Below are 119,185 nucleotides of genomic sequence, written 5' to 3'. Positions count from 1 at the left end.
TTAATCTTAAAATCCTGGGATGATTTGGGATGGAAGGGACCTTAAAGGGACCTTAAAGTAAAAAACTGTTATTCCTGCTTCCAAATCTCTGCCTGAGAGCCCCTTGATTTCAAAATTATAATAATTTGGAGGGAGGGGACCTACATTTTCATTCTAAGGGAGGCTCCTGTCCTACCTAGCAGACACCTGTTTTCCAAACTGGAACAGAATCCACTCCCTGTGTCCTGTCCCTCCAGTCCCTTGTCTAAAGTCCCTCTCCAGCTTTCCCAGAGACCCTGTAGGCACTGGAAGGCTCATGGTTTCCTCTCTAATTCCTTAATCCCTCGTGGTTTCCTATCACAAACAATCCCAGAACTCTTCATCTTCTTAAAGCAGCTCCCAAAGTTGGGTTTTTAAATAAAATTAGCAAGACCTTGTTCTCAGTATGAATCCGTGTTAAAACTGCATTTTGGGGTCTGTTTTCCCTTAATGCCCCCCTGAGCTTCTTCACTGTGTGTCCATAAGCATGATAATTACCTCACCTGTTTCTGCTCTAATTGTAATTAGCTGATAAATTGCAAACCATTCTCTAATGTGCCCCAAAATAAGGCATTGAACTTTTCCTCTTGCTCCTCCCCAGGGGTGTTTGGAGCTGCACCTGGTCACCCATCCAAGGACTGAGGGGTCAGGGCCACATTGGCAGCTGAGGTTTGCAAACCTTCTGAAACTAAAAATATTGGAGAGTTGGCTCCCAGCCATAATTTCTAAACTCTCCCATCTTCGGGGTAAACATTGGCTCTCATTGGTTTTTCCCTTCCAACGTTTTTGCTTCTATTTAAACCGTGGCTTGTTTGCTTTTGTTGCTGTGATCGGATTCCCGGTCTGGGGAGCTGGGCTGCTTGGAACAGGCTCGGGAACATCAAATGCTGCTTTGTACTCTTGGTGGTTCCCTCGGGGCTGTGCTGGCTTGTGTGGCTGTGTCCTTGCACTCAGGGAGATCTGAGGAGATCCACAGCAGCGATTTCCCCCCGCCCCCAATTTTGATGGAGAAGTTTGAGCAGAGCAAGAAGCATCAATCATTCAAATGGCTGATTGCATTTGCAGATTATTCTGCTCAGGCAAACATGGAATTTTTTTGTCCCAGTCATATTTCTCCTAGGGCAGGGAAAACCTGTGGCTGATCTTTTTGCCTGCTCAAGTTATTCTTTCAGCTGTGATCATGCTCTGTGGGACTGGTTTGTCCCTTGTGCCAAGGCCCATCACACAATGCTCAGTGGGGTTTGCAAAGCCATTGGAGGGGCTGGAGGGGTCTCTCATTTTACCAGGTAACCTGCAGGTGGCTGTGGGTGTACGAGGAACTGGGGTACACACCCCAGTTCTCACCTTCTCGTACTGCCTGGATCCTGCACCACCCTGGTTTCCACAACAAACCTCATCTGACAACCTAAAATTCTCAAATCCTACAACTTTCTCTGGAGCAGGAACTGTGAAGACAAACCACTGCACTCTCCTGGCAGCCCAAGCCAGTGGGAAGGATGTGGGGATGGATGGAGGGGGAGCCTGCTGTCTCCATCCTGCACTCTGCAGCTGACAGGCAAATTCCAGCCTCAGGAGAAAGAGAGTGGTGGCATTAGAGGAAAAAGGAGTCTTGGAGGGGTTCAAGAGAGCTGCTGTGCTCTGTCCAGCCAGCTGCAGAAGTGCCCAACCTTTCCCAAATAACACTTATTATTTATGGACTTTGCCTGTGACCATCTATTTTCTTCTCCTTGCCACCACGTACAGCCTCAGTGTATTAATTGCCTCACGACACTTTCTCCTCTCTGCATTATTCACCATCCAGACACTTCTAATGTAAGCAAGACATTTTTTGGAGTCGGATACATTTGCTGCTGGAACATTTCCAGCTGTTTCTTCAAGAAATGTGCTGAAGGCCTTTGTAGAAGGGTATCAGTGCCAGAGCCCCCCGAGGTTTTCTCCCTGGAAACCCCTTCCCACCCACCCCCATCCTGGACCAGGGCACTGGTGCCTTCAACTGTGTGCTTTGTCCTCAAGAAAAGCGTTATGGCTTCAGCACTATTCAGCCTGGTGCCCTCACATGTGGCTCCTTTTGGGCCATAGAGTGGCTTTTTGCAGCAATGCTGGCTGAAGGAGCTTTTTAAACCAGAGCTGTGTCCCCTTCAGCACTTGAGTGTTCAGAAACGCTTCCCAAAGGTTGTTCCAAAGGGAGGTGGTTTCCATGGTTGGGGTCGTGGCTGTGCTGGAATCCAGCAGTGCTGTGGGTCAGCCTTGCCAAAATGTGCTTTGTGCACCCTCGAGAGGGATTTTCCACTTCAGGCTCAGGTGCCCAGAGCCCGTAGCTCCAGGGTTTGTTATCCCTGGCAGGACTGGAGCAGAGGAGGCTGTGCTATGTCTCTGCTGCTCAAAGTGGGACCACACAACTATTCAATGAGTCTCCAGATGGTTTTCACACTGTCTTGAACTCATCTCTCTCATGGGTGGAACTGAAAAAGGCCAGAGAAGAGGCTGGGATATAAATTTCCCTGTTCCTAAGCATGTCTGTGCTGCTGGTTGATGGCTGGGGAAGGTCTTGCTCTTCGTTTCAGAAGAAACACAAGAGTTAAAATGTTGATTTTTGTTTTCTTTCCCACAAACAGGTAATTTCCTCCTCCTTGTGCTTTGCCAGCACACACCACATCAATCCCCTTCCTTTCCATGAATGCTGCACTTACGTGTGAGCCCACAGGCATCCCCTTCTCTTCATCACCATCCCTCCTTCCCAACACCATCCACTCCCCAAATGCCCCTGACCTATCCCGGGGCTGTTGGGTGTCCCTTGGGCCTGGTGGGGTAAAGGCAGACCCCCAGATTTCCCTCCAGGTCCTCCAAATCCTGTCACAAAACAGCAGGAAGATGCTCTTGGGTGGCAGCAACGCAGCTCCAGCAGCGTCTCAGCCTCCCCTGCTCCCACTGAGGCAGGCTGCAGACCCTGGACACGGCAGGGAAAACGCGAGCAAGCCGTGCTGGACCCACAGCTGGAGCCAGGCTGGGGTGACCCAAAGCGAGCAGGAACCCCACGGTGCCCAGAGAGGAGAGGTTCCAGCAAACTCCCGGGATTCTGTTGGATCCCTTTGCCCTCATGGTGCTCCCAGCTGGAGTCCAGGCCGGGCTGGAAGCTGAACGAAGCCTCGAAGCTCTGGCTGGTGCCGCGCTGCTCATCTTGTGCAGCAACGAGTCTCCAGCAAAGGCAGCTCTGGGAACTGCTTTCACAAGGGATGGGAGGCCCCTTTCCCACTCTCCATAAATCAGCCAGTAGCGTTTCTGCGTCTTCCTTGCTGCTTTCTCTGTTTCCCAGGATTTTGCAAAACTCTGGGCTGAGCAACCGATTTGGAAGGAAACTGCCCTGAAATGGGCAGTTGATAAAGGAACCGTTTACATTTCAAATAAATAAAACATTTTTGGCTTTGGATCAAAACCAAGTTGTGTTCAGTGTTACCAATTTCAGTGAGTCATTTCTTTTTATACCCAGGCAGTTTCTCTTACAAAATGTGCATGAGGACTCACTGTAAGCAGGGCAGGAAGCAGACTGCGGGTTTTTTACTATTGCACAAGGTTTCCCCAGGACACAGCCTCCAAAGCTTTTCTCTTGCCTTGAAGCTGGTGCTTGTTTATGTCTGTTTACAAGCTAATTCCATTTAGAAGCAAGAGTAATTCTGTGGATGACTCTATTGTATGTTAGCGCTGTATTTCCAGATGGATGTTGCAAGTAACTCTGTATCCACTACAAATGGAAAAGCTTTATAAACTTGAACTGGAGCTTCTGATCGTGGAGCCAAGAAGCTTTCTTGCAGGCAGGATAAAAATCCAGGGTTTGCCCCTGTAACTGCTGAGGAAAGGACTGGACATGAGCACAGAGAAAATAGCTCCTGTCCACTTGGAACCACTAAGAGCTTGTGGTGATAACCAGGAGGAGAATAATATGTTAATGTCCCCCAAAAATCAATATCCAGCCCAGCTGGAGACTTGCCATGGCTCAACCATGAGCTTTGGCTCTCACCCACACTTGACAGGTGCTGAAGTAGCACCAAAGACATCAGGGGTTCACATCCTCTCACAGCAGAGGATGGAGCTCCTTGTCAGTGCTGCAGTCCAGGTCCTCCCCAGGAGCATTCTGGCACCCATGTGAGATGGATGTGATCTTCCTGCGTGAGCTTTGCCAGTGGGAAGAGCTGGGAATATGTTTTTAAGTCCTTTGTGTTGTTAGAAAGCAGGCAATTCATCTTTGAAGAGGAATATGATGTATTAAAGTGAATTCTCCAAGTGGTGCTTGATCTTAAATCCTAGAAAGCATCCAAAAGAGGCTGCAAGGATGCTGAAGGCTCAGGAGGGGCCACACGAGGAGTGGCTGAGGGCACTTGGTGCATTCAGCTGGAGCAGAGGAGACTGAGCCCAGACCTCCCTGGGGGCTTCAGCTCCTCCTGAGGGGCAGCTCTGATCTCTGCTCTGGGACAGGGACAGCACCCAGGGAACGGCTGGAGCTGGGCAGGGCAGGCTCAGGCTGCATTTAGGGAAAGGTTCTTCCCCCAGAGGTGCTGGCACTGCCCAGGCTCCCCAGGGAATGGGCACGGCCCCGAGGCTGCCAGAGCTCCAGGGATGCCCAGGCTGGGGGTGCTGGGGGTCTGGGGTTGGATCCATGACCCTGTGGGTCCCTCCCCACTCAGGATATTCTGGGATTGCGTGACCTTCCAGGGTGCTCAGCCAGAGCAGTGGCATCTGCACCCCTTTCAGATGTGTCTGGTCAAGATCATCCAGCACTTGCCCTGAAACAAGATTCTAAATAGGAGACCTCCCCTTCAAAGAGTCAGCTTTGTTTAGAGTCAGCTTTGTTTAGCAGGAGAATTGATTAATTGCTGGAAGAGATAAAAAAACAAAGTCTCTTGTTGATCCCATGGGGTCAGGCTTGCTCTGCCAGAGATGCCCTGCGAACACCGGGTGCTTTCACCTTCCCTTGCCCTGCTCCTGCTGTGCTGCTCTTTGTTTTGGACCCTGAGGGACCATCCCTTGCGAGGTTTGAGAGAGGAGCACAGCTCAGATGGGTCCAGGGACTGCAGTAGCTACCACAAGGAGTGTCAGCTGCTCAGCACGAGGGCAAATGAGGACAGGAGCTCCAGCCTGAGCCTGCAAGCGCTGCAGGCTCTCATCCCTTCTCCCTGGCACGCAAAGGAGAGCTGGGAATGAGATAGGACAGCTTTGATATGATCTGGTGTGGTCCAGAGATGCTGGGCACTGTCAAAAGTCTGATTCATTTCCAGTGGTATCAGCCCTCACAAAGCTGAACATCTTGTCTGAGGTACCTCAGCTCTGGTGCTGGGCACAGGAGGAATCATCATCTGATGAAATGAAGGAATCCCCTTCTCTTTACACAGCTCTTTTGGGATTAGATGTGTGGAAAAGCTGACTTTCTCCCTTAACCCTCAGAAGAGCCCAGGGGATTGCTGGTTTTCAGCTGGCTGAGGCCAGTCGTGGTGAATTCCCTCAGACAGGATGTATGGAATGCTTTCTGTAGTATTTATTGTGAGTTTTATTAGAATAACAGGCAGGATTTTTCTCCTCTCTCCTCATGCCTGCCTGCCCAGGCTCTGAGCATGATTAACCTAGAAAAGCTCCTTGCAATGTTCAGCAAATGGTGGATGACTTCAGGAAAGCATCCCCAGCCAAAGGGGTGCAGAGGTGAGGTGTGGGGGGGCTCTGTCCTCACAGGCAAGAGCCCCCCCTTAATTCACTGCTGCTCAGGCAACTCAGTTAAATCCATAGATGGAAAAATTCAGTAGTTGTATGTGAGGTCATGAAATAGTCCCAAAAGAGTAAAAAAAAACCCCACACCCTGATATTCCTATGGGAGCTCAGCTTCATCAGGACTCATAAAATCATCACTTGAGCTGTGGCAGAGTATTAATTATTTTCATGACTGTTACAGCCATGTATGTAATTGTTCCAGCCCCCATTAATGGGGTTAGCAAAGTGCTGTCCCAAATGGCACCTCCTTTTTTTCCCTGGATTTCATCTAGACAGTCACTTGGAGACTGGATCCAGATCTTCTGCTTAGCATAGTGTCAAAAATCATTACTCATCAGATGATCCCCTTCCCCTGGGCCACTGATGCCAAAAGAGTTTGCACTGTTGCCTTGGGAGAACTCCAGGATTTGTGAGCTGATTTGTTTCCCTTTTCTCCAGAAAATAACCCCAAATTTCATATCATCTCTAAGAAGACTGAGCAGCATTCTGACAGCTGAGCTCCCTCTCGGTTCAGGATTCTCAGGAATTGCTTCTGTCTGGGTGAGATCCAAGGTCAGGGCGGTTCTTCAGTTGCTGTTTAATTAGTTTCCAAGTTCTTCTAGTGCCAGTGTAGATCTACATAAATTAAGCACAATAATCTCTATAAGCACTTCAGTAAGGAATAGAGCTTTGGAAGGCCCCATGGCACACATCCCCCCCCCTTAGAGGATGTCTCCTCCCCTCCCTGTTTCTTCCCCTTTTTTACCCAGTTTTTAGCTCCAGCTCCTTTGTTCTTGCTCTTGTCAGGATCTCCAGCCAGACACCCCGTGGCAAGAGGAATAGATGGGGTGGGTGGCTCAGACCCTCATGGGTGACTGGGACCCTGGTGGGTGCCTCAGGACTCTCAGGGTGGCTCTACCACGACCCATCTGCCAAACTCCACCAGGAGCCTCTGTGCAAAGGACAAATACTGTTTTTATTTCCTCTGCAGCCCCCAGGGGAGGCTCTAACACCTGAGCTTGATTCCTTGACAGCCTTCAGCTGCTAATCACACCCAAAAGTGCCTGCAAATATAAGCAGTGGTAAATGCACAGATCTAATCACGCCAGGGAAGGGGAGAGGTGCCATTTAGCAGTTCTAGAAAAGAATCCGCTTTCTTCAGACTATCGGTCCTTGGGGAGCGATAGCACATGCAATATTCAGTGGGACATGGAAAGCAACACAGAAGGAGCCAGAAATACCTCCAGGAAAAATCTCACTGATGGAGAGGATGAAGCTGAAGAGGATCAGAGGGCTGCAAAGCCTCAGCCAGAGCCACTGTGTCTTGAGACCTTCACTGACTCCCCCCAGCTCGTGCTTACAGTGGGAGAAATCCAGTTTTTCCCCACCACATGATGGTGCTTTTCACATCAGGAGGGTTCCCAAAGCCTGGAATCTCTGTGGGGGCCAGGAGAGGATGGAGGGGAGTGGGCACCGGGGGCAGGTTGTGCACGTTGCCCCTCTGCTTCCCGGAGGAGCCCAGCACAGCCCTGATCTCATTACAGCTTTTTCCATAATATTACAACATGGACATAATTATTACAGGATTTTCCATTACCCAGTCTGTAATTGAAAACTTACTGGGAGAAAGTGTCAGCTTCCCTAAATGCTTTGCTCCCTTTTGCTCCCCAAAGTCCCCCAGTTTCTTGTTATTTCCACTCATTCCTTCATGGGTCCTTTTGCTAGCGTCTCCTCCCTTGCTCAGTCCTTAGGTGGCCACAGAATGTCTTCATTTCTGCATTCAGCATGGCACAATCCTCTCCAGAGGGATTCTGAGGAGTGTTTCTCGTGGTTGTTGCTGCCTTTGCAGCCGGGGCTGGTCGGCTGTGACCATCCCAGGCTGGAGCTGGGCTGCAGCCACTCGCTGCCACTGTGGATGCAGCGAGGATTGGGATGGGCTGTAGGAGGCTTGGTGTTTCTGAGGTAAAACTTGTGAGCACAACATGGTAACGGGTGTGATTTCCCCTCCTGAATTCCATCCAGCCCCCAGCCTCCTCAGCTCTGCTCCGTGCCGCCAGCGAATCCTTTCCAGAGATCTCTTGGAGAGGAGGGGTGAAGACTCACTCAGTGCAAACAGCTCCAGCTGAGGGCTTTGAAGCTTGCTGAGGTTCAGGGCTGAGGAGCAGTCTTGCTCTGGAAAGGGCTGGGCTGTTTAATTGCAAACAGCATTACTGGCTTCTCTCGTGAATGCCTGTGTGCTCAGCCACCCCCTCCGAAGCTGTCCCGAGCGAGCAGGAACCCGGGGCCCGCTCCCGGGGCCCGCTCCCGGGGCCCGGCTCCCGGGGCCCGCTCCCGGGGCCCGGCTCCCGGGGCCCGCTCCCGGGGCCCGGCTCCCGGGGCCCGCTCCCGGGGCCCGGCTCCCGGGGCCCGCTCCCGGGGCCCGGCTCCCGGGGCCCGCTCCCGGGGCCCGGCTCCCGGGGCCCGCTCCCGGGGCCCGGCTCCCGGGGCCCGCTCCCGGGGCCCGGCTCCCGGGGCCCGCTCCCGGGGCCCGGCTCCCGGGGCCCGCTCCCGGGGCCCGCTCCCGCAGTGGCAGCTTCTGGATGTTTCCCCCAAGAGCCAAAGCCCAGGATGGGGCAGGGAAAGGCTGAGCCACCCTGTGTCTGTTCCAGGCCCCTTTGGGCGGGATGGGCACAAAGCCAACACGGGCAGCACGTTAAAATGTGGAGTTGATTAAACACCAGGAGGGGCCGGGGGCTCTGGGGGGAGCTGTGTCTGTGTGTGTCTGTGTGTGTCTGTGTGTGTCTGTGTGTGTGTGTCTCAGGGTGTCTCTGAGTGTCTCTGTGTGTGTGTGTGTGTGTCTGGGTGCCTCTGGGTGTCTCTGTGTGTCTCTGAGTGTCTCTGGGTGTGTCTGTGTGTGTGTCCCTGGGTGTCTCTGAGTGTCTCTGTGTGTGTGTGTCTGTCTCTGGGTGTCTCTGTGTGTCTCTGGGTGTGTGTGTGTGTCTGGGTGCCTCTGGGTGTCTCTGTGTGTGTCTGTGTGTGTGTGTGTCTCTGGGTGTCTCTGAGTGTCTCTGGGTGTCTCGGTGTGTGTGTCTGTGTGTCTGTGTGTCTCTGGGTGTCTCTGGGTGTCTCTGGGTGTGTGTCTGTGTGTGTGTGTGTGTGTCTGGGTGTCTCTGTGTGTGTCTGGGTGTCTCTGAGTGTCTGTGTGTGTGTCTGTGTGTGTGTCTCTGGGTGTCTCTGGGTGTCTCTGAGTGTCTCTGGGTGTCTCTGGGTGTCTCTGAGTGTCTCTGTGTGTGTTCACGCTGCAAATGCCTCCACGTGCCAGTGCTAATAGCTGACATGTGGAGCATGGCACGGAGGATGCTTGGCAGGCAGCGGGCACAGTGTGGTTCTCACAATCAGTTTGAGCTGCAGAATGTTCTTTGTGAGCCCCTTTTCCCTGCAGAGCAGCCGTCTGGGGGATGTTCACACACTGGGGATGTTGCCAGTGTCAGGAAATTTAACCTCCTGACACCACTGGTTTTGTGCCCTGTCCCCAGGGCCCTGGGTGGTGCTGAGGATGCCAGGATGTCTCTTGTGCATCTTGTGGGGTATTTGTGCCACAAGTCTGAATGAGGCTGAGGGAGCTGGGAAGGGGCTGCAGAATTCCTGAGGGAGCTGGGAAGGGGCTCAGGCTGGAGCAAAGGAGGCTCAGGGGGAATTTCTGGCTCTGCACAAGTCCCTGGCAGGAGGGGACAGCCGGGGGGGTCGGGCTCTGCTCCCAGGAACAGGGACAGGGGGAGAGGGAACGGCCTCAGGCTGGGCCAGGGGAGGCTCAGGGGGGATATTTGGAAATATTTCTTCATGGAAAGGGTGACCCAGCCTGGCACAGGCTGCACAGGCAGTGGTGGATTCCCCATCCTGGAAGAATTTAAGGGATGTGCAGGTGTGTCACTTGGGGACATGGTCAGTGGTGGCCTTGGCAGTGCTGGGGAATGGTTGGACTCGATGATCTCAGAGGAGTTTTCCAACCTGAACAATGTTGTGACTCCCCTAATTTAAGCCATCTCCCCAGATCACAGAATCCCAGAATGATTTGTCTTGGAAGAGAGCATAAAGCCCATCCCATTCCATCCCTATGCTACTGGCAGGGTGCTTCCACTAGACCGAGCCTCATTCAGCCTGGCCTTGAGCCCTTCCAGGGATGGGGCAGCCACAACTCTGGGCAACCTGTGCCAGGGTCTCAGTACCCTCCCAGGGAAGGAATCCTCCCCAGTGTTCCACCTTCCACTCAATGTTCCTTCCCTCTGGCAGTGGGAAGTCATTCTCCCTTGTCTTGTGCCTCCAGGCCCTTGTCCAAAGTCCTTCTTCAGCTCTCCTGGAGCCCCTTTAGGCCCTGGAAGGGACTCTCAAGTTTCCCTGGACTCTTCTCTTCTCCAGGCTGGACACCCTCAACTATTCCAGCCTGGCTGGGGATCCTCCCATCACCACGGCGAGGTCCCACCTTCCCATCTTGCCTTGTTTCCAAAGTCTCTGCACAGCCACACAGGGAAAGACCTTGTAGTGTCAGCTCCAGAAGTGTCCTGCCTTATCCCCAAGCTCATCCCTGTCCCCAGAGCCTCTGCCTCGGGCAGTTTCTCCTGGCTGAGTTCCAGCTGGCAGTTCCATTTATCTGGCTGCATTAAGTGCCTGGCAGGTTGCATTACTCTTTAAGGACGTGAGGCTTTTCCAAAACTCCTCTTCTCCCAGTTGTTCCTGCAGGCTGGCAATGGGGAAATCCTGCAGCATCCCAGCCCGTGGCTCCCAGCAACCTTCCCCAGCCAACAGTCCTGGGATGCTGGAACTCCTACATCCTGCTTTTTCCAGGGAAGTAAGGAAAAGTGGGGCTACAGCTTAACCATTTAGGCTTTTTTCTCATTTCCAGTCAGCTGTGGATCTGCTTATTTTCATGTAGAAAATAATGTATTGACATATATATATATAAAATATATCCATATATATATATATAACATATACCTATGGTTATTTCAATTGAGATCAAAGTACAGTGCCTCATTTCATCTGGGGGATGGGGGTTGCAATTAAAAATTATCTTTTTTGCCAATAATAATTAAATAAGTGCTTTTATTAACCAGGACCACACCCTTTTTGATCAGCATCAGCAGGCTCCAGGATGACAAGCAAGATGTTGCAGTATCCTGCTCTGGGACTTCTGGGATAAAAAACTGACATGTCCCAAAGATGTATTACAGGCTGTGGGGAGGGAATGGAAAGTGGAATTTTTATATCCCAGATTACATAGGGCATCAACAAAAGGAGCTGTGACCTGCAGTGTGTACCCTCTGGGAGCCACAGCCAAATCCAGTCTGCTGTCAGCTCCCAGTGCTTGGAAATGAGGATCCCCAGCCCCCAGCTCATTGTTCCCCATCCCCTCTGTCCCCAGTCCCTCCCACTCCTGCTTCCAGTGCTCAGCATCCAGCCCCTCTCACGGCCTGAGTGGGACCCTCCCCAGCACCAGCCCAGGGCAGAGGAGATGCCTCCAACTTTTCTGCATGGGAGGAGAGGACAAAGGCACCAAACCGCTGCCTCATCCATGCTCTGATGCCCTGCCTCGGCCTCTCTCCCCCTCTCCCAGTTTGCATCATGGAAAATGATGTCCACAGCCGAGGCTGCTGGCTCAGCTCCATGTGCCTGGGGCCAGCTGAGATGCAAACACGAGCTCCTCTTCTGTCCTGGGAGGGGGCATTTGTCCCCCCCCTCCCCTATCCTGCATCTCTTCCCCTCTTCCAGAATAGTTACAGCTGCTCAGGAAACACCAGGGGAAGCCAGCAGAAGAGACTGGTGTGCTTCCCTCCTTATCCACCAGCCAGAACCAATTAAACTCACGGGAGCTCAGCTCTTCCCTCCTTCCCTTTTAATTTCAGACCCTCTGGTAAGAGGAGACATGATAAAATGTAAGATTAAGTGTCTAATGCCTGGGATTTGGGATTACCGGGGCCAGGCTGGATGGCTGGAGGTAGAAGGATGTGTGTGGTTACAGGGAGGTACTGGGCTGCTGGTGCTTCTCCACATCTTGTCTCTCATCTGTGGCATCGAAAGGACAGGGAAGTGTGAAACCCCTGCACAGATCCAGCCCAGAGCTGCTCCAAAGGGAAAGGCTGATGCTCAGGAGTGGCTTTGGGAGGGGATTTCTGTTCAGGGCTGGGGGGTGAGGTCCAAAATCTCCCATGGCAGCAGGGTGGGGATCTGCAGGGCCAAGTCTCGTGAGTTGAGAGGTAACAGCATCGTAACCCCTGTCGTAAACCAAACACTCAGCACCCTGCATCCCATCTGCTCTTCGCTCCAGATGGGAGAGTTTCAGGCTTTGATGGCTAGAAAGATGCTGCTGATTTATTCATGGCCACTTCCCACCCATTAGCATTAATAGCTCTTCTTTCTCTCTCTCCGTGGAGCCTCTCAGTGACCCGGGAAGGTCAAGCACAGTGAGGTGCTGGAGCCCAAATAAGTTCTTGAAAATAACTGGTGTGGTGAGTTTCAATCCTCAACATCTGACCTTTCCAGCAGGGAAGGAGAAGGATGCCTGCAAATGTCCCCTCTCTATTTCTTCTTCCTCTTGATCTTCTCACTTTAGAGAAGACATTGCAAAGATGAAATTGTGGAAGCTCTCCACTGCTACTCCTGGCTGCATCATATGGCAAACAGGCTCTGCTCCAGCTTCCTTCGGATAGGAAAGGTGTCCCTTGGGGGGAAAGGTGTCCCTTGGGGGGTAAAGGTGTCCCTTGGGGGGAAAGGTGTCCCTTGGGGGGTAAAGGTGTCCCTTGGGGGGAAATGTGTCCTTTGGATGAGTCTCAGCCCCATATAAGCCCCATGACTTTTGATGAGGTCACCACATCTCGATCCACTGAGCAGACAGGGGGTTTCCAGGATCTTCCCAGGGGAGAGAAAATCATCTGTCCAAGATAAACTCCCATGTCTCAGCTGACCAGAGGGAAATGAGTTCCCCAAAAATTGCTGTTTAATGAGTGGGTCTTCCTGCCCTTTGGGTCCCACAGCCCATCACCACCCCCAAAAGGTTAATTTTGCCAACACTACCTTAAACACAACTGGGGTGCAGCTCCAGCTCTGCCTCTGGGCTGGTGGCCCTGGGGAGCAGGGGAGGAAGAATCTGTGGGGGTCGTGCTGGGATTCTGGTGGTGTTGGGCTAAGATCCCCTGGAAGCCTCAGGGGCTGCCCTGCTGTGGAGTGTGGGGGGTATTATCCATCCTCCCATGCTCCAGAAAGTGCGGGGAGCTCTTGTGTGCACTGGCTCCATGTCTGTGAGGTGATGTGGTCAGGGGATACAAATCTGTCAAGGAAAGGGCTGCAGAGGATGAATTTGTATCCTGGGATGAAACAGAATATTCCAAACAAGAAAGCTTTGTGGCCGAGATTGAGCTCATCTTCCTTTCTAGGGGATCTTGCTCAAGTCCTCCCCCTCCTGAGGTCTCAGCTCCCTGGATGTTGTTTGAAACAGGGACATGGATAAATGCAATAATGTTTCAGAGATGCTGAGATGCAGCTGATGGGCTGAGGAGCAGATAAATGTGTTACAGCTGAGGCACTGCACAGGCTCCTCCTGCTCCTGCCTGCCCTCAGCAGCTAACTTTAAAGCACGAGAAAAGGCTGTGGATGTTGCACTGGGTGGTCAAGCTACACAGGGATCCACACAGCTGCTGCCAGCCAGAGACCAGCCTGTCTCAAATCTTTCCCTGCCTGCTCTGGCAAAGTCAGAAAGGGTTGAAAATCCAAATTACCTCCCCCCAGCAAGAGGCATGTGGAGCTGGAAATGTTATGGCTTATTTTGAAATGAAAAGGCAATCTCAGAATATTGCATTTCTGTAAAATACCTCATCCCCGCTTTAGCTGAAGTACTTCAGCTTTTATTTCTGTTACTTCAACATTAGCGAGCATTAATGCTTAGTAATTTAGGATATAACTGAAATGACAAACCAAAACACTTTGATGCAAGACACTCTTTGAAAGCCAGTGAAGAGATAGAAGGATGAGCCTTTTGGTGCATTTTGGGATAATCCTTCAAGACAGTCCACTCTTCCTATCAGGAGCTGGATTTTGATCCTTTGTGTGACCAAGAAAAACAAGTCATGACCAGATGCAGCTACTCCAGAGCAAAAGCCCCTTTTCTGAATGCTTCTGGCTGCTTAAAATTCATTCTGGCTGCACTGACCCCAGCCTGAGCCATCCTCTGGGTGCTGGGTTTGTGTGGATGCGGCTGAGCACCTGCAGCTCCCTGCTCACAGTGTTTTACAGGAATGGGGTGACATTAAACCCACTTCAGTGCAAATCTCCTGCCCACTCACTGCACTGTCCAAGCTGGAAATGCAATGGCCCAGCAGCTCCTGGCAAATGCTGCCCTGAGGTCTACAGCCTCTTGCTTCCTGGTCTTCCTCCTCCTTTTCCTCCTCCTCCTCTTGCTCTTCCTCTCCCCAAGTGGCTGCTGGAGCATCAGGAATGCAAATGAAGCAGGCAATGTCATCTTCCCAAATATTTTTGGTCGAGCATGGATATGTTTCTTTGGAGTTTCAGCACAGAGCTGTGCTTTGGCTTGATGTTCCCTTCAAGTGGAAAATGTTTGGGTTTGGTTGTTTGGAAAGAGGAATTCTTTACACGGAGCTCTGCACCCGTGAGCCCAGTCAGGCAAGGAGGGATTCCTTTACATGGCAGTGGGGGCTGATCTGTAAATCAGATCCCATCTTGTGTCCACTGGCTAGAAAATAAAACACAGCACCACAGGATGTGTCCAATACCAAAAAAGTTTGCAAAACACTTTCAGAAATCCCTGGAAAGAGAAGAGGCATTTAACTTATCGCTTTGGAGATGTATTAAAACTCACTCATTTTGTACATTCAATTAACTTGCATTAGTATGTGAAAATATGCAGTTTTTCTTCTACATGGAGATGGATGACATTTCCAGAACTTGACTCTTTAGGCTTTTCCAAGTTCTTATTGAAAAGCTAGAGATAATTACTTTTCCAGGGACATACAGATTATGACTTCACATTACAGAGTATGATTAATTACAAGTCTGTTTGTATTTACAGTCATTTCACTTACCCCTTAATGGGGCCACCTCCAAAGCAGCCTATGGAGCTTTTAGCCCACAGCACTGGGAAAGTGGTGCTGTGGTTATTTCCAGGCATCATACAAAAACCATCTCTCTGAAAGTGACTTTGGGAAGGTGCTGGCTCACCCTTCTGCTCCTAATGCCTTGCCCAAATCTCCTTCCCTGCCTGCCCTGGCTCCACTGGATGTGGGGGACTGATTTTCCCCCTTATCCCTGTGCCAGCCTTGTGAATTCTGGGGAAGCTGCTGCAGCATCTTCTGTTGGATGGAAGCTCTGGTGCCCTACAAGCATCAGCTGCCAGCAGCCCAGGAGGGATGGTGGTTTGAGTCCTCAGGCAGAAATCACTTCCAGTCTCCCGCGAGGAGAGCACGACCTCAGGCCAAGGGGCCTACAGGGAGCATATCTCTGTTCCATGCCTTGGTTCCCCTGCCACCAGGTAAGGGGGGAAAGTCTGTTTCATGCCTTGTCCCTCAGAGCTGACTTGCCCAGCCCCATCCCCATTCCATTCCCTATCCCATCCCATGAATCCCATCCCATTCCATCCCATGGATCCCATCCCATTCCCATTCCCATTCCCATCCCCACTGCTCTGACTCTCCTTCCCCAAGGCTGTGCCATGGAGAGCAGAGGAGCCCTGGCACTCAGGATACACATCCCTCAGCCAGAGAGGATCTCACTACCGAGCCCTCTCTGCTGCCCAAAATACTTCTCCAGGCTGTGACCTTGCCTTAGCAGGCAGCATTCTGTGCCCATCGTGCCCAGCACAGGTCAACAGCTGCCTCTGCCAGGTTGGAGCCGTCCTGGAGGCTCCTCTTTCCTCTCTCTGGTGATGGGGGAGGCTCCCCAGCCCTGTGAGCCAGTGCCAAATCCCGCTCAAACAGCTGTATGTTCTCCAGCGTGAGTCATCCCCACCCCGAGATTTCAGCCTCTCCATAACAACATTCCTTCTCTCTGATCTCAGATCCTGGCTCTGATCACTCCCTGTCTAGTCCTCCTTCCTCCATCCACATGGTCCCTCCTGCCCAGACTCGGCCCCCAGCTGAAGCAGCAGAGAACAGAGGAGGCTTTGCCAGGATTACCAGAGCTTCAAACAAGGATTCAGGTTCCCTCCCTCCCCTAAAATCAAGAGGTTCCCAGTTATCATGAGACCAAATTTTTCTCTATTTAAAGAGAGATAGTGATGTTGGTTCTTTTTCATATTATTTTTTGCTGTTCTTCCCCATCCCACATGTCTGTAAGAGCCACCACTGCCACCCTCTCCCAGGGCATAGGGAAAATGCTCTGAGCTTTTGTTCCTGCACATCTCCTGCCCTGCCATGGGCTCTCCTCCAAAACCTCCTCCCTGAGCCCCCTCTTCTCTCCCTGCTGTCACTTTTGTCCTCACTGGGTTCTTTTACTCTCTTCACCCCTCTGCCTCTGCCAGCCCTGTGCTGTCAGCCCCCTGTCCTGCCCATGTTGCCAAACCAGCAACCCCTGCTCCAAAAGCTGCCAGCACCGAGCTCCCACTGCTTCCCTCTCTGGCTCTTTGGCAGCACTGCCAATTCAGGTACAGCCTCTGAACAGAAATCAAATTTTGCTCAAAATCATTAATTTCTTCTGGATCATGGGGTGCCCTGATGGGTTCCAGTGGTGGCAAAGGGAGACCTTGAATGTGTTGCTCGGACATGAAAAGCCGAAGTCAAATGCCATTCTTCCCTGGGCAGTGATGTTCCATGCCTGGAAAGTTTGGATAAGTGAGGCATCACTTTGCTCCAGCAATGCAGCCGGCACCTTGGACCCACAGCCAGAATCTCTTCTCTCAAGAAACTCCAAAGATTCACAGAGGTTACTTTAATTGACCCCGGCAATGGGGCAAAGAAACAATCCTGTGGAGAATTCCCCCAGAACCAGGGATTTACTTCCCTCATCATCAACCCTCTGGATGATGCTCCCTGCCAGAGACAGGTGAGGAACCTGCTGTCCTGCACCTCATTTTTAAGCTTTAGCCCTAAAAACCTTTCCCAGAAAGTGCTCCCCAACATAGAGACATCCAGCTGCATCCTGGATCCGCTTGTGGACTGTGGGGTGTCAGTGGCAAAGTCACATGGAATTGCTGAGTTGTTTTGTGGCTTCCTAGGGAGAGCAGGGATCTGAGGAATGTGACCTTGGCACACTTTTAATTAAAGGCTGAAAAAGAGCCTCTGCTTGCAGAACATCTGGGGCTCTGGGTGAAATGAAGGGAAGCCCCCACAGCACTTACTGGAGTGTTGGGGTGTGGTGCTGGGGTGGAAATATGCTGGTGAAGGCTTGGATTGGCAGTTTCGGTGTGTCGGGATGTGCCCCTGATGACATCTGTGGGATTCTGCTCATTGCCCTGTGGGGATGGGGATGTGGGCACAGGGAAATGGGGATGAGGAGTGAGGATGCACGAATGGGGGTGCTGTGCCATAATCCCTGGGGCCAGCAGAGAGATGGGTTGTGTCTTTGGCAAATTCAGAGGAGGTGAAACAAAGCCCTGCACTCTGAGCAGCTCCTTGCAGAGGGTCCTCGCTCTGCATCTGCCTGCGGGAGAAAGTGCCTCTGGAACCTGCGTTAGCACCGTCTGGGGGGGCTGCAGCAAACGCCTCCGACTGCCAGGATTGGCGTGGGATAATGCTTCATCCCAGCTGCTGAAGTGCCTGTGCTGGAAGAGGGGATCCACTGCAGCCCAGGGCAGGCTGGCCTGGCTTGGAGAACTGGGATCGTCTGGGGCACCGCAGGCTGGGGGTCCTTGCTGGAGGGCTGGAAGAAGGGTCTCTGAGCTCTGAGTATTTCATAGGATCAGAGAATCATGGAAGAGTTTGGCTGGGAAGGGTCCTCAAAGACCATCCCGTTTCATCCGTTCCCCCGGCGTGGGCAGGGACAGCTGGCACTGGAGCATCCCCCGGCGCGGCGGGGCTCGTCCTGCGGAGGGGACCCGGGACCCGGGCGGGGGAGGATCCCAGCCCGGCCCCTTCCATCCCCCGCCGCTGCCGGCCGTGCTCGGAGCCAAGGAAATCCCAAATCCCATCGATCCCGCACCGCGATCCCAACTTTCCCACGGCCGGGACGCGGCGGCCGGGCCCGGGAGGGGCTCGGGGGGGATCCCGGCCCGGGAGGGGCTCGGGGGGGATCCCGGCCCGGGAGGGGCTCGGGGGGGATCCCGGACCGGGAAGGGTTGGGGGTCCCGGCCCGGGAGGGGCTCGGGGGAGATCCGGGCCCGGCCCGGGAGGGGCTCGGGGGGGATCCCGGCCCGGCCCGGGAGGGGCTCGGGGGGGATCCCGGCCCGGCCCGGGAGGGGCTCGGGGGACCCGGCCCGGGAGGGGTTCGGGGGGGATCCCGGCCCGGCCCGGGAGGGGCTCGGGGGGGATCCGGACCCGGCCCGGGAGGGGCTCGGGGGACCCGGCCCGGCCCGGCCGCGCTCCGCCCCCCGCGGGGCCGGGGCGGGACCCGGGGCCGGGCGGAACCCGCGCCCAGACGTCCCGGCGGCGGCGAGCGGGGATCCGAGCGAGCGGGGAGCCGGGATCCCAGCTGCCTCCTGCCGCTCCATGGCCCCGGCCGCGGCGGCGGAGCCCAGAGCCCGCTGCCCCCGGGGCCCCGGCGGGAGGCGCACGGCTCGGCGGCCGCCGGTGAGTGCGGGGACGGGGGGCGGCGGGGGGAGCACGGACACGAGCAGCGCCCGGACCCACCCACATCCACACCGGGCACCACCGGGCACACCGAGCACCCACCGGCACCACCGGGCACCCCGGGCACACCGAGCACCCACCGGCACCACCGGGCACCCCGGGCACACCGATAACCCACCGGCACCACCGGCACCCACCGGCACCCCCCACACGTACACACTCGCATGCACAGCCAGCCCTGCACACACACTCGCTCCTGTGCAAGCCCACACGCATCTTCACACGGCCGAAACCCGGGAGCTGGGCAGAACCGCCCACTCCCAGCACTTTTTGGAATTCCTGAGGCTCCTGGTAGAGGATTGGGGCCAGGAGTAACCCCGCAGCTGATCCCCACGCAGGGTTTGATGTAGACACTGGAGAGGGAAGGGAGTGGAATTGATCCCAGTAGATCCTGGAGTTTGGGATCGGGAGGGTCTGTGCTCACACGGGGCTCAGCTTTGTGGCACGGAGGGGTCAGCGACCGCAGCCAGACCCACGACTCTGCCTCATCTCTAAGTGGGTTTGGATCCTTGCTCATGAGATCAGCCAGATATGTCTTTTGCAGGGTAAAGAGTAGTGGAGATGGGGGTTAAAAAGCTGGAGGTAAAAGTGATGCCAGCTGGGAATACAGCTGGGAACTTAATTGCTTGCAGGTGGAGTGGGATGTGGGCCTGTGGAGCTGGAGATGGGAGCTGTGTGTCTGTACCCCTGGAGAACTTGGGCCATGCCTGGGAGCAGGGAGGCAGCCCCTGGACTCCATCCCTCCCTCCCGCCTCTGTGCTGGCAGGGATTTTTCAAAGGAGCAGCAGGGAAGGTGCCAAATTCAGAAAGAGTTTGGTCCTAATTCCCTGGAAATCCCAGCCTCTCCTTCCTCTTCTCTTGGCCGTGAGGATTTGCAAGGTGCTTGGCCGCAGACTGCATCCTTGGGTGCCCCACCACCCCACACCACTTCCCAGAGGCAGGAATTCCTCCAGGAAATCCCCCTGGGACCCTCACTCCTCCCCCTCCTCCAAGGGTCGCTGTTAGAAGTCCGCTCCCCATTTAAATTTAGATGTCTGCATTATCTTGAATTTAGATTTATTAATTATTTGCATCTCGTTCCTACCAAAAAAGTTGAGCAATGCAGATGTCCTGATTTCGGCATTGGCTTGGGGGAGAAACATCACTTTGCGGGTTTTCATTGTCTCCTTAAACAATGGCCTGTCAGAAGCAGCTGGGAATTACAATCCCATCCCATCGCAGGGGTCTGACGTGTCAGAGTTAAACATCACCCAGATTGCCTGAGCCCCTCACCATGGGTGTCTGCAGCTCCTTTCCCAGCCGTGGGGATTAGTCTAATTAGCAGAGCAAATCTGGGTAAGGCAAGCTCTGGTAATTAGTAATCAGTGGGACGTTTCCACACACTTTCTTTTGCCTGAGGGGTAGAGAGGCGTTTAGAGCATGGCCCCGTATTTTCGGAGCAGGGAGGAGTTTGGAGAAGTCAAGGTGGAGCTGGAGCTACCCTGGCACTGGCAGCTCTCACTCCTCATGTCCCATTTGCCCGTCAGGACCCTCTCGCCTGGGGTCAAGAAGGGGGAAAGTAAAGGGAGAGACCCGTGTGTCCCTAAATCACCCCAGCACCATCTTTCCTTACCCTGGGTCATATTCCAGGTGAGTGCTGTGGTGGCTCCTGACGCTGTCTGGGAGCTGTGATCTGATGATGGGAAGCTGGAACGATGCTGCCCCACACCAGGGCCAGGTGTGGGGGTGGTGCCCCTGTTGACAGGCGCTTGGTGGAGGTGGTTTTGTGTTAACCTCCTTCCCTTCATATCCTGCACCTGGGAAAACTCAGGCCAAGGGCACTTCTGACCTTTGGGTTGTCCCTCGCTAGATCTTCTGTGCTGCAGCAAAGGTGGAAATCTGTCACAACCCCAGTGAGACTCCCAGTACAGGACCAGAAGGTGATTCCTGCTGGGAAGGGAATAATCCTTCCCATGCTGTGGTAATTAGCATTACTGAGGTTATATGGAAGTTTCTATGAGGGAACTTAATTAATTATGGTTGATTAATGAGTGTCCCCAGCTGAAGCTGGAGCCACAGATTTTGTCACCACATTGGGAACACGTTTGTGTCAGGTTCATACAGGGAGGTTTTATTCCTTGGGAATGGGCCCGGGGGAGGCTCCGGACTGGGAGCTGCCGGTGGGTGCTGGAGTGGAGACAGGGTTTGCTCCAGCTGGGAGACCCCTGGAAATGTCTGGCAGATCTTTCTCCTATTCCTCTCTCTGGAGACCTTTACGTGTAGCTGAGGAGGGGAACTTGAAGTGAAAGCTGGAAAAAGGAGGAGGCACTGCACAGATGGGGATATGAGGGCTCAGACCACCCCGAGAATCCAGCATGAGGGATGCACTGGGATCACTGCTGCTCCCCTGCTGGCCTTGGCTTCAGTCTCCTGCAGCCAGGATGGGAGGTGGGATGGGGGAGCTGGTGCCTGGGTACTGCTCCTGTGGTCCCCTCCTGCCCCGTGCCGGGGGCGGTGTTGGAGGTTGGGCTGAAAAGGAGCTATTTTTAAGCATCACATCTCAGCGCAGACTGTCATTCCCATTCTCCATTCCTTCCTGGTGGGTGGGAGAGCTGGGGGGCTCCAGCAGCTCGACACAGCCTCATACCCAGAAGGTCTTGGCTGCCTGGGTCCCCTTTCCTTGTGGAGAGGGATTTGGGAGAGCTTATCTACCACGGGCTTGGATGTCACAGGCTCCCCAGGGCTTGGATGAGGCAGAGGGGGCTATGCTGTGCTTGCTGGTTTGGGGTCTTGCCCATCACTGTGACCTTTAACCACACTGCAGTCTTTGCTGGCTGATTCAGCAGCAAATTGTAAAACTAGTTTATTTCCAAAATCAGGAGAGCATCTTTAAAGTCACAGTACTTGAGGCAAAGGAAAGCAGAGGTGTTTTCTCTTTGTTGGGCATTTCTTGGGTGTTCATTGCAGCGGGGGCTGCTCCTGTGCCAGCTCCCAGGGTGATGCCCTGCACAGGACCCACAGGATGGGATCCTGGCTGCAGAATGGGATCATATTCCATGGTTGGGCAGGGCAGCCTGGGATGGGACATGGCAGCAACGGGAACACTCTTCCTAGGGAGATGCTGGATTTTAATTCCTTTCAGTGTGGTGGACGCTGTCCTGCAGTGAAGCCCTTTCCAGGTGTGAGTCAAGGAAAATGAAAAGCTCCTGGAAGGATAACTGGCAAGAGAGATAAACCTGCGAGGGGAAGGCCTTCAGAGCCGCCTGCACTTGGCCCTTTCCATATGGCACTTCTGCATCTCCAGCCATCACTGAGCTGGGTGGCACCTCCTGCAGCACAGGACTGGAGTGGCACCTCCAGACACAGGTACAGCCCCTCGTCCCAAGGGAGATTTGGAGGCCAATTCTGCTTTTTGATAGCCTTTGATGCTGCAAATTCAAGCTGGCAGTGTGGTCATGGCAGGGGCAGAGCATCCCAGGGACACCCAGCGGGATGTAAGGATCCACCTGCAGGAGGCACCTTCCCCAAATTCTGCTTTCCCACCGCCCAGCTCTGCTGCTGTCAGCTGCATTGGGATCTGGTGTCAAATTTTAAGAGCATCAGTCTGCGAAGGCAGCAGGAGAGGATTGAGGTGGGAGTGTGGAGCCAGCAATGTGCCTTTGTGATGGGGGGATTAGAGAGATATTTGGGTTTATTTTAGTGTCAGGCTTATTGCGGGGATTGGGAGCTTAACCTGGCAGCAGAGCAGCGCTCATGCCGCTCCAGAACGATGTTTACAGTTCCCTGTTGTCATTCCATAGTGTCATTCATTCCTATCAGGAATTGCAACCTCCAGGCTGCTGCTGGTGAGCCACAAATGCCTCCGGGCTGGCTGGAGGTGGCCAGGGATGCCAAGGTTGGCCCCGTGCCCCAGCAGCACCCCCAGGAGCCCCGTTCCTGTGCTCTGAGCTGTGCCTGAAGCCGCTGCTCCAGTCTGGGATTATTCCACTCCCGGGAGTGTCGGCGGCTGCGGGGCGAAGGAGGGAATGGCAGCGCTGGGTTTTGTATTTTTTTTTTAGTTTCTTTTTTCTGAAAGGGTTATATAACCTTGGGGATTCTATTAATAAAAATAATGGTTTTGAACTCTGGGAACAACCAGCCCCAGCAATGAGCAAGGAAATGCTCCAAGTTCAGAACACAGCAGTGGGGAGGAATAGTAGCCCGGGATACAGAGAGGATTCCCTGCCTGCAGCCAGATTTGTGGCATCTGCCTGTCCCTCCTGCCAGCACCTCCATCCCTGTGCCCAGGGAAAAGGAGAGAAGGTGGGACGGGGATTGTTTCAGCCCCAGCGTGGTCTGCACCCTGTGGATGTGGTGTGGGTGGGCACCTCTCATCCTCCTGCAGCCATTCCCGAGCAGCCTGAGATTAACCCCAGGCTGTACCCAGTGCAGAAGTGTGGCGAGGGCAGCCTGTTGCAGCCCAGGTGAACATCACCTGGACCCAAAGCATTGCCCTGGATGGGATCCAGAGGATGCACGTGTTCCTCACAAGCAGGATTTGGAAGGTGCTCGTGGTTCTCACAGGCAGCACCCCAGCAAAGCTTGTTGTCCCATGGAATGCTCTTTGTTCCCACAGGTGGGACACCAGGGATGCTTCTGGTCCCTGTGGACTCTAATTCCATAGGGTGGGTCAGAGAGGTTAGAGGAACTGGGGTTAAAGAGACATGGCTGAGGCTCCAGAGTAAAACAGGGGGTGCTGGTGTGTGTTCAGTGTGAGTTTAGGGTCATGAGCTGTGATGTTCCCCCCAGTCAGTGTCCAAAAACTTTCTCTTGCAATGTAGGGGGGCATTCTCTTTTTAATCCCGAAGGAGCTGGCAAGCTATTTAAAGGGTTTTCTATAAAAATTAAGAGAGTTTGAAGCTAAGATGGCAATTAGAGAAAACTGAGACATAACCTAAATCAGGGCATTTGGAGGCAAAAATCCCACAGTCTTTGGGATGTGTTCAAGTGTCCAGTTGTTTCACTTTAATTCCAAAATACTCAAAACCTCATTTTTCAGGATGAACATTACTTTGGGTTTATTGTGTTTCCCCTTTTGCCATGTGGGATCATCAACTTATTTTTCAGAAAGCCTTAACACCCCGCTCAGCAGTGGCCTGGGGTTTGGTCTGGTTTGTTTGGGACTTTATTTTTTTTTTTTCCTTTGGATCTCCCTTACTTGAGTTGTCATAGCCAGACAGCCTTGTGCCAGGAACAAGCTGTCATCCTGGAACTCATATATTTAATTCCTTCCCTCTGATACTGATAACACCTTAAGATGATGAACTGGGGAAAAAATGTAGTATTTTTCTGCTGTTTGGATGCTGCTCACTAGCTCTGAGCACTTCATTCATCTTGGGGAGTGAAACTGGAGTGGTCACCCCTCTCCTGCAGGGCTCTCCTTGGGTTTGGTTTCTGGATTTGATTTGCTGAATATCCATGACTCTGTGTTGTCCAAATGCTTTTCTTGACAGTTTAAGATGCAGTGGGGGTGACAAGTCCCCTCCCACAGCATCCCTTGGCTGGGAGGCCACCCTGCAGCTCTCCCTGCTCACATCCCCTTTGGGATGTTCCTTTGGGAACAGCCTGGGCAGCATTCCCGTGCTGGCAGTGCCGGGAGACACAGGAGAGTGCAGACACCTTGTCCTGCCCATACCTCACTGCCAGCCATGGCTGGGCACACAGCACCGCGCTGCGAGGACGTGGATTCCTATCAGCATGAGCTTATTTCTATTTTTTTAAAGATGTTTTTGGTCTGGGACTTGTTCAAGGCCTGTTTTAGCTTCCCAGGGTTCCACTTACCCAGGCACAATGGTGCCAGCCCAGCTGATGCTTCCTGCCAGGCTGCTTACCCTCCGTGTTGGGCAGCAGCTTCCACACCTTTTTGCTCATCTAGGAAATAAAGTTCTGGATAAAATGACACAGCATGCAGTGTAAATCCCTGTAAATCCCTAGATGTGGAGTTTTATGTTGGTGTGTGTGTGTGTGAGTAGCATCCTAGGGTTGCGCTGAGCTGGTCAGAGGAAATAGGAGACAGCAGAAAATTGGGAAAAACACCTCTTTTAGCTTAAATTCTCCATGGATTAGTGGGTCCTGCCATCTGATATCAGAGTGGCTTGATGTTGGTTTAGGATTTTAGGTCCTGCTTGGATCATCACTCACAGGGCTCTGGGAGGTGCGGCTGTGTCAGACATTTCATTTGGGTTTCCAGGTGCCTCAGTTTCCCCAGCAGATGAATAAATCACCCCTTCCCTCACTGCTGTTGTGGCAGGCTGGGGACGGCACCTTCTGCAGGTGTCACAGGACTGGGGTGACCCAGGACAGGTCCCTTAGGCCCCGATGCCAGTGCTGGCTCTGTGCTGGGTGTGGCACAGCAGGGTCCCAGCTCTCCTTGCCTCCTGCACAGCTCAGGGGTTTATTGGGATGCGTCTGGGGGCTTTGGGAGTGTGCTTGGAACAGACTCCTCAGCCCTTCACTCCTGAGTGGGGAGAGAGAAGTGACTTGAAGAAAGAGGGGAGCAATGGGGCAGAGGAAAGCTGCTGGTCCCTGCCTGATGTGAGCTGTGTGCTCGGTGTCCTTGTGCTCCTGGCATCCCTGTGCTCCTGGCATCCCCGTGCTCCCAGTGTCCCTGGGGTGCCCGTGCTGCAGCATCCTGGGCACAAGGAGCCCCCAGCGATGCCTGCTCACCTTCCTCTTCTCCCCTCGTGCAGGAATTGCGGCTGAGCCGGAGACGATGACTGCGGAGAGCACGGAATCGAACGGGCCCGTGCGGGAACTGGAGCAGGGGGGAGCCAAGGTCCCCCCGCGGCACCGGGGCCGCCGCCTGCGGCGCAAGCCCCCGACGGAGCCCCCTCTGAAGGGGCAGCTGCGCATGCGCTCGCCAGCGGGAGCCTTCGTCATGGTGGGCATCTTGGTGGTCCTGGTGGGCATGAGCATCGCCGTGGTGGGCTACTGGCCTCACCGGGGACCTGGGGGCACCGGGGCCACTGCGGGGAACTCCAGTGCGGTGGGGGACATGAGGAGGGAAGTAGCGGCCGGACGCCACGTGCCCCACAGCGAGAAGCTGAAGCTGATCGGCCCTGTCATCATGGGCATTGGGCTCTTCATCTTCATCTGTGCCAACACGATGCTGTACGAGAACAGGGACATGGAGACCCGGCGGCTGATCCAGAAGGGGCTCTACGGCATGGCAGTGGGGCTGCCCGAGGGCACCGGCCCCAAGGACGGGCACTGCCAGCATGGGGACAGCCAGCCCTTCCCCAAGGCCAACGCTGAGTGTGTGGAGGGCTGTTACCAGGTGGACCTGTCCTGTCAGCCCGGCCCCGGCAGCAAGTGGGGCTACGGCTCTAACCGGCTGCAGAGCATGGCCGAGTTCCTGCAGCACCCAGCAGCTTCCCCCGCGGCCTCTCTGCACAGCCTCCACTCCACCGACGTCAACCTGAGCCTCCCGTGCCGCGCTGGAGCCGAGTCCCTCCTGTCCTCGGCCGTGGGGGCCTTGGCACTGCCCATCATCAAGCTCAACAACTGCTTGCTGGATGGAGCAACGCGGGGTGCCGGAGGGAGGGCCGAGAGGGGCCTTGCTGAGCATCCCCCCAAAGTACCACAGCTCTCCCCGGCTCTGCTTTCCATCAGCGCCAGCAGCGCAGCCTGTGGCCAGGATGGTGGTGCTGGTGATGGCCACGTTGTTATCAGCATGGACGATGACAGCGGTCCCAGTGCAGAGCCGCTGGTGGAGCTCAGCCCCAACGTGCACCTCCACACCCCGGGACACTCCAAATCCCTGGACCTTGGCCAGCCAGGAGTGCTTCTGGTGGCCCCCATCAAGGACCGTAAGAACCGGAGCTGGCCCCGACTGGACCACGTCAGCCTCGTGGGCTACGCCAAACTGGAAAGTACCGGCGAGTCCTCGGACCGGCTGCTGGAGCCCAGCGAGCCCCCAAGCCGGGGCGAGCCCCAGCCCAGCTCCTGGGTGGTGGGGATGGAGCACGGCACACGGGTCTGATGTCCCTTTGGGGACTGTAACGTCCCAGCCTGTTATCCCGGCCCCCAGTGCCCACCAGCCACCCCAAACCCCACATCAGGAGGGGTTTGGGGGCAGCGGTTTTAAGCCAATGCCAAGAGGAAGGTCGTGACCCTCCGTTCCTCGGGGAGGACTCGCCTAGGGGTGGGATGTCCTTCCCAGTGGATGCCCTTGGCCTTACAAGCCCTTCTCCTGGTGGCTTTTCCAGAGGAGTCCTCGCTTTGAGACCCCACACAAATTGTGGGATGGGGACATGCAGGCAGGTGAAGCCCCACCAGTCCCCACAGCACTTTATTTCAGCAGGGTTGGGGTGGGGAGATGCTTTTGGGGGTGGTGTCCCCTTGTCCAGCCTCAACCCACCGGAAAATTTGCTTGGCCAGAGCACGTAGGCCCAAGAGGGCTATTAAATATTATCTGGATGCCATGTGGTCCTGCCTTGACTCCTCCTAATGCCTGTGGGATGCTTGGGAGGGGCAGCACTTGTGGCACTCGCGTCACTTTCTGAGGCTCCTCTGTAATTTTGGGTTTACAGGACACTGAGGTTTTGTAGTTGGAAGCAAACTGTCCAGGGTCAGGGGACACCTCAGAAGAGGTGATGGCTGTGTCTGCAGCAATGCTAATTCAGAGCTTTTAGCATAACATGCCACGTGCCACCCTTCTCTTTCTGCCTGTGAGGGAAACTGAGGCACAGGCAGGTACCACAGCCGGCCCCTGGGCTGCCCCTGCCCCCAGGAAAGCTCTTCCCAGCCACTTTCCAGTCTCCCTTACTGGAGGGTCATCTGGCTCTTGTTTCTGTCAGGCCTGCAGCCAAGATGCCCTGTCAGCTTTTCGTGCCTTATTTCTGTCCCTCCTGAAGCTGCTGCAGCCAGAAAAGAAATGAGATAGGACCAAAATACCGATGGATTTGTCATTTCCCCCCAGTTGAGTCACACTCACTTAGGGTTGGGCAGCAGCTGCTGAGCACAGAGCTCACCTGGGCTCACCACAAATTCCACGGCTCAAAGGAAGGGTTTATATCAAGTGATGCTTCTTTGGGGCAAATTTGAACTCTGGGAATTGCTTCTGGCCCTTTTGGGGGCCGTGGTCCCACATGTGACCACAATGGGAATTGTGTAAAAGGTCTGAAGGCACCACGAGCCCAGAGAAATGCTGGCCCAAGACTGGCAGAGCTTTGGCAGCTACATTTGGGGGCTTTGGTCTAGGCTGGTAAAACCAAGTCATCACAACACCAGGGTAAGGAGAGAGACCTGGAGGAAGGTGAGGAGGAACAGAATTCAGCACCAGGGAGAGTTTTGTTTGAAAATTTATTGAAAAATGCAATACAAGAAGCAATACTGAACACTTAGGTCTGCCTAAATGCTATGGCAACTTTCCCTTTGATTTGCTATGAAAATCCAAAATAACAGCTCCCATCACTAGTTGATCTAGAAAGTTTTGCCAACTTTAAAAGTTCCTATTTTTATAAAGAGTGTAAATGCCTAACCTAGACAATTCACAATTGCCTTAAAAAAAATTTACAAAGCTCCTTCATCTTCTCAACTAATTTTTTTTTTTTTGTAGTTTTTTACAAGTTTCATCTCTAAGGTTGGGACACTACTACTTCTTAAGGTAATTGTACAATTAGGAAAATCAGCAAACCACAGTTTATTAAAACCAGAAATCAGTCAGTCCTTTGCTAACACATCTCTGTTGGTCAGGGATTGCTATTGGGCAACTGGAGCTGCTGTTCCAGTTTAATGGAGGAGAACAGGAGCTCCTTGCCTTCCTTTCTATAAAAACATTCATTCATATATAAATAGCTTCCATATAATGTATATTATACAATCAAGACAGTCTCTGGGTGAATTTGTGGAGTGGGAAGAGCTGGGAACATTCATATAAATAGACCTTACTTAGCTGGTTTGTCCCTAGAGCTGACACAGCACACTCAGAGCCAAGGATGTTAAATCCCAGCAGAGGTGGGAGTGGGCAGCCCCACCACGGCCTTGGCTGAGGGTGAGAGAAGCTTCTTCTGCTTTTTTTACTTGTATCTTCTTCCCAGGCTCCTGTCCAGCTCCTGGGCTCGGGCACCGCGTTGGCAGGAGCGGGGCTGGAAACCCCTGAGGTCAGACAGCAGGTGATGGCAAATGGCACAAGAGGCCATGACTTCTTTAAATCTCTCCAGGAGAAGCAAGAACTCAGCAGGGGGAAGTGTGAAGATGGAGAGCCTGCCACAATCAGCCACCCAAAATCCAGGGAAAAAATAAAAATAGGGTTATTCTAGTCTATGGGCCCTTTAACAAGGGACATCTGCAGCCACAGTGAGCACATCCTTTGGGAAAGGAAACACCTCTCCTGCCAGCAGATTTCTCACCCCAGAAATCCCCTGCTTGGGGGATTCTGTCCCACTCATCGTGCCCAAGGGAACACCCAGGGACCACATTCCCCTGAATTCTCTGACAGCCAAGTGCCTTTAAGTGCTATAGACAAACTTAATTTATCATGTTGGCTCTGCCTGGTGAAGCCCAGAAATCCTCTCAGCCACTGCTCCACGTGCCCCTTCACTCCTCAGGTGGCTGCTGCATGTGAGAAGGAAGGACTGAGTGGCGAAGAATTCAATTCCCAGAAAAAGGGCAGTGCCAGAGGGTGCCCAGCATGATGAGTGTTTAAGGCAAGCAATACCTGACTAAGTTGAGGACAGCAGAAACACAGACCCCTTCCAGGGCCCGTGTGGCAGAGTAAGGAAGGAAAGGGCTTTTCAGATATGGATAGGAAGACTTAATCTCTGCACTACAGCCCAGGACTCCCTAAACTCCCAGAGCACGATGCCCTGAGGAAGGCAGAGCATCCTGGGAGGGGGCCCAGGGCCAGCAAGGCTCAAAGAGAGCCAAAACCCAGCAGCTCCAGCAGTCTCCAATCAATACTGACAGCTTAATTAAAAATTGCACCTGAAGCTGAGAAGCTGCACCAGCCCCAGTGTAGCTCCAGAGCTGTTTGCAGTTAAACAGTGGAGTCCTTGCAGCCTGAGCTAAATCCACGGCTTCTGAAATACATTATTCAAATTTAAAACTGGAGAGCTTTTCTCTTTATTGCCATTTTCTTCCCATCCTGAGGAGCAGAGCACTCCCTGCCCTCAGCTACCACTGTACCACACTATATACATATATATATATATATGTGTGTGTGTGTAGTTATATATATAGAAAAAAATCAAATCACAACCTCTAGTGGACTAAAGTGTTCACAAGTGTCTGGGCAGACTCTTTACAGAGCTTGGTTGGTTTTTTGCTTCTTGAATCTTGAATTTAAATAGTGGAAGGACAAAGCAGGGAAGAACATTCCCATGAAGCTGAGAGAGCAGCAGTGGGAGCACACTCAGCCCCTGAAATCATGTTTTTACATCACCCCCTCTGTGCTGGGGGTCTGTAAGATCAGCCTCAAGATTCAGACAATCACCCTGATATTTCATTCCAGCAAGGGGGTCATGAAGCCAAACCCAGACCCTCAGGCCAGCGTGGAAGACAGAATGCCAACACTTCCCACGTGGTTTGGCTCTATCACAACCAGCAACACCTGATACCTCCTGAAATTCCTTGTTCAGTCTCTCCAAATACAGCTTGCAGGCCTAGGAAGGATTGTCTAAAGGAGTTTAAATTAAATGATAGTAGGATACACGCTCTGGGAAATGGGTAACGTGTTCAGCTTTAAATAGCACTGTGAGGGGAGGAAAAAAAACCAACCCATGACTTACCAAAAAAAACCCTCCCTAATTTAAAAATCATGAACACAAACAAGTGAAAAACTACGACAATGACAAGCTCAGTTCCTGTGAATGCTGCACAAGGCTACCTTAATAGCATCCAGAGTCCAAACACCTTAAACACACACTTCTAAGGGTGTTTTAATTTAATGGTATCTAGAAAACACAAACGGGTGGGGAGCACTCAGCAGAGACACACGGGAAGAAGGCGAGATGCTATCACAGTCCTCTTAAAGCTCTAAAATTCACAGTATAAGATACTTGAAGCAACTTCCAGTATTCCTTAAATCTAGTCAACTATTCCCATGTTTGCATAGGCTACACCACAAAACCCTACTGTGATCACACATCAGGGCTGGAAACCAGTGGGAGGGAGCTCAGAGCAGCCCAGGGGTTGCAGTGGGGCTGGAGCTCCCCAGAGCTACAAAAATAATCCAGAGGCAATCGGAAATGCTGCACAAAGTCTGACTCTTTAAACTGACTCTCCTGGAAGAAGGACACATGGCTTTGTGAAGGCGCATACGGATCCTGCACTGGGAATGTGCACGGATACAGCTCTGTTATCCCTGACGAGGCAGAGGGAATACAAGTTAAAACAGGGAGCCCTGGAGCCCTGCGAGGTGGGATTCTGTGTCTGAAGAGGCTTTGTGTGAGAGGGAATGCAAAATTGAAAACCTGTAAAAAATGTTCAGTACAGTTAGAAATATGGCATATTTCTGTCACAATAGATATTTAAAAAAAAACAAAACAATAAAACAAAACCCTATATCCAATAGGATCCAGTGGAGTCTGGAAAAATCCCAAGTAAAACGTCAAAAGCGCAACTCTTAATATATGATATGAATGTCTCTGAGTGTCAAGTCTGAAATCCGAGGTCTTTGTGCTCCAGGTAGTTTCTTGGTAGTTTTGCTGGGTTTCTTTTTCCTGGTGGTGGTGTAGGCAGGAATGTTTCCTAACAAGAGAGGAAGAGGAGAAGTTACAGCTACCAACAGCAGTGTGCTGGAAGAGGCAGGAAACTCAATCTCCCTGAACTGAATTCAGGTGAGTTATCACCAATGGCAAGTGAGAAGTGTCTAAAGGGGCTCCAGAAGAGCTGCAGAGGGACTCTGCACAAGGGCCTGGAGCAAAGGGACAAAGATGCCAGAGGGCAGGGTTAAGATGGGATATTGGGAAGGAATTGTTCCCTGTAAGGGTGGTGAGGTCCTGGCACAGGGTGCTCGGAGAAGCTGGGGCTGCCCCTGGGTCCCTGGAAGTGCCCAAGGCCAGGCTGGATGGGGCTTGGAGCAGCCTGGGGTAGTGGAAAGTGTCCCTACCCATGGCAAGGGTGGCACTGGATGAGCTTTATGGTCCCATCTAACCCAAACCATTCCAGGATTCTGTGATCAGTGGCATAGGGTAGGATGGGCCTTAAAGCACTGAGGCACAGCCAGAGCTCCTGGATTCCTTTAGCAGCTCCTTCCCAAACTGACAAAAAATGCAGAAAACAGGATTTCCAGGCAAGTTTGGTGTCCAGCTCGGGGGTTACTGTGCACTGATGTGGGCAGGTGATGTGGCACCTACAGCTGCTCCATGTGCTCCCAGCACAACACAGATGTTTGGGAAGGCAAAGTAGCCTCAGGGCAGGAGCTGTGTAGCTTTTAACCCATTTGGGCTCATTTCCACAGGATTAGCCTGTGTGTGACTGCCTGCCTCATCAGCCTCCATGGATCTAACAGGAACAGCCTGAGCAGGACTCGGCAGAGAACAATGATCATTTTACTTCAACTGACCCCATTTACCCAAATCTCCTGTGCACAGAGATCAATCACCCCCTGCCCCCACCCGAGGTGGTCTCTCTACTCACACAGCCCGGCTACTCCTCTGCAATCTCTGTCTCCTGGTGCACAACCACTTTGGTCACCGACATGTCTGGGTGCTGCTCCTTGGCAGCCTTGATCGCCTGCGCCAGGACCTGCAGGGCAGCAGGGAAGAGCACGGTTAGAGCAGGGCAGAGCACGGTTAGAGCACGGTTAGAGCATGGCAGAGCACGGTTAGAGCACGGTTAGAGCATGGCAGAGCACGGTTAGAGCACGGTTAGAGCACGGTTAGAGCACGGCAGAGCACGGTTAGAGCACGGTTAGAGCACGGTTAGAGCACGGCAGAGCACGGTTAGAGCACGGCAGAGCACGGTTAGAGCATGGCAGAGCACGGTTAGAGCACGGTTAGAGCGTGGCAGAGCATGGTTAGAGCGTGGCAGAGCACGGTTAGAGCACGGTTAGAGCGTGGCAGAGCACGGTTAGAGCAGGGCAGAGCACGGTTAGAGCACGGTTAGAGCACGGTTAGAGCACGGCAGAGCACGGCAGAGCATGGCACCCACCATCCCCAAGGGCACAAGAACCTTCCGGCTCCAGGGGGTAAAAAAGAAAAGCACTTGATAGAATTACAGAAGATCCCAAGTTGGAGGGGACACACAGGGCTCTCATGCAGCCCACCCCTGGCCCTGCCCAGACCCCCAGCACCCCCAGCCTGGGCATCCCTGGAGCTCTGGCAGCCTCGGGGCCGTGCCCATTCCCTGGGGAGCCTGGGCAGTGCCAGCACCTCTGGGGGAAGAACCTTTCCCTGATCTTCAGCCTAAACCTTGTCTATCCCAGGGAGCAGAGATGGGAGCTGCAGCCCCTGCTGAGCTCTGCCCTCAGTGTCCTCTGCTCCAGCTGAACACACCAAGTGCCCCCAGCCACACCCTCTGGCCCCTCCTGATCCTTCACCATCTCCACAGCCTCCTCTGGAATCTCTCCAGTTGTTTCAGGTCTTAAATTATGATGCCAAACACTGCCCCCAGGACTTCAGCCACACACTTTGGTGACTTTTGGTGCTATTACATTATCTGTGAAAGTAAAAGCACTATCTGAAGAATAACCCCCATCTCTCCACTGCACCATGGCAGAAGATGGATGAGAGCAATTAAGCATAACCTGCTTATTCTTCCAGCAAGTGTGATAGGCACATTTCAGACATCTCAGACATTTTCTGTTGGAGTTAATAAACTAGATCTTGTCAAAAGAATATTTTCCACCCCCACGATACTTGCGACTAGATATAAATTCAAAGTATAATTCTCTGATGACAAAATCATCACTTCCAACACATGGAAGAGGCCAATGAGGCTGAGTCATCAGAAAGGTTTCATATAAAGCCAAAGAGATGTAACACAGGTGCTGAGTGCTCTGAAATGACTTCTGGCACTATAGAGTAGGAACAGCGCTTCAAAGTTATGGGAAAATGAATGCAGATCAGCCAGATGTCAAGGAGAACTTTTATTTCACATTTTTATGGATTTATTTTTTAAAAAGCCTACAACTATCCAAAACAATTCTGGAATCAAAACTTTGCTGCCAACATCAGTTTTAGAATAGAATTCAGCTTTCCTGGCTCAGCTGCATAATGCCAAAAGGGAATTTATTACTGATATATAATCATGGAATGGCTTGGTTGGAAATGTACCTAAAACCTCATCCCATTCCACCTCCTGCCATGGGCAGGGACACCTTCCACTGGACCAGGCTGCTTTAAGCCCTGTCCAACCTGGCCTTGAACAATTACAGGGATGGAGATGCAGACAATTTATAAAAATATGAAGTTCTAGCTCTACCCCAGTAATATTTCCCTGGGTCATTTTTTGGTGACACTGTCTTTGAACAGGCAACCTGACTGATTTTTGCCAGCTCTAGGAAACCCCTTTTGGATCATATTCACACTCCTACCTGGTCATGATCTACATCTGCATCTCCTGTGATGACAATCCTCTTCTCAATCCGTGTCTCTGAAATGCCACCTTTCACAGTCTAGAACAGAAGGAAAAGCTGCTGTTAGTGAACAAGTGCAGAGGATTTTGAGCTTACTGGGGCTGCCTGTCTAGAGATGGTATCCAAAAATAGTGCCACCAAATAGTGCCGGCATTAGAGTCACGGGGGAAACTGCTGCTGCTCAAGGAAAAACTGTCAAAGAGTTATTTTTTATAGCTGAGCCAGGGAAGAGCTTTTTCTCACAGTACAGCTCTTCCTGATGTCCTACAGTCAGAGTCCATGTCCAGACTGTGCTGCAATTAATGCACAATTCAGATTTAACAGAGGCAAAACTGAACCCCTTGTGCTTTGCTCCAGGTACTAATAATACATTTGAAAGGACCTTCCAACAACTTTTTTTCCCCTCTCTTTCATCCCTGCCCATCTCTCCATCAGGCTGTTGTTTGAACTGGTGCTTTGTGGTGCTCCCTGGTGTTACCTTGGTGATCTGGGTGGTGGTGGTGCTGCTGGTGGTTTCTGAAGTGATGGTCTGGGCAGTCAGCAGGATGCCAGGGTCCAAATCCCCATTGCCACCATCTGTCTGTGGGACACAAGAACACATCAGTCCCTGAGCAGTGGGGACAGAAGCAGAGGCTCCACATCACCAGAGGCAGACAGAGAGAACAATCTGAAGACAGCAGCTCCACTGTGGACCACAAGACACAACAAGTCAACCTGTGCCTAGGAGCACAACAGCTGGGCAGGTGTCTGAAAGCTCAAAGTCCCTGTGCTTTAAGGTTGGAAAAGCACAGATCCTTCAGGGAGGACCTGTGGCATCCCTCAGACTGGGAGGGCTGGGATGTACCCAAATCTGAGCACACTGCTGGCCACACCATCCATTCCTGAACCATGACAGGACAGCAACACAGACACCCATCCCAAACTCCACCTGCCTGCATCCATGGGGATCAACAAAGCCAAGAGCACAATCTGATTCAGAAGGTACTTATCATCCTTCCTCCCTCCTGACAACACCTTGCACATCCCTCACTTTATGCTCTGCAGAAACAAAGAACATCCAGACATTTGCTGAAACAGGAAGAACTTTTAGAGATGGTTACTGGATCTCATCCAGCCTGGCTCAACCACTCAAGGTCTGCCAAAAATCCCAAACTAAGTTATCCTGGCCAGCTCACCCTGGCTGTGCTGTCCATGTCCCCACTGGGCAGCGTCCTCGCTCAGCACTGGGACAATATCTGGAATTACCACAAGGTGGGACCATTTTCCACAGTCTGGAAGACATCTCATGGCACATCACACTCTGTGCACACACGGCCAGCTGATCCCAGCCCTGGTGATCACCTTTCCTTTCCATTTCCCAGTTAGAGCAAAACTCCTCTGTTCACCTGCACACCTGCTGAAAGCCAGGGCAATGCTCACCACCACTGTCTGAATGATCTCTCTGATGCTGCAGATGGGAGGATGCTGAGCAGCCACAGCATTCCTGAGGAATCCCAAATTATACACTCATGAGATTCCTGCATCCATAACAACATCCCACAGTCACTTCACTGCAACAGCAGAGCATGGGCTGCTGCTGACAACCACAGTGACAGCAAAGCCAAGCTGACACAGCCTCTAAAATCTCAAATGCATAAAGAAAGGCTGGGAGGGATGGGGGTGCTCAGCCTGGAGAAGAGAATGTTCTGGGAGACTTCAGAAAAGCCCTTTCAGGGCCTAAAGGGGCTCCAGGGGAGCTGGAGAAGGACTTGGGACATGGGATGTAGGGACAGGACACAGGGAATGGCTTCCCACTGCCAGAGGGCAGGGCTGGATGGGATATTGGGGAGGAATTGTTCCCTCTAAGGGTGGGGAGGGCTGGCACAGGTGCCCAGAGAAGCTGTGGATACCCCTGGGTCCCTGGAAGTGTCCGAGGTTGAATGTGACTAGGAGTAACCAGGGATAGTTGAAAGTGTCCCTGCCCACAGAAGGAGGCTAGAACTGAACTGGGTGAACTCTTAGGTTCCTTCCATCCCAAACCATCCTGTGATTCTGTGATTAAAACCTGTTTTAGACTGAGGATTAATTTTAACCTCAGCAATGAATCTATACCTGCATATCTTCTGCTTCGTAACATTACTCCACTAAGATTTTTACTTTCCAGTCACCACATACCCACTGAGGTTGCATTTTATACAAAACATTTGGTGTTTAACAACCATTTCAGTCTTGAAACCTAAGGATGACCAAATAATTTATAAACCAAGTTCTGAGGAGGCATAAACAGCCTCTTTGGGGGAGCTGGGGAAACAAGACAAGGCCTCTACTGCAGAAAAAAGGCCAACTCAGGTTAACTTTGTACAGCGAGATCCACATCCTGAAGCTGAAGATAAATTCTGCTTGCAAGCACATCTTGAAAAAATAATTACTCTTCAGGGATAGCATAACCACTGCTCCTCTAAAAATACCACATGCACCTGGAAATAGTGTCCACAGCATCAGTTAATGCCTGTGATGCACTCAGAGGTGCAGAGACAGGCAGGTGCTGCTGTCTCATCCTGAGGATCTGGAAACAAAATGTTTACTTGGGTTTAATTAAGTCCCTAGGAGATTTATCAGAACACCTTACCTGTGCAGCCTCGTAGGTGATGGTCTTTGTCTCTGTGTGGACAATAGGGACTTCTTTTGTGGGAATTTCGCTTTTGACAGCGCTGGACACATCAGAGATGGTGACAGTCTGTGTCTTCACTAGCGGGGGCTGTGAGACAGGGTTAAAAACATCTTGTAAACACCCAGTTCCCATCTCCACATCCTGACTGGGCTGCTGGCAAGTGCTCTGACACTGATCTGATAAAAGCACTGTGGGAACCAAGGTCAGCCTGGAAATCTTTGGGTTTAAGTCTCTGGGACAGCACACTGCTCCAAGGGCAGAGATCAGGTGTGAGGATTAGACAGACAGCAAAATCCTCCAGCCCTTCCCCTCACCATGGACCCTGATCAGCCCAAACTGGGCATTAAGGGTGTGACACCACAGACGCTGTCTCCACTGATTCTCAACTTTCTGATTACCAGAAGCTCATTGCCAGTTGCCAGAAGATGACTCTCATCTGCTGATGCCAGTGTCAGGATTAACACCAACCCTGGGCACACAGACTTGATCACAGTTGAGCAGCTTTATCCTGACCTCAAGAGCAACACTGTGTTATTAAAAATCCTCACTGGATCTTTAACTTTTATTAAATCAATGTCAGATAAAACAGAAAGAAAAGTAAGGGTGGAGAGAAATCAGTTGTTCCACCACCTGATGATTATCCAGAAGAAGACAGAGTGAGTTCAGAGCCAGTGCTTTCCCAGAGGGCTCGATTTCTGCCACCATCCCCAACCCTGCCAGATGCCACCATGATCATTATGGGGGAACAGGCATCTATTGAACCAAAAGCAACATCAACACTGGAGCAGGCAAAAATCCCTCCAACAGTGGGGAGAGACACACTGGACAGCACCTCAAATTTGCTCTGCTGTGCTGAGGATCAGCCACCAGTCCAGCAGGAGCCAGCAAAATCCTTAAGGAGTTGAAATTACACGGGTTTTGAGCCCACATATTGCCTTTTTGTGGGAATGCCACAGAATGCTTCACTCCAAGAAGAGTAAAGGGCATTGCGCTATGGCAATTGTATTTAATGCAAAGACAAATTGACAGTGGCTGATATTTAATTCAAAGATAAATTGAGAGGGGCTTATTGCACTGACTGTGGGAGATTCACCAGCTCATTAGCTCCAAGCATGAGTCCAAGCCAAGCAAACTGCTCTGCAGGTTGTGGCATCTGCTTGCTGCAGTGTTTGGGTTCCCACTCCAAAGGCAGCCAGGGCGTGGGGTGCAGGAGCTGGGCTCACTACCTGGAAGCAGCGAATGAGCTCCGGCAGCCCGTTAGGAGCATCTGGCTTGGGACACTCGCCACGTGGCTTTCTAATGGCAAAACTGTCTTCACCATCCTCTGCCACCTCCTCCTCCTCCTCTCCTCCCCAGGGCTGCTGGGGAAGTGCGGCAGGGCTGGGGGGGGGCTCTGGCTCAGAGAGCTCCGAGTCCTTCTCCACATCCACACAAACCCCCTGTCCATATGTCAGGTCCTCCTCGCTGGTGGAGTGGCTGGGAACTGCCTCCTCCTGCTCCTCCTCCTCCTCCTCGCTGCTTAGGGAGGAAGTACCAAAGTGCCAGCTGGGAGAAGGCTTTGGCACTGGAGTCTCACTAAAAACTACCGACTGCTTTGAGCCCTCCCACGCAAAGCCAGTGTTAAAACTGCTCCACTCTGCCACTGCAGCCACATCCTCTTGGGAGACAAAGTCACTCATGTTCTAGAAAGAAATGGATGCACAAAAAAAGGCCAGGGAGGGAGGGAGAGAGAAAGAGAGAGAGAGAGAAAGCAGGGAGTTAAGGAGAGCAGGAGGTCAGAAGGCATCAAGGAAAACATCAGGTTCTTACCATCTATCACATCTTCAGTAACACATGTAACAGTGGGGTTGGACACGGGAAAACCTCTGTGCTGTACTCAGTGCATTTACTGACACAGCCTTCCTGGTACATTAATAATCCATTCTAAATTTTAAGGAATTAATTTGAAAACAACTCCCTGCACCTAGAGGAAGAGCCACCACTAAGTGTTTTTGCTCAGCTTGGAGAAATTTCAGTCTATCAAGTGGAGACTTGTGCACATCCAAAACCTCCATGGGCAACAAAACCCACCCACTACTCCAACATCACCCTCTGATTCTGCTTTTAACTCCTTGAAACTGTTGCCTCACTTTCTAACAAGATTCCGTGGGCAACCGAAAAGCTGTAATTTGTGCTTGAAACGTGAGGCCTGAAGCCTGTGGGTTATTTGGTACGATTCATTTTTTATACCCCAGAGGCTTTCCTTTTGACTGCCCTCCTCTCATGGCACAGCTCAATAGCAGAGTAAGAGGAGAAGCCACTTTATATAGGAACAAATAACTTCAAGAAATTACTCTTCCCCAATTTCTCATGATATTCTTCAGTTCTCTGCTTCTTTATATTCCAGACAGGTTAGCTGTAAGATTTCTATTTATTAGAATTTCCAGCCTCCGGAGCTTCTCTTAAGTTGTTGAGATATTACTTAACAAAATGCATTTAATAGGAGTGGAGGGAAAGCAAGCAGCACTGAGATGGGCAGGTCAGACTGTGCTCACAGGGAAAGGTTACTTCTGATCCAAACCTACTTCCACATGGTTATCCAAAGGAATATTTAAAGGGAGACCTCAAGGCAGTTTGCAGCTTCCTCCTGAGGAGCAGCTCTGATCTCTGGGACAGGGACAGCACCCAGGGAACGGATGGAGCTGGGCAGGGCAGCCTCAGGCTGGAATTAGGGAAAGGTTCTTCCCCCAGAGGTGCTGGCACTGCCCAGGCTCCCCAGGGAATGGGCACGGCCCCGAGGCTGCCAGAGCTCCAGGGATGCCCAGGCTGGGGGTGCTGGGGGTCTGGGCAGGGCCAGGGATGGGCTGGATGATCCTGTGAGCCCCTTCCCACTCAGGATATTCTATGATATCAATCCAGATCCCACCCTCATTTCCTTAGACAAGACTCTACATTGCAATATTCCACAAAACAGAACATGAATGGGGTTTATCAGCTGTATACAGCCATGTTGGTTTAAAACTTGCATTTATATACTGCCAATATCCTGACCTTCCCTGAATTATAGATGCTAAACCTTGCAAGTTGTTCATGGGACCTTGAGAAGACACAGCTCATCTTCTGGGGTTTAATGGAACATGCCTTAGGAGGGAGATTTCCTTACGTAAGGGCACTACTCAGCCAAGAAAAGAATCACAGATAAAACAAAGAAGATTAAGCAGCTACACAAACAGTGATGTATTTAAGAGGCAAAAATCTGTATACAGTCAAAACACCCTCCCAGTTCCCTTTCACAGACAGATAAAATAATTTGCATTTTGGAAGCATCTTGTATTGACAGATGCAGAAAGGAAGGGAGAGCTGGAATGGAGCCTGTGCCATGCGAATTCTGGTCACCAGCAGAGCCAAGTGCAGCAGCAAACATGCAAGCTGGAAAGAATGAGAAATCCTGATAAGATCAACTGATCAGAAGCACATTTTGCCTTGCCTCCCTATTCCACTGTAAGAAGATAAACTAATGGGAAGGTATTTGTTTCTAGATAAAGTTATCTATGTAAAACGCCCCCCTAGGAATTTCAGCATCTGTTACAAATTTTGATCTTATCAAGATTTGTTTTAAATTGCAAATGCCAAAGCATCCCTATGTTTAGGGCTCAGATTTGCAGAGTTCCAAGCTCACCTTGAGACCCAGGAAACCTGAGAGGTGCCTGGATTGCCAACACCTCATTTCCAGGGACATAGCCCCAATCCAGTGGGGCCTAAATCTAGCACAAAGCAGTCAAACACAAAGTGAATTAAATACAGGACAGGATGCAATGCCCCAGAAGAAACAAACTGACCTAGACATGAATGCAACTGAAGCACCACCCTTGAAATACGAATCTTTGTGCCCCTGTAGATACAGCTGAAGCGTTGCAATGAAGTGACACACAGTAATTCAGACAGGGGATAAATTAATAACAGGCTTAATCTCATGTTTGATACCAGTGGCCAAAAGGATTTATTTTTCTCAAGAAGTAGTTTTGTGTAAATTGGTTTGCCTGCATTTTTTCATGACCCTGCTGTTTTGGATCAGGATCTATTTGTATGATCCAGCTGCCTTGTGGTGTCAAGAGTGGATGATTTTTTTCATGCTGCTGCCTCTCTCTGTTGAATATTCCGTTATTCCCACCCCAAATCAGACTACTATCCTGCAGAAAACTTCAGGAGTGCTAAAATGATGTCAACTGCCAGTTACTATTTAATAAAAATTGCTAAAACCATGAAGTTATAGTGCACAGCAACTCCCTACAACCACCAGATGCTGGGAATCCCAGCTGGTTAATACTTCCCAGTCCTGTTCTCTTCCAGCATGGCCATGGAATTGTTGACACTGTTATTAGGTTATCCCCAAACAAGGATCTACACAAGCTCACAGGCTTGGAGTGACTGTCCAGGGATGCACAAGGAGATGATGTTGCTTTGCAGCAAACCACACTCACCAGAGAGCGCTCCCAGATCAACTGATGCTCAATCTCACAGCTGGCAAAGCACTTGGGTAAAAAGTATTATAAAGCAGAGAACAAGAGATCCTTATTTTACAGTACCCACCACTGCCTTACAGAACTGCTTTGCCTTAAGGCAAAAATTAAAAACATTTAGAAGCTGTTCAAAACACTCTGGCATTGATAAGGATGGACATTACCTATGGATTTCTGGTTTTCAATGGATTTTTTCACTGCCATTGCTCTGATCACAACATCTTGACCAGCCTACTCAGACGACAGATGGATAAAAGAGATTTTGACCAAAATTGAAAGTAATGCTAGAAAATACACACTCTGCCCAAACCTTCAAAAAACTAAATTCTGTCATGAACAAGAATCCAATATATTACACAACACATAACAACCACCTCCAGTCATTGCATCAATGACTTGGCAACATGAAACAACCTCAGGATCAGGACTTAAATTATCAAAGTAAGGTTGTTGGCAGTATGATTCCTCTGCCCAACCACACTGAGCTCCTTCCCATTCCTTTTGTGGGACAGGTATTCTCGCATAAAGGGCTTTTCATTCCAAAACCCCTCTGCAGAGAACAAAATAGTGGTATTGCAAGAGCTGCCTTAGTGCAGCAGCAGCAGGAGAAAAGAGAGGATAAAATCAGGGTTTGTAAGTGTCATCAATTTTGTGCTGCTCATTCCACCTCGCTCATTCCATAAATGAAGTTACAACTCTGCCTTGGTGCCAGGCCCCTCTCAGGAACCAGCATTATGAGCAGCCAGATCTGCCTTCCTGTAATCTCACAAAATTTGGGACTTAAAATTGACTCTTGACACAGCCTCAAAACACAGCCTGAGCTTCAACCAGAAAAAAAACCACCAGAAGCTCATGTTTATCACTGAGCTGAGGAACAGTGGTTCATTAGGAATGTGGTTTCTTCACTTACAAAACCCAAAAGTTCCATACTTACAGCTCCAAAGGAGCATTTTTGTCCCCAGATTACTACACTAGGTGGGACAGAGGTTCTTGTAGCAGAGATGTGGAGGACCTGCCTCACTTCTGCTCTCAGAACAACTTTCTGCTATTGATTTTTTCCTTCCTCCTCCAAAGTGAAGAGGGAGAAGATGTTAACAGTGACATGAAGCATTTGGTAGAGCATTCCTGTAAACAAAGCCTGTTTTAAACCAAACTGGATTTAATCCTAAATTGAATTATTCTGGTCAATTTGAGAGCTTAGAGCTGCAGCCTTGTGTACTCCCTCTCCCCAGGAGCACCCAACCCACACCTAGGAGTGTCCAGCAGACCCCACGCCCCGAATGCCAACAACAGTGACTCAGGGACTGATGGCTCCTGCTTTGAGAAAGGAAAACTGAGGGTTAGTCCAAGGAAGTCATTAACACAGGTCATATATAGCTTTTTTGGTTAATAAGCAGTGGAAAGAAAGGTCTGATTTGCAATAACATTTATTAATGGATAAATGTACATATTTACAAAGAAAAATCTGAGAAAAAATACAAAACCAAAAAAGTGTTCCAAAAGAGAGTATTTTAGGTAAAAAAGAAAGTGTTTCTAGTCCCCACAGACTGATCCAACAGGACTGAGTACCATTGCTAAAAGATCCCAAAGGGGCCCAAACCTCCAGCCCCACAAACCACAACAGATGCAAACAGAGATACAAGAGGAACCACCTCTGTCAAGCTCTCCAGTGTCATCCACTAATAAATACAGACCAAGGAGTTTCTGCATGAATCCATAACCCTTTTTTGGGCTGGATTTATCCAGAAAGCTTCCTGCCTCATCCTGCAGGTCAGAACAAGCACCATCAACAAGGTAAAAAGAAAACCTAAAAAACCAGTGAAACAATTCTCAGAGTGACAAATTACTGACATTGAAGTGAAGGACTTTGCCCATAACCATCAGGATCTGGACTTGATGATCCCTGTGGGTCCCTTCCAACTCGGGATATTTCGTGATTCTATGATAACCTTCCCAGGAGCTGGTGGTACAGCCAAGCCTCATTCCTCCAAACACAGATTACTTCCCTTGGTGCTGAGGAAATCCACCTCTCCTGATTATTTCAGGATAGGAGGGAGATATGAATACCTACTCTTTAGGGTCAGCACTAGTTACCAGACAAACCACCAGAGAGGGGAGCCAGTCTTGGCTGAACACTGCCCTGACTGAGCTGCCTATGGAGAGTCCTCAGCTCACCCTCCATCACTCCCCAAGTGAGGCACGACGTACGAGGAGATGCAGCCAACACCCCCATTTATCTGCTCCCTTTTAGCAGTCAAGAAAGAAAAGGGGATGTAGTTTTACAGCAATGAAGTCCTCAAGTATCATCACACCCAGTACAGCCTCAGAGCTGAATCTGAGCTCCAAGCTACTGGCTCTGGCACATCTGCTGCTTCAAAATACTTGTGTTCACCTTCTCCTAAAGCAAGAAAGCACAAGGAACTCCCATGTGTTTTAGGTGGTGTTCAGAGGAGCTGGAATCTGGATAAGAAGATTCAGGAACTGAATGTGGAGCAACCTGTCCATGTCGTGACGGGGAACACTGAACCCTCAACAACTCCCAGTGGGACCCTACACATGAGCATCAAAGAACTGAGTGACCACACCACAAAACACTGGGCAAAACTGCTGGCAGACTCATCCTGCCTATGTCACCAGCATGCCAGTCACTAGAATGCCATTTTCTGCAGCAGGTCACACCAAAAAACCAGGATTTCTCATGCCAACCTGGATGAGGTTACATGCTGCAGACATTTCCAGCTTCCCTGCAGGAGGGATAACTCAGCTCTCCATCACTCACAGCCTGGCACTACACCAGCCAGGCTGAACAGGGCATGTGAACCCCTGTGTCAGTGGGTGCTGGTGTCAGGGCAGGCAGCCAGGAGCTGCTGGCATTCCCAGCAGTTTGTTCCTGAGGAAAATAGGAGCAAAGTACATGAATTGGTTCCTTTTTAGATCCCCTGAGATCTCAGCCCAATGAGCTCTCCCTGTGCACAGAGATGACAGCAGGAATCACCAAATCCTCCTCTCGGTGCTGCAACCTGTACTGACATCACGGGAAATGGGGGAACCACAGCACCAAGCTGTCAAAGAAGCTTTAAAAATGTGCATGAACAGGATACAGAATGTGCAGGAATGAGACCTTACCTGGATTGCCATGGATTATCACTCCCTTTGCATCACAAGCAAACAGAAAAAAGCAGAGAAGTGCCTGGGAAAGGGGCTGTTGCCCAGCAGGCACATCCCTGGGGCATTCGATGGATTAGGTTTCTGTTCCTGGTAAGTTACAGGTTTCCTCTGTCAGGAGGGATCATATCTACCTGGATGAATCTGGATAACTGACCTCTAAAATGCCAGAGAAATAGAAAGAGTTTGTTCAATTTCTTTATATCTGCAGTGATAATCAATATATAAATCCCAAAAATGTTCCTGAGTGTTCTCAAGAGTGTAAAGTTTCCAAGGTTTTTTGCTGATGACGACCAACCTTATCTCAAGATTAAAAAAGAGAGAAAAAGAATTTGAATTGAAGAGTTACAGAATTGAGTAGAAGCGACAAAGCCCATCTCTTATCCCGCTGGGATGAGACACCCTGAGCACTCTGGTCTAAGGCTGCTCTGGGCAAAAGGTTTTAGACTTCAGGTCCTTTGGAAATGGCTGACAGAGCTACAGAAACCATGGCTTTGCCAAAGCCACCGGTGTGGCTTCCAAGTTCTCGTCAGTGGATCAGAAATACAGGAAATTCAGCAGTGCTCACCACAGCATCCCGAGCAATGGCTTTGGGAAGGAAGCTCAACCTGTGCATTCAACCTCCAGGAAATACAGACAGAAAATGGACAGAGAGATCCAAACAGCTCCTCTTTCTTCCCTCTCCATGCCAAGTTGGGGAAACAAACAATCCCTGCTCTTCATCACAACTGTTACCATTTTGGGAAGGAGACGCAGGCAGGGAATGCCAGCCACAAGTATCCCCTGACTTCTTCCATCCTGCATTTTCTGCACAGCACATGGCACCCCAGCATCCTCCCCCATCTCTCCTCTCCAGGACCCACCTCTGCCTTCCTGAACTCCACACCAAATCCACTGGAGTCCAAGTGCATTCCAAGGGATGCTCCAAGGATTCAGGGATACAGCCCTCCTTCACTCCAGACTACGCCTGGACAACAACCCTCAATTTCCTAGGGCCAAAGGAGGAAGACTGTGTACTAAAGGCAGTGTATTAAAAAGGGAAGAATATTCTCCAATGAAAAATCAGCATCCTCACAAAACTAAGTCCTAAAGGCACAAACTGGTGAACTAATCGGAGCAAGTTGCAAGAGGAACTGGAAAGATTCCTGTAGGATTAAAACAAAGAGTTTTACTACCAACCTAAGTTTCTGAGACAGCATTTAGAACCTCAACCTGTACATCAAGAGCTCAAGTGGTCCATGATACCCCACAGACCCTCAGACCAGACAGCACATGACATGTTTGCCTTATTCCTTCAAGCTTATCTGCTAGCTTCCTAAATAACACTGTTCACACAGATACAGATCTAGAAAGGGTGATAAATACAGGTATTTATATATATTCACACATTTTAGACCATGTAATAAAGGCCTGCTCCTTTCTCTTCCATGCTGCTGGAGGAGCTGCCACCATTGGTGACACTGGGGGGTGCTCTCAGAGTGGCTGTGTCCAGTCCAATCCTCCAGTGGACACAGGAGAACATGGATTAGTGCTGAAAGGAGAAATGGGGGGCTCAGCTCAGCCCTGTCATTACTATTTACAGAAAAGAAACCCCTAAGACACAAAGTCATACCTTCTCTCCAGCTCACAAACCAGCTCTGCTCAGTCCAGCTGGGCTGGAGCCTGCACAGCTCAGCCAGGATAACTTGAATAAATGCAAACATCGTCCAGACACTTACATTGTAATAAACAACGACCAGCATGCAATGGTTTGGTTAAAGAAGTCAAAAGCAATCGAGGGCTTTAACATTAGAAGTGTGTCCTGATGTGGCCAAGCCAACATTCCAACAGGGGGAATGCTCAAACAGCAGATGACTCCATCCCTGTGACCTGAGCAAACATGCACCAGTTAGTTCCACACAAATTAAATAAAACACATCCCAAGTGCACCAAGACCATCAGATTATTAATTATTAATCTATGTTTACAATAAACATCTTCTTGCAATGGATTTTCTCCTATAACACTATGTATTTTCTTGGATGTGAGAAGAGGGGTGGAGAGGGAAGCTGGGATACTTTGTCAAAGGCTTCTCCTACTAGGAAACGAGAAGCTGACCCTGTCCCTAAGTTATTACCAAGAGCAGCAGTGAGAACCAGCATTCTTACTTAAATGCCAATCTGAGTTTCCTAGAAATTGAGTGGTTATGAATTAGATTCCAATATTCTTCCTAGAGACTCAACCTCTTGTTGCCCACAGAGGCTGTGGACTCGCCATGCCTGGAATTGTTCAAAGCCAGGTGGGACGGGACTTGGAACAATCTGGTCCAGGGGAAGGTTCCCTGCCCATAGCAGGGGGTGAAACAAGATGATCTTTATGGGCCCTTCCAACCTCAAACCATTCCAGTATTCCATGATTCAGCAGATTCCTGTAAAGCCCCTTTTACATCAGTGCCAAATATTATTCACCTTGTGAATATCTTACATTCCAAACAAGCTTAAAAGCAATTCTCCAGCAACTCCTATAGGAAGTCTTCAGGGGCTTGGGAAACCAGACTCTTCTCCCATGATTTCCTCCCCACAGCTGCCCTCCCACAGCAGTTGGGAACACAGTTCAAAGAATTTGCTTTTGAACCACAGGAAACTTCAGAATGGACCTGGCAATCCACGACCACTCTTGCCAGGTCCCATCGCAGCCACACAAGGACACAGAGCAGGATTAACATTAAGACAGTCACGGGTGTCCCTCCCTGGGACAGTGAACTACGGAGATCAAAGACCAGGACAAGGAAGATGCAGCAGAGACTACAGCCAAGAAATTCAGGAGCTTTGGTCTTGAGGTTTCAACGTTACCCTGTTGCCACTCAGAGAAAGAGCAGCCACCAAACAGTCAGTGCTACGACCAGGAGAAAGGACATCATAAAGGGAATACGTGGAGAAGGAAATATGCTAGAGTACAGCTGACACTTTTTGAGTGATTTCTGCTCTTCAGGGATTGCAATAGAAACCTTTGGAAGAGTTGCTTCACTTGCTGGCCGGGGAAAGGCTGTCTCAGTAGGTATCTCCTGCTTTTTTAGTTTCTCTTCATCCTGTACTAACAGAGGCCGTTCCCGTGTCTGCTTTCATGGTAGAAGATCAAGAAAGACAGAGAGAGATGAACAAAAATGACAGATGGAAAGTGCCCAAAATGACACTTGGAGATGTGCAAAGCGTTAGGGCAGCTCTTCTCAACATAAAATAAACTGCCCTGGGGAGCAGAGCTGCTGGTGGCCTGGGTCACACCAGCCCTGGAGCTACAGAACCATGCTCTCTCTGCAGAGCTCATCAACAGCTGCAGCAGGATCATGGGCGTCTGGTGCCTCCCAGAAAAGCGGATGCCCAAAATCTTCCAGAGGGTTTTGGAATTGGAATGGTGAGAAAAAAGTTTGAGGAATTTGAAAGAGGAATGGTGCAGTACAAAATGTGGTCTCTGACAGCTTCCTAATCCACAGTGGCCTTAAAACCCAGCATTTGGAAAATCCCATGGAACAGCCAGACTGCAGAGCAGATACAAAATGCTTTTCCAAAGTTCTGACCAGAGTATCAAAATTTCAATTGGTTTTAAAATTCTACTGAACAAGTGAAAAACTGTAAATCTTAGAAATCCCACGCATGAATAGGCAGGGTGGCAGTAGGAGCAGTGCAAACTCCTGGAATTTTGCTCTGTGTTTCAGCATTTTTGTCTCTGGATTCTAAAGAATGATAAAAACCCAGAATGAGTAAATCAGCACATAGGACCATGCAAGGCCTTCAGCACTTCTGCTGAGGAAAGGAAAGATTGTGGGAATGTTACTGTTCAATAATTCTGCATCCCTTTAGTTTGCCAGCCCTGGCCAAACCCAAGTGTACTTAGGAGAGGAAAAACTTGGCTCTAAGCTCCCTCAGCTGAGCCAACCTCCGCTGGTCAGTGCGGTATTTTGGGACTGGTTCTTTGCACACCCCTAAGTGGTGAGAATTCGGGAGAAAGTAGCTGGGAGACTGGGCAGCAAAAGAAAATATAAAATGCAAGAGTAACATGATCGTTAAAACAACAAAAAAAACAGAAAGAAAGACAACATAAAAAGAACAGGGAACAGTTAAATTTTCAGAATTGCTTTTGTCTCCAAATACACGGTTATATCGGTCATGCAGCTTTTTCGAACCAGCCATGCACCAAAATAAGCAAAAATTGAAAGCTGCAAAAGCTGCAGCAGTGCCAAAGTCCTCTGGGTGTGAGTTATGAAACTACTTCATGTAGCCAAAAGAAAAATGTTATCCAGCAGCTGCTGTTGAGATTTTGCTTGGTGCCATTGCAATAGCAAGTCTGGTTCAGAAGCACAGATCAGAGCAGAAGCTTTACCTCAAGCCCACCAACCTGTCTCTCAGAAGATGGGACAGTGACTTTCTTGACCTGGACACACAAAGCGTGTTAAGGTTCAGCTGTCTCATAATAAAGCATACAGGAATAGCAAAAAAGTGGCCCCTGGTAAAAAAAACCCTTTGGCCACTAGGGCAGGGTGAAGGCACCATCATGAACAGGAGCAATGGCTTTGCATTTACCATCCTTAATTACCGTATGATTTATGATCCTTCAACACGTGCAGGTGAGGGAAAACTTCCCCAGTCACCGTCTGGGGAAGATGCATTTCTAGAAGTTCACAGCAGGACATGGCCACCTCAGAGTGAGATCACTTCAAAGAGGACCAGATTAAGAAGGAACTTCCAGAAATGCAGATCTAAGGCTGACACCAATTCTGCAGTGCTGCAGACCCACTGCAGTCTTAGGTGGGACAAGCCCACACCATCCAGTTCTGGTGACCAGCAGCCCTCCAAGGTCTCAGTGTGGTCACCTTGCAAGAAATGAGTCACAAAAACCAAGAAGAACATGACTGAACTGCAGTTGTGGAGCTTGAGAGCCTCTGCTCTGTCCCACCCACACCCCAAAGCCCTCTGGGCACTGTGAGCAGAGCTCCACCGCTCACATTCCTGGGGAATCTACACTGAGGCTCAGCCACAGAGGGCAAAGTCTATCCATGTGTTAAACAGGATAATCCCAGTGACAGGCTGCTCACAAAAGCTCTGGCTGCCCCTGGATCCCTGGAAGTGTCCAAGGCCAGGCTACATTGGGCTTGGAGGAACCTGGGGCAGTGGAAGGTGCCCCTGCCCATCGCAGGGGTGGGACTGGATGGGCTTTAAGGTCCCTTCCAACACAACTATTCTGAGATTCTGTAACAACCAATCCTGATTAAGTTTATTTTGAGAATCTCATTTTTCTAGCAGGCACAAAAGCCATTTAGCTGTCCTGCCTTTACTCCAAGCTTTAAGCAGCCTGTAGTAAACTTGGTGTTAAACCCCTTGTACATGTTACAATAATCCTCCATCCACTGCGAGATTATTTCCTGATTAGGAAGTATCTGCCTTGTCTGAACATGAAATACTAGTTCATCTGCAGGGCTGTGGGAAGGAAGGGGAAAAACTGGGCTTTCAACCAGGAGTGTCTTCAATTGCACTACTTGCAGTCAGGATGCACTTTTTCTGTTGCAATAAAGAATTGCATTTACTACTTAAAAGACTCATTACCGCAGGCAACAACTACAATTTTAATCACAGGCTCCAAATCTGAACCAGTTACCACCAGTATGACAGAGAGGTGTCTGTTAGTCAAGAAGAAACCAGTTGGTGACTGGTTTTTCCTTTAAAAATTTACCTTTTAAGAAAAATATCAGAGAAACTGTGAGTGTATGTGGTTACACACAGTTCCTGGAAGGACAGAGATTCCCACTGTGTTTGAACAGCCCTGCTGTGGCCACCCAAGGTGTCCTCTCTAAGCCTCCACAGCACATCAGCACCTGGAGTTCCTAATGCAAGTCTGAACCCAGTGACATACGAGATTAACTGGAGAATAAAGTGATTTTGGAAGAATCATCCCATCCCAGTGCTTTTCCACTGGGTTATCTTCAATGTTCTCTCTGAAATAATAATTTAGGTCTTTGGATTTTGGGTTTGTCAGGGGTTTTTTCCATATTTTGGGGAGATCCAGGAATGAGTCAGTCCCCAAAACAGCCATGGGAAGTGCTTCCTAGCATCACACTGGCAGCAGCACTAGGGAAAGCAGCATCCACACCAGTAAAGGAATTCTTACATCCTTCTCTTCCAAAAAAACCCACATTTTTATGATACTATCACTAAAGCTTCAACTCTCTCAGAGAACATTCTACATGTTCCAAGTCACTACTAACTATTAAAAGTGAAAATAATCAGAAGCTAAGGGAAGCTGAATCCCACACTGCAGTGCTGCCCCTGGAACACCCCATACCGAGGTACTCACTCCATCCGCTCCCGTGGGAATCTGCCCGTTGACGTTGAGGCTTCGGAAAGGGGAGTGGGTGGACAAACGTTTGTCCCACTCACTCGGCCGAGGATCTGGGATGGACTCCATGAAGTTCTTCTTCAACTCACTGATGTTGGCATGGTGCTTCTTTATTTCTTCCTGGGTCTTATCTAGATCCTATCAGCAAAAGGACAGGGTAAGTGGAGGGATACAGAGAGACCTGGGACTGCCTAAGCTGTGCTTAGCAAAGCTACACTCACAGCAGAGCTGCTGACAACCTCCCCAGCTGTGCTCACACTGCAAACACACAAACAGAGCATCCTCTCTCCTCCTCTTTGATTAACTGGGATAAACTGCAACCCTGGAATGGGGTCTCCTCCAGCAGTGGGACATGCCGCTGGATCGTCTCAAGCTATGTGCCAAACCACGTGACAGCTGAGCTGGAACATCGTGGATTTTCCCCAAAGTGGATTTTTTAAAGTTGCCAGACTCTGTTTCTTTGGGTTATCTAATTTAACGTCTTTAAATTTTGTGGGTTTGCTTTCTTTTCCCTCTGCTAGCCTGAGTCTTTCCAGGTATTAATACAATTGATGATAAAGAAAATGTTTTCCCAATTTTATTCACTCTCTTCATACCTGTTTCTCTTTTATCCTAACAGAAATTATCTTTGCTTCCAGAGTATCTCCATTACCACTTTTCCCCCTCCCTCTCATCTCATCCCTCCAGGAGCTATCATAGGAGGTTTTAGACTTCAGAAACAAAGATGAGATTTTTTTTTTTTTTTTAAATCAAACTGAAAATTTATTTTATGCTTGATGAATCAAGAGAGTCCTGCTAAATTTTTTCATCTGGAAAAAGTCAGATTTTTACTCTGTGATGCCAGTTTACAGCATAAACAACACAGACTTCAAGGCAAATCAGCTTGTTAAAAATAGTTCTTCCTTGCAAGCAAACCAGAGGCTGTAGAAAAGAAAGCTTTTGCAAAAGCCAAACAACTACTTTTCAGAACAGGGCCAAAAAGCAGCAAGAAAGGGGAAAATCAAGGTCAGCAAAGGCATCAACAGGAAATTTCACTATTTTTGTGCTTTCAGTTGTTACTCAGCCCATCGATTTTAAAAGATGGGACAGCAAACGCATCCCTAAAGGAGGGCCCTCCCAAAAACCTCCATTCCTGCAGCTCACCCAGGACACGCCACTGTCCCTCCACAGGGCTAAACCCCAAATGCCTCTTTAACAATATTTACTCTTTTTGGCACAGTTCTGGGGGGAAAATAACAAATTTTGGCTTCTATCCTAAATGAAGTACAAGGCAAGTGCCTGTCAGGTAGGAAAAAAAAAGAAGAAATGAATCTGCTGTGGATTCTGGGGTAAATGCCTTCCTGGCCCAAGAACCCTACAGCTGCTCCTGGCTCAGAGAAGAGAGGAGGACCAGCTTGGCTTTCCAGCACTGCACCAGAGCAAGGCCTGGGAGGGCTGGCAGAGGAGCCAAAGCCACGAGGAGCGATGTGAAGCCAGATCTGGGAAGCTCCTTGAGGAACCAGCTTGCTCAGCATCACCCTTTTCCTCCTGTTTTGCCCTTTCTGCAGGAACCCAGCACACCTGAAGTGTTAAAAGGCTTTCAGTAAAATCAACAGGCAGCTTCAGGAGTGTGAGGTCTGCCAGGAAAATATCTGATCTGCCAAGTGCATGGATTAAGAAAATAAAGGGAATAAAGGAGGTGAGCTGCTGGGTCAGCCCTGTTGTAGGGGAGGGCTGGAGCACCTGCAACAGAACTGTGGGAAGGGGAGTGGGGAGGGAAAGGGCTTGGAGGCAAGTATTGCACATTGGGAAAAAGGAGGTTAGAAGCAATGACAAAGCTCTGTTTGGGGTTGGGGTATTGGAGCTATTGGAGTTGGGTGAAAAAGCAACAGCTGCAGTCTTCAGAGCGCTCCGGTGGCGGCCGAGCTTTGCCTATCGTGTGCACACCCTTCACTTGTGACTCTAAGCTGTAGCAGTCAAAAAAAAAAAAAATAAAACCCAAAGAAACCCACACAGAAGCTGCAAAACTTTGAACATTCTGATGAGGAGAAGACAGTTAGCATACTCCACTTTCAATAGATAACAGCAAGGAAACCCTACGAGCTGCTGGTGCTGCAAGTTTGAGTAGAAACATGTAACACAGGACCAGAGTATCAGAAGCCACAAAACATCTCCCATAACAGAGTGTATTAACGAAAATAAAATATATGATTGGCATGGTCTGTTCTGAGACTGAGCTTAGGTGAAGCCAAGTGAAAAGGGCTCCCAAATCCAAAGGGAAGAGCTGTAACATTGAAGGATGGGATCCATGAGCACTGAGCCTCTCTATCGGACCCAGAGGGACCTGGCACTGAGGCAGGATGGGGCCCAGGGCTGGTGAGGTGCTGCAAGGCCAGGAAGGGCTGGGAGGAGGATGGAAAAACTGCAAACACCACTTCAGCATCCAAAAGGATCACTCCTGCCTGAAGCAACATTGGATATTGTGGTGGCCTGGACACAACAGAGGCGACAATTTCACAGAATCCTGGAATGGTTTGGCTTGGAAGGGAACTTAAAGCCCATCCCATTCTCCCCTTGCCCTGGGCAGAGACACTTTCCACTATCCCAGGCTGCTTCAAACCCTGTCCAACCTGACCTTGGGCCTTCCAGGGATGGGGCAGCTACAGCTGCTCTAGGCAATGTGCCCCAGTTTCACCAGCAGCTTATCCTGAATTTTCACAGACTGGCTTTCCCCCAGGAAAATAATTTGTTTCAAGCAGTGAAGAACTGGTCAATGAGCCCCCTGAGAAGCCAGCAGATCCCAGAGCAGATCTGAGCACTGCCAATCATGTATTTTGAGGAGGTATGAGAGAATGAAAGTCAGAAGAGGAAGGAAGAAGGCCTGCACATCATCATGTTTACTGTCACCATGCAGAAGCATAATTAAAAGATCAAATCAAATCAAAAGGTCTTTCATGCAAGAGCATGCAAAAACAAAGGCAGGAGCAGAATAAGTTCAGCGCAGATGCACAAGGTTTAGCAAATGCAACTCAAAAAAAGCTTCAAGTTCATACAAACCTCCAACATTAAATTGCTATGCCTGATATAAATGTTTTCACCATCTAGCCTCTTTGATCTCTTCTGTGAAAATGAAAGAAAAGGGGGAAACAAAACAAAACAAAAAAAAGCACAAAAAATTAAAACATCGGTCTTGCGGGATCGATAAATTGGCAAATCAAAAAGTTAACTCAAGGTTGGGAGTGCAGCGCTGTGGCAGCATGGGGTGGGAATTCCTGCTGGGAATGGGCGTCTGGCTCATGGAGAATGGGAGATGCAATGAGTCCTTTAAAGAGACAGCTCCCAGGGGCCTTGGCAATTCCTGCTTTTCTGTGGAAGCCTCACTCACTCACACACCACATTCCTGAGAGATGCAGGTCCACCCCTGAGCTCCAGACTGCACTGCCTGGGGGGACCTTCACAAGGTCCCAACCTGCACAGCAACTGCACCTTAACCACTTTTCCATCTTGGATGTTTCCCTATTATTTAATCAATACCAAAAAAAGCTTTCTCCCAATTTTCTTTTGCACTTCCTGCAATGCAGGCTACATTCACTTTCTAACTAGATTTGTTACAGAGAAGAAATTTTATAAATCAAAGCAAGTGTGTTTCCTTTGAACATTCAACATGCATAATTTCAGCAATCAGGTTGTCTATGGGGAAAAAAGCTAATAATTTCCAAATCAAGTATTTAATAGTTTAAAAAAAACCAACACCCCAACCCAAAGCCCATGAAGAAATTGGAGCACTGTCTTTTTAAACAGGTTACAGATGCATGAATGATATGGCAAATTTGGCTGGTGAAAGGGTAAAATGGCTAACCTTCCTCATTCTTATCAGCTCTTCCTCTTTTTCTGCAGGCTGCTGCTGCTGGGCAGTGATAAAAAAAAAAAAAGAGTTGTTGGTTCATTAAACTACGTTCAACCTTGGAAAAAAAAGTGTGAGCAACCTAAACTGAATTATTAGCACAAACCTGGGGCTGAGCACCATTCATGGTGGGGACTGTGACCTCAATGTGTGTTTTCCTCACCTACATTTAAGAAATAAATTGGTAAAAACATTTCTTGTTAGTATATTTGTTTCAAGAAACCATTTAGTTTCCAAACACAGCTGCATAAAGTTGGTTTTGAAGTGCTGGGGGAACATGCAAAAACCAACATGCAGCCTTGGGCAGGGTTAATGACACAGCAGCTCCCCAGCACTCTGTTAGTCAACAGCATGGTAAATAATTCTTCCAGCTTGAGAATTATTTCTATTTGAAACCAGTGCTCTCCAGTGCTTCTGAAGAAGGGCTTCCCATTGGCATTAGCTTGGTCAGGCAATGTTTTCAAATGGCATTTGCAGCTGGATCTCCCAGTGAAAATCCAAACAAAGCAACATGCTCAAATTAACGCAGACCTTCCCAAAACAAGAAATTATTGGTTATATCACAGGTACTATGTTGGCAGAGGCAGTAAGAAGAGGCATAGCTACAAAACCAAGCCTAACATCACAAATTAGTTTCTTTCCTGTCCATAAGTAGAGAGCCAAGATTGTCTTAACACTCTAAGGGAAATGTTTTAGGGAAACTGGATTGCCAAGTACTCTGAAGGCAAAAGCATCAGTGGGTGTTAAAAGAAGTGCTGCAGCTCCGTTGGAGAAACAGTGAATTTGGTACTTTCAAATCCACATTTTCCTCCCACATCTATATTTAAAGGGGAAAAAAAAATCCAGTGTTTAAGCATTTAGGAAAAACCTGTAGTAAGTAAGATGGGATAAGCAAGATTTCCTCGTTCTCAGGGTAACGTGAGGGAGGGGGAGCAGCAGCGGGGCAGGAACAGCAGGGCAGGATCTCTGTGCTCTGATTCCCACCCCTGTTCTCTTCAGCAGTTTCATTTAAAAATTACTGTTCATGCAGGCCATGAAATTTTTTGAAGCAACTGCCCTTTCTTCACCTCCCTCTCCAAACCTTAATTAATAGGAATCTTCCCTGGAGATGCTCACACAAGACCCACTGCATGATATGCTTAGAATTATGTGGCTCCAGTAATGCTGAGAACAGCTAAATTTTGTAGTAATGTGAAAATTGTGTCTCAAGGCAAACATCTGCTGCACCACAGCAAGGTTTCAGTAAGTCAGTAAGACCTGCTTAATATTAAGGACATTGTAATATCAATGATTTTGCACATTATTTTGACTTATTAGAAGAGCACACACATATCCACCCCAGCAAAAAACTCAGACATTTGTAGAAAGATCAAATAATGGTTAAAAATACTGAATTTGAACAATAAACTCCCCAAGGTCTCACCAGTGCCATTTTCAACTAAAGTTTTAGTCCAGTTTGCAGCATTGTATTACCAGCTCTCCCAGCAAAAGCCTATCAAGGCGAAAAACATTCCGGTGCTGGGCTGCAGACCAGATCCATTATCACTGATTTCACTGGAGTTCCCTCCTGCTGTTATTCCAGGAATCAGGGGGCACAGCCTGGCCAGGGGTGAGCTCTGTACTCTAGTTCCATGATCCCATGCAGCTCTTGCCAGTGTTTTTAACATCCATCAGCAGGCTGCACTTGCTTTGACTACAACCACCAAAACCCGGCTGCCCTGGAGCTGCTTCTTCCAACTGAAATGTTACAGCTGGGATTTCCCTGGCACCCAGACCCCTGTGCCTGCTCCCACCCAACTCTGGGGAAAGGGATAAAACCCTCATCTCCCAGGACAGAGCTGCTGCTTTGGGGTGACTTCTTGAGCGATGCTCCAGCCTGGCTCTTCCCAAGAGACTCCACTCTGACTTACCCTTGAGGCATCCACTGGCTCCTTGGGTTTCTCTGGAGGAAACTCTTCACGTCTCACATCACATTTTGCTGTTTCCTTCCCTACTTTAGATGTGGCCACATCCTTGACATCAGGCTTAGCTGGGGCTGGCTCTGCAGGGTGGCTCTGAGCGATGGCTGGAGCTGAGGTGGGCCGGGGACTCCGCTCTGGGGTTATCACAGCCACTGCTGAGCATGGGGGACAGACAGGGACAAGGTTCAGAGAAGGTAACTTTTTCAAAGGACTAGGCAAAGTCTTTCCAAATTACAGTGCTGTCATGTAAAAAGAAAAGGAGAAGGAGGAGGAGGATGAAAGAAAAGGGCAAAGAAATAAAGATGTTTAGCAAAGCAGCTTGTGCATTTAGTATGGGAGAGTTGAGATTATTTTCCTTATGGTTTAAAATAAAATCAAATAAAACCCCACACCAGATGGTTTACAAAAAGCACTCTGCAGAGAAGCCACACCAGAAAGGCAAAATTTTTGACATTGTGCCATGGATTTCTGGGTCCTTCACACATAACTGGCATGGACTCCACTCCAATGCAACTAGAAAAGACACAGCGTGAGGAGTTCTGTACTCATGGGCATCTCCTCAAGCAGAAACAGAGGGCTTCTGGAAGAGAAACACAGGCTTTTCCCTCCCACCCCCCAAAAAACAATCAAGCATTGCTCTAGAAAACTTCTCAGCAACTTCCCGGTGGGTTTCAAGGCAGGCTGGGGCCACCTGTCTGAGCTGGGTATCTTCAAGGCAGCGCAGGGGGAAGATACCCAGCACCTCCAGGCCAGTGACAGTGCAGAAATGAACAGCATGCTGCCAAAAATCGTCTCTTCAGAGGATGACAGTTGTAAATACAAGCACTAGGTCCACACAAAATCAACTGCCTACTCCTTTCCTTCAATTCCTGATTTGTCAGGTAGTTGCCTGACCTCAAAGAAACACTCAAGCCAAAGCTGTGTGACAAAGCAAGCCCAAATTAATGTCCTGTGTGTACCTAGGGATACAATAAGCTATTTACTTCTCCTGATGTTGGTTTTTCGGGATGTTTCACTAAAAAGATACCCTGTCACATAAAATACTATCTTTGACATGGTCTCACATTCTCAAAATCACATTCTGCAGCAGGATCATACTGTGTATCCTATTCCAGCCAACATGAGGTCCAGACAGTCACTCATAGAAAATCTGCTGTTAAAATACAAATTGCAATTACAAGCAACTCCTTACTAAGAATTCCTGTTGTACTGAAAAGGTAACATCTCATCTGTGTCTTAATAAAACATAGAGAGAATAAGGTATCCATGTGGTCAAAAACATACAAGGTGGAGGTAAAACAAAGAATTTTTTTAAAATTTCTGAATTTCCAGACATTGGAATTACACTTTCAAGACAAACTCTCGGACAACAAGGTTGTAAACAACCTTAAAACCCACTCCACCACTGGCAGCTCCACTCTCTCCCTGCTCCTTAGCACAGCAGTTAATTTCTGTGACCCAGACACTGCGTTATCCTCTTCGAAGGACAGTCGGTGCTGTGTCCCAGTGGATTCATGTCATGGAAGCAGCAACAGCCGCTGGGAAGGTTGTACAGAGGTGAGATGGCAGGGACACCTGGATGAGGAGGATGCTGGGAGTGCAAAGCTGTCAGTGCAGTGGTACCTGACTCCTTTGGCAATGGCTCTAGTTCTCTCACCACCATCATTTTCTCTTCCTCCTCCTCCTCCTCCTCTTCAATTGGGCTTATCTCAGTACTGCCAAGATCACGTTTGGCTAAAAAAGTTACGGATGTGTTAAAATGCCACCTTAAAGAGGAAGCAGCAAAGGAAATAGTGCCACCAGTAAATCTGCAGGGCCATCTTTCTTGCTGCTCTCCCAGAGCATCAAGACATGCAGGAAAAACACCAGGCTTCTCCTGTGCCATCCAACAATGAGTTCTGGGCTGCCAGAACTGTATTTTAGTTACATTTCCTGATTAACTGTCTTTGGCTATTTTGACACATGATTTAAACACAGTAAAAAGCACAGAGATATAAAACAGAGGTTGGAACTGGATGATTTTTAAGATCCCTTCCAACCCAAACCATTCCAGAATTCTATGACTGATCACAATGGTTATCACACCTCACCAACAGTCCCTACTGGGAGCTGAAAAGCCAGGATGAGGAAAAGTGCAGGAGGTGGATGAGAAGGGACAGCTACAGCAGGAGAGCCCTGGATGTGTTTGGGTCTGACACCAGCTGATGTCTGATCTGCTGCCACACATCCTGTGGAATACAGAATCACAGGATCTGCTGAGTTGGAAGAGACCCACAGGGACCATTGAATCCAATTCCTGGTCCTGCAGGAACTGGAAATGTCCTGGTGCAAACAGGACATCTCAACAATCCCACCCAGTGCCTGAAAGCATTGTCCAATTGTTCCTGGAGCTCTGGCAGCCTCGGGGCTGTGACTGTCCTCCAGTGGTTTTCATACTAACCAAGGAAACATGCAATGTTCCCACTTACTTCCCTCTATGGCTTCAACCTCCTCTTCCTGCAACAAATAATCAACTCTACTTTTAATTATGATTAATATGAATCTGTCTGCAGCAGCGATGTTGCTCTGACATCCTCCCCCACCTAGGCAAGTAGCAGCTCCCTAGTGAAGAAATGAAGTGGAATATAGGGAATAAGAATAAAGTGGAATATAGGGAATATCTCCAGCAGTCACAGATCTTGTAACCTGGTTTCCAGGCACTGCACACTCACACAGCTCAGGGGAACAAAGCTCACAAAAAGGAATGGTATGGGAGGAGCTTTTGGAGGCCACTGCACACTCATTTCCACACGCAGCCAGGGCATGGCACACCCTCACTGCACCCACAGCACACCTGAAAAGCAGCACACAGCAAAGCCAGGGGTAATTTTAGTGCCAACACCACCACAACCAGAGTAACCTCTGTCCTACAGCACTGCATCACTTCACCCCAGCAGCAACAGCACAGGAGCCACTGCCACCAAAAACCACTGCAGCTGTACCTGACCGCAGCTGCACCAGCTCAGCTGACTTTGGCTTGACAACAGGAACCTTAACCACCTCTACCTTCTCCTCCTCTTCCTCCTCTGCAATGGGTTTCATTTCAGAAGTTTCAAGAGTGTGTTTGGCTAGAAAGAGGTTTGCAGGTGTTAATGGGGGTTGGGGACCCACACAGACACACGATGGTCACCACAGAAAGGACTGGGGAGACCCTTCTCAGTAGCTGGGAACAACAAGGAGGTTTCCAGGCAGCTCAATAGTCATTTTCCACCATGGAACTGTGTGTCAGTCCTTCTAGTGCTGTCAGACCCAACAGTGTAGTGCATGAGAGGAGGAAAGAACACAAAAAGAAGCTTTATGGGCTCCTTGCCCAGGAAAGGAGATGTAAGACACATGAACAGCTCTCGAATGTGGAACTAGGAAGGGCTCTGCCTACAAAGTCTGGAGGGAGGCAGGTGCTGGCTGGAAAAATGCAGGAAAAACACATCCAGACAAAAACCTATCTAAAATCTAGCAGCTTTAATTAAATGTACTTGAGTGATCAAATCTACCCTAGTGTCTGAAATTCCTCACCTTCTCCCTTTACTGCATCAGGCTTTCCCCACCAGGAGATCCTGATTAGTGAGGATTAAAGGAATGCCCATGAAGGGGACGTTGGCTACACTTCATGAAAATTTGATCAACATACTTGAAAAGCAGTAATGCAGTCAAAAGTACACTGTAAAAAGCTCTGTGTGGGAGGAGGCATTTGCCTGTGAATTATCTCCAGCCCTAACACACCACAGGTGTTACCACACACAGGTGTGGTCACTATCCAAGTGATGAAGACTGCAAATATTTGCAATACTACTGCTGTGATACACTGACTAGTACTCAAATGTGCAGTTGTACCTACAGACAAATTAAGGACATTCATATTTATTAATAGTACCTATCCTAAGGGAAATGTAAGCTCCACAGAGCAACACAGGTAGCATTTCTCAAACACCAAAAAAAACCAACACAAAATGGCAAGGAGGTCCCAGGATGAAGAATTTTAGAAGCTTCACGAGACATTTCAGGATCCAACTTTAAAGTTAAAGTTTTCAAATCCATATATACAAAACTACCCACATTTAACAAGAGCGTTCTCAAGTGCCAGCACATCTTAATCTTTTCCCCACCTCCCCACAAGAATTGCAGTCTAAAGAGATGCAAGGTGGAAATTTAAGGAGTCTCCCAGAGCTGGGTTGTGTCTCCTCTGACTGCAAAACTCTTCTTGCAAAGAAATGAAGAGAGAAAGCCACCAGATTTGGTGAAAATTGGAAATTGTCAGGAACAAGCATGTAGAGGATAAGAAAGGCACTGCAGAGAGTTTTAGCCACCACCACCACAGCTATACCTGGCTTCTCTCGGATCTGATCCGCAGGTTTTGGTTCAGGAACCTCAACCACCACCACCTCCTTCTGCTTCTCTTCCTCTACGGTTCTGAACTCAACCCTTTGAGTCGCACGTTTAGCTGAAGAAACGGGGCACACGTTAACGACCGCCCGCGTGGCAAAGGCGCAGACGTCAAGGGGGCAGAAGCCTCACACTCCCAGGCTGTTCTTCTCCAAGCTCTGACATCCAGGTGTGGCTCTGCAGCTGCCATTTCTCTACCTTCTGGGGTCATAATGGCATGGCCAGTGGGCAACCAGCAGCATGGGAGCCCTTGCTGCTGGTGCACTGTGCCTGAGGAACTTCACATGCCCAGACTGCAGAGAAGCTGGAATTTGGCTTTGCTGCCTTATGGAGCTTGAATCAACCCTTCCCTCCAGCTCCACAACACAAAAGCCAGGCTTGGGATGTCACTGAGCACAGGAGCAGGGACAGCCAGGCTGCTGCTGGCTATGAGGTGCTGAGCAGCTCTGGTCCTCCCAGGCTGAAGCACAAACTCATGGCTCAAAGCAACATGGTCCCTGCTCCATCAGGTGTCTGTGGTGCACAGAGACACCTCTTTCCCTCTTTCCCTGCATCCTCACAGTACACAGGGATGATACTCTTTCCCTGGATCTTAATACCCTGTGACACAGATCGTGTGGAACAAATGTGGGCACCCCCTTTTCCATGCCTCACCTTCTCTGCTGATATTTCTTTAAAAAATCTCAGGGAAGAGCCCATATGACTGACACACTTCAATCTGAGCATCACTTTAAGAGAGACTGAAAAAGTTTCTATCGTGGCAACGAATCTCCCCCTCACATAAAACTATGGAATTTAAGAAGTTACATCAAACAAAACAAACAGAATGCCTTAATTCCTGTTTCTCCAACAGAAAATGCTTTGAGATCAAATGAAGAATATCTTTACAAGCAGAACTTTACCATAAGCCTTCAGCACCCACCTACATTCTTTTCATCAGTTAGTTCTGCTGGGACCACCCTTGGTTTGCATTGTTGTATTGAGTCTGGCTGAGATTGAGTCTATTTACCTGTAACAGCCCTTACAGTGCTGTGATACTGAGATAATGATAAAAACCAGGAGAGGTAACAGGCAAAACTACTGAGCAATGTTAGAGAGCAAAATGATCATGAGGAATTCTTCTTGTAATTGTGATGAAGGGAAAATGGGTGGATTAGGTGTAAACTGTCTACTTTTGTTCTGTGTTGTGACAATGCTGTTTTGGTTTTTGTAGGGGGAATTTTTGGTTTGGCTGGATGGTTTTGTTCATGTGAATGAAGGTTGTGTGATGAATCAGAATTTTCTGAGTTGGAAGGAACCCGCAAGGATCATCAAGTCCAAATCAGAGAATCACAGAATACTCTGAGTTGGAAGGGATCCATGAGAATCAGAGTCCATCTCCTAAGTGAATGCCCTACATGGGAAACAAACCTATGCCTGTGGCATTATCAGCACCCTGCTCTAACCAACTGAGCACCAATTTGGCCTTACTACAGGCACATAATTCCTAAACACTTAAGGGGCAGGAACAAAGTCTTGTACTACATTGACCGGCTACGCCTGAGTTTTTGTACAGCAGGGAATCCAGGTGTTCCTTAAGGAGTACTTCAGCACCCTGGTGATTCCAGAAGGGAGAGAGAACAGACAGCAGGGACTGACTCACCTCCATCGAGGCTCCTGGACGCTCTCTTGCTGGCCGTGCGCTCGAACTGGGGCGCAGGGCGGTCGATCAGGGCGCTCGCCTGCCGTGTCTGAGCCTGCGTCCGGCCGCTGTAGCGGAACTTGGAGCCCAGCGCCAGGAACCTGCTCTTGGGGATGGCCTCGGTGGAAGTCAGCCTGAAAGACACACACACATTTAAAAATCACACCTTCAGAGCCAGGAAGGGGTATGTGAAGAAGAATTAAAATAGAAATTAAAGGAGTCTCTTGCATCCACTTGGCCAAGGAAATGCACATACTAATGATATCTCACATCTACGTGACCCAAAGATCTCTTATGGGTCTTACAAAACAGAGCTTGCTTAAAAATTTACTGCAAAATAAACATCTACTGTCCCTGAAACAACTTCTCTCCCGTTTTTCCAAAATGCTAAGGAACAATTTTCAATAGTTAAATTCAAGCACCAAGTTACTCTGGGTGAGGCTACTGTTCAGAAAACCCACCTGAAGAAGGTGTGATGTTCAACACATACTTTCCACAGCTTCTTTGCTGCCCGGTAACTTGGTAGCTTGAACCCAATTGTACTTTCATAATGTTCTTGCTGTGGAAAACATAAGTTATTTGGGTATAGCAGGAAATAAATGTGGCAGAAGCCCAGTCCCCAGCCCACCACCCTGGTCTGCTGTGGCACAAACTGCTGAACTTGCCCCACAATGTGCAGCAGGACCTCAGGCCAGAGGAAGAGAGGGCTTGGCCATGAGCCCAGGCATCCCTCAGGATGCAGTGGGATTTGCAGAGCAACATGCCATGGGTTTATCCCCCCTGTCATACTGCCTAGCTGTGGGCTGAGGTCAAACACTAACCTCCCTGCAAGGCTGAGTCACGACACTGAAAGCAGGAGAAGGAGGAAGAAGAGGAAAGAGGTGGATCCCCATTGTAGTCTCTCTCCCTGATGTAATCAGGCTGTTCTAGGGATTTCCCCATTTATGAGGCAGCACCAGTATGCCCATTCCCTGCTTCCTGCACTTAGGTGAAAAGCTAATACTAATTTTTAGTTATTTTCTTTGAACGAAAACAAGACAAAGAGCCATTGTATTGTCCCATTTCCAAAAGATGAGTTAGTGTTGCCCCAGTTCCATCTGTCCGCCTCCCAGGCCTTTCCCTGAATGCTGGGAATATCCAGCGATGCCAGGAGGTGGTGCTGGATGACACGCTGTGACACACTGGCCAGCAGCTCCAGACACCCCGCTGTCAAACACAGAGAAGAGCCTGACCCCGCCCCACTGCTCCAGGGACACACACAGAGTGAGGATCCCAAGGAAACAGAGGATGCCAGGAGGCCACAGAAGCCAATCATACCTCCCCTGGCCGAATCTTTATGAAGAAGCTGCTGCGTTTGTAGGAAATCTTCAGGACTTTGGGCCACGGGAAGCGGTTGATTCTCAGCTTATCTTTGTAAACAAGAAGGCCACTGGAACAGACTCCCAGAGTGATATCCACTCCTTCCAAGTCCTGGGAATTCAGATGAGGATTTAAGCAGTGACAGGTTTATGAGTTTCATGTCAACATCTGCCTTCCAAATTATCCCTCTGGACTTCCCATAAATTCATCTCCTCACCATGCAGACTCCAACTCTTAACTCCACGGTCACCCTTCCTTTTCTTTTACGCTTTTCCTGACAAACTGCCCCCTCCTGCTGATCTCTCCTGTTCTACTGGTTGCCCAAAGGCCCTATCAAGAACCCATCCTGCATTTCCTGAAGCACAGAGGCTCATGTGGCAGGGAATACATATTGTACTCTAAGTTACTCAGAACAAGGACCTGTCTATAGAAGGAGCTTTGGAAAGTTTCTTGTGACATATAAATAATAAGCAACCAATAAATAAAGCATTCTTTTGCAGGAATGCTTGAGGCATTCCTGTTGTATGTCTATCTTTCCATACTTCCTCTCTTTCCAAAGGAGCTTCCCAAAACAAGTAAACTTGCTCCTGCAAGGGATGGATAATCAAATTACAAAATCCACAACTAGGTGCACACTCTCTGGCTCTCACCTTGGCTTGGTGAAGGTCGACTCCATACATAGACAGTTTTTTTGCATTCTCAAGAAATTCCAGGTCTGCTTGGGCTGGAGTCATGGATCTATAGAAAAAGAAAGGGCTTGGTATGCTCAAAACTGTTGCTTTTAAGAGGAGACAGATCAGACTTCATAAAATTAGATTATACTTTCTTTTGCTTTCAATACAAACAAATCTGTGCCCAGGTGATGAATTATGAAATGACTCTCACAAATTTGTGCTTTGAGACATCCCAATAACACAGCCGCATTTTATTTCTGTGAAGCTGTACAGGCACTAAAGAAGGAAGTGAGGAAGAGCAGTGAGGGGACAAAAATTGATTCAGCAGAAGAAACCCAACTGAGAAAAAGGGAATAGGTCCTGTCCCCCAGTGGCCTGCTGCCTCCAGACCTCCCCAAACCCTGCTATTGTTCTCCAACCAAACACACAGACAGCTGAAACCACTCAGCAGAGACTCCAGCCAGGGGAGCAGATGAATGAGGGGTTTTCTGGGAACAGATGGTGCCCTGTCTGTAAGAGGGGCACAATTTAACAAAGACATCCTGATAATAGAGGCCATTATCAACGTTATTGAAGTGTCCCTGTTAATACTGTCTGGTGTAAGAGGTACATTTAACAGCTCTGCTGGGAGAGGATTCAGCTGCATACATTTCATTTTCTACCCTCCTTTGATGTCTTCCTTACTGAGCGCTCACATACATCTTGGGTGTGATGTAAATAGAGGTCTGAGTGGTGGGAGACAGGGAAAAGTCCACTGTAAGGACAGCCTTGTAGGAAAGCCCCAGAAGCAGTCACCATCTTGATATGCACCCTGTGCTTTGCAACTACAGAAGCAAAAGCCAGAGCACGGTTTAACAGAGATTTCCCTGGAAACGTCCAAAGAACACATGGGTGTTAACACCTGGGGACATAGTTTAGTGGTGGGTTAATGGCTGGACTCAATGGTCTCCAAAGTCTTTTACAACCTAGACAATTCCATGATTCTATGATTCCCACTGAAAACTCTCTCAAGTTTAATGTTCACAGAATATGGATATCTCGTTCCACCCCCTGCCAAGGGCAGGGACACCTTCCACTATCCCAGGTTGCTCCAAGCCCCATCCAGCTTGGCCTTGAACACTTTCAGGGATCCACATACACAGGTTTTCTGTATCTCACAGAGGTGGGGAACACACCAGAAAATCCCATTATTTCCCTTATTTCATGCTGCTGGGCACAAACAAGTCCTCCAGCCGCTGTGCCTTACCTATATGTTTTATGAAGCTCCACAACCTTTTCTTCAAGCTCTTTTGTCTGGTTTGGGGCCAGTTTGAACTCACTGATATAATCCGGGCCATGGAGATCAGGATCATAGTCTCCCAACTCTGACTGGACCGTGTAGGAGCCCAGCAAAGCCAAGGTGGCAAAGGAGCAGGGCAGCCGCCCTGTAAGGATGTCCTGTCTAAGCTGCAGACACAGGTAATACCTGGGGGCAGAATGGAAAATACTATTCACAGAGAACCAAGAGAAATTTATTAACTTGAGAATATCTTTTTGTATGCCACTGATGAACACATGACAATGCTTATTTCCAATTTTTACTTATTCCCAAGGTAAACAGTGTGGAGGACTGGAGGATTCAAGGTTGCCTCCACTCTGCAAAAGAAGTAAAGGACACTATGACCAGAAAATCTTGGCTTTAGGTAAGAATTTACTTTTCTAGACAAACATGCACATGGCAGAGCTATAAATGACACTGCTTGACACGTGGACTCCAGTGGAGAGTGGGAGCATCCTCACATCCACTAAAAGCAAACCAAACCCCCTCCAGTGAAGGCATCTGATCTCCTTTCTGAAGGAGGGAAAAACACCCAAATATGAAATATTTCTATCCCATATTCAGGAGAACGTGGCTGTAAGATTCCCAGGTAACTCACCTCGTGATGTCCTCTGTTAGCTGGGCAGGATCTGGTGGATAAAACTTGACATTGAAGGTAAAATCCCAGGGGCCTCCTGCAATGACAAGGGAGACCTTGAGAAAAATAAACACACTGGGACAGCTTTGTGATGATCAGCTGATTTAAAAATAAGCTGGGAATATCCACCTGATATTCAGAATTTAGCAGATGCAACACTGATTTGATACTGCTCGCTCTCACAGCTCGCTGCAGCTCAACACCTGTGTAAGATGTGATTTCATTTACAGAAGGTAAGAAAAGCAGGAGAAAAAAAGCAAGGCAGGGAAAATCACCTGGATTAACCATATCTTGTGGCAAAAATTAAATTCTTTGCTAAGGAGCTCAATGACTGACATGTATTTTCATTGTCTGAAAAGGGATTTATGAAGACAGGCAGGCATAGACTATACATTAATGAATTAGGATTGGTTAACTGCTTAAGCCAAATTTCAAAGTTCAAGGAGGGCTGTGGTAAGTCCCTCCTCAGCTTAATGCACTGGGATCAGGTGGTCAGACACAGCTTAAACTTAGCCAAACATAATCATCAACCTCTGGATGAAGACAGAAAGCACCAGGATAGGAAGAGCTTTTCAAGTCCAGACCTAATTGCTTTAATACAGCTTGTTGCAAACTTTGTATAGCACCATTACAGACATTAACTGAGCCAGAATCCACATAATCACACATAAAATTGGCATTATATGTGGTATGGCCAGCCCAGATGACACAGCTGAAGAGGTAACTCTCTTTTCCTAGAAAATAATCCCATTTCCCAGTGGAAGATAGTCCTGACAGTGATTTTCATGTTGTGCCCTTTAACACTAGTTCAAAGTAAGATTTATTTCAGAATGAGAAGATCTACCCCTGCACTTAACTCGCTTAGAGGTTTATCCCAATCTCACACAGGGAGCAGGGGGAATGGAGCATTCCTGGATTTACTTCTTATGCAATACCATAACTGGGATTAAACACAAGGCACATTGTTTTCATCACACACAGTTCAAAACAAGTGATTCCAAGGTGACAATGAAGGGAGCAGAGGTTACCTAAACCACCACACACTGGTGTCCACATGTTCATATGTACATGCAAAATACCTTCTCTTCAAGTAAAATCAAGTCATTTGCCATTTAACCCAACCCCAGGGGACCAGATTTCACAGCAGGCTGCTGTTCATTACATTCACTGGATGAATTTTATGGATGGAGCAGGGCACACACACCCTGCTACTGATTCCAAGCTGGTAAGAGCAGGAGCTTTCCCTACTCCACAGCCTTGTGTTTCCCCCTAATCTGAATTTAATGACATACTTTGTCCTGGGCCTCCCACCAAAAGCATCTGAAAAACAGTATTTTCCTTCCCAAAACTTCCAGAGCAGTCAGACTTGCTCCAAAGAGAAAACAAAAGCCTCTAAAACGTTTAATTTTGACACTTCCCACATCTTGAACTAATTCAGTGCTAACAGACCTTAAAACACAACTTGGGAGAGCATCTGGTATTTCAGCTGATATTTTTCAAGCCATCTATGATTCCAGTGCCCCTATTTGGACCCCAAAGCAGCCTCAGAGCCCATAAAATCTTGTTCCACCATAAAATTCTGCTTGGGGTCTCCCAATCTCCTTTGGGATTTCAGTGGTTCCCATTGACACCCATTTTCCCATCCTACAGCAAGGAGCACATCTCCATTTCAGCAATGCACTGACAGTGTGGCTTTGCTTCAGGCAAACACACCCCAAGCTGTTTCACCAAGGAAATGACATTTTTTCCTAAATCTAGAGCATCCCTAATTCCTTAAGAAGGACAGAAAGGATACACAGACTGCTTGAACTTGTGCTGATCCCTGCCAGCCACCCTCATTTGACCTCTCCCCATCCCTGGGCCCCCTGGATGGTTCACCAAAGCCACATTTGGAGAAACCACACCCCCCCACACATGATAAATTCAATCTACTTACCATGAACCTGCTTTTTTATTTCTTTGGCAGGATCCAGCCATGTCTGTAAAAGGATAAAAACATTCACAGTTTACCAGACATTCCAGAAACACCACAGAAAGCTGAAAATTGCTAAAAATACAGGGGGAAGGAAAAAAAAAAAGTCAATATTTGACACAAAGGCAGCCATGGAAACTGAAGAGCTGGAGCATTTTTCACTACTTTTACTCCAGGCTGTGCTCTCACAGTGTGCGTATTTCCAACCATTCACCTACCAGGGACTCATAAGGGAGGCAGGAGGGAAAATAAAACCCAACACATTATTAAGGGCTGCAAAAACAGAGCAACAGAAACAGCCACAACCACATCCAGCTACCAGGGACACTTGTACAACACCTTTTTTATTCTCCAGAACCTTTAAAAATAGGTAAATAGGACGGATACATTAATTTTAAGCACCCTGTCTCCTTACTTACCTTATCCAGATCAAAGATCACCAAGACTTTCTATTATTAGCTATAGTTTTCAATGACCTAATTGCTGAAATATGAGTAAAAACACCCAATTCCTGAGTATGGCTTCAATTTTTTTACAGGAGTATGACAAACTTCAGTTCTTTTAACTATGACTGAAGTTTCTAGTAATTAGCTCTGGTACAAATTTAGAAGTATATCTTTTTACACCTCCTCTGTAATTTGGGGTTTTGTGGAATGGTGGTGCAATTTAAGCCTCAAAACGTAATTCCTGCTTTTTCCACAGTCTGAGCCTTTCCCTTTGCAGGGGTCAGGTTTGCCTGTCCTGCTGCAGGAACTGGCACTGGGCTAGCAAGACTCTGGAAATGTTACATTTAACCACCTCTTCATTTCACCAGCTCGGAATAGGATTTCAACGTCCAGGTCTCCTGAGGTGAAGGAATTAACTCATTGAATCCCCCAAGCTAATCTCTCCTGACCAGAAGGACACGTAACTTCATGGCAGGGAGACAGCAATACTTACATTTAATCTCCTCTTTTTATATGCCTGCTCCTCTAACATATAAAAGTGGGGATACAAAATCCATTTGAAAGGAAGATTTGCTGCCTTTTTAGGGCCATAGCTCGGAAGAAAGCATCTCCATGGCCGAGCTGGTGCCACAACTGCTCGTTACTGGGGTGAGTCCAGGGTGCAGTCATGCATCCCACCCTGCCTGATCCAGCAGACAATGATGGGAACAGCAATTAATGACACTTTTATCCCACTGGGTCATGAATCAGTGGGAAACAATCCTCCTTTTCAGGGCAACGAGCTCCTTGCTGCTCCAGCCACTGTCACAACCTCCCAGTTCCACTGTCACCCTCTGCTATGCCCATGTGGGTAATTACTGGTCCTCAGAAAGTTTATTCCCTAAATATCAAGGTGGAAAATGTCACATACAACCCTTCCCTATCCAGGAATACACATGTGTATCTCCACCTTCTCCACACAGCTGTAGGTGAGGTGCAGGAGCTCATTCTTGGATCCCATTAATACCATTTTACCTATGAATTAGTAACTCTGGGCAGGTCCTGTTTGAAGCCACAGCAGGAAAGAGATGAAGCTTCAGATTTCGAAGTTCAATGAAACAAAACCAGAAAGATTAAAAAAAAATATAATGCTGTTTTCACTCATCAGAGCAAACAAAACAAGCTTGCTCCACACTGGAGCTGAACAACCCATGGACAGTGGCCTCACCCACCCCAGCCTGCAGCTCTGGGACACAGATCTGACAAAACAATCTGTTTTCAGTCCCTACAGTTAAAAAGCTGCACAACCTCTTGGCTCTTGCTGGCTTGAGGGAGAAGGTACATGCTTCTGCTCCCAGAAGAATCAATGCCAAAAGCCTGGACACAAGAAGAGCAAGTCCAAGGGTCTGGATTCAGGAAAAGCCTTCTAAGATCAAGTCCAATCATTACTTCAGCACTGGAAGGCTAACACTATGCAGTGTCTGCAAGTGCCACATCTATCTGCTTTTTGATCACTTCCAGGGACAGTAATTCCACCACTCCCTTGGGCAGCCAAGGGCTTGACAACCCCTTCCAGGAAGGAATTTTTCCTAACATCCAAATGCAGCTGTGAGCTACCCACAGCACACAGAAGAAGCTGAGCTGCTCCAGCTACACTCTTTTGCTCTTAATTGTATCTAAAAGTACACCTACCCCTCCCTCTGCAAGAACAAGCTCTGATAAAAAAAAATCCTCCGATATAAAAACATGGAAACACATTTCACACCCAAGAAAACTGGAGGACACCAGAGACTGTAAAACAAAGAAGTTCTGCCTGCCTCAAAGAGTGGGATTTTTTGTTGTTTTTAGTTGTTATTTTGCCTGTGTGTGTATAAAACAACATAAAGCATTTAATGACAGACATCTGTCAGTCAGTAACCTGGCCACAGGGGACTCAAGCAGAGGAAGAGTCAGAATATGGATGAACATAATTGGTCTAATGGACATAGAATTGGGCCCTTCATTTCAATCATCTCACTTCTGGCTTTATGAAGCAGACCTTGAATAATTGTTTAGTTAAAGGGTAACCAAGGTTTCAAAAGATAAGATGAGTCAAATCAAACAAAGACCTTAAATTGAAACCATGAGTAGGAGCTTTGGTATGGAGTCACATCTGTTCTTCAGGGCAAAGGCTCAACTCCAAATGCTCTGGATGGCTCCAACCAAACCTTCCCAACGCTGACACCAGTGCCAGGGCAGCCTGACTGCTTCAGCTTTATAACTTAATGACATCATTTTGCAGTAAACTAATACAATGACTTTTCTCTAGGTGAAGACCCCAGTTCACTAGGATTCGTTCTATGATTCACATAGATTTTTGACTAAAATCCACACTCCTGTAGTTATTTATTCACCATTTCTTCCTGTGTGATGACCTGCAACCCATATTTAGGGAGGACACCAAAATGAGTTTGAGGAGTAGCTTCTGCTCCACTTCCTGCCCTGGGGAGATGATGCAGGAAGAGCTGAATCCCCTCGGGGCCAGCTGCTGCTTACCCTGGAGGTTGGTGTGTCCCATATGGCCAAACCAAAGTAGTCTTCTTCCAGCAGATTGAGGTGGTCACAGACTTTTTTAAGAAGATCCTGTCCCTTGGCATGTTTCTGCAAATAGACAAAGAAATCCTGTAGGACAGGGTTGGGTTTTGCCTGTCTTTGTTCACAGGAGAGGGGACAAAGGGAACAGGTTCAAACCACATTGTACACTAACAGTAAGGGGAAAAAAAGTCCCAAGTAGCTCCAAATCATATCTCCTGGCTGTTTCAGAGCAAGGACTTCTTACAGGAAAGGGCACCAGACACAAAAATTCCATGGAGAGGCAACAAGAACCACAGTGAGTCTCCCTCTTCCCACCAGCTCCATGTCTGAAAATCCCCCAAAGCTGGACTTCCCAACACAGCTCAGTAGACACCAAGGACCTGTAAAGTTTTTCCCTCCCAAGCTACACCTACAGTGCTGGTATCTCCCAGGGTCAGGCTGCCAGACGATCAGGTGTGGAGCAAGAGATGAAACTGCTGCTACAACCTATTCATTTCAGGGGCAACCTGACTTCTTAGGTTCAGAAAAAAGACAGCAGCACGTAACAAAAGCCCATGATTTCCGTGGCCTTTCCATCACCCTGCTCTGCGGATGAAAACCAACTTGTCCCATCTGCTTCATGCACCCAAAGCTGCTCAGCACACAGCTTCCTGCCTCCAGAAATATACTCTGAGAATTCCTATTTCCTCTTTTTCTTCCCCCCCGTATCCTGCAGGAGTGAACTGGCCCAAGGAACCCGTTTAGTCCAAAAGCATGAAGGAAAACATCCCTGAGGCATAAAACTATGGCAACCAGAAGCAGCTCATTCCATTGGAGGCTTTGCTAGAAGAAAGTGCAGCTCCAGTGACGCAAAATCAGCTTCACTAATGCCCGCAGCTCTCCTGTCAGTCATCTCTGCATGGCAACTGCTCCAAGACCCCTGCATTGTTTTACTCCTTGGCTTTATTCCAGCCTTTCAGCTGTCAGGTCCTTTGTGCACACATTGTGACTCTGTAGGTAACATAATGAATGTGTTAGCCCGGGTATTCCTCAAGGAATTGGCACTGATATAGGAATGAAAAAGCTTCCAGGGCTGTCAGTTGGAAAGGATGCCCAAAAGCACTAATTCTCCTTGGATAAAGGCATTTGTGCCGCTCTTTGCCTACACCTTTACAATTCCTTCCCAATTAAATCTTAATAAACTCTCAAAACACCAGAGCAGAACTACACTGGTGCTAAAGCCAAGGGTACTTCTCAAGTTAAGAGGGTCTCACTGACACAGCAGACCCCCTAATCCTCTGCAGTGCCCACCATGACACTCTGGACCTACGGACGGACATTTCTCACGTCCTGCTCAAGTCAGGACTTCCCATGGCTCTCCCTCCAGCAGTGTCCATGACGGCATCACTGCAGCAAACCAAGGCACAAAGCCACGGCAAGCTGTCACTGGCATTTGGGGAAGAGGTTCCTTGGGGCTGCACACAGTGTCCCTGGCCAAGGGGGAGGTGATGGGGGCAGTGATGCTCTGAGCTGATCCCAGGCAGTACCAACAGCACCATCATTACACAAACACTCAGCTCTGACCTACTTGCCCAGGATCACCCAAGGTGACTGTTCCCACAAGGAGCCCTGTGCCCAGATACCCTCTCCTGGCCCATTTACCAGCAGGACTGAGAGAAAACAAGCTGCTCCAATGGTAAGTACCAGATTATTAATATTCTGGACGAGTACTTTGATACTAAAATAGGGATTTCTGCTTGCTTTTTATTGCCCTGACAGCACCACAGCCCTGTGAGAGAATGCACAAAATAAAGGAGAAAAAAAGCTCTCAGATGAAGGGGGTTGCAGTGCTCTAAGTCAACAAAATTTTAAATTGTTTACTGGAAATATATTCAACTGCAGGCTAAACACAGCGTGTTTTTCTTTACATCCAAGTACCAGGAGCTAAGTTAACCAGCAGCCTGAGAGGTAAAGGTACCTTGGGGAACTAGAAAAGCACAAATCAATTTTATACCACCTACTTTATTCAAAGCCAGGGAGGCAAAAGTTATTTAGACAATTGCAACCTACCCCAAAAACCTAAACTCTTGCCTGGGATACAAATGAGAGAGATCATGAACAGCAAATGATACAAAGTTTGCGTTTGGCTGTTTCCTTTTTTTAACTTCTGCCCACCTTTATAAGGTAAGACACTCTGGAAATGTAGAACAATAAAAAATAAAGATTCCTAGTACCCAGACGCTTTTACAACACACTAAATAAGTTGTTATAGCTTACAGCAGGCTTGTTCTGCAGTAAAACCTGTCATGTAATTCCCTGGCAGCACATTAGGCCCCTATTAAATTGTGTTTGTGGTGATTTTTCAAGAGAAACAAAAAGGAGAGGGAAGAGAGGAGAAGTAGAACCAAACCCCCAAAGTACTTACATCCAGAGAACACTCAAAAATGGTGTCATCCAGCAAGACGACTTTGCAGTACATGTTTCTGTGTCTTTTCACTGCTTTTTGGGCAGCTTTCAAATCCTTGTCTGCTTTAGTCCCCAGAGACTCTGGCTTGGCACCCTCTTCCTTTGCTTCCCCTTCTTCCCTGTCCTCGAGGTCTCTTCCCTCTGGCTCCTGGTCGTCCCTCCTCTCCTCCTGAGCAGGCTGAAACCCCCAATGAGAGATGTCAAGCAAACAAACAAACAAACAAAGCATCACATGGAACAGGCACTGCAGGGCTGGAATCTCACCCAGAATTCATTATCCCACTTTAAACCTGTAACCCAGGACCTGGAGCAGCAGCTGGGGTGACTAAGGGAATGGTATTAATTTTTAAAACTCTTCCAAATACTTTTCAAGTTTTCATTTTGTAAAGGACGTGATAAAAAAGGAGTTGATTAGAGAAATCATGGCAGATTATATCATGCATTCATGGTGTTAGTGACAGCATCTTCTGGATTGGGAAGGTTTTTCCCCTCTCAGGCAGGACCCCCAGTGCTCCCACTGCCACTTTGGCACAGCTGCTGCTCCAGCGCGTTGGCCCTTGGCATGGCAAGAGGGAATGTTTTTAAACTGACAGAGGCAAGATGGGATACTGGGAAGAAATTCTTCATGTGAGGGTGAGGAGGCCCTGGCACAGGGTGCCCAGAGGAGCTGTGGCTGCCCCATCCCTGATAGTGTCCAAGGCCAGATCGGACGGAGCTTAGAGCAGCCTGGGATAGTGGAAGGTGTCCCTGCCCATGGCAGGGGGTGGGATGGGCTTTAAGGTCCCTTCCAACCCAAACCTCTGTGGGATTTTATAGTAGCACTAAAAGGAGGGTCAGGGCTGAGGTTTCATGGCTATCAGAGCTGACCAAGCAGTTCTTTGCCACCCCAGAGGGAAGGCAGCCTCCACACCACCATCCCTTTGCCTATGGAAGCACTTTGCAAGGCAGTTTAATCCACTCAAACAGCAGAAGGGTGCAGTTTGGGGACGCAAAGAGGAAGGAAGCTGGGGTTTGTTTTTTCCTCTCTGCCACTTCAGCAGGTTAAACAAGTTCATGGCAGGCTGTGACAATGCTAGAAGGGACTGGGTGCAGCAAGAGCACAGAGCTGCAGCAGAGGAAGGGCAAAGCCTTGTCTGTTCAGCCAACCACATCTCATGAAATCACACCCAGGCACAAGTGCACAGAGGAATTTAAAAACTAAATAATGTCCACAAGCTGCTGACTTCTGTTCCAGCAGAACTGGGACAACTGGGAGCATGGAATCAGTCAAAGCTCCTAATGCCCATCGGTCAGCATTTATCAAACTGCAGCACCTTGCAAATGCTTTCACAGCAGAAATATCTGCCGAGTGACACAGTTCAGAAAGCCACTGAGTGATCTAAAATAAGAACTAAAAAAAAAAGGCACAAATGCATCCTCTAAAATGAACGGCCCATGAAGAAAGGCTGGGGTGCAAATTCACATGGGCTCAGGACCAGCAAATCAGAGATAAATGGAGAAAGAAATCATGCACTAAAATAAACAGAATGGTTTGGGTTGGAAGGGACCTTAAAGCCCATCTCCTGGTTCCCCTGGACCATGTTGCTCCAAGACCCATCCAACATTAAGCACTCCCGAGAAAAAGTTCTTCTTGAAAATAAAATTTCTGGGCTGAAATTGCCTGAAGATCTCCACATCTTCCTCATCCTGCTAATCCCAACCCTCAGAGGTATAATACATGAACAGAGATCATCCCATAGTCTTCACAGACTCAGAAATTTGGGAAAAGAAAGGAAAAGCTTACCTACCGTCCTTTCTACATCTTTTTAATTTTAAGGAGGTGGATTTGCAATTATTGCCTACTGGCAGTGCTTGAATTTGTGAAGTATTGCTCCAAAATTGAGCATCTGTGGGGAGCTGGAGCCACTCTGAACTTAAGGCAGTGGGTAAGAAATCCAGATTTCACCCTGTCTAGCTCCAGCAATACACACAGGTTCGTTGGGATGTAAGAAATTCCCAGCTGAGAAGGAATACTCACCTTTTTCCACTCCAGGCTCAAGTAACAGCATTCAGCACCTCCAAATCAATAACCAGCCACAGCTCGGTTCCTTAGGGGTGTCTCTGCCTCAATTTCTACTTTATATTTTTAAACTTTAAATTTTGCATGAAAAATGACCCTTGCTGGAAAGCAGGCATCAGACATGTCCCAGGAGCTGAGCTCAGCCCACGTGCCATACAAAAATCCCTGTTTACATGATGCATAAGCTAAAAATATTTGTATTTGTCAGGCTCAGCACTAGCCTGGAACAAGCAGATGACCAAGTCCAAAAATGCCGTGCTTGTGCTCCTTGAAGTTGAAGAAACCCCTTCCCAAATCCATGTGCTCTTGCAATCTCCACCTTGGGCCACTGAGCTGCTTTGATCCTGCTCACACCAAGGACATTCTGATGATCAGCTCTGGCTCCGAACCTAATGAATGTGAACCCTCTGTGTTCTGATGTGACATCCCAAGCCTCAGCAGAGCAATGACTCGTGATTCAGCACGGGGCACTTTAAATTATGCTGTGGAGTGTGACCCTAATTCCCAAGAACAGGTACTCATGCAGGGATGCAAGAGCGGGAAGTACACAATGGAACACAGGGAGCTGACAAGAGCCTTTCTGGCATATCATGACTTTCTGATCAAGCTCACCAACCTGGGATACGAAGTTGTTTTAGTTCTGGCTACACAAACACATTTTAAATCAGCAGTGAGCATGTCCCAGGGACTGGGGTGTTTTACCTGTGTTTCTGCACTGCTCAAAGAATGGAGATCCAGTGATGGGTCTGTTTTGAGCTCAGGCTCAGGAGCTGCAATTGGGGCTTTCACTAGGATGTCTTCTAATCCTGCATCTTTCTGGTCACCTCCCGCCTCTTTAGGAGCATCACTGTCTTTGTCCTCTTCGGATACCTGAGACTTGGGCCTCCTGAGGAAGGAGGAGAAGAGGCGGGAGAGACCCCGGCCCTCAGAGGTGCGACGTTCCTTCTTGCTCTGCTCCTCGTGTGTGGGGGTGTCTCCGTTGGAGGCCTTCTGCCTCTGGGGCTCCCCCTCTGGTGTTGGTTGAGCCCCTTCTTCCAGGGAAGCCTCTTGCTTCTGTGTTTCAGCAGCTCCTTCCTCCTCCTTGGCTTGCTGCTGCTCCGAGCTGTCAGCGTCGGCTGCTGGGCTCTTTTCTGTTGTCATGATGATGCTGGATGAGAGAAGAAAAAGGGCTCAGACAAGAGGTTCCCAATAACCATGTCTGACTGAGATATTCAAACCAACCATGGAGCACAGACACACCACGTTCACCAGCCACACCAGCCTGTCACAGAACAAGAGTGGGAAGGGACCCCCAGGGATCATCAAGTCCAACTCTGAAGTGAATGGCCTGTAAGGGGATAAAACCCTGACTGTCTCCAGTCTATAAAGTCAGCAAAAGCAAAGTCATTACTTTTGCTACAGTTTGCTTTGATGACAGTCTTTAAGGTCCCTTTCAACCTTAACCATTCTGGGATTCTATGATCTAAAACACACCAAACCACACTGCTGGGGACAGAAGGCATCAGTGTTGAGCAATTACATCGTCCTGCACCGGACAAATCCAGTGGAGCCCAGCAGGCTTTGGGATTCATAAGATATTTACACTGCACACTGGAAAAATGTCAAATGAAAAGGTTTCCAAACAACATCCATAATGGAGAGCAGATTTCCTCAGAGCTTGTGCTATTAAGCTGATGCAATGTTTATTTCAACTTTAGCCTGGGCTGTTGATACAAAAAGATGGAAATCACATGAGAAGAATATCTATTTAAGGTATAAAGAGGACCCAAAATAATCATGCTTTAGAGGGGATAGAACTAATCTTTGCATACCACATCACATGTATCTGCAGCAATAAATTGCCACTGCTTACACTGAGCAAATAGCATATAATCCAATATGCCTCAATCCCCCAGCCCAAGCCTTGGTGTATAAACATTTGCTCAAAATACACACTTAAAATTAAGAGACATTCCAAGATGTCATCTTCCTACATATTATTGCATTCATCAACTTTAATTTAACTCATCCTGATTGCTAAAAGAACCAGAGTGCTTGAAGGAGAAAAGCCCTCCTAGCTCTTCAAAGGATTTTCCCCTTGAGTTTAATGCAAACATTTCATATTATTTCTAACACCATGGTTAAATCAGGACAGCATCACAGACCTTCCCTGAACTTGTTTCTGCAGCAACACAGATTTCCTGAGGTTACAGGGTTGGGTTTGGGGTTTTTGTTGGGCTTTTTCACTTGGACTCAGTCCCAAAAGCCAGCCTTGGGGATGAGCTGCAGGTCTCATTTTAGCATGATCTCCTGCAGAAGCAGAAGACAGAATTACTCTCCACTCACCATCTCTCCTCTGTGAGCTGCTCTGGGTATTCCAAACCCAGTGGCGTGGCAGAGGCCACTGAAACAGCAGCTTCCAACCTGCACAAAGCAAACCAGGGCAGGGGCACCTCCCGAACTGGCTGTACCTGTGAAGACCCTACAGCTCCCCAGTACTTGAGCCCCCCAACCTCAGTGCTTATCCTTCTTTCTGGCCAAGAGCACAGCTGTAGAGAACACACAATATCTCTGTAGGCTTGGTGTCATTTGCACATACTCATCCCTCTTTCCTGCATCAAAATCCTTGAAACAAAACAGACTTAAAAGGAGCACAAGTCCTCATTGCTCACCCTTTTCCCAACACATATGGTTCAACCATAAAATCATGGAATGCTTCGGGCTGAAGGGACCTAAAACCCATCTCATTCCAACTCCTTGGGGTTGGCAGGGACACCTTCCACTAGACCAGCCCCATCCACCCTGTACTGATTAACTGGTGAGCAGATGCTGCCTAAACCCAGTGTTATCCCCACACAGCTCCATGGCTTCTGCTCTTGCAGACATCAGAAGACAGCCCAAACTGAAGCCAAACCATCCTCATTTTCCAGCCTGCACAGACACAGAGATTTATCTAGAATATTTTACAGTAGTTCAACACACCTCAACAGCTCCCTGTTGAGAAAGCCTTCAATCCTCAGGAGAAAGCTAAATCCCTTCTTTACGGCTCTCATTAAGTGATGGAATTTGAGTTCCCTGGAAATGACGGTGCTGCTCATTTGGGCTGTTCCATGTCGAGTTACAGAGGATCAGTGAAACAGGTATGTTTAGATATGTGTCTGTCACCCTCTCCTACCTGTCAGCCTACTTCAGTCTCTCCTTATTGAGGCACCCAGTAAGTTTAGTGATAGTAAACTGAACCTATGCTGCAGGAAAGAAGGGTTAATTAGAAATCGGGAAGAAATTCCTGCCTGTGAGGGTGGTGAAGCCCTGGTACAGGATGCCCAGAGAAGCTGTGGCTGCCCCTGGATCCCTGGAAGTGTCCAAGGCCAGGCTGGATGGGGCTTAGAGCAACCTGGTTGAGTGGAAAGTGTCCTTGCTCATGGCAGGGGGTGAGATGACATGGGCTTTAAGGTTCCTTCCAACTCCAACCAGCCTGTGATTCTGTGAAAAATCAAACTGATCCCTGTTTCCAAGCCTGGAAAAATGATTTATGGCTTATGTCATAACTTACTTAATTCCCGGTGGCTTAGTCTTTCAGAGAGATAAGAAAAAGGACTGTCCATGGGCAAGGTTCAGTTCTTGGAAACACAAACTGTCTCGCAGAGATGCCCAACACCAGATACCAGGCGGGACAAACTGTCTTGACCTTCCTACGCAAAAATGTGTGGTTTCACTGAACACTGCTGCTCCAGCAAGAGCTGGAGACAAAGATAAGACAGAATTTCTGCTAAAAATAGGCAAAAATCAAATAGCTTCAGCAACAGTGTGGTGGATTTTTTTAGAATGCATTTCTTCCCATTTCATAATATGTGTGAAAAGCACATAATTCACCAGGGAAACTACACAAAACACTGCTTGAAATAGAGAGCACAGCCTGAAAATTCAGTTTCGTCAAGACCTGGTGCACGTGCAACAAACCTGTAGGTGGGAGAGGAGGAAACTGCAGCTGCCACCAGCACGACTCGCTCCACGTGTGTGCTACATGTCCTACATGTGATTTTTACTACAGCAAAGAAAACACTGGACAGAGCTTTGAAGCAACTTCGTCTAGCAGAAGGTGTCCCTGGCCATGGCAAGGAGGTGGAATGTGACAGACTAAGGTCTCTGCCAGCCCAAACCAGTCTGGGATTCTATGACCATAGCAGAGAGCTCTTTACTTGGAGGTTTAAAACAAAGTAAGAAATTCAAATGCAATTAAATAAGCCACTCAACAGAAATTCAAACTTTAATATACCGTAAAGATTTGGAACCATTCAGAATTTACTTAATACATTTTATTAGAGGAATAATTAGTGCTGACATTTTATAACCCCTCTTAGAATTAACATGCCTCATCTTTCTGTGTTCGTACTTTGGATCCTGCAAAAAAAAGGATGCTGTCACTCAGCCTGACCTGGAGACTTCAGGAGCCTCACTGAACAGAGGAAAAATAAACCACCCAACACAACACAGATGGCACATTACAACTGCCCGGATTTAATTCTCACTAGACCAGCCCTAGTAATCTACTGCATGTCAGCAGCACCATGCCCCTCTCCCATCTCCTGCTATCGTACAGCTTTCCTATTTAAATGAGGGCAAAAATAGTAGCTCACCATCTGCTGAAAGCGAATCATTTATGTCAAATTGAAGACTGGGCTTATAAAATGACCTGACTAAATGGAGCAGTAAGTGCATTACAAGCAAAGGGAGCTGAGAGCTCCTCCTCCGTATCCTCAAAAATCCTCCTGGATGCTACAGAATTCCTTGCATGGAAAATCATGGGCTTTGCTCATTGGTGAATTGCTGAAATTTAAATGAAAGCATGTACTTGTCACTGGGGCCTTGTCTACAGCAATGGGTTTGGAAAGGCTTCCCGTGTGGGACCTGTCTGGAAAACTCACTTGAACTTGGAGCAGTTGGACCCAGAACAGAGACACGGAGAAGGCACATGCACCAGACTGTCAGAAAAATGTTGGCTAAGAAGACTAAGAAAAGCATCAGGTTAATACAAGTGCTGTTTTCTCTTCAGTAGCAAGCAGTAACTCTTGGGGCTCCCTTCCCTTCTGCAGCAGAGCCCAGAGCAGAAACAACATGGTTTGGTCTCAAACATACAGGGTCTGACAGGGCTGCTTCTGCAGAAACAAACCTCCAAACCCTCCTGGATGACAGAGGGGCTCAGCCTGGCAGGCAGCAGTCACTCCATAACCCTCCTCAGCCAAAAGAGCCGTATCTGTCCGACCTGGCAGAGGGAGGGAGGGATCCATCCAAGCCCATCCCCACCCTACCAGCAGCTCAGCCCCTGTGTGGTGCAGATAACATCCTGGGGCTGCTCCCTCCACCAGCCTCCCATGGAAGCAGGGAGCACAGGCACCCGGCAGGCACCAGCAATCTGTGCAAAGAAAAGCAGTGGGAACGGTGCTTACAAAAGCACCACGAGCGAGCCACTCCATCACAGGGAGGCAATGGCAAGGACAGACTCCGTCCCAGCAGGTCACTCCATCACAGCCACTCCTGACTCCACACCGAAGGAATACCCGCAGTGGTGATGACAGCACAGCAGAGATGACAATGCCACCACTGCGTGTGACGATGGCTCTCCCTGCAGCAGCATTCCACTTGTTAAAGCAACAGTTCAACAGAAATAAGCAATAGCTCTCCATCAGCTGAACAGAAGGAATTTTGCCATGAATTATTCATAAGATTTTTTTTCCCCCTGCCTGAACACAGATGTGTTTACTTACACTGTTCTTCATTTACACTCAAGGTTTAACATAACAGGGCTCATATTCTTTCCTTACAGTTACTCAAGAATAGGAGTAAAGCACTTTTTGCTTTTGTTGCTCTCCTTTTGGTTGCTTCCAAACCAAAGGTGTAATTAGAAGCCCAGAGGGCCCTGCACGCTCCTTTGATAAAGAGCTGCCTTCTAGATAAATACCACCCCTGCACACACACACACAGAGGCACCTGCCAGGATGAACCACTGCTACACCAAGAGCCAGAAGGATGTTTGATGCTAAAACATCTTAATAGGCTCCATCACTGACTGCCCCAGTTCACACACATGGGCTGTTCCTCCCCTGCATGCCAGGGACATCGAACTTAAGTGCTTCATTTGTTATTTCACGGCTGAAATGCAATTTGCATTCACCCAAGTGCCTCAAATACATCTGCCGCACCCTGGTACAACGCCCCAATTTCATTAAAAATAACCATAATCATGCAGTTATTCTGATGTTATTAGCACACAAGACATGCACAGTATTTGAACGGAAGGAACCACTTACAGAAAAGGCTCGGAGAACAAGCGCTAGGCTTGTTCTCTGCTGATCCCTCAAGAAAGCTGACTGAGAAAGCTGGGTGAAAACGTCCTCAACTGGCTTTCAGCTGGCTTTACTGCTTCAAAACTGCCATCAGATATCACAGAATCCTAGAATGGTTTGGGTGGGAAGGGACCTGAAAGCTTATCTCATTACACCCCCTGCTACAAGGCAGGGACACCTTCCACTATCCCAGAACGCTCCCAGCCCCGTACAACCTCACCCCGGACACTGCCAGGGATCCAGGGGCAGCCACAGCTGCTCTGGGCACCCTGTGCCAGAACCTCCTCACCCTCCCAGGGAAGAATTTCTCCCCACTCTCCCGCCTAATCCTGCCCTCTCTGTCAGTTTGAGGTCATTCCTTTTTATTCTCTCACTATCTGCCTGGGTAAAAGAGTCACTCTCTCTCCTTTTCATAAGCCCCTTTAGGCAGTGGAAGGGGCTCTAAGGTCTCTCTGGAGCTCTCTCTTCTCAGGGCTGAATACCCACAACTCCCTCAACGCGTCAAGGACACTTAAGTTAGCAATACACTACCCTAAGTTGATTCCAAGACCTTTTCTCCTGACAGCAACACTCCAGAAATATTTAATGCAGAGGAAACATCATTTTCCCCCACAAGAGCCTGCAGTGAGGGAAACTCCCGGGACATAGTGCCTAACCCTGTGGTGCCCGTGTCTGCCCAGGGGCGCAGCAATGTGGTTTTGTGCTGTTTTAATGAGTTTTAAGAAATTGTACCAGCTTCCAGACTGAGTTCATTTACCTGGTTTGCTCTCACATGCTCACTGCCACCGTCGAACAGTGAAACAAAGACTTCAAGGTAACTAAAATTACCTTTACAGTAATTATCAGCCTGAACATCGCACTTTTAAACATTAATGACTCTTACCTAGGAGTGCAGGAAGGCACTGGCCAGCTGCAGATTATCTACTAAATTCCTCAATTCTTGGTTTCCTGGCCAAACCCCAGTCACTTACACCTGCAGAGCAATACAGGGGATGAAGAAGCTGGAGATCTCAGAATCCACCAGCATGGAACAAGCCAGATCCAGCACAGACACAAATTCTGGCTCTGGAGACAAAATTCAGACAGAAAAAGTTCCAAGGAGCCCAAAGGAATGAGCCAGCGAGCAGGGGGGTTGTGAAGCTGAGTTTTGCTGGCTGGGTACAAGCACTGCAGGTATCAGCATGCAGCAGCCTGTGCTGCTCCTGAGCTAGGAGAAGGCTTTATTTCAGGAAGGCCCCCTTTGTGAAGTGTCCCATTCGTTCAGGGCTCAGCATCCCATGCATCAGCAAAGAGAGGAAGAAATCCATTCCCACCACAAACCTCAAGCTGTAAACTCCCAGTATCACAGAAAGAACCCAACCTTCAACAGCTTGAAAACTCACAAGACCAGGCAGCTTGGCTTTAGAGCCCACTAAGAGCTAACTGAGGTCCCCCATCAAAAGCAGCAGAGCCCACTCCAAGCTGGCTGCAGCTCCCCAAGGCACATAGCACTGGGCAACGCAAACTGGGATGCTGCTGACCTTGCCTCAAGACTCAGAACAGCAAAGCATCTTCTGTGGGCACTGTGCACAGGAGGGAGGTGAAGAGACACCTCCTCCAGAAAGCTCCCCTGTTTTTTTTCTCCCTTAAAAAAATACTGCAGATGACGGTTAAACTCTGCACCACTTCCAGAAAAAAAACAAACATGGGGACGATCCTACTGCACATCTGCAGGTTCCTGTTTATGCCCAAGGAGAGCAGGCAAAAATCCAAAACCTGGGTGTAAGCATGTTCCCAACAGACATGGTCCAACAAGCAGAAAACCAGACACTCAGCTGTTCCCCCAAATACTCAGAGCCAGAAGTCAGAAGCTGTTTGTAGAGCCTCAAGGCACCAAATCTGTTTGACTGGGACAAACCCCAGTGCCACCAGGGCCCCAGAAGAATGCTGCCCCAATGAACACAACACCAGAAAAACACTGCATGTCCCAGGAACATGCTTGGACACCTCACACCACCTCCAAAGGGATGGTTCTCTTCCCAGTTTTCCTGCTCGTGATGCTCAGTGACCACAAAGTCATCCTTGACCCTGGGGTGGCTCCACAAGCCAGGTAGCAAAGGAGAAGATGTTTCCTAGAAAATCATGGCAGATTTTGCAATACCTCCCACGCAGAGGAAGCTCTCCAGAATCCCTCACGGGATCCTGCATCACAGGGCAGGAAACACCCACCCAGAGTAAGAAAAAGCAATGGGATATCAGTGTTTGGATTAATGAGACATCCTCGTTGGCAATCCCCATCCCGTAACAGTCATTTAGCAAGGCTAGGGTGAAGCCCTCAGTGAGCACAGCTTCCCAGTATTTCCATTGCACAATGTTCTTTGTCCTCTATTTGCGCTATTTAGCCTGTTTCATGCATGCAAAAAGCACCTCAGGGATGCCTGGAGGTTCTGCCCTGTGTCCTCACACACATCTCGCTTCTGCTTCTACACAAGAAGATCCCACAGCACCACCCAGAACAGCCAGAGCTGGGGATGGGCACCGAGATGGTGGGAGACACCAGGACACAGAAGTAACATGGGGTAACACAACTGTCACCTTCCCAAGGCTGCACCCCAGCATAGCTGGCAGGGATGAAAATCCTCCCATCCCCAGCAGGAACAGGAACCAAACAAGGGGAATGTGAAGGAGCAGTTAAAATACCATCATACCCAGTCAGCAGTCAGTTATGGGCATGCAGCAGAGCAGCTGAGTCCTGTCACCTCCCAGAGCTGCTCCTTTTGTGAGTCAACAGACTGCAGCAGAACCCCTCCTGCCCCCCCAAGACTCGGCCTCCAGCCGTTTCCTCCAATCTGTTTTTTCCATCCAGCAGTGAAATCAGGCAGCTTTAGTTTTTAATCCCCTTAATTAGGGGTGTGCAGCAGTCTTCATTCCTTAATTACATCCATTGACACATCTGATGCAACACATTTACAAACAACCATTTTCACTGAAGATGGCTTTGAATCAAAATTGCTGTCGAATTCCCACACTGGCTGTGCACTGTCACCAACAGGGAGAAGACACAACATTGCATTCTGGATGCTTTAACAAGACACACAGCTTGGAAATGCTATTTTCATTAAACAATCACCTGTTCCTTTGGCAGGATTCAGGTGACTCCAGAGCAGAGAAACCACTGGCAGTCTGAGGCTTCATAACAGGAACGCAGCTCTCAGAATTTTACAGCATAAAAGTGATCATTCCAGGCAATCCTCTCAATACTGACCCAGGGGATGAAGGGATGGCATTTCAGTGCCTATCCTGATGATTTTGGTCCATCATCATTCAGTAGCTCAGTTAAAGGCAGACAATGGGGATGCTCCATTTCAGCTGCTCAGCTGTCAGGAATCCCTTTGATCCTCTGGGAGAGCAAACACCCAATGAGCACTTTATCACTCCCACTTCTGCTGCATAACCAAAATAATGACGCTGACACTTTCTGCCTGCCCACAGAGCCATGGCAGCATTATCCCACAGGGAGCCTGTGCTCACTCCTGCTTTGAATTACTGCCCCAGATCCCATCCTGATGCAATAATGGCTCACTAGGGCACAGCAGCTGAGCTCCAGCCGGCAGCCTGGCCTATAAGCAGTAGGAAATAGTGAACAGGATATTAAACACCATCATGGGGGGAAGGGAGAGCACTGATATAAAGAATGGGATGGAAGATAAGATGGTATTGTGAGGGTTTTTTCACCATTGGAGACCCAAGTAAGGATCCATGCTGGTTTCTGCAGCACCCTCTGCTCAGCTCCGGCATCAGACCAGGGTCGCTGCAATTATTTGCATGGAGGAAACGTACTCAAACATCTCTTTCTTCAGAATACAGAAAGGAAAAGGAAGTTGTGTTCACCCTCAGTACAGCAGGGAGTGGTCAGAAATACACTTTGCACCCACATTCAGGGGCTGTTTGCTCACACTTTTGGTTGCCGCCCTCCTTTCTGCGCTGGATGGGTCGGTGTGGGAGGCTGTGTGGGTTGTGATTTCAATGAACAAACACCAGCATGGCCATGTTCCACCGGCTCTCAAGAGGTATTTTCTACCTCTTCAACACCTACCTTTGCCACCCAGCACACCATAGCAGGGTTAGTGCTGAGTATCACACTGGTGCTCCTGGACATGCAAACACTGCTCCAGCCAGGAGCTCCATGGACAGCACGCGCTGAAAGGATCTCTCCTATCCTCCTGCCTGGCTGCACCACACCTGCTCTTTCTTCCACCACCCCCTGATTCCATCCAACCTTCTCTCCACTTCCAGGGGCTGCCCAGGACCCCCTTGCTCACCAACTCACATTTTTCTCCCTCTCATCAGTTCTTTCCATTTTATCCTATATTACATGCCACACTGGGAGAAGTTTAATGTCCCTGAGGGCATTAAAGGGAGCCTGGGCATATAGTCAGGTGGGCATGTGCACTGGGGAAACTGGGGCAGCACTTGGAAGTTGAATACCAGCTTTCTCCACTCCCACTGGTACCAGTGCAACCTGCCACGGCACAGCTGGCCACCAAGCAGCTGAGAAGACAACAGTAAACAGCTTCCAACTGTTTTAACGTTGCAATATTTTTAAATAAATAAAGAGCCAATAAAAACAAATTATTTTCTTTAGTAGGGATAAAGCACATGCAGAAAACAGTAGCTGGCTTAAATTTCTCCCTATTAAAATAAATTGTACATGTGGCCAGTGATGCTTTCTGGATAAGCTACTGGCCTTATATACACAATTTAGCATCCCACTGATACTTATTTTATGAGTTAGGTGTCAAAATAATCCTTATTCTATTCAAAGTGTGTACACACACAAGCCCCCAACAATATAACGGTTCTTTTGCAGAAGCTTTCCTGATTTTTCCCTTTTTTATGTTTAAATTCTAGTTGTGCAATTGCTTCATGCACAGCTGAAGCCACACTGAGCCCAAGAGTACTTCATCCACCTGAAAGCCCCACAGATTCCCAGAAACTCAGCACAGCTCGGTATTTATCAAGCATCAAAATCAACAGCAAATTAAGAATAAACCGTATTATTCTCAGTATTTTTGACCCAAAATCAACTGGTCTTTCCTAGTACTGAGGACTAAATGAAGAGCCCCAGCTAAAACTAAGCTGCTAAAGGGCTGCGAGTCCCACAGTCACAATTCCGGACAAGTGAGCCACTCTTTTCACTGTGCTGCTGACAGCAGGAGCCACAAAACAATATTGCCCAAATCCACATTCATGCAGCACAAGGGAATAAAATGCCACACAAATCCTCTTTTCTGCAGGCTCTGGTGATATCATTGTTTGGGTTAAAACTGCCATGAGAAGACCCTTCAAACGAGGCCAGGGTGAAAGAGTGGAGAGAGCAAAAAGCATTGGTGAGCTCACCCAGGTGCCCCAGCCAAGTGGCTCCAGCCAAACCCACTCTATATATTTCAAATATATAAATAAATATATTCTTAAACCACCTCCTTTGCGCTTCCTTCAGGTTCTCTTTCTATACACACAATCTGAAGGTAAACAGTCACCTGTTCTTCTCTAAGATGAAAAAAATGAACATACAAATGAGGTCTGAGCAGGCTGAGCTAGCTGGGAGGCACCTCCTTGCCAGTGTAAGCTGTGAGCAGGGCAATACGGAAAATAAAGGTAAAGAAATGTGAGCCCTTGCAGTGGCAAGAAGTGTAGTTTAAGAGTAAAAACCAAAAGCAAGAAAGAAACAAATGTAATGAGCTGGTCTCTGGTTAGGACATCGGTGCACAGCCTGAGCTCACTCCAGCTCCCCAGCTAAACAAGCTGCAAAAACTCTTTAGAAATTAACTAGAACTTCATAACACGAACATTTCATTCCCTTATTCCTAAAGGTGGGAGATGTTTAAAAAGTATCTGCCTTACCAGGCTGTGTCCCCTGTTCAGCGCCCAGGGAAGGAGAAGAGGACCTGCCCCACCCTGCTCCACAGGCTTCGGTTCGCTGCCTTTGCTTTGAAGCGCCTGCGTTGAGCACGGACCTCGCTGGCGTCACTGCCATGTGGATTTGCCATTTCCCAGGTGTTTTACCTGCTGACATTACGACTGCAAGCCTGTTTGTTTTATTAAACTGTGCCCTACTCTTCAGCTACCATCCAATTACTGCTCGCAATTACTCGGGGCTCAAGAACCAACATTAATTACAGAGTACCCTGAGAAGGAGGCTGCTGCCAGCTGAACTGCACAGAGCTGGAGCATCCAGGACCAGTCTCTCCTCTGGGAGAAGAAACAGATTCCTCATCTCAGTGGTGGATTAACAGTCCTGAGCATGAAGGGCAGATCTGGTGAAACAGATGATGAGCATCATAACCTCAGTGCCCAGATTTCAGCAGCCCTTTGGATTCCCCAAGTATCCACAGCAATAAATATCCATTTTCCCCTATGGGATGCAACAAAACACAGCATCAGTTCAAGCCTGGGCACGTTAACCCAGAAGTCTCCGGGATTAAGGGCACACACCAGTAACAGCAGCCAGTGCTGTATAAATAATGAGTTTTAAGTGCCTTTGGCAAAGCACTCAAAACCAGGAGCCCCCAAACTCTAAGGAAGAAATGCCTGAATACCATAGCCCTTCAAGCACAGTTCTTTATGGCATGAACTGAGCTGTTCAGGCATAAACAACAGACCTGGGAGGTTAAGATCTGTGCAGAGCCCGGGAACACAGGAGTACAGTGTGAGCGTTCGGGAAGGGCACAGAACGCCCATTTGCCTTCACACAGTGGCCTCTGCAGACAGCAGCATAACAAGTTATTTCACAACTCACATTGCTCAGATTGAATAATCCCCTGCAAAATATCCTTCTGCTGGATTTGGAGAAAGATCCCGTAAACTCTGGCCTCTTTTTTTCCTTTCTACAAATAGATCTCTATTGCACAATGAACTGATGCAGTGCCACTTGCATGAAAGAGTGATATGCCAGATGGAAACAGTACTTCACCATGATTATCTACTTATTTTTTAATTGATTATTAGATTTTTTTTTCTCAAAAATGTGCTTCTCCTTGGATAGTGCAGTGCACTTTCAAAGTGTTTCACCAACAGCACTGCAGAACTCAGTCTTGACAACAGCAGTGCTAGCAGCACTGTCTAGCAGCAGTGCTAGACTTCTAAATACAAGAGTAAGATTAAAAAGGTGAATAACTCTTCTCTGTGCTTCACTTCTGCTCCCAGACCTTGCCAAACACAGCTTTTGAGAAAAATCCATGTTGTAGCACTGGAGCAAGGGACACTATGGTGGCTTGAACTGCTCCTAGCAGGGACATGCCTGCATGGGGACACAGGGAACATGTCCCACATGGGGGACAGCGTCAGTCGCGTACTGTGGAGCAGCAGAACAAGCTTCTGTAACACACAACGTATTTCATATTAAGAGCAGCAATTAAATCAATTGGTGGTCATCCAGCGAGCTGCTACTTTACAGAAGTTCATTTTAATCAGCAAAACCAACTTCCAGCACGGTTTAGAGTAAGAAGGTGCCACACAAGCATACACATGCTCATGCCATTGGGAAACCCAGAATGGCTGCATAGGCTTCTGCAGCAGGTGGCTTATATCAAACACTTCATTAGCAGCAGCTGGGTGGGTCTCGTATTCCAAATGAAACACACACATCCCCATTTACAGTGTTTCAACCCAAAAAAGCCAGTCCTCCAACCAAAATGCAAGCACCACATCCATTTTTCTCCACAGTAAGTGCAGATCACATATATGATCACTGCAAAAGCCAGAAGGGACTGTGCTGGCACTGGCAAATTACTTGTGTAACAAATTATCAACTTAAAAATCAAGTATCTGCACTTGCTCCAAGCTGAATTTTTTTCCAATTTGCATTTTTTTAACAATTTGCATTTTAAAAATATATAATTCACAGCTTGGATCAGCAAAGACATTTTTGTTTTTTTTAAACATAGCAACAAATTTCAAGCCTGTTTCCCAAAGCACCATCAAAGAGCTCATCAATACCAAGAAGTCTGGATCTTGTGTTTGGGAATCAACTCTTAAAATTAATTTTTCACAAAGTCTGTTTTCTTATTTTTGAGAAATTTGCCCCATCCTGAGCTCTAGTGACTCATCCCCAGATGTCTCTGACTTGCAGCACCTGAACTGACTGTATCCACGAAACACCTCGTGACTTGGCAAAACTACAGTCCATGGGTGGGAAAGCAAGCAAGGAGATCAACTCAGAAAAACAGACAAAAACTGCAAGTTCCCCAGTCACTGTTTCTTCTTGAGATGTGGAACTGAGCAACTGCTGGGGTTGCCTGACATAGGGATGCTGAGATGATGCTCAATCTCATGAGGTGCAGCCGGCTGCGTGTCTGCCCTGTTTTCCTAAATCCCAAATGCTCTTGCTCCAATAGCAAAGCTCTTACAATGCTTTACAGCAGAGAGGCTTATGCTTTTCTCTCTCTACTTGTTTTTTGTTTTAAAGAAATGTCTCAAAATATTTTCTCAGGGAGTGTTTCTGCTGAAGGGAATTGGGGAAAAACACAAGCAGACACTTGAGGTAGACAGGAACCTCCCACTCACAAACCTGTTTCAGAAGTGCACGGCTGCAGCTCCAGTTATGTTCTCTCCCCCCAAGTCTAGAAAATTTATTAGAACAAGTATTTTAGTAAAAACCAAAATGTTCTTCACCAATCCTATAGTATTTTTCTAGTAGTAAAGCTGAAGTGCTATGAAAATTACAATTAATCAAACCTCAGCTTCAGTATAACTCATCACTCCTTGGTTTTCTGCCACAGTCAGAAGTTTCAGAAGGTTAACCCGTTTCCAAAACAAGCAGGATCTATCAGCAAATTTTCAGCTGATTTTGTAGTTAATACATCAAAAGGGCAGAGTTCTTTGTTTCATTACATTTGTGTTTTCAAAGTCCAGGCAGGATGTGGTACCTCTGCACAGCAAAACCAGGGCTGAGCACTTTTAGCATCTGCTCTTACCACAGACGTGATTTACAACTGTTTATGCTGAGAAATCATGAGAAACTATTAATGCATAACCGCTTCCCCCAGCAGCACCAGCCCAGAAAACAGAGCCAACCCTCCACACAGGTTAGCACCTCACTAAGACATCAATGAGCTCCCTGCACACCTTCCAGGCTCCTGAACCTGTGTGTGATGGAGCTGCGGGCACGGGGCGCTGGCACCTCTCCTTCATTTGTGTCTGCAGAGAACCTTATCACTGGCACAGATGCAGCTGTGCATCTATCTCAAAAGAAGGAGAAAAAAGTTTAATTCCACTGTATTTGCATATTCTGTGTATAATATAATGTATTTGCATTCCCTGATTGCCAGCCTTTGCAGTGATTAGCACCATGCAGATCAAACCCACCAGTGCAATAATCAAGCAATGCTCATGCTGGAGAGTCCAGCTCAATTATAAAAAGAAATAAACCTGCAAGAAAATCATCACAGTTAAATACGAAATTTCTCTGTAATTGCGAGCCTCCTTGCTTTGTGAACTCATCCCTAATGTCCATTATCTACTCCCATTCCTGCCTCCAGAGGCACGCAGGCAAGTAACACTGACAGATACAGTTTCCCCCAGCACTCCTTCTTGATTCATCATGCAACAGGGACTCTTTTTTTAATAAACCACGTCTTTGTAAAAGGACTATCACCATACATCATCACCAGGGTAGATGAAGAGAGTCAATCATAATTTTTAAATAAACCAAGAACAGCAGCTGCAAAACATGAAGCCACTAACACTGTTCATGCCACTGCTGGCTTCCCCACTGGCATCTGATGGGTGTTTGCCAGTGGAAGACCACCTGAACCAGGAAGAGGAATATTTTCTGCATTGGTACCCCAAAACTGAGGGGATGGGAGACACTCAAAACACTGTGCTTCAGAACAAAACAAAATAAAAAAAACTTGCTTCAGTGTGTAAACAGAAGAAAAAATGTTATTTTTTGAGACAAACATGCTTGAAAACCCTGAGTCCCTTGGGTTCTCGTTATCAAGGGGATGAAGCATCCCAAACCGCACTGAAGAGATGGGCAGGAATGGGGTCCTGCACTGGGATGGGAACAACAGCTGCTCTGACCTCATCTACCAACCCTAGCTTTATTCCACCATTTCCTGGAGGAGTCAAAGAAAGAGTAGAGACAGGTGGGAGCAAAGAAACTGCCACTGCCACCCATAAACAAAGGAAATGTTTTTTTGAAGGCAGCATCTAGGTAGACCTGCTGGAAACAACAGAAGCATCAGTTACAACATGAAAAAACCCCTCCAGAAGTCTGAAGAAACTATGGCACTCACTAGAAGCAGTATCAGAGGAATTTAGCACATGGCCATTTTCCCCCACTATCACCAGCGTACCCTTCCCATATTGATGCAGTTGTTCTCACTGCAGATAAACTCCCCTCTCCAGGGCCACCCTGACAATATTGAATTTTTCAGAAAGCCCTGAGGAATGAAGCCAGCTCATCTGTGTGAATCACCAAACTCATATGTCTGCAAGACCCCTTTTCCATCATGCTTCAACCCCTGCACATGAAAATCCATGGAAAAGCAATATATATGTACCCTACATTCTTCCCCTTCCGAAACAGTTTCTTCTTCTTCTTCTAATTGTTGCCCCTCTTTGAGAAAGTGTGGGGGTCCTTAAACCCTTTTGACTAGAAATACATATAAATAGCTAAAAATTCGCATTTTCTCTGCACCTGAACTCTTCTCCAGGCCCCAAAAGCTTCCAGCTTTTCCTTGATGAAAGTTATTCCCGCAGCTGGACCAGGCAGCCCACATTGAGTTTATCACGTTGCTACTTCATGTGCGCATTCACCAAGACTCTCACAAGCTTCTCACCACACACTCAACTTTCAAGTTGGCAGTTGAAGATAAAAAAGCAGTGATATCAGCATCAGCCACCGGCACCAATCCCAGGAGGAATGGAGGCTCATGTGAGCAGTGCTGGTGCTTCCCAGGAGGAGGAATGGAGGGACACCAGGGAAGTGCTTGGTACTCATGCCACCTGTTTTCTCCCTGCTCAAATTGTAATACATGCTACTAAGGTTCCTATAAAGGGTGTTTTCTTGCATGGAATGGGACCCCTTCCTCCTACAAGCTATAGGGGTCTGCCTTCTGTCTGTGTAAGGGTATGTTTGCATGATAAATGGCCTTTACTGCCTCTATACACTTATACACATTCATGCAGGATGATAGTTAAGTGATTTCTTTTGACTTCAGACCAACAACCACCCCCACAACTTAAACACACAATTTCCATCTTGCCTGTCAATTCACTGCCAACCAACAGTTGTAAACCAGGTATTTAGGCCAGAAAACTTTGGCCTAATGCTGGATTTCAAGATTTTTCAGAGCAAACGAGCAGCTGAGTTTTCATGGTACATGAAGGACAGGAGGACTGCTTTGTACCAGGAGGATGACAGCTCACCACTGCTCTTCTCCAAGTGGCTGTGTCCCTGGAGGGTCCCATTGGCTTGTGTCTGATGTACATGTCAAGGTGACACTGCCCAGGATATGTGTCTTTGCCAACAGGACTATAACACTACACACACACAATCCAATAAAGGACAGACCAGCAGTTTTTGTTTGGGAATTTAAGGAAGTTTTTTGTCAGTCTGCAGAATGTCACCCTGAGCATTTTCCCATAAAGCCCCAGGGCATCCTGCTCTCCTCTGGCCCCCATGTCAAGAGGAGAAATAAGGGATATACATTTAGGTGAGATACCAGGAAAAGATTTCTTCACCCAGAGGGTGGTCGGGCACTGACCAGACTCCCCTGGGAATGGTCAGAGCACCAAGGCTGCCAGAGTTCCAGGAGTGTTTGGACAATGGACAACCCTCTCAAGGATGCACAGGGTAGGATTGTTGGGGTATCCTGTGCAGGGCCAGGAGCTGGACATGATGATCCTTGTGGGTCCTGTCAAATTCAGGAGGTTTTGACACTGGTTATAGGACCCTCTTATCCACTGGTTCAGGAACTGGAAGGCAGCATGCAAGGCAGGGCTGCAGGAGGAAAAATATTTGCTGGCTAGGGCAGCTGAAGCTGGACCTGAAAGATTTTTATCCTTCCATGAACCAGCCCCTGCACAATGACAAACAACTCCTAAAACTCCCCAGGAATGGTTACCAACTGCACGTTTCTCATTTTCCAAGTGCCTGTCTCAAGGCACTGCAGGCAGCTCACAGAGGCAGAAACTGGGGCTGGACTATAAAATGTTCCATCATGCTCCATGTCAATGGGATAAAACCAAACCACCCTTCAAGCTGTCCTGGAGCATCCAGACCGTCTGAGTGAATTGCGAAGACCAGCTCATGCCTTTGATTCATCTGTACATAGGCATTGCAGATGAATTCGGGTGGGAATTATTAATCCTGTCTTTGGAGCAGAGTTTGAGTAACAGGGAATAAATACAGCCTGGAGCCCTGGACACAGGGATGGGACCGTCCCCACTTACACCCTGCTTGCTCTCATATTCAGTGATACACAGGCCCTAGGGAAAAGTCCATATGGAATCATGCTCCAAGGCCACGCCAGCACAGGAAGGAAAGAAGATGCTGTGGGACCAGCAGCAGCACGTGCCATCTTCCATCTCTAAGGGTTTGGCTCTGCAATTCTACTATAAAGCCGCATGAGCAGCTTAGTTATTTATTTAACTAAAAGCTTTTAATTATCTCTCTCACACACACATTCTGTGGGGCGGGGAAGGAGTGGAATAATCAGCCTACAACCAGTGACCAGAGGGTTCAAAGGAATTGTGGTTTTCATAGAAATAGCTAACTAGCCCAATTCTTCTTCCACTGCTTTCAAAGTGTACTCCTATCCCCGGGCTCCAGCCACGGCATGCTTTGCTGTGGTTACATCTCAGGCTGAGCTGATCCCTGTAAGAACAACTCAACTTTGACAGAGCAAAGGATCCTCCACAGGTCTGGGCTCCAGGTTTCCTGAGGCAGCCATGGAGGGTTATTCCATGGTGTGACCCTGTCTGCAAGCCAGGCTGACATGTGATGGCACTCACCTTCACCAGCAGATGGACTGGGCTGCTCCCCAAAAACACCCATGTGGGACAGAAGCAGCCAACACTGTGGCCATGGCCACACAACCAGGCAGCCGTGGAGCTCTCCCACTGCCTGCAATAAGAAACGCTTCCCTGAACCGCTCATCTTCCTACATCTTTTATGCTCTGAGTTGAGATCAGGAGATACAAAATTCTCAGTCCCTTCCAAAAGCACCAGAGTTCGAGTGCTGTGAGACTTCATAAATTATAAATTACAAAGCACTGCTGTCGACATTTGCTCCAAGCACAGCAGCAAAAGCAAGCTGGGATGGGAATTTGCTTAAAAATCCCGAATCAGAAATGCAGCAAGGTCCAGAGCAGCATGCCCTGGAAGAGTACAATTGCTTGAACACACCCCCCAAGCCCACACAATTTCCCTCTCCATGGAACTACTTCATTTAAAGAAAAGCAAAAACAAAAAGAAAACAGAGAGAGAGAAAGATTTAGTCCATCTACACAATCTACATGGACAAATTAAAAACACTGGCTTTTAATACATGATGTGAGTGGCATTACACAAGCAAAAATTCACATAAACAGAAAACAAGTGTAAACAACCGACTGAACGTAAAGAAACTAATAATATTAATCTGGATTAAGTACAAGCCATAAACATTCCTACCTAATCCATCCAATGGACAAAGATAAATCCCTGCTACACTGCATCCTACAGCTCTTTGCAATTTAAGTACTGATCAAAACAGTAGTAGATAAGACATATAAAGGGAAATCTTTATGCATCGTTGCCTGCTTAATCTACACAAGATTACAGCAACGGACAAGTACCAAGAAAGCAGAATAATCACTGCAAAAGATCCCCAGGCCCAGAATGCAATTTCTACTCCTGATGCAAAGCTTTATATTGAACTTCCCCAGAGAAATACATGAAGCAACAAACACAGCTCCAAGCCTAAACAACCTGAGTATCTTCTACTCCCTAATGCTCTAAGAAAATTGCACAGAAGTTAGAGGGAAGCCAATAGATCTGCAGTGAAGTTTAAAAGTACAAAATAAGGTTTATGATAGGGAATTATTTGCATCTGTAGGGCTGCTACAGGGACCCTCACACTGTCCTAATAAAGCCCTTAGATTCATCACAGTTTATTCCCAGGAATGTAAAAGCAGCTCCAGCAAGTTCAGACACCGAACCAGCGTGGCACACCACTACAGCTCAGCTCTACCTCCCCCCTGCAGCCCCATCCACACATGCCTCCATCCAGAGGGGTGGGAAGCTCCCACTAGGAGCTGGGACCCCTGGCCTGGGGAGAGCCCAGAGCTTTCCCACTCAGCATGGACACAAGATCTCTGAGCACCACTAATTTCTAGGGCTTTTTCCCAGAAATTGGTGAAATACAGCAGTAAGAGGCTGAAGAAAAATCCACCCGGCAGTGACACGGGTATTGTCACGGTTCCCTCAAATGAAGAGGCTCCCAGCACAAACCCCTCATTTGGGGACACAAGGAAAGATGTTTGAGGAGAAACTCCTAGTCAGATGCTGTGGATACTCAGCCAACACTTCCACTGAACATCTAAGGATGAAGAGCCTGAGGGTCACCTGCTGATGCCAAAAATCCAAGATTCCTTTGAGATGCCAAATAACTGCTGGTAAAAACCTAGTACAGAGTCACTGCCTTCCATCAGCAACCCTTCTGTACACACAACTTATCCCAGCACATTATATGCCATATCCACAACATTATCATCATCCACCTATCAATGTATAAAAGCACACGGAGCATCCCAACATCCCTGCATACCCCAGCAGAGCATCACTTTAATCTCTAATGAATGAATTTGTGGAGGTGGTTGCTCACTAGATAAGCCATATCCTCACCAGCCTATGTCCCATCCATTCAAATATCTGCTCAACAAGCAGTAAACAGGACAGTAGGAAAGATGCTGTTTTACCGATTTCCAAAAATCAAATGCTATCGAATGAAAAAACACCATGGATGCTCATGCAGATCACACAGGCACTTGGCAGGGAGATACTGGAGCCAGGAGCTGTAGGTTTGGAGCATCATTGCCTGAAGCACTTGTAGGCTTTAGAAACATAAAATGTTTGGAAACAGGCTGAGAGGAGTCCTTATTCCTCAGGATTGCTGCTTTCCCATGAAAAGCTTTGCTTCTGGTAAGATTATTTGTTTGAACTTGCAATTGTGAGATCAGATGAAAACACAGGTAATTCGTGTTCTCGTCATCTAAATTGATACAGGAAATAATGAATGTGTTTATAATAGAAAAAAAAAAATCATCCTTCTCTCTGTTTCATAAGGCTCTGAGTTTTCAAAGTAAGGAGCACACACTATGTTTATCCTGAAATTTACCTTCCCCAGCAGATTATGTTTGTCCATGGGAATCATAGAAAATCCTCACCTTCTTTATTAAGGCCTTAACAGGAGAGATATGCAAAGGACCCCACTGCCTTTTAAATCCCTCCCAATACTCAAAATTTCCCCACAAGTGCAACTGAAGATGCAAGATGATGCAAAATGTAAACATCAAGAGTACCAGCATCACGGACATGCAACACACAGCCCCTTAACAACCATCACAATGCTGTAGGAAAGCCTTCAATTCATTAAATATGGCTGGACCAACCACTAAAAAAGAAAAACAACCTACTTTGGATCTCCACAAAGCAACCTTTGACGCAAAGGGAGCAGATCCTGGGGCAGCAACACATGAGTTAGCTAACTGTGAAAGGAATTGCTCTCCACAGCATCACAGCAGTACCAGCAGCCAGGGCAGGCCCTCCACATCCCTCATCCAGACCCAACATACTCTGCCCCACGAGACCTTACAGAGATCATTTTTACATATCTCAACTGTGAATAAGAATCACTAATTCAAAGACCATCCCTCCAGATCTAGCAAACTAAGACAAGCAAAATCCAGTGTGTTTGAAAAGCCTTCAAATCCTGAGTGGAAAGAGCAAGGTAAGGCAGAAATGGAGTTTATGGTACTGTTCAAAAGCAAGATTTTCATGGAATAGTTTGAATTGGAAGGAACCTGTTTTGCTTTGCTTCTCCAGTATCTTCATTAAATTAACACACAGAATTAAAACTGAAGCAGCATAGAACCTACCCCAGAATTTGGACAATCTCTAAGAAATTTTCTCTTTACCACCAAACATGCAATTCTTGAATTACCACTTACACAGCCACAGAGGGAAGAGCTGCCAGACCCTGTCCAAAACCAGCTTCCCCAAACCAGTGCACAAAGGGTGAACAAGTTCCTTTTCCCCAAAAAACAGGGAAGTGAGGACTTGGGACACTTGCAGCTGCAGCACTCTGAGGTGGACAAGGTGGATTTTAATTAATTCCAGACCTTCCGGAATAATTTTCATTATAAACGATGCCTCACTGGAGATAGGAAATAAAAAATACGCCTTGGTGGAAAATCCAGTAAGAGCATCACCTCCCAGTGGGCCAATGTGTTTTCTTGAGCTACAATTCAGGGGAATGCAGGACAGGAAAGAGCCCTTGCCTGACTGATGCCAGACCACAACATCCACATTTGTCCCACGGGTGGGTGAGCAGGCATCGGCCTGTGGAGCACTTCCCCAACAGCCATTCCCCGCCATGTCTCCTTTCTCCTGCTCCTCGTCCTGCACAAAGGGCTCCGGGCAGAGCTGGGGATCCCAGCGCGGCCAGGGCAGCCCGTCCCAGCCAAAGGGGACCCTGGGTGGCAGCTCTGAGCTGCGTGTCCCTAGCCCGCTACCCCCATTTCTCACCTCCTACAGGATCTGTCTCGGGGTGAGCCTCGGCCCCTGGACTTTCAGCACTCCATGTCACACACAGCCCCACGGAGCGCACACACACAGACACACACACACAGAGACAGACACAGACACACACGGACAGACACACACACACACAGACAAACACACACACAGACACACTGTGCACACGCAGCTGCACTGGATCCGGTCAGTGCAAATGCACGCTGTGCACACACACGCCCAGTACACAGACACACGGTGCACACACAAACACCACGCACGCTCTCCTCGTGTGCACAGACACACGGTGTACACACATGCACGGCTTGCACACGCCCTGCGCACGCATGCAGCGCTCACACGCAGAACTCACAGCAGTCACACCACACAGCCCCGATACAAACTACACACCACGCGTGCACACTCCAGCACCCGACGCGCACGCACCCGTTACACGCACAGGCACACCGACCGCACACGCTGGCCGTGCAGCTGCACCTTGCGCAGATGAGCACACACAGTGCACAGTCACACACAGTGCACAGTCACACACAGTGCACAGTCACACACGGTGCACAGTCACACGTGCCCGCCCACAGAGACCGCGAGCACGCACCGATCCGATCCGCGGACACAGCCACACGGACACGGACCCGCCGCGCAAAGGCCGCGCGCGCTCCCCCGCGCCGCGCACACGCTCCCGCGCGCGCTTACCCGGCCGCCCCCGCGCGCAGCGCCCGCCGGCCTCACAGCGGGCCCCGCAGAGCCCCGGCTGAGGTGCGGCACCCGGGGCCGCGCCGTGCCCAGCCAGCCGCTCGCTCTCCGCTCCTCTCCGCTCCGCGCCGCTGCCGCCCGCGGCTCTGCCCCCCCACCCCGCCTCCTCCCCCCACAACACTGTAGTAAGTTCTCATTGGCCGAGGGCGAGGGGCGGGACGCCAGCGCCGCCTCGCCATTGGCTACGGGGAACCCGCGGCCGGCGGCGCGGGCGGGGGAGCGGGCGCCCCCTTATGGCTCCCCCCGTGCCGTCCCCTCACGTTTCCCTCCCGCGGGCGGCCCGGAGGCAGCGCCCGGAGCGCCTTCCTGAGCCCGCCACAACACCCCGCAGCGAGAGGCTGAAATAACGGAATTACCGCCTGCTCCTGCCACCACCGCGCCCCTCCCCGCTAAGGTGATGGTGCCGCACGGCCGCGGTAGGAAGGGGCAGGAAGGGTCCTGGCCGCCGGTACCGCGGGCAGCAGCACCGCTCCCCCTCCCTCCCTGACCTAGATTTTAAATACCGTTCGCTGCCTCCCAGAGAAAGTCGTGGCTCAGCTCTGAAGGGAAACACGGGGTGAAGAAGCAAGGAGGAGCGTATAAAGAAAAACAGGGGGGGCGTCGGGGTTTTCTTTATACTGTTATTATATTCTTCATCTTTTTAATCATAAGGCTATTCGTAATCTAACTGGTACTGCCTCAGTCTGTGGCAAGCCAAAAAAACGATAATTGAGGTGGCAAGCGTTTGGTCAACAAGAAACCCCTCCAGGAGCCCACCCTGCCCCTGCTCTGGAATCCCGCACCTCCAGCATGGACTGGATTTTCCTCGCTTACAGCCAAACTAGAATCAGTTATTTCTGTCAAGCCGAGCTGCCCATCTCTCCCTGCTACGTACATCAGAGCAAAACACAACGCCCAGTGCCTCTTGAGCACTTTCAAAGGCCCCAGCAGGGCTGCTGCCAGCCTGCCCAGCTCAGGAACCAAATCCCCCTCACATATTTGCAAAGTTCCAAACTACACCTGGCACCAAGGCATCTCTGTTTGTCTCCCAAAGAGAATTGAGGTCTCAGGCACATTATTCTGCTTGGTTTAAGAGCAACCGCCCCGCTTCTTCATCAGTGGGTAACCGAGGCTGATGCACACCCTGGCTGGGATGGGTCCCATCACCATGCTGAGCCCTCACTGGCACTGACCCAGCATGCGAGTGGCCCTTGCTGAGGGCATTTGTGCTATATGGGGGCTAAAAATACCCAGAGTTTTAGAAAAATTAACCTGTTTCTCACAACTCTTTACCCCTTCTCCTTTATGCATCTATGATGCTCAGCTCTGCCAAGAACGGGCAGCTCCCCTTTGTCTCAGTGTTGAGACCACTTGCATAAAACTCCCTAATGAGAGGGAAGACAGATTATTTTTGCCTTAAATCTGAACTACTTGGTGGTTTCCTTGGACTTAGATGAGCACATCTGATTAAAAAAGACAGGCTGGGAAAGGTCTGGCAGCTCTACATTAGGGACAGGTAGCTCCTTTGAAACATGCCCTGCAGCTCTGACTTCAGTCCCCAGTTTTTAAATTAATAATTTAATACATTTTAATAGCCCAGGCAGTGCATGGAGGGTGCTGACCCACCACAACTGCTGCCTTTGCTACTGCTCACCCACGGGTGGGCTTAAAACACTGACAGAAGAGAAATACCAGTCAAACAGGCTTTGAGGAAAAAACCATGGAGCAAAGAAACCACAATTTTTGGTTGGCAACAGCTTCTTGAAACTAAAAAAAACAAGCAAACAAACCCACACTGCTCCATTGTACACCACACACAGCAGATTACGTGGAGGAGAGACCCAGGCAACAAAAACTCCACATCAAAGCAGCGATTTAACACTACACAGCGCATCATCCACTGCACTCAGATCACCAGATGATCCCCAACTCCATCTGCCAGCAGCTAAGAACAGAGAGCAGCAGCTCCTGCATTTTGTATTCCCAGGTGAAGCATTTAGCCACAGGGAGCACTAGTGCAAGCTGCTGACGTGCTGTGCAGGAGGGCAAAGATTGCTGTCACCCCTTCAGAACCCAAACAAATGACTGAGAGCTTGACTGGCTTCAAGGCTAAAGGAAGAGAAACTAAAAAGTTGAGTTTTCAGATACAAAACAAAGCACTCGGTCTATGCTAGGAGAACCTGAAAAATATTCTTCTGGGGCAAGGGGACATGAGCCTACACCAAAGCAATTTTTTATAGGGAGCAGAAAATATGTGGGGAAAAAAAGAAATCTTGTGCATGTGGAAATACACCCATCACCACCACACTTCAGCTGGAAGTCACTGGCTTAGCTTCTAACTTTTTCCTTTTTACACAGCCCTGAACTGACCTCTGAAATCCCATAGGAAGTAATGGAAATTTCTTAAATTCTTCACTATAAGAACACTTTTCCCTGTGCCAAGCCTGGATTGCAACTATTTAAAGAACTCTCCCAGTTACAGCTGGTTTAAGTCGTGTTATGGGGGTCATTTAGAGACTAAGAATTATTTTAATAAGTCAGGATTTCTCGGTATTCGCCTGCTGGATATGGGAATAAGGACAGGAATTACATTCATTTTAGGCATGTGTTTGGGATCGCTACGGTTGATCCTCACAAGGTGAAAGGCCACTTGGAGTGCTCAGATCCTCATGGATTCAGTCAGTGCAAACCAACTGGGTCATGGAGGACAATGCCAAACCCTGCCCTCTGCCTGGGTAACGCACCTGCAAGCAGCTCAGCAGGACACACTGCAGCATCCTAGGAACATCCAGATAGCAGATTAAATCCAGCTCAAGTTCTTCACAGAACAGATCTTTGTAAGGTGATCCAGCATTCTACAGGCCCCATAGGATACACTCCTGGTAGGATTTGTTGTAAAATTGTGCTCCCAGTTTACACCAGTGCTGGGGAACACTGCCCAGAGCATTACTGGCACAACAATAAAGGACAGAGAGCTCTTCTCTCTGCCCTGAGGAGCTTCTCCAGTGAGGAATTCCCAATCTAAACAAAGCAATTGTGCATCACACTGGTGCTGTGCTCCCTCCCCCAAAGCAAGCAGGATTTAAAGTGAAATGCTCAGGATTACACCAAGTTCTGGGAAAACAAAAAAATTAAGCTGGTCAGATGAATCCTTTATCCATCCTGCTCTAAATGAGCTGTATTACGCACACGTATGTGAACACACAACAGCACACTCTGTTTCTGCGCCACACTCACACACTTTGCTAACAAGTGACAGCCTCCATTGCAGCAGCAGCCATTTCACAAGAGCAAACAAGGTGGGAGGAGAGCAGGTGGCTCAGTTTTGCCAGCTCCTGGCCCTCTGCCCTTGGCTTCTCTTCCAGCTTTGCTGTCACCATCAGCAGTGCTGATTTGGCCATGAAGAGAAGACAAGAATGAGGAGGAAAGGAAACTTCCCTTTGACTTCTCAAGCTTTAAAATGGTGATCTAGAATTAATATATTCCAGGTAAATTATTTACCTGGAAGGAAAGTGTGGCAGCGGCCTCAGGGAGACAAAGAGTTACATTGTCCCACCCCAAATCCCTTGTGAAGGGCGGCCCAGGAGTTCTGATTGGGTTTGAGTCCCTGGGGGGTTCTCCCTTGGTGTGTTTCTAATGGTCCCTGACCCTGAACTCCACCCTCAAAGGTGTAAACCCTCGGTTCTGTCCCTCAAAAACCCCTGCTGTGCCTCTGTTCGGGGCTCTCTGTTCTGGACCTGAGTTTGTTCCCATGCTGAATAAATGGTTTCATGAACGGGAGCCCGTCTCGTTGGTGTTTCATGCTGGTCCCCAGAACCCTGCTGCTTCTCTGGATGAGATCCTGAGGTTGCAGACTGCAACAGGAAAGGATGCTTCAACTAACGCTGCATTTCTCCCCTGCCCACCCCTCTCTCCAGCATAGAATTCACTGCTCAAAAAGCCTCTGACTGGCTGAACTGCAAACTCAATGAATTTTCACGAAAGTCTAGAACACTCTGCACTGCTTTTCTACAACTCATGCTGCGCACAGTGAAGGTAACCTGGAACATCTACACTCATCTAGTTCTGTGTAAACTATTTAACAAGCAATTAAATCTAGTCCAGCCCATCGTAACACTCCCGAAAACTAACCACTGATTCATTGCTGAAGTTATTAAAGAGCCAAGGAGCACCCTCATAGCTAGAGACTGAGTGATCTCTGTATTGGAATCACATGTGGCATCAGGGCAGTCCACCTCCAATTTTCCTAAAGCAGACAAGCTCCAAGTAGAAAGAGGAATAAAACAGAAGAGGAGCTTTAGTTCTCTCCAGGACATGTGCCAGTGCAGGAAAAAACAGCTCCTGGAGAGTCAGCTTTGTTTAGACTTAGGGCTTAGAGTCAGTGTATAAAGTACATTTCTGCCAAGATGCACCATTGAAGATTAGAGGTCATTTGCAGCCTGCAAGATTGAGTGTGAATGGTTCTGCATTGACAGAGGAATACTTTTCCTCTCAAGTATGAGTAGGAAGTATTAAACACATGAGTGGCTGTACTGAAAGGATCTAGAAAGAGCTTAACAAATCCTGGAGAATAGATTACAGGTGATGCTGTGAATACAAGCAGTGCAGGCTCAGGAAAAGGCAGAGTCAGTGTAGCATGAACGTGATCTCCAGAAACAAGCCAAGACACTGACCGAACCATGGAAAGAACCATCACAGGAGCTTCAGACTGTCCCACAGCACACTCACCTCCATCACCTTGAGAGCTCACCCTCCTTCCAGGCATTTACCAGGATTTCATTTCCCAGCAGTCTCAGTAAAAAACTAAAACCAGAGGAGTGTGCTCACAGACAGCACTTGACTCCCTACCCCTCTTTAAGGTACTGCTGCTGGGAACTCCTATGTTTGGCAGCAAGAAGAAGTTCAAGCCCTTACATCAGCCTCCTAAGCCAAACAGGACCAGCCAGCCCGGCAGGAGAAGCAGCTGTCCCTTCAGCAGGGGACAAGCTCAGCTATGCAGTCTTTCTTGAAATGCACCCAAAAATAACAGTGAGTGCCACCTAGAGACCAGAGCTCCAGCCGGGAGGCAGCCAAGCTGCACTACAAACAAAAGATGTCAGGAGCTGATTTACTTCTTGCATGGATGAGGAGTCAAACTGTAGCCAAGAGAGGCTCTGGCTTCTTTAAATAACACCAGATAGGTGTGTTTTCGACTGCAGCTTCTCCCCACAAAGGCACCAATTCAATGAAAGAGATTTGACTCCATACTGTTATGCTCTTGTTGGGCAAAGAGCACCCCTTGGCTTCGAAATGCTTAGAGCTCTTTGGCTTGGGGAAGGACAGTTTCAAGATGAGGATTTCTTTAGGACTAGCGTGTACCTAGCAGCAAGTTTGAGGCAGATACTTGGCAGAGAGAGTTCAGGTCTGCACTAACATATCTCATGTAATCCAAAGGCCAGGCAGCAAATTCACACAAGCCGTGAACCCAAGCCAGCACTAGTCAACAGACAGCAATTTGTGATTGAGGGCTAGACCTGTGCACCAGTGAGGGACACCTGGCAAAATCTAACACTTATTTAAATTAAACTTTATCTGTGGAGAATAAACACAACTTCTAGCCATTACTTTTTCCACAAATAAGAGCCAAAGCTCGGCACCACCTTGTTCAGCGCTGCATCCCCTGCCTGACACGTCCTTGGACCTCACAGGGTTTGCTCTGAACTACATAACTGGATCAGATTTGCCACTCTGAGTCCTGCCTATGGATGTTCCCAAAACCTAAGAGAGCATAGCCAAAGTCTGCCCAGAGGCACTTCTGCAGGTGCACAATGATTAACTGGTGCACATTTCTATATCATAAATTAAAAAGACCTCAGCTTGCTTGAAATGCAGTATATTAACCTCTGAAACTGGCAGCCATGGATACCAGCTTCAAAAAGGTTAATATCCATACGACAGGATCCCAGAGGATAGCATCCCACTGCTGCCAGATTTTCTGGAGCTCAAAATAAGGTATTTTGAGGCGTTTTTAAGGTAGTAACTTTTCATGATTATTTTATCAAGAAAACCCAAAGTGGTTCACATTTATAGACAGAATCCAAAGAATTGACGAGGGCAAGGGGGATAAGGTTGCCAAGGAAAGCTGTGGGCATGGATGGAGAAACAGGGAGTACACTGCCATTGTCACAGTTAATTGCCAAGAGTCTGAAAAGGTTTGTTACTAGAATAAATAACAACTCTGTTAGTTCAAGACATTCTGCAGGTCCACTGAGGCTGCACAGTAACAGTGCACACAGTAAATCTCTGGAGCAGGAGATGCAACAGCAGCCTGCATTTGCCAATCTCACCCTGCACTCACTGCAGGCTGCATCAGAAAAGCCAATAATCATTAAGCTGCCATCTTTTATTTCTAATTATTTGTCTCCACAGCAGGGTTTCTCCAACCATCAAGCAAAAGGGAAGCAAGTCTCAAAGGCCTAACTGTTTTGAAGTGGGCTCCCAGCTGCCAGGCATGAATGGCTCTCCAAGAACAGTAGCAACTGCTCTGCACAGCCCATAGAGCTGGGAGGGAAAGCATCTCTGTTTAGGCTGGTTTTCAACGTCGGTTTTTAGGTCAACTAAAACAGCTTTTCTTATGCAACAGAAAGCTCACTTGCTTTGGAGTTTTTGCTTTCATTTAATTAGATGGTAATTCAGAGGGCAGCACTGCTATTCTGAACGCCACAATGGGAACTGTTTTCACTGCTTTACAAAGCAACAAAGTGAAAACACTGAGCTAAGCTGGCCCTAGAACTTGACACCACGTAGGAGACTGATGGTCTCCTCTGACAGGGTGGGACAAGTGAAAGAGATACCCTGCTGCCACATTTCCATAGAAATCATGGAATCATTTAGGTCAGAAAAGTCCTTCAGGATCAAAGAGTCTAACCATTAACCCACCAATGTCAAGCCCATCACTAACCCATGCCCCTAAGTCACACATCTACATGGATTTTAAACGGTGACTCCATCACTGCCCTGGGCTGCCTGTGCCAGTGCTCGATGACCTTTACCATTAAGTTTTTCCCTATTATCCAACTTAAACCTCCCCTGGCACAGCTTGAGGCCATTTCCTCTCATGCAGTCCCTTGTTCCCTGACCTCCCTCCCCAGCTGTCCCCTCCTGTCAGGGAGTTGTGCAGAATCAGAAGGTCCCCCCTGAGCCTCCCTTTCTCCAGGGTGAGCTGCCCCAGCTCCCTCAGTTGCTCCTACTGCTCCAGCCCCTTCTCCAGCTCTGTTCCTTTCCCTGGACACACTCCAGCCTCTCAATGTCTTACTTGTTGTGAGGGACCCAAAACTGATCCCAGGATTTGAGGTTTGACCAATACACGGGGACTGCCCTGGTCCTGCTGGCCACACTAGTGCAGTTACAGGCCACATGTCATTTGCCTCCTTGCCTACCCGGGCTCATGTTCAGGCACTGTCAACCAACAGGAGAGGTTAAAGAAGAAAATCTCACTAAAAGGTGCTGGAAACCTCATTTGTACTTCCTCTTTGGGTTATGTGTAAACAAGGACTAAGGGGAGACCAAAATTCACAACACAACAAACACACTGCAAAGCAGTGCCCTTCCCCAGGTCACCTGTGAATTCTGGGATAGAAAGAAACAACATATATTGATAAAGATAATAGCACATGGCTTCTAGCATCACAAGTGCCACCGAATGGAAAGACAGATCCCAAACGCAGCCCATGAACTCTGCACTTACCAACAAAGACACAGCTCTAAACAATTTTTCAGCAATGACCTCACCTTGGATTTCTTGACAGGCTTTAAATAATGGCAACATATGTGAATATCACCTTGAAGGTCAAGAGCAAAACCCTCAACAGAGGCTCCTCTTGCATTTTCAGCATTTTTCCCTTACAGTTTCTGTCCCGCAGCTACTCCCAGCTTCCCTCCATAGATTCTGCTGGTGTGTTAGTGTCAGGACTGATGCCCAACACTTACTAGGTTATGAGAGGAGATTATCTTACTAAAACTCCTATGCATTTTATGTTTACATAGGAGATAAGCTATGGTTAAAGATGGAGAGGCAATCTGAGCCTGCTGTTTTCTGTGCTGGGTGAGGGTCAGGGCTGCCCCTGAGCCAGTGAAATTGTACCACACCCCCTTTATCTTTGCTATCCCTAACAAAGTACCACATGGCTTTCTTGTTTGCTGACAAAGACTGACACCAATTATTCAGCAAGCAGCAAATTTCATGTCATATCAGGATCAAAACCTCCAAAGCCTGTAACAAGCAGGACCACCAAAATACAGTTATCTTCCCTCTGTTCAATACATAGAAGAAAACAGGAAAAAGTAACATGGAGACTGCTCTGGGGAGAACAAACCAGGGATTGTCCAGGTTATCAGTGTTTCCCAAGGGAAAAATTCACCCTTGACCAGAGACTTAAAGTCATAAAGAGATAGCCAGATGGGTGACTGTCCTGAGGATCTGCTCAAGCACTGAGCAGGAAGACTCTCTGGCAAAAGACCTGCTCCAGGCTACCCTGGCACAACTGCAGCTGCTGTGCTGGTACAGCTTTGCCTCTCACTAACCCATTCCAAACATCATGCAAGTGAGCACTTGCACACTGCTCCATATCCAAACTCACAGGAGCTTCCTGCTGTACCTTCCACATGGAGGAGTTTTATTCTGCATTCAAATGGCTGCTGGGTATTTGGTGGGGCTGGAGCTCAGCACCTCTGACCAAGGCAGGTTTTCTAGTTAATTAATGATTCTGATTTTGGAGATTTGGTAGCAAAGCTCATTCAGATCAGGAGGCAGCTGCTCATCTTCCAAATATAGTACTCATTTCTGAGTAAGAACAACAGGTTTATGCTTGGATTTGATTCATCTCTCCTGCCCTGCCATGAGGCATTGTATAATGATGTCAAGTTTAAGAATAAAGCAATCTGTTCCCATCACCTTCCTCTGCTTTCCCTTCAAGTCTTTCATCAATGACTGGCAGCACATGGAATACTCAGGCGTGGAGCAGAGCTGCTTTAAATGTGCTCAGCCCTTTCCCTTACTGGGAGAGGAGAGGGTGTTACTAGAGAAGGGGAGTGATGGAGAGAAGGGAAAGCTTAGCAGGAGGATAGTTTGAATTTAAAAAAAGAAAAAAAAGTAAATTTAAACTTACTGAAGTTTCCAGAGAACACAACCTCAATGCAAAGGCTCCACTGCATCCAGAGAAACAGCTTCACCAAGCAGATCCCTTCCTTACCTCCACCCTGAGAACACACCTTGTCCTCAGAGGCTTTAATACACAAACTCCACCTCACAGCCAAGCTATTGGCACGCACCAAACCTCTGCAGGGAAACATCAGAATCCACCCCACCAGGGCACTTTTTCCCCCATGCAAAGCTGGCTCTCCATGAACACAAATTGAAAACATCAGTGCCTGATGCTCTTCTCCAAGCTCAACACGCATTTCCTCTCCTCTCCTGCCAGAACAGCCTCAGGCTCCTCTCTGTGCCCTGCAAAGCCCCCAACACCCACGGTTTGCAAAGGGCAAGGTGGTCCAGTGCCATCAGAGAGCCCCTTTCACAACCACAGCACTGACTTGTCACCAACAGATGTCAGGAGACGTCCTGGGGAGAACAGGAAGAATTGTTTTCCATTCACAAGAATATTTTCCCGTCCATTTGCTCACTTGCTAGCACTTGAGTGTGTTTTTATCCCCAGGTCAGTGCTCCACAGCCTAGGCTGGTAGGAAAAACTTCTACTGGGGGCTTCTTCATATTATAAAATACAGCAATTTCCAGGCCAACTAACTGCTTTTCAATACCCAAAATCGTCACACACACAGAGACAATAAATCATGCTGTTTGACAACAACCAATGCTCCAGAATTTAAGACAGAATAAACAGGCCAGTTCATTATTTAAATAGGTCCGATCATTAAGTCAAAGCAACTTGTTTCAACCACTTCCACCCACTGATCTAACAAAGCAGGTACTTACCCAGAGATGAGACAGCCAGCCCAAGCACACAGGTGAGACACCAAAATCCATCGTGGGGCAGTAGATAGAAGAGAAAGAAGAGACACTGGTTAAAAAGCAGTTCCAGCTAGACACGGAAAACCCATGCACCCACCAGAAAAACCCCTCGAGTCCCAAAGCCGAGTGCTCACACTTGTACCCAAATGAGCGAGGCAACAGAGCAAACGTCAGTATCTGACTCCTCCAGAAGCGAAGGTGGAACCGGACGTTCACGGTCAGCCACTTCTCAGAAATGTAAACACCAAGTGGAGAAGGAGAAAAAAACAACCAAAAACATCAGCTCGGCATTATCTAACGCTGATAATAGAGTGAGCAGTGAGGCAGACACCGCATGCCTGCCAGCCTCCGGTGCCAGGGCACGGCCGGGGCTGCAGGAGCAGCGAGCTCCGCTGCGGGCTGGCCCCTGCAGCTCTGCGCCCCTCCAGCTCCTCCGCACTTACAGAACTTCTCGTGCAAACTTCTGCAGGGCTGGACACAGCCCAGCGCCGCCGGGCCCGGCTCTACAGGGCTCCGACTGAGCCCTCTAGTGGGCTTCAAAAACTCCACAAAACACCAAGAGCCTTAATTTAATTAACACTCGGCCAGAGGCCTCTAAACCCTAATCCTCTCAACAAAAGGATCATTAACTAAATGAAGAGATTCAAGAGAGCAACGGTGCTCCCAGCCGCGGCAAGGCTGGCTGTGTGCTCCGCTGGGCACGCACCCCAAATTCAGCCCATACAACAGCCCCACTGAGGCTACAGGGACCTGCCTGACGCCACCCAGTCAAGCACTCATAGCACAAGTGTGGCGTGATGCCAGAATAAACCGTCACCCTGCCGTGCCAGAGAACCACAGAATCATGGAATGGTTTGTGTTGGAAGGGACCTTAAAGCCCATCTCATTCCAACCCACTGCCACAGGCAGGGACACCTTCCACTAGACTAGGTGGAGAGATGGGCACAAGCCCATACCTATCCTTTGGGATGCACCTTGATGCCGACAATCCCAGTGCCTCATCTCCATCAAGACTGAAAACACAAACTACTGAACCAGGAGAGGAGCTGGAGCACCATTTGTTTTTTTAAGTGTTATTATCCAGCCTGGATGCAAGTAGAGATCAACTCTCCTGTCAAGCAGCAGCCTCAGTCCCTCAGCTGAAGGTTGGGAAAACGCCTCCACCTTGCCCAGCCCTGCCAGTATGAACAGCATGAAGGGCTTTCCTTACCAAGGAGTTAGGGTGGACTTGGCAGAATTCACAGCACACAGGGTGCAGTCATAGAAAAGCCTTCACAGTCAAAGGTTCCCGGCCCACATACCTCACCCCAACGTGACAGGGATTGAGATCTTGCTCTTTGCAGGTGGCTCTCCTGGAAAGTCACCTCCAGCTTCAGAGCCACACAGAGGATGCAGAGCAGCTGTGAGGAGCACATCCGTTAGACAGCTCATTAGTGTGAACAGGAACAGCTGAGCTTAATTACAGGGCAGGAATCACTCCCTCTGGGTTTGGATACCATCAGCAGGGCCACGCTGCCCCACAGGACAGGCATCCCTCAAAAGTGCCCATAGCTAATGTCACCTCTGCCCATGTTGGTGGGATCCCAGCTGGGGCTGTAATGGTCTGCAGAGCCTCAGGCTCCAAATGTGAGAAAACAAAACAAGGAAGAATTCAGATGCTGCTTGCAGAAAAAACTTCTCTGCCAGCAGCAGCCTCTGCACAGGTCTGGAGATGCTAATGCAGCTCACCTATAGGCACTGGTCCCCTAATTTTGGTGCTGTGTGTGAGCACCCCAGTCTCCAAAGCAGCTTTTGAGGTTCAAATGGAGCAATTCACCAGGACAGAGACAGCAGTGGTTGCTGGTGGGGTACACCCCAGAGGCTGCCACAGCCGGGGCAGGGTTTTTGGGATGGCCAGGAGAAGCTTTAGTGTACTATTTCTCCTCAGACCAACACAGCCTTCCCTGGAACCTCAGCCCTCTAGGATGCCAGCCAAACTGATCACAGACCCTCCATGTTTGGGACTGAATGCTGGACAGCATTTGTAGAGGTTTCCATTTTTAGTCTTTGCCCCTGTCTCCTCCCTGCATCTCCTCAGGATGTGCCTTCAGGATAGAGAGACATGTCAGTGCCTCCTTTCCCAAAGATGCAGGAACAACTGCTCCCAGAACTAATGAGTCTGTCCTGCTCTGACCCAGGGCAGTTTTCAGCGTACACAGAATAAGCAATCTTCTCTATGTTCACCTCCTGGGAAAATCCAAAGAGCTCCCATCTCCCCAGCCTGGGAAAGAACACAGATGGTCACGGAGATTAACGCATACAGAGAATTAACCACCCTATGCAAATGAGCTTCAACCCAGTGCTGCCAGGTGGTTCGAGGTCCAGCACTTGGATGTGATCATCATGGTTTGCTGAGCTCTGGTAACAGCCTCATATTGAGCAGGACAGGGGCCAGGAACCTGAGCAGGATGAAGACAGTTTATAGGGAAGGCAGAATGCAAACTGCTGGAGCCAGGCAGCTGCCGAAATCACATTCACCTCATGCTACAGCCAAAGAAAAAGCAGCAGTGCCAGAAACAACCCTGCTCAGCAGCAGCACAGATTAATTCTGCACTTGGGTATCTTGTATGCTCCCACTCAAAGGTAGTTCAGATGGAGCAAGCAGCGCTGCAACCACAACCTGAGCCATCTGTGGCTCTGCATGCTGCTCGCACAGCACCAGGTGCCCACAGGATGGCAGAAGAAAAACCATAGCAGCTCCTGCTGCCTTTCCTAGAAGGCTGAAGTCTTGGCACCCAGCTGAGGCATGGCATCTGTCAGCACAGCACACTGAGATGGGCCGCATAACCTTCCCAAGAAAGGCAGGGTTTCTCCAAGATAACTCCTAGGGAGGAGCTGCACCTCAAACCCACCAGCAATTGCTTTAAGTCTTATTTTATCTTTCCTCAAAACCATTTTACTTTCATTTAACACTTAAAAAAAATTCCAACAGATATGGACATCTTGCTCAGCCAGTGCCCAGCTGGCAGTGGATCCTTAGGGCCAAGTTTCAGGCCATGCCATGATGCAGATGACTGCGTTTGCTATTAAAAGCCTCCGCTCTGCACCCGAGGAAATTCTCAAGCAGTGCTGACCCTGTCTGCCAGCCTGTGAGCTCTGAGCAGCCACAGATTGCCGGAGACCAATCCCGGCCATATGGGAGAGGTTCACCTCCACGTCAGACACGGCACCTCCAGCACAACATCAACACAGACGCACAAAGTCACGTTACAGCTCAACGTGGCTCTGTGCCGGGCTGTCATCTTAACATCTGCCCTCCCTTGCTCCCACACTCAGGGTTTGAGTTCACCTGGGGGCAGAGAGGCAACTTGTGCTGTCCTGTCCAATACATACCCTCAGCACAGACAAAGAGCTCCCCTCAAGTTCTGAAGTGCCCGCAAGAAGCTTACCCCATCTCCAAGGGGTTTTGGAGAGTGGATATAGAAATACAAGCCTCTGGATGGCTGGTACTATCCAGTGAGCACCTAAATCACTGCAGCAGTCAGAGGGATCAGGTCATGGAGGTCACTACACGGCTGCCTTAACACCCTGGTGATGCTTTGAGGCATCAGTCCACCCCACTCCTCACAACAAAGCTAAGATCAGTGCCAAAACTGAGTTTTCCAGGCCCTAAGGCTCAGAGCTGCCCCATGGCTGCCCTTCACTGCCTTGTTCGCAACAACTACCAGATTGCTGTAATGCCACTGCAGTCAACTCTGAAAGCTCCCAGTACACGCCAAGCCTCAGATCCCCTCCTTAAATCCAGTCCTGGTCAACTGTGGCCAGATGTAATTATCTACATGAAAGGCACTCAAAGCCACCTCTAATAAGAGAATGTATTCAGGCTGGGGTTCCTCCTCCTCTGCTGCTTTCCAGGGCTCAAAAACTTGCCTCACATGAAGTGGACTAGAAAAGACTTCACCTCACTCCTTGGTACAAAACCTGCCTTTCCCAGGAATGGACAGAAAAGTCAGGTTTCTCAGTCATCTATTCACAAACGAGCAGAGAACACTTTAACAGGATTTGTTCATTTAATTGAATAGCACACGGGGGCTTTATTTGTGTTGGCAAAGGGCTTTGGGGTGAGCAAATGGAGGAGCAAAGGCAGGCCCCATGCCCCAGAAGACTTCTCAGGAGCCACGAAACATGTCCAGGTCAAGCCCACAGCCTTACACAGGCCAGGATGGGCCTGGGGTGGCTTCCACAGCCTCAGCATCCTCCCACAGGGGTTCCCAGATGCCCCAAATCACCCCCCAGGAAGTCACCATCAGGGTTGACACAGCACAGTAAGACACCCCAAGTTCACATCAAGCCTCTTCTCCTAAAATCTGCCAATGAGCAGCAGTTTTGGAGCCTTCCTGGAGCCTCAGGGTCCAACTTGAGGGGGTTGAGACAGCAAAAAGCTGTTCCGACATGGCATTTGTGCCCTGACACAGACTCCAAGTCAGGAGCCCAGACAGTGGTTGTGTGAGCCCTGCCCACGGTGCCCCATCCCCATCTGGTAGTCCAGGATTTTCTCAGGGGGCATCAGGAGGGGACTAGACACCAACCATACTAATTGGATAGACAGAGAGTCCTGCAGCCCTACAAAGCTGCAAGCAGCTGCTCAGAACCTCTTGTGATCCACAAAAATAGTTTCATCTACAGAGCATGGATTAAACACCACAAACACCCTTTTCTTCCCTCTGTGCAAAGTGCATTTTCCCCTCACTGAAGTCCCAAAACAAAATCCAGCCCTGCAGATCAAACCAAGAAATGTAGCAAACTTTGAGCATGAACAATAGCGGGAGGATTTTCCAGACCTTCAAGCTTGTTTGGCAAGTCCCAGATTATGTAAAGCACTGCCATTGTTAGGGAAGCCATGCCCTATGCCGGAGCCAGCTGGCACCACACACCCCACCCAGCACTGCCTGCAAAGGCAGTGGGGCTTGTGCAACACCACAAACTCCTTCCCAGGCACTTCCACTGCAGCAGTCACTGCCTTCCATTTTACACCTCACTCTTTCACGATTAATCATCTCCCCAGGGTCCGGGTTTTCCAGCCCATCCCACCCAGGTGTTTGATGGCCTGGACGAAGTGTCTCCTTTGTGTCCACAGGGTGGCTTTACTACGGCTGTGCCCAGATGTGAAGGATCCCTTCCATGGCTTAACTAATCCTTGGCTTTTCTGCCAGTTGGACCATGCCAGAGGGCTGGAGCGCTTATCGCTGTGCACACATCCTCTGGGAAAACAATAGGAGAGCCTGCACTCATTCCACATTCAGCACCCAGCTAGAAAAACCCCTGAAGCAGGCAGAATGCTAGCTGGCATCCCTGGTACCTGGCTCCACACATGATCCATGTCCCTGGCAATGGCCTCGCACATGGCCCCGGCGCATTTACCTAATTAAGACTTAATGAAGTAGGGAGATCTATTGTGGGTCTGGCAGGTGAGCAGATGTGCCCCCTGAGCCTAGCCACTGCCAAGGAAAATGCACTGCTGTCTCCAGGGTGAATCAGCAGGAAAAGCTCAGGCCGGGATGCTCAGCCCTGCAAATTCCAGACCCTGCTGCTTTCTCAGAGCAGGGATGGAAAATGCTCTGGTCATCAGCAGCCTCTAGTGGGGAGAGGTGGGCAGCTGTGGTGGCTGCTTTGGCCAGACCCCAGAGCCCCAGCCAGCCCACCCTGGCTGTTCTCACCAGCTCAGAAGAGGATGGCATGACAAAGTCCCGATGTCATGGGTATGGGGGACCCAAACCATCATGGCTTCACTGGAATAACCGCTGTGTGAGACTGCTCATCCCCCAAGTGCTAGTCCCAGGCTAAATAAGGACAACCAGCTGCAGCCCCTCCTGGTGAATCCCAACTCAGAGGCTCACACAAATCACTGCATGAAGCAAAACTCATAAAAAGGACAACCAAGACGTCCCCTTCCTTCTGGGCAGCTCACTCAGAGACACCTCTAGGCTAATGATGCACAAGTCCACCCCCTTCCCGAATCACACCTCCAACCACAGCATCCAGCATGGCCAAGAGCCAGTTATGACCCTAAACTTCTAGCCACCACAGCCTCAAGCCTCTTCCTGCAGCTGTGAACACACAGGTGAAACTGCTGAGCAGAGACAGGTCAATTCCTGCTCTCTGGGACAGGGACAACCTGCAGCCCACCTTACCCTCTGGTTTTTATTCTGAGAAATAGCTGGGGAGGGAGCTCAGAAAAACCTTTCTATATATTAAATCAGTGACATAATTTCAAAGTGCTCTCCTCAGAAAACAGCTGATGTTTTTGCCTTTTCTCTGAGAGATCCTCTCCCTGACATTGGCTCCAAAAGGACCGTGCCAGCCTGGGGGGACACGCGGTGCAGAGCGATGCAGCTGCAGGCAATTCCAGCAGCTGCCAGGCTGTGCGTCAGGAAGAGGGAGCCTCATCCCAGCAGCACTGCTGCAGATGAGAAGGCACTTTCTCTCCTCAGCAGGTTTCAAGCCTTCTCAGAAGGCCTGAAGTTTCTCCTAAGCATGAGGAAAAGTAAAATGGATAGGAGAGCCCCACATCCACAGAACATGGGAAGCAGTTTGATGCACAGATCAACTTTTTACTGCTGCTGACTCACCATCATCACAGGCAGAAGCAGTGTGTGCCCCAATTTTAACAGAGAAACTAAGGGGCTGGCAGCACCAGAAGCTGGAGGAGACCCATGTCTACACAGGCCCCAGAGCTGGGAGAGGAACTGAACTCCTAGGGGAATGCAAATTGTTCCACAAGTTTCAGCTGCCTCCTCTCAGAAACAGGGATGGTGCAGCTGCACCACCACGGGCACAGTGGCCATGAGCAGGGTGATGGCTCAGAGGAAGGATTAACCCAAACACGGAACCCTGGTTCCACATCAGCTCCGGTGCAAATTACTCCCATGGACTAACCACGTTACTCTGGCAGAAAGAGGATGCAAAAGAGACCTGACTCTGTCTCTCTCCTACAGCTGAATCTGTGCTTCCACTAAGCCTCAGGAAGGAAGCACAGGGACAGGAACGTTCTGGGATGCACCTTGCAAGAACCCAACTTGCTCCCGTGCTCCAGGGCAACTTCTGTCCCACGGGGTAGCATTGATTCCCTGCACCACCAGCCTTTCCCATGCTGGCCGTTTGCTCCGGCTCAGCTGTTCCCGCTGCCGGGCAGTGGCAGAGCACGAGCGACATGTGCCAGAGTGACATGTGCCAGTGCCGGGGGCCGACGGGGCTCCCCAAACCTCGGCCCAGCACAGCCTGACCTCCTGCAGGGCACGTGTGACCGACATCAGCCCCCGCACTGTCTGACCCCCGGCTCAGCCTCACAGCCCCGCCACAGCCCCTCCTGCTCACACAAACCGCACAGCAAGTGTTGCTTTTCCCCATGCGGGAGGCTCGGCGTAAGTCAATCCTCGGGCGAGGAGGCGGCTCCCGGCAGCGCCGAGCCAAGGCACACCCCTCCATTGCAACACAGCCCTAAAGATAGTCCCCGTCCCCCGCTGTCCCCCGCTGTCCCCCGCCATCCCACCAGCCGCTCGGACCCCTCCAGGAAGTGGGGAAGGCAGACGCCAACGGCACGGACCGACGAGCAGCTTCACCAGCCTCTCGTCCAACCACGACTGCAGAAGGGCGAAATTCAGGAGAGGAAGAGATTGCAGGAACCGCGGGGCACGCCGCACACGAGTCTGGTTGCAACATCAGCGCAAAATGGCCCCATCGAAGAGGGAACGTGAAGACATCGACCCCCTCCTCGGCGTAGGGAAGTCAGTGGGAGGTTTCAGCGCAGCCCCGACCGGCGCCGGGACAGGAATCGACGGCAGGAGCAGCCCCCGCGGCCCCGCCACTGCCGCCGGCTTTGAGAACCGTCCCGGCGGCCGCAGACGGGTCTCGACGAGAGATCGCGGCCGCCCCGAAGCCACAGGCTGAGCTGCTGCATCTCGGGCACAGCCCCAGGAACACCGAATGCTCAGAGAACCAGAGCTGGACCCAAATGCCAAAGCGGGAGCTGCCACCTCTTAGGAAGGGTCGCTGCCGTGACTGGAGGGGACCCCACTCCCCGAGGCTGCACCTGCCTCTGCCCCTCCACTGCACCAGTGGAAACAAGAGCACAGAGGGAAACATCCGAGTCCCAGGGTTGGTACTCCCCGTGAGGCGGTGCCCCATCCACCTCCTCAGCATGAATCCACTGTGGGTGGCCCTCCGCCCCACATCCTCCCCCGCAGCCCCACTCAGAGTCTCTAGAACAGCCCTAGTGCAGCCCATTCCCCCCAAACCCAGCCTGACCCTACTGGGGATCCCCCTCACTCCAGAGCACCTCACTTCCCTTCTACCCCATAGGCTTCCTGACAGTCCTGCAGTCTCCCCTGGTCTCGCTCAGTCCCTGAACATCCCCCATTTCTCCGTAACCCCCCTCCTCCACATCTCAGTCACCGTGGGTCCCCCACACCTAGACGGACATTCCCACCCCCACCCCCCCCAGCTCTTGAGCACTCTAGAACACCTCACATCCAGTTTGACCTCTACGGGTGCCCCTGGTTCTCGCAACCCCGGGTCACAGGCAGCCTGACCCCACCGGAGACCCCCTGCTTCACAGCACCTCACGTCCTCTGGCAACCCTTCCACTCCATAGCCGGCCTGAGCCCCCATGTGCCTCCACAGCACCACAACTCCTCCTACAGCCCCGCAGCCCATGACCAGACTGACCCACCACGGGTCCTTCTCAGGAGCCCCAAATCCTCCAGAAGCTGCCTGACCCCTACACTCCGCAAAGTACCCCAGAACTTCCACAGCACCCCCGCACCCCATAACCTGCCTGACCCCTACAGTCCTCCCCCCCCTAAAAAAACCTCTCTCACCCCAAAATGGGCCTGAAACCCAAGGAACCCCCACTTCCCCCGGTGACCCCCGGCCTCCACCCGCTCACCGGGGCCGCCGCTCCGCTCCGCTCTGCTTCTACCTGCACCGCCGGCCCCGCCCCCTTTGACGTCACCCCTAGCCCCGCCCCTTGGCCGCGCCCACCAGCTGCCGCCCCCGCCCGTCAGCGCGCGGAGGGGGCGGGGCCAGCGCGCGCCGCTGCAGTGGGCGGAGCCCACAGGTGACGGGGGGCGGAGCCAGGAGATTCCGCCCGGCCCCCGTGACATCATAGGCCCGTATAAGGAGAAGGTTCCCCCCGCGCTGAGGCAGAGCCCCACAACCGGCAGA

At 48.9% G+C, this 119,185-nt stretch overlaps 2 protein-coding genes across 23 annotated transcripts; one reads left to right on the top strand and one right to left on the bottom strand.

Moving 5' to 3' along the window:
• Positions 1–18,236: 18,236 nt before the first annotated feature.
• On the top strand, positions 18,237–29,048 carry TMEM200B (transmembrane protein 200B). Of its 2 annotated transcripts, none has more exons than XM_058856231.1 (2): positions 18,237–18,455; positions 25,223–29,048. In XM_058856231.1, the coding sequence occupies exon 2, from the start codon at positions 25,246–25,248 to the stop codon at positions 26,512–26,514; it is 1,269 nt and encodes a 422-aa protein (XP_058712214.1). In that variant the 5' UTR covers positions 18,237–18,455; positions 25,223–25,245; the 3' UTR covers positions 26,515–29,048. The 2 variants fall into 2 exon arrangements, with proteins under 2 accessions (XP_058712214.1, XP_058712215.1); XM_058856232.1 differs by lacking the exon at positions 18,237–18,455 and adding an exon at positions 20,478–21,860.
• EPB41 (erythrocyte membrane protein band 4.1) lies at positions 27,823–118,858 on the bottom strand. Of its 21 annotated transcripts, XM_058856188.1 has the most exons (27): positions 118,840–118,858; positions 76,843–77,287; positions 74,041–74,259; positions 71,598–71,702; positions 68,602–68,644; positions 66,627–66,702; positions 65,957–66,175; positions 64,687–64,774; positions 63,995–64,147; positions 63,139–63,236; positions 62,639–62,811; positions 60,938–61,054; positions 59,559–59,684; positions 58,201–58,311; positions 56,527–56,732; positions 54,723–54,779; positions 54,572–54,619; positions 53,770–53,832; positions 50,680–50,871; positions 48,739–48,774; positions 41,164–41,214; positions 37,930–38,385; positions 36,662–36,790; positions 34,532–34,633; positions 34,012–34,092; positions 32,115–32,222; positions 27,823–31,223 (listed from the first exon to the last, which is right to left on the bottom strand). In XM_058856188.1, exons 2-26 carry the CDS (start codon positions 77,278–77,280, stop codon positions 32,124–32,126), a joined length of 3,486 nt encoding a protein of 1,161 aa, XP_058712171.1. In that variant the 5' UTR covers positions 77,281–77,287; positions 118,840–118,858; the 3' UTR covers positions 27,823–31,223; positions 32,115–32,123. The 21 variants fall into 21 exon arrangements, with proteins under 21 accessions (XP_058712171.1, XP_058712172.1, XP_058712173.1 ...); XM_058856189.1 differs by lacking the exons at positions 41,164–41,214; positions 118,840–118,858 and adding an exon at positions 109,949–110,112; XM_058856190.1 differs by lacking the exons at positions 41,164–41,214; positions 118,840–118,858 and adding an exon at positions 109,949–110,112 and having other exon boundaries at positions 50,692–50,871.
• Between the last annotated feature and the right edge of the window lie 327 nt (positions 118,859–119,185).

This window comes from Poecile atricapillus, chromosome 24, assembly GCF_030490865.1.
Source record: "Poecile atricapillus isolate bPoeAtr1 chromosome 24, bPoeAtr1.hap1, whole genome shotgun sequence".
NCBI lineage: Eukaryota > Metazoa > Chordata > Aves > Passeriformes > Paridae > Poecile > Poecile atricapillus.
Note: the sequence above shows the minus strand (reverse complement) of the source record. Positions and strands in the feature narration are given on the sequence as shown.

What these genes read in the sequence shown, in the direction of transcription:
- EPB41 (XM_058856188.1), bottom strand. Translation starts at nt 77,280, where the DNA reads ATGACAACAGAAAAGAGCCCAGCAGCCGACGCTGACAGCTCGGAGCAG. An exon ending in GAGCTTCATAAAACATATAG is followed by an intron (nt 64,775 to 65,956) that starts GTAAGGCACAGC and finishes CTTTTTCTATAG; the next exon opens with ATCCATGACTCCAGCCCAAG. An exon ending in ATAGCAATTTAATGTTGGAG is followed by an intron (nt 50,872 to 53,769) that starts GTTTGTATGAAC and finishes TTTTGCTGATAG; the next exon opens with GATCTAGATAAGACCCAGGA.
- TMEM200B (XM_058856231.1), top strand. Translation starts at nt 25,246, where the DNA reads ATGACTGCGGAGAGCACGGAATCGAACGGGCCCGTGCGGGAACTGGAG.